This window comes from Erpetoichthys calabaricus, chromosome 9 (assembly GCF_900747795.2).
Source record: "Erpetoichthys calabaricus chromosome 9, fErpCal1.3, whole genome shotgun sequence".
In the NCBI taxonomy this organism is placed as follows: Eukaryota; Metazoa; Chordata; class Cladistia; order Polypteriformes; family Polypteridae; genus Erpetoichthys; species Erpetoichthys calabaricus.
The window spans coordinates 48,950,411-49,072,306 of record NC_041402.2 but is presented as its reverse complement, the minus strand read 5'-3'; the positions used below and the strand labels follow the sequence as shown (position 1 = coordinate 49,072,306).

The window sequence follows — 121,896 nt, the reverse complement described above, 5'->3', positions numbered from 1 at the left end:
TGTGAGACGGAACTGTCATCTCTGTCTTGTCATGGAGCACAGTTTAAACTTTTGAAAAAGAGACAAATGTTTGTTTGCAGTGTTTGAATAACGTTCCTGTCTCTCTACAACCTCCTGTGTTTCTGCGCAAATCTGTGACCCAAGCATGACAATATAAAAATAACCATATAAACATATGGTTTCTACTTCGCGGATTTTCTTATTTCGCGGGTGGCTCTGGAACGCAACCCCCGCAATGGAGGAGGGATTACTGTATATACATATACACATCCACATATACATATATATATATACATATAAATATAGACATACATATATACATACATACATACATTCACATATATATATATATATATATATATATATATATATATATATATATATATATATATATATATATATACATACATATATATATATATATATATATATATATATATATATATATATATATATATATATATATATATATATATATACTGTATATATACATATCTACTTATTGGCTCCTGTATTTAGGATATAGCGGGTTGGATAATGGATGGATGGACATTTGTATGCATAGCCCTATTTGCCCGTTTTCGTTTTTTTTCTTTCTTCAGTAATATTTCAGCAAACCCGGAGCTTGTCAGTTCAAATCCTGGTACTGACATCACTGTGTGACCCTGAGGAAGTCACTTCACCTGCCTGTGCTGCAAAAAACAAAAGTAATGTAACAAATTGTACCTCAGATGTTGCAAGTTGCTGGAATAAAGGCATAAGTAAAATAGATAAATATGTATTATAGACATAGGAAGTATTAATTTATTTTCAGTGAAGTCATCTGCAGCAAACCTTTATAAATGAGGGTTTCTCCTTTTTAGATAGTGCAAACTGTTTCTTCTTCATTGAGGTTTTCTCTTGGAGAGCTTTTTTCATTTCATTGAAAATTAAAGCAGCAGCTGCCAAAATATGTAGCTTTCTTATTAATTTTTCAACATTGTGTAAAATAACTTTATAAAGTAACATAAAAGGTTTAAATACTGGTTATCCTTTTACACTAAAATATTACTAAAGAGATACAAAAAAAGTAAAATGCATATGTTCTTTTTCTTTAAGGAGATTTAATATTACTGAAGAAAGAAAAAAAAAACTAAAACAGCCAAATGGGGCTATGCATACAAACTTAAAAGGTTTAAATAAAACAGAAATATACTTTTATTTTTACTTGCTTAACTTGTGGAGGGTGTATCCTGCAGCAAAGCCCTAACTTTTTTTGTGAAAGCCCGTTTCAGTCAATAAGTCTTAAAAACAGGTGTAAAGATATTGACAATAAGCTACGCAAACCCACCAAGACATGGAATCGTTTAAATCAAGTATCATTACATCTTCCTTTCTTAAAAAGAAGTAAGGCAGTACTTATAAGCTTACATATATATATATATATATATATATATATATATATATATATATATATATAGACATACATACATATATATATCTATATCTATATCTATATATATCTATATCTATATATGTATATCTATATATATCTATATACCGGTATATATATATATATATACATAAATATATATATATATATATATACATAAATATATATATATATACATAAATATATATATATATATATATATATATATATATATATATATATATATATATATATATATATATATATATATATATATATATATATATATATATATAAATCCCTGCGAAGTACTGCTTTTAAATTTTTATTAAGAAGAAAAGCTTTTTAAATTGAGGGAAAATATCCCAATAGCAATTTGTTAAGGATCTGTTTTTTTGTGAAGCAGCCTTAACACAGCTTTTCCGCTGTTTTATAAACGAACGCCATATAAGGTCTTCCTTTTTCTTTGCTTCGCCAAGGAAGGAGCCTTTTTATTAAATCCAAGGTTTCTTCGCTTTTTTTTTTGTTTGTTTATTACAATTGTTATAGTTCTGTTTGTATACGACGTTGTCAGTTCAGCACTCAGGTTGTAATATGACCAAGCTATGCAAGCTTACTGTTAAGAATGCAACGTATAGTTGTACATGAGAAAAGCAATCTTGCCTCAAATCAATGGCAACCTTTTGTAGGTCTATGAACTTAATTTAAAGTTTAGGTTTACACGGTGCTTTCTTTCTGAAGTACCTGCACTCATGAATATGTCTGTATGCATCAGTCGCTCAAATCCCCGCGCTTCGCACCGGCGAAGTACTGCTTTTAAATTTTTATTAAGAAGAAAAGAAAACCTTTTAAAATTGAGGGAAAATATACCAATAACAGTTTGTTAAGGATCTGTTTTTTTGTGAAGCTGCCTTCACTCGAGTGATCACTTCGAGCTGACTTGCTGGCTAACCATAAGCGTTACCTGGTAGGTAACCACCCATACAATCAGATTGTGAATCAGACTACGAATGCCGTGAATGTAATTACCCCGATCTACATGCTGTCAAATAAACGAACCACACGCCGTGGCGCAATTTTAGGGGCTTCGCCTCTAGCGCTGACGTCCGAGGTTCGATTCCCGTAAGGGAGTGAAGTGAGTGGGTGGTTACCTACCATTTAACGCTTATGGTTGGCCAGCAAGTCAGGTAACATCAGCCACGGTGCCTTCAGTTGTGAGAAGCAGATCATAGAATGGATGAAAATAGTTTACTGTCAAATAATGCAAAGAGTACGCGACACGTCTTTCCCCCTTATTCTTGGCTCATCAGGCGTACACACTCACTGCACTCGCTTACGGTAATCGAACCTCGGACGTCAGCGCTAGAGGGGCTTCGCAGCAGTGAAGTATTGCTTTTAAATTTTAATTAAGAAGAAAAGAAAACCTTTTTAAATTAAGTCTTAAAAAGAGGTGTAAAGATATTGACAATAAGCTACACAAACCCACCAAGACATGCAATCGTTTAAATCAAGGCACGAGTCGAAAAACACCATCCCATAATATTAGTTAACGATTAACACATTTCTATATGTATTGTAAGCATACAATACAACTGATAATATGTTGCGCTTATTTATCTGGTGTACTGACATTTTTGCACGTTTAACGGCTGAAATCTAACGTGGTTTGTGCCCTTCAGAATGAAAAGAGTTTGCATTTACCTTTTTAATAAAAGGCGAGCTTTTAAGCCTGAGAAATCACTCCGTAAATGCACACGTTTAATTGCACGTGTTAATATGTATGCTTACACAGTATTAAAAGACACTCAACAATTACACAGTATTAAAAGACAGTCAACAATTAATGTCATTTACCTTCGTTCCCGCGTTTGTCTTGTGCTGTAAATTTCTTCCTCGTTTTCAGTTCACGTGATTACGTAGGAGGCGTAATACGTGATGACGCAATACGTGACTCCGCCTCCTCCATTAGAGTATATGGACAAAAACAGGTTCCAGTTATGACCATTACGCGTAGAATTTCGAAATGAAACCTGCCTAACTTTTGTAAGTAAGCTGTAAGGAATGAGCCTGCCAAATTTCAGCCTTCTACCTACACGGGAAGTTGGAGAATTAGTGATGAGTGAGTCAGCCAAACAGGCTCCAGTTATGACCATTACGCGTAGAATTTCGAAATGAAACCTGCCTAACTTTTGTAAGTAAGCTGTAAGGAATGAGCCTGCCAAATTTCAGCCTTCTACCTACACGGGAAGTTGGAGAATTAGTGATGAGTGAGTGAGTCAGTCAGTCAGTCAGTCAGTCAGTGAGTCAGTGAGGGCTTTGCCTTTTATTAGTATAGATTCAGTGATTAAGATAGTGACAGTCACACTCAAAGTATGCGTAATTTCTTATTACACATTTACTGTTATAGAATCCCAGGATGTATTCTTTTATTTTCAGTCATTTTTCCAAACAGACTAATCACCACTTACTTGTAAATAATTTTCTGGGCTAATAATCTAATATGTATGAACAGTAAATCAGTTAGCACTGCAGCATCACAGTTCCAAAGACTTGGCTTCCCAGTCCAGTCATTGTCTGTCACAATTTTACAAACTCTCCACCATGTCCACCGGAGTTCCACCCTAAATACTAAAGTTATCCATTAGATTAGTTGATGCTTCTAAATGACCCCACACGAAAGAGCTTAGCTCCCTGTAAACCTTTAAGAGACTAAAGGACTAAGTGGTTTCATAACATTAATTAAATTACTTATACATATTTCTAAACATAGATACACATAGAATGACAAAAGGGCTGGTCATACCACTGCAGGATCCATTTCCATACACCCACACCATGAGTAGGTGGTAACAGATTTGTGAAATACTAATGGGTCATGATTTTAAAAGAACTCTTGCTGCATACATTAACACAGCCTAAGTGCAGTCCAGTTCTTTGGTTTTGCTGATGTTAAGCTACGGACAATTCTGTTTGCACCCAGAAATAAAATTCTCCACCTTACTCCAATACTCTGTTTCATCACCTGTATCAATATACACAATACATGCTGAATCATCTGAGAATTTTTGCAAGTGACATGACCTGGTGTTATATTTGTAGTCAGAGATGTGCAGAGTGAAGAGAAAAGGAGACAGGACGGTTCCTTGTGGTGCTCCAGTGTTGCACACATCCATATCAGAAACACAGTCCTTCAGTCTCGCAAACTGTGGTCTGCCTGACAGAAAGTTCATTACCCAGGACTCCACAGACTCATCCACCTGAAGCTCTCTGAGCTTATCCCTTAACAGAGATGCCAGCATGGTATTGAAGGCACTGGAGAAATCAAAAAACATAATCCTTACAGTGCGTCCAGCTTTGTCCAGGGGAGAATTAGCCTTGTGAGCAGACAGACCATTGTGTCTTACACTTCAAACTTTGTTCAATAGGCAAAATGCAGTGGGTCCATGTAGTCTACCACAGGAGGACTCATGTAGCCCAGGACCAGTCTCTCAAATGTCTTCATGATGTGAAATGCAAGTACCACTTGTCTGTAGTCATTATGTAAAGAGGCACCTACCTTCTTTGGAATAGGAACAATGTAAGATGTTTTCCACTGTAGCAGCACTTTCTAAAGCCTTAGGAACTGACTGAACAAGTAACAGATGATACCACAAAGTTGGTCAGTACAGGCTTTAAAAACTCAAGAACTAACTCCAACTGGTCCTTTGGCTTTTCCTGTGTGTAGGTTTGTCAGTGGTCTCCTTACTTCACCATTAGTTTTGGTTCAGCCCATACTGATGGCCAAATATGGCCTTATCACTGCCATTCCAGTTGAAGTTGTAATAGTTGTTAATGTAGTAAGAATAGTTTAGGAGACTGGTCATTTGAAGAAGGTGGTGGGGGAGCTGGGTCTATTAAAAACTATGTTTAGTGCATTAGCTTTGTCCACATCCCCTTCTAGATAGATAGATAGATAGATAGATAGATAGATAGATAGATAGATAGATAGATAGATAGATAGATAGATAGATAGATAGATAGATAGATAGATAGATAGATAGATAGATAGATAGATAGATAGCACCAGAGAACTGGATTGCTTGAGCCCAGTAATTACAGTATGCCCAATTAATTCCAGACATCTTTCATTTTATTCGGAATGAGTTTGTTTTCTATTTTAACTTTGTAAGCTTCATTTACCTCACTCAGCTATTTCTTCAGTACTTGTGTGTCTTTCTGAGTCTCTTTGTCACCAGATTTGAATGCTCCCTTTTTCTCATTCAGGAGACATTTTAGCTCCATAGTAATCTGTGGATTGTTGTTTGGAAAGCAACATACTGTCTTTTAGGGTAGCACAGTAATATCACAGAAGTTAACATAGTCTGTGATGTAGTGATATCACCCCCATGTCATGTTGTTAAGCTTTGGTAGGTTACCCATTTGCATTTCACCAGTTTGTTTTTTATGTGGGAAAACTATAAAAATATGACTATCCTATCCAGAGATTTTACATTGGAAAAACTCCTAACTGCAACATTTGCTAAAAAAGGAGCATGTCCTCGATTAGGAAAATTAGAACATACCTGTTGTATACACACAACTTCTCTCATATCATGTATCTATCTTTCCATAAGTTAAAGCTGTTTTACTTATTATTGTGATACTTTTGATACCCTCTAATAAATAACCGGATTCCGTTGGGATCTGTCCTTTTGCAGTATCTCCTAGTATTATTGCTTTGTAACGTCTATTAAAAATGGCATCCCAAACCCTAACAGCTCTCATTGTGCACCATACCCAGTACATTGAGGATATGCAATGAGAAACGACTGTCACTGTAACGATGCTCCACTCCGGATAAATACCATTGTCAAGCTTTTCCTGGCATGACACATGCCATAACGTCGGGATATTCAGCCGACAAGCGTGGGAAATATGCATGCTACATGTTGAAATTGTCGTAGCCCAGATTTGTAAGCAGCACAAACATTGGAAAATGCCACAGTGTAATCACCTGACAGGCAAGGAGTTTGAACGAATTTTGAAATCAGCTGGGACACCGTAGGCACATAGTCCAAGTATCACACTAGTCAAATGATCACATTCAGTGATAACGCCAAGTTTTAAAAAGTGTGAACTCTTTTTAATCCACATAACATCTGAATCCAATCCACGCTCACTAAGACCGATGCGTACCACATTGAGCAAATGGCAGATCGCGAGTTTAATCTTTTGGCAACATTGTGTCTTTAAATTAATTAAGCAAAAATCAACTTTGTCCGTTCAGTGATGAAATTTAGACAAGCCATCCTCAGTGAAACTGTTAGCAACGGAAAGCTATCGTTTATGGGATTTGTAGTCCCAGTCATAGACCGTTTACGTTTTTTAGGCAAACATTTTGGAAACCAGCGCATCATGGGACTTGAAGTTCCGTGGTTGACCCTTGGCTGCTTTCGATTTTGCAGTCGAACAGGAAGTAGTTAGCATTGTGGGGCTTGTAGTTCCGCCCTGGAGCCTCCGGGGTTGATCTCAACGCGCGCTGGAAGGAAATTAAAACTAGAAAAAACGGGAAAACATAACTTTTCGATTGGAATATAGCAAAAACAAGGAGAAAAGAGGGTTCGTTCTGATATAGAATATCTTCCCCCTCCCCTTCCCACGCACCCACGTAAGCATGCCCGGCTTCACCTGCTGCGTCCCCGGCTGCTACAACAACTCGCACCGGGATCGGGAACTGCGCTTCTACACCTTCCCAAAGGACCCGGTACAGCGGGAGATCTGGCTGAAGAACATCTCCCGTGCAGGAGTTAGCGGCTGCTTCAGCACCTTCCAGCCGACCACTGGCCACCGTGTCTGCAGCATCCACTTTGCCGGCGGCAGAAAGACCTACAGCATTAGGGTGCCTACCCTTTTCCCACTGCGGGGGGTGAACGAGAGACGAGGCCGGAGAGGGAGGAACAGAAAGTTATCCGCTGTGCTGCCTCCTGCTGCCCTGACACTTGGTGCCACCGTTGATGCCATCGAGACAGGCGAAGGAGACGGGATCGTTGTGTCACAGCCCCGCCAGGGCGGTCCCGAAGACGTGAAGCCCATCGATCTGACCGTGCAACACCCTGACGGTTCGCTGCTGCCCATTGCCGCCTCCACGTCTGTCCCTACGTGCGAGAGCGGCGCGTCGTTCGCTCTGGTGGCCCAATCGTTGCCACTAGGGATAAGTAGGGGGGAGATGGCGTTAGTTGAGACATTGGACCACTCGTACTCGCTGTCCTCTGGTACCACCTCAGCAGAGTTGCTAAAAAAACTTAACGAACAACGGGACATCATTGCCTTGATGGAGGTTAAGATGAAAGAGATGAAATCCACAATCCGTCATCTAAAAGTGTCCGAATCTAAACTGCGGGAAGAAGTAAGAGACAGAGACAGACTGCTTTCAAAGGCGGTGATCAGGAAGAAACACGGCATGTAAGGATGACGATAAAGTGGGAGTAACAGTAATAATGACAATAATACTCAAATAGAACAAATAAACACACTCTTTGAAATTGAAACGACACAAGGCTACATGTGAGAATCTAGCGATGCCAGGAGGGAATTTTCCTTGGAAAAAAGTTATACATGGTAAATAATAATATTATAATTGATAAAGACACCGGGGGCATGGGATGAAAATAGATACAAATCTTACCCGGAAGCCAAAAGATACGGGAAAAGCCAATGAAAAAAAACGAATGCCATGTACATGAAAAAATCTGAATGGATTACAATATTTTAAATGCAACCGCACACAAAAAAAAGTTTTCATTGGAATGCTCAGATAATTAAGACTAGATCACAATGACAGTCTGTTTTCTTTTGCAAATAAAGTTTGTCCAGCTAAGGGATTTTAATCAAAAGTACAGAAAAAAAAGTTTCTGGATATGCCGCGAACCCCGACATCCCAGTGTTTTTATATTGAATACCAAATGACTTAATACTGTGTGATATCTTTTGTATGAAATAGCCATTGCTTCATAGTTCTATAATGAAAAAGAATGTTTAGCTTTTTTATTAGCCATTTTAGCTTGCTTACCTGTTAGTTTTTATTTTATTAAGCATTTTCAATATTATTTACAGTGTTTGACATTGGCATCAGCTAAATCTATTCAATACTTTTTTTGTTCATACCGATTTTCTTTTAATGATATTCACTTTTGAAATTCACATTTTGTAACATTTCAAAGAACTTTCTTGTTGACATTTGACTGGCATTGCTACATTATGTTTTTTACTTTGTCCTCTTTGAGATGTAAAGAAGTGATTTGTGCAGCTGCAGTGTCTCTTAGTCTTATTGTTGGGGAAGTCACATTTGAAAGTAAACAGGTATGGGCAACAAGTAAGCAACCTATAGTCTATCCAGTTCAGGCATTTCAGTATAATGAAATTGTAATGGCTTCACATGATAGACATGCATAGGATTCATTATATGTACTTTGTTTGTACTTTGCTCCTAGTTACAATGTACTGTAGAAGGCTGCAAGATATGAGCATTTTTGTGTATTTTTTTCCCACGGAAAGAGACAAAAATGCTTATGTTTCATAGTTGATTTGTGCCACTGTCTGTGGATTTTTTTTATAGAAGTCTACAATTAGGTATGAAGCTATGACATTTCTAGTGTAGATCCATTCTGGGACTTTTCAGAGAAGACGTGATTTTGTTTCCATTTTAATTTTTGGTATCTGAGTTTTCTGTCCTAGATTTAATCTTTAATTAAACAATTAGGAAAAAATGTTGCATAACATGGCAGTTATGTGTTTTCCTTAGTAGAGGTACAAATGAAATACCAGACATCATTGGCTTTGTTATCTAAGATGACCATCACCTATTCTGTAGTAGGACCCCAGTTGTTCCTTAGTTATTATTTCAAAATTTATCAGCTCTTGTTAAGAGATCAGTATGGTAAAACTGTTGTCATCACTTCTAAAATATGTCGGTATTAGCTGAACACACACTCAGTTTGTATGCATACTTGTTTTAACCCTCCCATTGTGTGTGTCTACACACTGAAATTTAATTAGTATAATACACACATTTACACATAAAATATTTAATTAGACATATGTATGTGTATTTTGGCAAAATTTAAAAATTTTCAGTAATTGACTTGTGATACATAAGTAGATATTTAAAAAAAAAACTTTTTCTGGTCTCTCACTGTTAACATTTTTATTTTAGGTTTTGTGCAGACATAGAAAAAACACTGGTTAATTATTTGGATAAATATCTGCATTATAGTGAATAAATTAGAAGTGTATTAATAATTACAATTCCAGTGTTATTGGTAATGCACAAAAAATAAATTTTATGTATTGTAAACTTTCCTACTTACTCAATTGCAGTATCAGATATTTAAGAGCGTGATGGCAGTCTGGATTTACAACTTGTTAGGCAACAAGTGTTGAGTAGGATAGTTGAACATCAAGCAGTGACTCGCCTTCTGTCACCTTCCCAGTAGTTGGTATGGTGAAGAGGCCTAGATGTATAAATGTCCTTTGGAAATCAATGTCTTCACATTCTGAAAGTGTACTGCTCAAATTTTGATAATGGGCTAACCTACACATTAGACAGTGCTGATGTAAATAAGACACCATGGACCATACCTGTTCATGTGTACAGTATTTAGATAGTAAATTTAGATTCTGTATGAGTTGATTTGCAGATGGTGTCCTATTTATAAGCATAATCAATACGGAAAACATTAAGTGAAGAAGCTAATAGTGGAGACATAATATGGCTGGTGTTATTGTGAAAGTAACCTTGATCAAAATCAGATGAAACAATGTTCAATTTGTTGAATATTTATGACTGAAGAAAAAAAAATCACATTTTCACCTTCAGCCAGCTGCTTAAGTCATTTTAACAAACAGTCTACAGCAACCTTAAGGTTAGTAGAGCTGAGCGTACCAGGATGACTACAATGTAGTACAATCTTTCAGAAAGAGAAAACGTTGTAGCTATGCTGGCTAAACACAAAGGAAATGAAGGCATTGTAATGCAGTAGAAGAAAAAAAAGCTAAATGCATAATATGCAAAGAGTATAAAAATAATGTTTGCTTTTGTAAAGACTGAATGTGTAGTGAAGTTCCTCAATGAATGTGCATCCACGGTCATTCTAAGGCATAGGTCTACTGTGTTTCTCTTATCTGAGATCTGTTCCAAGTTTTAAACTCTTTGAACACTCAAGGAAAACATCCCATAGGTATTTCCAGTCTAAACTAAAATGTTAGCCATGTAAAATTAAAAATGAATTTTCTTTGGCTTATGTAAATGGAAGCTGTCAGAATAATGAAAGAAACGGCTTTAAGGCTGATGTTAAATTTCAGATGGGAATCATTACAATGCATATAAAGATAAATGAAAAAGTATTCAATGCTGCAGTTAGTATAAGGTATTCCTATTCAGTGGAAGAAAAACAATTTGTTGGAATGGTCGAAGCAAATAAAGGGAATTTTTAAAATATACTTTGATGTGTTTCCAGGCTATAGGAAACCTTTTTTTTTAATAGTTCATGCCACCTGTGTTACTATCACACCTTTTAGTGTGTTGCAGTCCATGATAATCAAATAAACATTTTTTATAAAGAACTTTCATTTGAGATGTGTGCTTATGTTGGGCTTTCAGGTTTTCTTCCCTATAGTCCTCCAGATGGCAGTAGGTGTCTTCCTTATATTCCATCTTAATCTGTACTTTGAACAACTGATTCAACTAATGAATTTAAAGTCTTTATACTGTACCTGTGTCTTCTCCAGGGTCGGTACCTGCCTTGTGTAATAGTCCCAAAGTTGTGTTTAGTGTAGAAGATGGTGTGGTGTGGAAAAAAGATGCTTTAAAAACATTAATGGTAGGAATGGCAGTTAAAAGAAAAAGCAATGTGACATCAGACCAAGCACATTTTTATTTTTACTGTTAAAAAATGTATTTTTATTACTTCACAGTGGTTAAGTGAACTGTAAAGGAGTCCATAGTGAATCTGATACATGGATTCCCTTATCCAATTGATAAGGCATTAAATATGAAATAAACGTTGTGATGGGCAGCCATGGCCATTACCTGGCCAGGATGCCAACGGAATGGAAGGAACGGGGGAGAGAACATCACTGAGGCAAATATCTCCCCTGGGACACTAGAGGGCAGCCCTCCTGGGTGGCTGTGGCACCACAGATTCCCACAGGGGCAGAGTGGTGGCTCTGAGGCTAAGGATCTGTTCTGGTATCCAGAAGGTTGCCGGTTCAATTCCCTGTCACTGCCAAAAGAGATCCTACTCTGCTGGGCCCTTAACCTGTAACTGCTGCAGGGGCGCTGTACAATGGCTGACCCTGTGCTCTGACCCCAAGGGGTATGTGAAAACTAACAAATTCCTAATACAAGAAATTGTATAAGGCGAAATAAAGAACAAAAAAAAAAAGGGCATGCCGGGAACTGGAGTTTGGTACAGTCCTGTTGGGTTACGGGGGCCACCAGGGGAAACTGCAGAGCCCTATAGTGGACTTCCAGCACACCTGGGAGTGATTCCAGGTAATACTGATGAGCCACCTGGAACACTCCCAGCACCTGAATAAAACTCCTTTTGGGGATCCAGAGTCAGGAGAAGGTGGATGAAGCTTGCCTGGGGGGAGGAGTGGAGGCAGAAGGACAAGGAAAAGAAGCAGAAGAAGGAAAGGCATCTGGGCTGGACTACATATTTATACTTTGGTACTTTTGTGATTTGCCTTATATGTTGTGCTCTGTAGTGGGGAGTGAAGAAAAAGCGCTGCCCCATTTAAATAAACCGTGTGCTGTGTGGCAAACTCATGTCCTGCCTGTCTGTGTCAGGTTAGGGTGACTTCACAAAGTCCATTACCAAAGTGTGATGGAGTTCTCTGGTTATGACTTCATTATTATTATTTATTTCACAGACACCTTTATCCAAGGTGATTTACAAAGCAAGTTATTATACATTAGAAGATGCAAGCATCATAAGCAACAAAGAACAAGACAAACACATGAGCAAGAGGATGTAATCCTACTATATTATTATACCTGAAACTTGACTAAGACAAAAATCAGTATCATAAACTTTTTGTCAGTACAACAGCAGCAATTCTGTAGAAGAGAAACTAAGCAGTTCCAAAATGTTTATTGAAAAGGCGCATTTTCAAAAGACACCGAGACATGAGTAAATTGTGTGCACTTCAAGTAGACAAAGGAAGATCATTCTACAGCTTTGGAGCAAGAATACTAATTCAGAGATGCAGATATTTGATGTTGATATAGCACAGTGACATGGATATTAGTGCTGTTCCCTCTCAGATCCATTACCCTTTTCAGGCCATCATCTATATGGAGGTTAACACATTCTTCACATATTGTATCTGCATGAGTTTTCCACTGGTTATCCCACATCCCTAAAGGTGTGCAGTTGTAGGAACTTTTGATTGATTAATAATCAATGAGACAGCCACTCAGGAGGATGCTGTTGTAATGTGGGATCTGAAAAAGAAATTTTAAGTTGGTTAAGTAATTATCAGATTTGCCTTTGGGAATACAGGTAATTAATCCAATCATTTGCAAGGCTCCTACTTTATTTGCATTACCTTTCTCTTTTGTAATAGGCAGGTCTCCAGCTTTTCGAGTTATATCAAGGTAACTGAGGCACACTCGTTTTAAGAAACAAATTATACAATTTGTTGATAAGTACAAGTATTAAAGAAATGTGATAACTGCATATACATATTGACATACAAGACTGGATGCAGACAGACTAGACAGACAAGCTGTTTACTGGTTATTTAGAGTTCTACTTTATCATGGCACAGATAAATAGATTTATGATACCAAGTCTTTATGGATGAAATCTGATGTTGTGTGGAGTTGCTGCTTTGTTGTTGCTGTGGGTCCAAGTAGAAGATTCTTCATGTGTTGAAGTACATATGTTCTCTTTACTGCATGGTCATTGTCAGTGCTGTACTGCTGCTTCTTCAGCTTGCCTTCTGCTGTCTTTTGCCACTTCATAGGGAAAAGGCATTTACTCAGTCTTGCCCAAGAGTTTAGATGCTGAAGTTCCCTTCTTGAAGTTGTGGCTTCACAGCCCCGTCAGACTACTGGCACATAGCTTTGCCTTGACAGACTGGATCTCAGCTTCTGGTCTGCAAAGATCATAGTTTGTTGAAATTGGCTTTTCAAGGTAAAGTATCTCATAGGTTTCAGTTTGAGAGAAGGTTTTAGAAAGTCATTTTGGAGAGTTCCCCCTTTTGTGAGAGAATCCCTGAACATCTCTCAACATGGCATTCTCTTGTGTATTTTCTTCTCCCTACTTTGAGAGATGGGATGCATATTGTTTTGAAGGAAGGTTGAACCTTCTCCAATTGGTCTAAAGTCACTCCCACTTACAATATCAGTGTCTTTTAATAGGTGGGCTCTTCTGACCATCTTAGTTGTCATCCCTTGAATTAAAGGGATTTGTTCTTGCTTGAGCCCATTTTGCACCTTCTGGCTCAAGAGCTCTACATAGGGGCTTCTGGAGAGATGTCAGTGCAACTCTGATTTACACCTTTGTTATCTGATGAAGTCCAGGTAGATCCTGATACAAACTGGAGTTCAGTCACTTAGTTTGGAATGCAAGTGGGGCTTTTGTGCAGCGGGATGCCTGCATCCTTGTTAAATCTGCTTTCTTAACAGGCCTAGTGTGCCACAAAAGGCAAGCAGAATGGGCAATGTCCACTTTGTCCTGCACAGTCAATTGGCATTTATGAATTTGGTGTGATACAGATTGTGTGTGCACTGTAGTGGACTGCCACCCTGTCCAGAATTGTTTCCTGCTTTGTGCCACATGTTGTCAGGATAGTCTCTAGCCATTGTATTCCTGAAATTGAATAACTGGATTTGAGGGAACTTGTATGTACTGTATCTACGCATGTATATTCTATGGGGAAAGTGAACACTGGGATAAGAAAAAATGAAACCTGCAGGAAATTCAAGAGAGGTCATCTAAATACCAGAGGAGAGATGCTGGGTATATTGGGAGAAGGATGTTAAGGATAGAGCTGCTAGGTAAGAGGAAAAGAGGAAGGCCTAAGAGAAGGTTTATTGATGTGGTGAGAGAGGATTTGCAGGTGATGGGTGTAACAGAGCAAGATGTTAAGGACAGGAAGATATGGAAGAAGATGATCCGCTGTGGCAACCCCTAATGGGAGCAGCCGAAAGAAGAAGAAGAATCTAATTACCAAATCATACGTTATGCAGTAATATATCAAAAGTATTGAATGTTTTCATTTATGTATATCATTAGTATTCCATACATTTCTTTAAATCCAGTATGTACAGTTCTGGTAACTGTGTTATCCATTCCATGAGAAAAATTAAGTGGGTTACAGAATGCAAGCTCAAATTACTACTAGTGAAAAGTAATTATTGTAACAATAAGCCAAGGGAGTCTTTAGTTTAATTCCTGGTCTGGGTAGTGACTTTGTGGAATCTACATATTCACTTTATGACTACATGGGTATTTTCAGGTACACTGATTTCCCTCCAAGATAAAAGATATGTGTTGGGTTAATCAATGGCTCTAAGCTGGATCTTGTATGAGTGAGTATGGGTGTGTGTAAGTAATGCTCTAACTCTGTGTTCTGCAGTGTTGGTTCCTACCTTTAGCACTGTGACAGTAGGGGGTGCTGTCGCACCTCCAAACCCACAGACAACACATCCAAACACCAGGTAAAATTCCCAATAATTAATTTATTATAACAAAATGTACACAAAGCACCTCCACCTCAACACTATACAATAATAAACAATAATCAACAATAAACAATTCCTCCACACCACCCAGCAGCTCTGTCGCACTTCCTCCCAACTCCGGCTCCATCTGCTGGGTTTCCCACAGTCCTTTTTATAGTCCTTGACCCGGAAGTTCTTCTGTCCTTCAGTCCATGTGATTCCATAGCACTTCCTGGTCAGATCGAGAGTTATATTTTTCTTCAGCCCGGAAGTACTTCAGTTTTTCCGTCCCCGTTACGCGGTAGTACTTCCGGGCTATAATAGAAACACTTGTGCCTCCCTGCAGCGTCCCCTGGCGGCCCCCATGGTATCCAGCAGGGCTGTGCAGCTGAACTCCATTGTCCATAATGCCCTGCAGGAATTCGGGGCACCTCCATGTTGCAGGGAGAACTCCCTCTAGTGGCCTGAGGGTGTTGGCTGGGATAAACCGCCGGCCATCCCTCACAGCACAAAGGTGCTGCACTAGCCCCCTGCCAAAGCTGAATTGGAATAAGCAGTTTTTGGAAAGGAATAGATGTGGAAAAATATATTTTAAACCACAATAATCTGGAGTTTGGACCCAGTTTGTTACAATTAGCTGCCTCTCTAATTGCAATACCTGAAAACTACTAGAGACAAATAAGTGTATTTTATTTCAGTTTTTCAATGAACATTATTTTATTTTACCTTTTATTTTATTTGACCTCCTATTTGTGATGGAGTACACATTTTAGGAGTTTCTACCTGTAAAACTACTTAATACCAAATCACTTTGATAATTTTTATTATTATTATTATTGTAATTTAAAAAGTTGAAACACATACACTGACTTTTACAGGGTCAGTCAAACTAAGGTACGATGGAACCTTTCAGAGTGTTTGAAAAATTAGTACTGTTAAACATATTTTCCTTCTTTAGCTTAATTAGCAAAATCTAACAAACATAAATGTTTAACAAATACTTGAAAAAGCACATGTTAATAGTCTCCTCATGTCATAGTCCTTAGAATGAATATGAATATAGCCCAAAGGATTTTAAAAGCATTTTTGAACATATTCCAACTAGTACATACTGTATATTAGATATGAATTTTCAAATAACAGCCTTACTATATCATCAGGGTTCATATTACAAAGCATCACACAGAGCTAAGTCTGGATATTCTACTGATGTATGCGTTAAGTACAGTGAATATCCTCAGTCTCAATATGGAAACTAAAAAAGATTTGAAACCTATTTCTCTAAGTAAATGAAGGATTTCAGAGAGATGAACTGCCCAAGGGTACTTCTAGATTGCAAGGGGATATGGCACTTTTTGCCCATAAAGATATCATTTCAACTATAAATTCAGCCACTCAAAATGTATTGCAGAATCAAATTGCAGCACTTAATATATCACCAAATATACAATATAATACAATACAATTTATTTTTGTATAGCCCAAAATCACACAAGGAGTGCCACTTTAATAGCTCCTGTATTTTTACATTTTTGACAGCTGTCCAGCCTTTAGTCCCAAAGAAGTCAAGAAAAACACAAAAAAAAGAAGAAATCTTGGGAAAGGCATTCATAGAGAGACCACTTTCCAGGTAGGTTGGGCATTCAGTGGGTGTCAAAAAATGGGGTAAATATAATTCAATACGGAGAACAAAACACAAGTAATCCTCAATACAATACAACAGCACAGAGCAAAATACAAGAGTAGATTATATCATATAATAGGATTCCGATTTGTTCAGAGTCCCAGACACTTCATCCATCAAGTTGCCCTCACTGGCCATTCCACAGCTGAGTCATTGCTAGGCTGGCCAAACTTATGATTCCAGTGCTCCTCTGTCAGAGATGACATTTATTTAGGCAGGTAACAACTTGGCATTAGAGCAGTGGCACCAACTGCAACATTTGAGTACCGAGAAGAGAAACACAATAGGTGGGGGTTAGCAACAAATTATAACTATCATATTACTTATGTCTTAGTACTAATGACAGTGTGCCCGTTAATCAGCAGCTCTACTCAGGGTATACTAAACTAAAGTAGTGAGTCTTCAGCCAGGATTTGAAAGCTGAGACAGAAGGGACAACTCTTACAGTAGCAGGCATAACACCACAGCTTTGGGGGTCCTGTAACTAAAAACTTGACCTCCCACTGTTATTTTATTTATCCTTGGCAATTATAAGCAGACTGGCATCTTTAGATCTTAATGTGTGCTCTGGTTTGTAAGTAATGATAAGTTCAGATAAGTAAGGACCTTGGCCATTTAAGGCTTTATATGTTAAAAGCAGGATTTTGAAATCTACCCTAAATTTAACCAGGAGCCAGTGTAAGGATTTAAGAACTGGAGCTATGTGTTCGTATTTTCTTGTTCTTGTAATAATTCTTGCAGCAGCATTTGGAGTAACTGGAAGCTCTATAAAGAACAATTTGAACATCCAGTGAACACCGTATTGCAATAGTCAATCCTTCTAGAAATAAATGTATGAATAAATTTCTCAGTATACCGCCTATGTAGAAAATGCCTTAATTTCCCAACATTTTTAAGATAGAAGAAACATGTTTTGGACAATTTTGTAATGTGCACTTTAAATGACATGCTAGAGTCAAAGATAACTCCTAGATTGTGGGCTGATTCATTAAAACTAATGGTGATACCAACTGAGTGAAATGATGACACAATATTGTTGTGATCAGCATCATTCCCTCCAATAATTAACATCTCTCTTTTATCTGTGTTTAAAGACAAATAGTTCTCATCCATCCACCCCTTTAATTCATTAACACAACTAATTAAAACCAACTTCAGAGAAACTTCATTTGGTCTAAAAGAAAGGTATAACTGTTTTCTAATGGTAGATCCCAGTGGAAGCACGTAAAGTGAAATCAGTAAAGGGTCCAGTGCTGAGCCTTGTGGAACACAATATCTCACTTCTGTGTATAATGATGGAGTATTGTCAGCATATTTCTGCACCTACTGGAATCAATTTGATAAATAAGAAATAAACCAGGCAAGGACTTTGCCTGTGTCAGTTTACAGGTTGTGTAGTAAAATAGAATGGTCAATGGTGTCAAATGCTGCACTTAGGTGTAACAACATAGCCACAGTGGAGTTTCCTTCATCAGAGGATATCAGAATGTCATTTGCAACACACATTACTGCCGTTTCTGTACTATGACCAGTGCAGAAGCCAGACTGGAATTTCTCAAATAAATTGTGATACATAAGGTGCTATCTATGCTCCAGTTTTTTGAAATTCTAATTTCAGAGCTCAAATGTTGTCATTAAAACAGGGAGAGTTTATATGTGCTTTAATTACTTTTGTTTTAAGTGGAGCCACTGCTTCTAGAGCATCTCTCAAGGTCAAATTATAATTTGATGTTAGCTGATCTAAATTGTTTTCCAGATATAAAAAGTTCCAATATTATTACAGTGTTAAACAAATACAATAACAAAATTAAGTCTTGTTCCTGGAAATTCCAACCTCATTATGTATACACAAATCTCTTTTAAAAAATGGCCAGCATGGAGACATGCCTTGGGGCATTTATTATCAACTCAGGGTTTAAGGGTACATAGACTCCATTGTCCACTAAACAGAGTACTGTACTTGGTGTGCCAAGAAGAGCTTCTCCAGACCCTGAAATTGATTTTTGGGCTTAGCTTGGAAATGTCCCCTGGGATGAAAGAGAGACAGAGAGAGTCTAGAGGAGAGTTAAGAGGAAGACTCATTTGCAGCAGGCACATGCCAAGGTGGAGAGATAGGAGACAAAAGGAAGACAGATATTCATGTATTACTTAAGTGGTCAACAAGTAGCCTAACCACCCAACCTCATTAAGTGACAGGATTTGCTTAGCTTTTCTATGTGTGTTGTACTTTATTGTCTCTTCCTATATTATGTAACTGTAAAGTAAACAGAGATCTTTTGATAAATGCTATGTCTTGAAATTATTCATACATGTGAGAGATGACAGGAAGTTCTACTGTGTTTTATTTACAGTATAATATAAATGACAAAGTTAAATCAGAAAGAATGGTCCAACTTACATTCACAAAGAAAATGACCAGATAATTTAATATCATTATGATGTTTAGACACTTCCACTGCAGAAAATATGTGTTAAAGATATATCCATTGTTCCTAAGAATTAAATCATCAAATCTTTATAAAGAATGGTGGCCAGTCCAAAATACCTTAGCACGTGTTAGCTGCAGAGACAGCAGACAGTTAATACTGATGACTGTTGAAAGAAGACCATCATGCCTCTGGGAAGGTATTTGAAAAATCAAAGAAAGAATACTATTAGAAGATGAACAGATTATGTGAAAGGCATTGATAGACACCATGCCTATGCTTTCCACCATATACAGAGATGGATTATCCAAGGATTATCACTTAATGCATTATGCTATTAGATAGATAGATAGATAGATAGATAGATAGATAGATAGATAGATAGATAGATAGATAGATAGATAGATAGATAGATAGATAGATAGATAGATAGATAGATAGATAGATAGATAGATAGATAGATAGATACTTTATTAATCCCAAGGGGAAATTTACAATTATTCATGGTGTTTACCATTGGCTGCTTAAAATCTGTGAAAGAGTTTGGACCGTTGTCTTTTTTGAGGTGAACAAACTGCAATGGATTGTTGCCAGATTATGTTAAGCAATGCTCATCGCTCTGGAGATGATGACCATTGAATGTGTACATAGAGTTAATTTGGCTAATGCTATTATTTAGATCACCTTCTTAAATGTCACATCACCATATCATGGTATTGGACAATTTTACTTACAATAGCTAGTTATCAGTACTGTCTGTTTGAGGCAGTTTGATTGGTTGACAATATGTTGAAATACTGTTATCCATTGCATAAGCTTTCAAGATATATTGAATCTAAATCTGTAGTAGAGGTGCAAATTAGTTTTTGCATTGAGTTTAATGTGCCTCAACAACAAAGAATTCTTTCTCATCACACTACTTTTAAAGTGTTTTGACAAATATCCTTCCACTTGTAGTGGGATGGACATGTTTGTTGGACCACTGAGAACCAATCAAACACCAGAAAAAATGAAAAGATTAGACAAGCAGTAGAAACAATACCAGTTGGTAGAGTTAAATAGAATGTCATCAGTACACATATGGTGAAAACTCAAGGAATTGACACCAGAAACTGATCAGCCAGGCTGAGAAATAGAGATCATAAGCATCTATAAACATGTATATTGAAAGTACATGGATATTGAAAAACTAGCAATTGTGATCAATCAGACTTATTCTATCTTATCATGAATAGATTTCTTCTAATTATGCAATAAATCACTGATTTCTGTAAGTATTTTGTATTCATAAGAATTACTTATAAATGCCTTCAAATCACTTAATTTTATTTGTCCAGCACCTCATGACTCACAGGTATGATAAAACCCCCACATATGATACACTATTCAACCCATCTCAGTGTCTAGTTATGCAAGGTGTCAAGCTTTTTGGAGATCCCCCCAATTTTTGGCCCTCTAGACCCAAATAAACATTCATTTTAGGTCCTTTTAGACCTTACATAAATTACATCCTTATGATAAAATGTAAACCAATAGGTGTCTTCTGCAAAAATGATCAGAAGGACTTGAGATTGTGTATGACACATCAACCGACCCCAGGGGTTCACCCCATAATGGGATACGTAGGGTCAAACTTACTCCTTTTCATAAAACTGAAAAAATGGGGATCGGTAATATAGGAATATGGAGTGTTGTTTTATGCCATTTAAGGTTGCTGATGACAAAAATTATAATATTTTTAATATCTGATTTTTACCTGTGGTCCTAGCCCTCCAAGAGCCACTGCCAAAAGGTTTAAAATAATGAATTTCAAACAAAAGCATGTGGTGTATCGGTTTAGACTATTTGAAGGCCAGTGATTATGAATATTATGTTTTTTTATTATCCTTTATATACTTTTTATATCCTTTACTAGGGATCTACCACTCTACGGACTTCTATCAGAATTTAAACATTTAAACTGAAGAGAAACTGAGTCTTTCTCTTCCCCTGAACTTCACACAAAGAGGCCAACTCGTCTATATATAATTCTGAAAAGGAATGACTTCCTGAATTATAGTTTAAATTGCTCACTTTGGTGCTAGCGTAAAAACTGAGGTAGCTATAGTACCAAAAAAAATGCCTGTGATATTCAATTACTCAATCTTTTATTTGTTCTGGAGGAAGTGCCCGCCTATGGGTTCAAAAAGAAACTACGAATCCCATCAACTCCCTCGTTAGGGCTCGATTTCTCAAAAACGCTCAACCTTTCCATTTGGCAGACATGCCGAACAAGCCACTCGCACATGCCCATTCCGCGCAGTGTTCATTGGGTAACCAAGTCAACGGTGTTTGACATAGAAGGGCATTCATAGAAATGACGCACTACAAATCCCTATGTGCACTTGACACGGAAGAGCGACTGACTCTCAACGAGCATGCGCTTGTGGCTTTAGGCGGGCGTAACGCTGAAGGCTAATACACCACCCCTAGTAGGCCGCGGTTGCTCGCTGTTCGCCATAACTGGGAATCAGGGGAAGCTGGTGTGACTGCTAGGTAAGTTACGGATAGTAACTTAATTATTTGACTTTAGTTCCATTGGCTTTTGTTTTAGGGCTGTTTTAGAAGATGCACAAGTGCGAGCAGGGAAGCGTTATTTTTACTTAAATTTTTGGATTGAAGACTCGGTTTTTTATTACTAATATAGATTTCACACAGTGGGATAGAAAGAAGTGTGTAGACACGCCCGCTTTTTTTGCGAATGTTTTGAAAGTGATCGTTTCCCTACGTTATGAAAAAGACCGGTGTGTTGCGCTGCATAGTGCTAGATAGTCGGGGGGTGGGGTGTGGTTCGGGCTGTTTAAGGAGTAGGTGCAGGTTTATTTTTAGCAAAGAACGAAACGCTGATGTGCTGCTAGCATGGGGTGGACAGGCGGGTGAGGCCGACGAACGTGACAAGGCATGCCATTAATAAAATGAAGTGCTCTGCTAGGTATCACGTGTGTTTTTAGTTCCTCGGTTACAAGATGGGCATGGGATGATCAACTGCATATACCTGGCAGGTACCACCAAAATCATTGTAGTTCATAAAAGACAAAAAAATCTTCTAGTACTCAACATGTCAAGCTCCACCACACAACGAGCAGGGCAGTGTTTCCGAAGTTTAATTTGGCCAGGGTTTCAGTATGTAGACCACGCCCCCTCAACCTCTTTTAAAGACGATGATACCATGTGTGAACGTTTCAAGCACTCTTCAAGGTTCTATAGGCATACATGTTTTTAAAAACGTAACAATATAATACATCACCTATTAATGATTGCTAGCTGTTATAAAAGGTAAAAAAGTATATATATAAAAGTATATAAGCACAACACAGTAGTTTATATTCTCTTTTGTTATTGTAAGTTTGTATACTTTCTGGTCAAGGAGCATTTTTTATATTTATAGGGTCATATATAATATATATATAGTTGATGAATTTGTTAGCCACAGAAACATGTTGATTTCAGGGAAGAGTATGTTATTCATTCTAACAACGTTTTCTGTGCAGTGAATAAATTAATATACTGCGCACAAATAAGATTCAAAAATAAAAAGCAGAGAGAGCCCTCTGAGTGTTGGCTCATAACACGAAGTAATTGATTGGATGCATTGTTAGCACTTTTGAAAAGCATGTTAGAGAAGTTTACTAAGTAAAGAAGCTTTAAATGAAATGAATGTCAAATAATGGATTGTAAAGGAACATGTAAGCTATTTTAAATAACGTTAAACTGCTTTTTTGTTTCTTATATGCAATTGAATTTGTGTCCTTCACCATTGTTTATTTAAAAAAAAAATAGCTAATTTTATAAAACTTAATAAAGTTTATTATGCTGCTTGGTTAGTGTTAAGATCGGAGGGAGGGCGGAGTGGTGGCTCTGAGGCTAAGGATCTGCGCTGGTATCCTGAAGGTTGCCGGTTCAAATCCCTGTCACTGCCAAAAGAGCTCCTACTCTGCTGGGCCCTTGAGCAAGACCCTTAACCTGTAATTGCTCCAGGGGCGCTGTACAATGGCTGACTCTGCGCTCTAACCCCAAGGGGTATGCGAAAACTAACAAATTTCTAATACGAGAAATCGTATATGACGAAATAAAGAAAAAAAAAAAAAAAAAAAAAAAGATCATTGTATGATATGCTGCTTGACTTCAAAATAACCTCAAGATACATCTTAATATGTAGTATGAGAATAACACTACTTAGAATTTATCAAAGATTTTCGATCTAATGCAGTATAAGATGAATATTCTTTTTGATTCAACAAACCGGTGGACTTAATTTAAATAAGAAGTACAACAACTATTGGTTAAAATAAAACACTTCTAGCAAACAGAACTTGCAGTGGGTTCAGTTAAGTACTCTGGCTTTTAAATACAGTTGTGATTTGTAGCAATTTTGTGTTTTTAATGCTACATATTGTCTGACACATCTTCTCAACAGGAAGTTTTTATTTATTTCCAGTTCAGTTACTGACTTTATTTGAAAGTGAACTGAAACATGCTTGTAGGTATGCTTTTATTTTAAAATACAAATTCACATTATTTGGGTGTTAAAGCAAAACTATAAATGATTAATATTGTGAAGAATTGGTACCATTTGACAAATTTCCATTTTATTATGCAGAAAAGTATAACTCCGATCCATACATCGTATACAATGGCTTACCCTGCTCTCTGATCTCCAAAAGTCAATCGAAAAGACAATGACCCCTCCTGGAATTATACAGTTTACCAAAAAATATGTATTCCTTCACTTTGAATCAGTCATAATAGTTTGTAACATCAGGTACACCAAAGGAACATGAACAAGTTTTTATGCAAACTAGTAGGAACACTTGAGTGTATTCCACTGTAAAGTACTATGTGCATTAGTTAAGAGTTAGAAAACTGGGGAAATGCTACTAGACTGGTTGATGAAAAATTTGAATATATAAAGAAAAGTGGTAATCTTAAGGGTTGTACGGAATTTTGCCATCAGTAGCTGAAGAAGCGGAAATAGTTCATCCATAATATGGGACCTATGTGTTTATCTCTATCCCTACTGTTGCATGCTAAAAGTATTGAGATTTCGTATAAAACAACTTAGTCCGTAACAGTGTTGAGGAGATGCATTATTGGGAAAAAAAATACAATAACAAAATCAATGTGTAGACTAGGGGTGCGAACAGCCCCCCTGCTCACTCCCCCTCCATCAGGAACAGAGAATGTCAGAGCAAGAGAGAGAGAGAGAAAAGCAAACAATCAAAAATCATTACGTGCTGTTTGATCTTTTAAGTATGCGAAGCACCGTGCGGGAAGCATATCGCTTGACAAAGCAGCCACATATAAGCCCAGCAAGGAAGGGATCAATGTGAAGGTAATCTTTCAGTGTTTTTTGATGAGCGGCCGTATCCTCTAGGGGTGTGAACAGCCCCCGTGCTTACAATATATTTGAGGAGTTTTATTTAATACGTAATACGCGCTCTAGTTGTGTAGCTTCTCAGTCATCTGCCAATAGCGTCCCTTGTATAAAATCAACTGGGCAAACCAACTGAGGAAGCATGTACCAGAAATTAAAAGACCCATTGTCCGCAGAAATCCGCGAACCAGCAAAAAATCCACGATATATATTTAAATATGCTTACATATAAAATCCGCAATGGAGTGAAGCCGCGAAAGTCGAAGCGCGATATAGCGAGGGATTACTATATACACGAACAGGCAAATATTAGATTTTCATGCAAACAGTGCATACAGATCAAGGTCAGTCAGTCAGCCATTACCCAACCCGCTATATCCTAACACAGGGTCACGGGGGTCTGCTGGAGCCATTCCCAGCCAACACCGGGCACAAGGCAGGAACAAATCCCCAGGCAGGGCACACACCCCCACACACCAAGCACACACTAGGGACTCACACACACACACACACACACACACTAGGGACAATTTAGGAAGAAACCCACGCAGACACGGGGAGAACATGCAAACTCCACGTAGGGAGGACCTGGGAAGCAAACCCAGGTCTCCTTACTGCAAGGCAGCAGCACTACCACTGCACCACCGTGTCGCCCTACAGATCAAGGTGATATTCTCAAATGACACATAACATTAATGTGGGATATTTATTCTCATAATTTAAGTTAACAAATTTGTAGATTTGTGATTTGCCATGTGGTAAAAATAAGTACACCTCTACACTTATCAAAGTTTAAAACCCATAAAATTAGAATTGGGTGTTCCAGATTAGGTGCCAATGATTAGAACCTCCTTAGGAAGTATGCAGGTATAACCTGTCTTTTTTAAACCACAGATATCTAGGGTCTGGTGTTCTCTTAGCTACCGACATGTCTGGTGTCATCAGGCCAAGATCAAAACTGCTCTCTAAGGTCCTCAAAAAGAATGTATATGAGTCTTGCAAGGGATTTGAAGAGATCACCAAATTGTTTGAAATCAGTCATTCCTATAGCCTTTGATGAGTGTCTGGATTTTGGATGGAGGTATTTTTGACCATTCTTCCATACAAAATCTCCAGTTCAGTTAAATTTGATGGCTGCCGGGCATGGACAGCCTGCTTCAAATCATCCCATAGATTTTCGATAATATTCAAGTCAGGGACTGTGAAAACCATTCCAGAACATTGTACTTCTCCCTCTGCATGAATGCCTTTGTAGATTTCGAACTGTGTTTTGGGTCATTGTCTTTTTGGAATATCCAACGCCTGCATAACTTCAACTTTATGGCTGATGCTTGAACATTATCCTGAAGAATTTGTTGATATTGGGTTGAATTCATCTGATACTCGACTTTAACAAGGCCCCAGTTCCTGAACTAGCCACACAGCCCCACAGCATGATGGAACCTCCACCAGATTTGACAGTAGGTAGCAGGTGTTTTTCTTGGAATGCCGTGTTCTTCTTCCGCCATGCAAAGCGCATTTTGTTATAACCAAATAACTCAATTTTTGTCTCATCAGTTCAAAGCACTTTGTTCCAAAATGAATCTGGCTTGTCTAAATGAGCACTTGCATGCAACAAGCGACTCTGTTTGTAGCGTGAGTTCAGAAAGGGCTTCTTTCTCATCACCCTGCCTTACAGATGTTCTTTGTGCAAATTGCGCTGAATTGTAGAACGATGTACAGATACACCATCTGCAGCAAGATGTTCTTGCAGGTCTTTGGAGGTGATCTAAGGGTTGTCTGTATCCATTCTCACAGTCCTGTGCATTTGCCACTCCTGTATTTTTCTTGGCCTGCCAGACCTGCTGGGTTTAACAGCAACTGTGCCTGTGGCCTCCCATTTCCTGATTACATTCCTTACAGTTGAAACTGACAGTTTAAACCTCTGAGATAGCTTTTTGTAGCCTTCCCCTAAACCATGAAACTGAACAATCTTTGTTTTCAGAACTTTCGAGAGTTGCTTTGAGGATCTCATACTGTCACTCTTCAGAGGAGAGTCAAAGGGAAGCACAACTTGCAATTGACCACCTTAAATACCTTTTCTCATGATTGGACACACCTGTATATGAAGTTCAAGGCTTAACGAGCTAATACAACCAATTTGGTGTTGCAAGTAATCAGCATTGAGCAGTTACATGCATTCAAATCAGCAAAATTACAAGGGGACCCAAATTTTTGCACTGCCAGTTTTTCACATTTGATTTAATTTCATACAACTAAATACTGCTTCACTAAAAATCTTTGTTCGGAAAACACCCCAGTACTTAGATGTTCCTAGTAAATGAAAGACATACCACGGTTATCTTTTTTTGTTGAAAGTAGAGTAAATTATTATGCAGGCTGAGAGGGGTTCCCAAACTTTTTCATATGACTGTATTGTCAGTTGCTGCAGCCTGTTTCAAATGCCCCAAAATTGGAAAACTCTAACAGTTCTTAAAATTGAACTTTTCCGTGCTTAATTAAACAAAAAGTATTATTTTGTAATAAAGTGTGGCCATTTGTTTATAAACATGGAAATATCTTAGACATCTCACCAGACAATGTTAATCAAAACTTGACATTTTAATTAAAGTATAATAAGAACACACAAATAAATGGAAGACATTAAGCTACTACCTCAGCAGGAACACTACTGTCAAATTAGAAACTTAAAAGAACTTTGACGAGTCTAGCCTTCATACCATCCATCCATCCATCCATCCATCCATTTTCCAACCCGCTGAATCCGAACACAGGGTCACGGGGCTCTGCTGGAGCCAATCCCAGCCAACACACGGCACAAGGCAGGAACCAATCCCGGGCAGGGTGCCAACCCACCGCAGGACACACACAAACACACCCACACACCAAGTACACACTAGGGCCAATTTAGAATCGCCAATCCACCTAACCTGCATGTCTTTGGACTGTGGGAGGAAACCGGAGCGCCTGGAGGAAACCTACGCAGATACGGGGAGAACATGCAAACTCCATGCAGGGAGGACCCGGGAAGCGAACCCGGGTCCCCAGGTCTTCCAACTGCGAGGCAGCAGCGCTACCCACCGTGCCGCCCAGCCTTCATACCGTAGCTTGTAAAGCTAGATGAGAGAGCTCAATTAAGTAACAACTGTTAGACCAACATTTCTGATGATTCATTCACCAGCTCTTGTTTCAAAATGGAACACTGAGGTGTAACAGTTTGCTCTGCTGTACTGAAGACCCATTCAGACGGTACGCTAGTTGCACAAAACACAGATTGGTTTGTGCTAATTTGGCTATCGGGGGATAGTCTTTCATTGTTTTGCAACCAAATAACGGGGTCCTCTTCGTCACAAATTAGATTCTTCTGCATAGTTTCTCATTTCGGTTGCTATCCTTTCCTCTAATGTTAGTGATGCCCATGATGAAATGGGTTCCTTCACTTTTCCAAGCAACAAATACCTAAAGCAGAAACGTTTTCCATGTTATACTAATAATGATGTGAAGTGTATAATGTGTGAAGACTTTAGTCTGAATATCAAATAATCGTACGCTTTTATTCAAGAATATAACCAAAGTTAAAAAAAAAAAAAAAATCATTTAATTTACATCTTGCTGTCAATGAGTTACAAACCCAAGCTCAAATGTCAATTGACAGAAAATTGATATGTATTCTTGAATGGTGCAGAGGTAAGAACTGCACCCTTATAACCAAAAGGTTTCGGGTTTGAATCCGGGCGGTCCACGTTTTGAGTAGTGAGCTGCTGCTATTATTACTGTAATATAATAAAAACATGCATTGATTTGAGTCTGTAACACCCGGTGTAAATTTTGGCTATTGGCTATTTGGCATTTTTCAGTACCATGCATCATAACGTGGAGTACAGAAAAGATTGAAGAAAAAAAAAAACAACATGTTCAAATGGCTTAGCATTTTCATGTATGAATGTGTGTGCATGCGAAAGAGGCAGTGACAGATTTGATCTCATTCAAGTGGTTACTGGATTATAAAATAAACGCTTTCACAAAGGTGTAACAAAGCAAGTGTGCTTTTATTCAAGAATAAAACTGAATAACAAAAAATTCAAGTGACAACAAGAACCTAAACAACAATGTGACAATTTCCAGCTTGGCACTGTTTTCTCTTTATTAATCTCCACCACCCAAAGTGCTCAAAGCAGCTGCCATTTACATCAACAACTTACCGTAATGTGCGACTTGTCCAGCAGGCCAAGTTCAACTTGAATGGGTCTGAAGATCTTTCCTCTTTTGTCAGCTGTGTGAAAACACACTTGTGATTTTGAGACACACAACAAGAGTGTGGTCTGTATGACTTTTAACGCTGGCTTCATTAAGAGAGCTTGTCACTGCAACATTAAGATTATGGCCAAAACAATTAAGCTGAGGTCAGCCAGCTGTCTTACAGTTGCAGTTATATTTGAGGCATTATCTGTTGTAATGCATGTTATGTTTTGTTTTTATTTTTTATTTTCCATTCATTAAGTGTAGTGTGCAATCCATTAGCCAGGTTCATCACAGTGTGCTGCTTGGGGGTTAGGACACGCTGTACATTTTGACTGTAATTTCCAATCAGGGTCTATGAAGTGAGCGGCAATTGACATGTACAGCTCCATATTGACACTGGACCACATGTCTTTTGTTAGGGAAAGAAAATCCACCTTCCTGATTGCTGCTTCCACCTCTGAGCAAAGTTTGTTGTAATAATTCTATCTATCTATCTATCTATCTATCTATCTATCTATCTATCTATCTATCTATCTATCTATCTATCTATCTATCTATCTATCTATCTATCTATCTATCTATCTATCTATCTATCTATCTAATTCAGGACAGCAGTTTTTGCAAAGCACTTGCAGCTCGGGATCTCATACTGATGGTCAAACATGTTAGGCATATCATTGAAAGAGGCTTTCTCCTGTGTGATCAAACAAGCGATTTCTTTCAAAATGCATCTGTTGATTGTGTTTATGCATTCCTTCCACCTTAAACTCTCATGTTTGAATTTGGTGCTTTTTGCATGCAGCTCGGGATCTCATACTGATGGTCAAACATGTTAGGCATATCATTGAAAGAGGCTTACTCCTGTGTGAACAAACAAGCAATTTCTTTCAAAATGCATCTGTTGATTGTGTTTATGCATTCTTTCCACCTTAAACTCTCATGTTTGAATTTGGTGCTTTTTGCAAACACACCCATAATTGTTGGTGGTACCTGGGACTGAGTTTTGGACTGCTCACATAAAACTTCCAAACCCGAACTCGATGTTGGATTCGCTGTGCTTCTCTTTGTGAATTCAGGTGGGTGATGTACTCTGAGACGAGAGTATAGATTTGTTGTGTTGCCGGCTTTTGCTATTACTTCTTTTTGGCAAATGTGACAAGTGACTTCATTTAAATTTGCTTGCTCTCCTTTTATGTCTGGCTTAAAACCAAAAAACTGCCAAATAGCAGCATTAGTTAGCTGATTTGGTTGCAAAAAAGAAATCTTTAAATAGTTGACTAGTGATTGCTAGTTCCTAGTTAGCGTGTTCATTTTGCCTAAATCTGGACATTAACAGCATTTTTTTTTTGAGCATGCACAAGTAAGCATTTGCCGATCATCATCTCAAACCAAAAATAATATTTTGGGTCCCAACTAGAATTATTGCAATGATAATACTGCCATATTGCCCAAGCCTAATTTCAAACAATTGCTGATTTGTCCAGGACTGGCTGGCCCAGCAAATTCATCCCAAGAGCTTTTGATACTAAAAGTAGTCCTCAAGAGCCCCAGAATTTAATTGCAAGATCTGCAAGTAACTCTTACAGCAGTTGTGTCCAAGTGAATGCTTCTAAAATTGGAAAGAGAATTCAAAAATGTGATTTTTATGCAAGGTGGGCCAGGAAAAATCCATTGCTGTCCAAATAGAAAACTAAAGCAAGACTACAGTTTGACTTTGAACATCTAGGCAAAGGCCAGAACTTCTGGAACAATGTGCTCTGAAAAGATGAATCAATGATAGGGTTGTGTGGACATAGTAACAGTACGCATGTTTGACACAAACGAAAGACAGCATGTCCGGAGAAGAACCTCATGCCATCTGTGAACCATTATGGTAAAAATGTTATTGTTTGGGATTGCTTTGATGTCTCAGGGCCTGGGCAGCTTGAAGTCATTGAGTCAACTATGTATTATGCCTCATATGAAAGTGTGCTTAAGGAGAAAGTGAGGCCATCTGTCCAAAAGTTGAAATTGAACCAGAAATTGGCCTTTTAACATGATAATCATTCAAGGCAAACTAGTAAATCAAACCAAAGAATGAAGGACTAGCCTTACCAAAGCCCTGATTTGAATCCCATTCAAATGTTGTGGGGGATTTGAAATAGGCAGTACATGTAATAAAACCCACAAACATCTTGCAACTTCAAGAATTTTGTTTGCAGGAGTGGTCAAACATTTCACCGATTGCAGACTGGTGGGCAATTATGCAAAATGCTTATTAAAAGTTATTTCTTCTAAAGGGGCAATACCAGCTTCTGAGGCCATGGATATACTTATTTTTTTTCCCAGTAGACCATTACATCTGTTGATGTTTTTCTTGAATAAATTATTTCAATGCAATTATATTTTTGTGTTTTTATTCAAGTATATCACCTTTATCTGTAGGCAGTTTTTGCATGAAGATCTACTCAATGCTTTTTCAAATATATTTCCATTGTGTGCACTTACTTTTTCCCATGATTGTATATTATGCAACTATTTATTTCCATTGTGCATTTTGTTTTGATTAAAACACTACTTTGTTGCCCTTACTTGAGAATTACATAGGACATTTTTTTGGCATCACCATAGGATTATAAAGAAAAGCAACATATATGTACTGCACTGGCACCTCTTCTCTTTCTTACCTTGTGTCACCTCATACAGTACATATACTAGAGAATTAATGTTATGTTAGAAGTGCTCCTGGTAGAAATATTTTATTATTAATGTAGCAATTCAGTAAAAGAGCTGGTAGTGTTTTTTTTATTTTTCTTTTGTTGAAATCTTTGTCTTTATTCTTTTTCCACCATCTTTACATGATAAAACTGTCAAATTAGAAAATAGAACATTGGCAAGTGAAAATTGGCAGGAAAGTGAAGTCTGATTTGTTTTATTAGGCCAGTTACCTTTTTAAAGGTAAGAACAAAATGGCATTGTCTTGATTAAGTTCTACATTGGACTTTATCAACAAAAAAAATACATTTGAATATACACTAACCTGCACTAGTCATTTGTATGTTATGTGTAAAATAATTTAGCAACATTCTACCCATAGGTCCTCATTAACATTATTATTTTTTCTTGAATTAAGAAGAGATTACATGAAAATGTATTTTTGTGTATCCATTCTTGTAATCAGATATTTAAGCTTTATAGTGTACTTGTAATGCGTGTTACATGTAACCTATTGATTTAATGAATTCTTTTTCTACATGAATAATTCTGTATTTTCTTTAAATGTAATTTCCAAATTTCAAACAAATGGTTCATGTTTAAGCACATTTTACCTTTATGAGCAACTAGCCGAAGTTCCCAGTGTTGCCCGGGTTTGTTTGTAGAATGGGTTAAGGAAAAAAAAAAGTTAAGGTTTCTATGTTTTTTTTTTTTTTTTTTTTTTTTTAATAATGCTGAGCCTGTTGTTACTGCTGCTGTCTCATTTGTCATCCGCACTACCACTCAATGACTCTGCTATTGAATTTCTTCTTTTTGGGTCCAATTGGATTTCTGAATTGAGGTAACTCCTTGCTGGGTTGTAGTGATGAATGCTGTAATGTCTGACTTATATTCTTAGTTCAAGTTGGACAGTTCATAGTACTCAAACTTTGAAGAAAAGTTGACAAATCAAGACTTAATCAACAACCCTTTGATTCTCCTATGTGTTGCATTGCACTTCCATTTTCATCAAGCCTCACTTAAATCCCACCGCAAAAGCACACAGTACTACTTTTTATATTACTATAGATATAATCGGCACTCAGAGTTACCTGATTAAGTAATGTTAAGCTCCAGTTATTTTGGCTGCTAATTTGGCCACAGTCTGTGCTTATGTTTCATTTGCTCAGAGCCAGAAGATGGCACTGTTGTGTAAACTGTCACACTGTGGGGGAATACTGGGACCTCCAAGGTCATAAGTTTGGGTTCCAAAATTAGTATTATCTTGCCCGTGATCAAATTGGTTGGCAGCTGTCAGTCTTTACTGAACTTGATCATAGACTGGTTAGTAAGAATGCCAACCTTATCCTATAAGATAGAAACTCTTTTAATTCAGAGTTTCAAATTATGCCATCAACCTCAGCATTTATGAAGAACATATTTAGGAACTATTAAATTTCTAATGCTATTTGCATGTTTTATTCTAAATCACAAAGTGACTAAAAATTAGGGCAAAATCCTAATGAACTCTAACTGACTAAAGTGAACCGATAGAATGGTTGATTTTTTTGAGGAAAGTTCAAGTTCAAGAACTTTATTGTCATTGTGTAACACAACAAAATGACTTTTTGTGACAGCCCCAAGGTGTATTTAAAGAAAAGTCAAATAATTCCAAATATGTCATAGTGTTAAGTGATCAAGTAAGCAGAGCAAATTATTATTGCTCAAAGTACAGCAGCATAAATTGTTATTGCACCTGTTAATGAATAGTACATTACATATTATATATTGTATTACATTAGTATATTGCACATTACCAATATAGCTTATTGCACATGTTCAATTAAAAATGATCTCAGACTGAGGAGATTCAGAGTTCAGAAAGTTTATGGCAGATCGGAAAAGGCTTTTTTTTTAGTCTGTGCATACACGGATTGACCTAAAGTGTCTGCCTGACGAAAGGAGCTCAAACAAAGAATTTCCAGGATGAGTTTTGTCCTTGAATGTTTTTGGCCCTTCTCACATAGCGAGTCTTATATAAGAGTTCGCGTGATGACAGTTCAGTCCCAATAATGGCCTCTGTTGTTTTTACAACCCGATGCAGGACTTCTTTGGAAGCCTTGGTGCAGCTGTTGTACCAGGCCATCATGCAGTTAGTTAAGATGCTCTCTATAGTGCATCTATAGAAATTAACCAGCAGCTTCTGGGGGAGGTCAGCTCTCCTTAGCTTCCTGAGAAAATAGAGGCGTTGTTGTGCTTTGCCTATTATAGCCAAGTTGTTGTTAGCCCAGGACAGGTCCTCTGAGATGGTGACTCCTAGAAACTTAAAGCTGGAAACTCTCTGCACAGCATCTGCATTGATTGTTATCGGAATGTGATTGGTCTTTTTAGTGGTCCTAAAGTCCAGAATAACTTCTTTGGTCGTTTTAGTATTTAAGACCAGGTTGTTGGTGTTGCACCATGCTGTCAGATTCTGAACCTCTTCCCTATATGCAGCTTCATTGTTGTCTGTTACAAGCCCAATGACAGTCGTATCATCCGCAAATTTAACAATAATATTTGATTGGTGGATGGGTTGACAGTCATGGGTGAACAGTGTATGTAGAAGGGTACTTAGTACACATCCTTGCGGCACACCAGTGCCAGGGTAAGGGTGGAGGATGTGTGTTTGCCCATCCTGACAGACTGGGGGTGGTTGGTGAGAAAATCCAGTAACCAGTTTCATATGGACAGAGCAAGTCCTAGTGCATAGTTTTTTGATCAGCTGGTTAGGTATGATGGTATTAAATGCAGAGCTGTAGTCCTATGAAGAGCATCCTTCATGGGCATTTCCAGTTGCAAGAGGGCAGCATGTAGAGCCACATCGATGGCGTCCACAGTTGATCTGTTTGACCGATAGGCAAACTGGTGTTGGCCTAGATCAGCTGGGATGGAGGCTTTGATATGTGTGATTACCAGTCATTCAAAGCACTTTGTGATGACAGGGGTGAGAGCGACTGGTTGATTGTCATTAAGACAGGTTATCCTCGGTTTTTTGGGAACAGGTACAATGGTTGTGGTTTTCAGGCACAAGGGGACTACACCTGAGGAGTGAGAGAGGTTGAATATGTGTGCAAATTCTTCCACTAATTGGTCAGCGCAGGCCTGGAGCACACGTCCTTGCCCATTATCTGGTCCTGCTGCCTTCCTTGCATTGATGTTTTCAAGTGCCCGCCGCACATCATGTATGCGTACGACCAAAGGATGTGAGTCTCTGGTCAGCTCGAAGCTGACTGGAGGCTGGTTATTGTCCTTGTCAAACTGTGCAAAGAAACTGTTAAGTTCCTCTGCTAGGTTGGCATTGTTATTGGCCAGTGTGTATTGTATGTCATTTTTCTTTTTGTAATCCATGATTAATCAGATGCCTTGCCACATCCGCTGTGAGTTTGAGTTACTGTCAGAATCCTCCTCAATCCGTTGTTTGTACATTAGTTTAGCAGACTTGATGCCCTTCTTGAGGTTAGCTCTGGCAGCTCTATAGGCTGAGGTGTCTCCTAATTTAAAGGCTTTGTCCCTTTCCCTGAGCAGCTTTTTGACTTCACTATTCATCCATGGTTTCTCATTTGGGTAGACCTTAGTCCTTTTGTTGACAGTGACATTGTCCACACAGTAATTAATATATGACAGCACAGATGAAGTATATGTCTCCAAGTCTGTCGGTCTGAAAAAATATATTCCAGTCTGTTTGTTCAAAGCAGTCCTGGAGTTGGCAAATGGGAATCCTTGATATTTAAAAAATATATATATATTGCTTAATTCTATGTCATTTATTCCTTCCTTTATGTGTACTCCAGTATCTGTTGTTTTTGTTTTGTGTTGACATATCCATCTTGAAGGCAAATTTATTTTTAGAAATAAAGTCAATTTAAATAATTATTAACATTGCTGTTTTTGTTCTGGGTCTACGACATAGCCTTCCACCATGTTTGGTATTTTTTCTAAATAGCATACATTTATACCTTGTATCTTACAGGAAAAAAAACTGCATTTGGAAATCTTAGATAGATCATATCATACATATCTAGAATATGTATGTGTTTGTGTGTTGCTGTGTTTGTGAGGTAGTTGAAAGAATACAGATTTGGTTTCACAATCTTGGCATGAAGCCATTTTATGTCTTTTTTCTTTAAAATTCCATCAAAACATACTTTATTCATATTAATGAAGTGGTTATTATGTGCTCATTTATCAATCATGTAACAAGTAAATCATAATGGAATTGGATAAACTAACATTTTGACAGAAAATACTTTAGTTTTATATCAAAAAGCTGTAGCTAGTGAGCAAGAGCACAAAACAGATTTGGTGGTCAAGCTCGTATAAAGAAATGTGAAGCAGTTGATGAGGCTGAAAACAGGAGATACAGTGGAAGACCCAAGAAAGCTGCCCACATTTGATGAATGCTACCTAAAGATGAAGTGCTTGCTTAGCATCTTGGAAGAGTTACAGTGGTGTGAAAAACTATTTGCCCCCTTCCTGATTTCTTATTCTTTTGCATGTTTGTCACACAAAATGTTTCTGATCATCAAACACATTTAACCATTAGTCAAATATAACACAAGTAAACACAAAATGCAGTTTGTAAATGGTGGTTTTTATTATTTAGGGAGAAAAAAAAATCCAAACCTACATGGCCCTGTGTGAAAATGTAATTGCCCCCCTGAACCTAATAACTGGTTGGGCCCACCCTTAGCAGCAATAACTGCAATCAAGCGTTTGCGATAACTTGCAATGAGTCTTTTACAGCGCTCTGGAGGAATTTTGGCCCACTCATCTTTGCAAAATTGTTGTAATTCAGCTTTATTTGAGGGTTTTCTAGCATGAACCGCCTTTTTAAGGTCATGCCATAGCATCTCAATTGGATTCAGGTCAGGACTTTGACTAGGCCACTCCAAAGTCTTCAGTTTGTTTTTCTTCAGCCATTCAGAGGTGGATTTGCTGGTGTGTTTTGGGTCATTGTCCTGTTGCAGCACCCAAGATCGCTTCAGCTTGAGTTGACGAACAGATGGCCGGACATTCTCCTTCAGGATTTTTTGGTAGACAGTAGAATTCATGGTTCCATCTATCACAGCAAGCCTTCCAGGTCCTGAAGCAGCAAAACAACCCCAGACCATCACACTACCACCACCATATTTTACTGTTGGTATGATGTTCTTTTTCTGAAATGCTGTGTTCCTTTTACGCCAGATGTAACGGGACATTTGCCTTCCAAAAAGTTCAACTTTTGTCTCATCAGTCCACAAGGTATTTTCCCAAAAGTCTTGGCAATCATTGAGATGTTTCTTAGCAAAATTGAGACGAGCCCTAATGTTCTTTTTGCTTAACAGTGGTTTGCGTCTTGGAAATCTGCCATGCAGGCCATTTTTGCCCAGTCTCTTTCTTATGGTGGAGTCGTGAACACTGACCTTAATTGAGGCAAGTGAGGCCTGCAGTTCTTTAGACGTTGTCCTGGGATCTTTTGTGACCTCTCGGATGAGTCGTCTCTGCGCTCTTGGGGTAATTTTGGTCGGCCGGCCACTCCTGGGAAGGTTCACCACTGTTCCATGTTTTTGCCATTTGTGGATAATGGCTCTCACTGTGGTTCGCTGGAGTCCCAAAGCTTTAGAAATGGCTTTATAACCTTTACCAGACTGATAGATCTCAATTACGTCTGTTCTGATTTGTTCCTGAATTTCTTTGGATCTTGGCATGATGTCTAGCTTTTGAGGTGCTTTTGGTCTACTTCTCTGTGTCAGGCAGCTCCTATTTAAGTGATTTCTTGATTGAAACAGGTGTGGCAGTAATCAGGCCTGGGGGTGGCTACGGAAATTGAACTCAGGTGTGATACACCACAGTTAGGTTATTTTTTAACAAGGGGGCAATTACTTTTTCACACAGGGCCATGTAGGTTTGGATTTTTTTTCTCCCTAAATAATAAAAACCATCATTTAAAAACTGCATTTTGTGTTTACTTGTGTTATATTTGACTAATGGTTAAATGTGTTTGATGATCAGAAACATTTTGTGTGACAAACATGCAAAAGAATAAGAAATCAGGAAGGGGGCAAATAGTTTTTCACACCACTGTATCTAGCCTGAAAGTACATTCTCACACTATACGAAGAAGTCTTAACAAATTGTCTTGTAGGTTGTGTTGCTGCTAAGAAACCATTATTGTGACAACAGTCAGAAGGAACTGCAGTACGAGTGGGACCAGAAAGCATGAAGTGATGACTTTTTGCAGAAAGTCTTTAAACTTGATGAATCTAGATTAATAATGTTTGGTTCATAGAGGTACTACAATGTCAAAGGAGTTGTTTACTGTATGCCGTCTTCTGTTAAACATGGTGGTGGCTCTGTAATTGTTTAGGTATGTATTGTGGCCACCAATGTAGGGGATCTGGGCAAAATCGATGGAACGATGACTGCTGAGAAATCTAAACAGATTTTGATTCATCATACTATACCTTTGGGGAGAATGATGTATTGACAAAAACATCCTCTTTCAGCATGATAATGACCCCAAACACACTGCAAATACAATTAAGACTTACATGGGGCAGAAGTCTGCAGATTGAACACTAAGTGTTAAACTTGCCACCTTCAAGCCCCAACCTCAACATACCCAAGGTTGTGTATCACTTGGAGAGAGAAAAGAACATTTTTAAACAAATTACTAACTTCAGGTTCTGTCCAATATAGTGCTGGGCGGTATACCGGTTCATACCAAAAAACGTTTATTTTTGTTATGATATGGATTTTTCTTATACCGCAACACCACCAAGCCAAGTTGTACTTGTTTTATTTTTTTTTTTCAATACTGTGTAATGTACCCAGGGTACTGTGTAATAGTGTGATGACATGTTGACTTTATTCTTGACATTTCCACTTTAATCTCGCCGTTTATGTCGAGATTAAAGTCGACATGTTGACTTTATTATCATAATTTGTCATTAAAGTAGAACATCATAAACTGAACTTCATCTTAAAATGACTATTTAATTTACTAGATTTTCTCAAACCCAGTCAAAAATTCTGTAGCACATTAAATGCTTTGTGTTAAATTTTTTCGGAGCCATGTTAATTGCTACGTGTTTCTTAAACTGACTTCCTCTTACACTAAGAGGAGGCGCGGGCAGCACACAGAATGTTAATTTCATGATATTCCTGCTCTCTGAACATTTAGTATGTTAAGATAAATACTTGATATCATTTTCATGATGAAATGCATTAAAGCATTGATTAATCATGTGGGGGCACGGTGGCGTGGAGGTTGCACTGCTGCCTCGTAGCACAGGGATCCTGGGTGTTCCCTGCCTTGAATTTGCATGTTTTTCTGGTGGGTTTACTCTGCGTGCTTCAGTTTCCTTTCAAAGTCATGTAGGATTTGGGGTTTTGTTACGTTATATTGACCCTGCTAGTGTATATATTGCTCGTATTCACCCTGCGATGTGCTGGTGCCACGTTCAGGATTTGCTCCTGCCTCGCACACAATGCTTGCTGGGATGGGCACAACCCTGAATGGTTGGCATAATTAAACATGTATAACGAAGATTTTTTTTTAAGTTCTGAACACTCTGTGGTCTAAGTTTATAACTAGTTTTAATTTCACAAAGACGTTTATCGTGTGGTGATTGGTTATGTGGAGAAAGAAAAAGGAAGGATAGGAACTGGGGGTTTATTACATCAGACAGAGACAGCATGCATGTAATAAAGAAAGTCCGCCCAGAAGAACATCCATTGAATTCTGTGTTCGTGTCCCCGACCACCAGATAACGAACCCAACATTTACATAATATCTAAGTTAAACCTGTACGATACCCATTTATACATCGTTTTTTTGGAGCCTCATCACACCTGCCATAAAGTTCTCTACACTGAATGTACACCTGGGGACCCCTTACTGCGAGGGAGCAGCACTACCGTGCATGGTTAATACCTGGTTTGATGCATTTCATCATGAAAATGATATTAAGTATTTATCTTAGCATTCTAAATTTTCAGAGAGCAGGAATATTATGAAGTGACTGTATTCTTTGTGGCGATAGCTGCCTGCGCCTCCTCTTAGTGCAGAGGAAGTCAGTTTAAGAAGCTCGTATCGATTAACAATTGGGTCGGGGAACACTTAACACAAAGCATTTAATGTGCTACAATAGTTATGACAGGGTTTGAGAAAATCTAGTAAATTAAACATTGATTTTAGGATGACGTTTATTTTATGACATTCTACTATAATGACAAAATAAACTATTAGAAAAAAAAGGAAATGTCGACTTTATTCTCGACATATGGATTTTTTTTCTTCTTCACTGTGTCCGTATTTTTTTTTTTTCTTCACTGTGGCCCTAATTCTGTAGGGCTATACCACAAATAGCATTATAAGTGCAAGTTGCAGTTTTATTTTTTATGTATATAGCTTAGCTTGAAGCAAGGTCCATATTAATGCAATTTGCCTTAATGATGGTTCAGTTGGTAAAGATGTCATCGCCAAGTTGCACTTGTTTTGTTTTATTTTATTTTGTTTTTATTTGGTGAATACTGTGTAATGCACCTGGGCTTGAAGTAATAGTATTATTACTGAAAGTTGCACTATTATTTATTTTATTATTTGTTTAAATGTTATGCAGTTTAATGATGGTAAAGTTGTTTAAAAAGTCACTTTAACGTGTCAGTGGACAGATTGTTAACAGTAAAAGAAAGTGTAGTTGGTTTACAAAAAATATTTAGTATTTATTCCTTTTCTAAGACATGTTCAGTGCAATACAACTTTTGACAAGCACCTCTGGATAGTTTACGAAGTCTAAATGCCTCTTTGGATGGTTGAAAATATGTTGTCAAAATTATGGTTTAAGTTATTTGCAAAATTTGTTCAATAAAAAGGTTCTATATTTTGACTGCATCTGTCATGCAATGTGATTCCTTCTCTTCCTTAGTGCCACCCCCTTGAAAACTATCACTTTATTGGGCCATGTCTTGCAGTTAAATCTAATGATGTAGATTGTAAGGCTGTTTTATCCCCTGGTCCTTTTTGCTGACTCATTATTAGGCAGCTACCCTGGCTTAACTTGTGGTGCGCTGACTGTGCAAGCCTATTCACTCACTTTGCGCACGTGCAGTTTTGTCTCCTGTTAAGTTACATGAGTCAGTGGATGCATGGACTTTAAAGGTGAGTTTTTAATTGATTTTTTTTTTTTCTTCCCAAAGTGAGTGACAAACTCTGTAATTTCATCATGCACATGATTAAAACAACAATTAAGATATTATTGTAGACTATCTTACAGACAGACCGCAGTATGTGCGTCTCAGGAACTGCAGGTCTGACATTGTGGTCAGCAGCACAGGAGTGCTGCAGGGGACTGTGCTTTCTCCGGTCCTGTTCAGCCTATATACATCAGACTTCCAATACAACTTGGAGTCCTGCCACGTGCAAAAGTTCGCGGACGACACTGCTATTGTGGGCTGCATCAGGAGTGGGCAGGAGGAGGAGTATAGGAACCTAATCTAGGACTTTGTTAAATGGTGTGACTCAAACCACCTACACCTGAACACCAGCAAAACCAAAGAGCTGGTGGTAGATTTTAGGAGGCCCAGGCCCCTCCTGGACCCGGTGATTATCAGAGGTGACTGTGTGCAGAGGGTGCAGACCTATAAATACCTGGGAGTGCAGCTGGATGATAAACTGGACTGGACTGCCAATACTGATGCTCTGTGCAAGAGAGGACAGAGCCGACTATACTTCCGTAGAAGGCTAGTGTCCTTCAACATCTGTAATAAGATGCTGCAGATGTTCTATCAGACGGTTGTGGTGAGTGCCCTCTTCTACACGGTGGTGTGCTGGGGAGGCAGCATTAAAGAAGAAGGACGCCTCACGGCTGGACAAACTGGTGAGGAAGGCAGGCTCTATTGTAGGCACAGAGTTGGACAGTTTGACATCTGTGGCAGAGCGATGGGCGCTGAGCAGGCTCCTGTCAATCACGGAGAATCCACTGCATCCACTGAACAGTATCATCTCCAGACAGAGGAGCAGCTTCAGCGACCGACTGCTTTAAGTGTCCTGCTCCTCTGACATACTGAGGAGATCGTTCCTCCCCCACACTATGTGACTGTACAGTTCCACCCAGGGGGGTAAACGTTAACACTATACAAGATTATTGTCTATTATACCTACCTTACATTTTCCACCTTGCATTTTTTTTTTTTTTTTTTTTTAAACTTGCACTGTGTTTTTATTGCTCTTTAATTAATATTGTTTTTATCAGTATGCTGCTGCTGCAGTATGTGAATTTCCCCTTCGGGATTAATAAAGTCTATCTATATCTATATCTATATATCTATCTAGACGATACATATCAGACTCCTACCCCAACCCTGAAAGTTACAAAGATTTAAGTTCTTTAGGATCCCTAGGAGTTTTATGTGTAGATCAGTTTTATGTTGGTGGAGATCTTTGCATCTTACATTACCAAATTACTGTCAGATTTTCAGTAATGTGAAACTAATTAAAAAATAAAAGGGTTTATTGTATTCTAAATTACTTTCATTTAAGGATTGATGATTGACCCTAGACACACAGTCTGAGAAATGAGCAAACCAAAATCTTAAAGGAACACTCCACCCAAAAAATGTGAGGAAAAAAAGTGAGTTACCCCATGTAGTTTGTAGTGTGGCCAAGAAAATATTTTAATCTCAAGTTTACGTGGAGACATTTTCATATCATTTGCCACCATGGACAAAAGAAAAAACCCTCATGTTACTTGTGCTGCATAATACACATGTCAGTTGTTCAGACTTTTGGTCAAACCATGCAAAAAGCGTCACTTTTTGCTGAAAGATTGTTAAATATTTACTTCCAGAATAAACAGAAAAAATCAAAAACAGGAAACTAAAGCATGATTGGAAAGCCTTTGAATTGAAGACCTGTCTCTCCTCCTCATTGTTTGGTCAAGAGTACTGTGTTCAGTTCAAAAAGTCTTTCCCATATTGTTTTAGTATCTTATTTATGATTTGTACTCTTTATTCTGGAAGTAACTATTTAATAAAATGTTGACATAAAAGGATATGTTTTGCATGTTTTGAGCATACAACTGGGTAACTGACATAAATTATGTGACAAGAGTAAGATGGGATTTTTATTTTATATTTTTTCCCCCATGGACATTTTTCACATTGTTTACCATTGCGCAATGTTGTTCACAGTTTGGTCCCATTCTGACAGAAGCTTTATGTCCTTTCTCCACGAAAACAGGAGATTAACAAAACAAAAAAAAATTCTTAGCCATTTTTGAGTGGAACATTCTTTTTAACCCTTCAAATTTTCCTTATCCTATCAAAAATAATGAATACTGCCAAACTGTTTTTTGATACAGTAATTCTGGTAGTCCAGAATTAGCATATTACTGGGTATTCCCATTTAAACTACATTATCCGTTTCAAAAAATTGAAAATAGCATTAGGGATGTTAAAATACAAGAACTTCGATAAACATTTTCTATGAAGAGTAATAAATGTGTATATGTTTACACGGAAATCAATGGACAATTACAGCATCTCAAAATTGACAGATTTAGTTTTCAGTGTATATTTCATGTTATTCTGTTGACCACTTGGAAAGTCATGTAGAAGCACTGTGTTTCTAGAACATCTGCAAGGATGACACATAGGGTTCAGTTTGTTCTAGGTAATTGATGCCTACTGTAAATGTTTGAAGACGAGCTTTCAAATGTGCATCACACATTCTCCTCTTTGCTATTAGGATATCTTTCTCTTTTTCCTGTTCTAGCCTGCTCTGTGCCTCTCTTCCTCACTCTGTTACTGTAGTCATGAAATGGGTTATTAATCAGCTTGTCACAGCAGTCTGATTCTGCTTATTTCTTTTTGTGTGTAGCCATTTCATTTCAATGTGTGAAAAGCATTAAATAAAAAGGAATTTCAACAGTAGACAAAGATAATTTTATTCGGCTGTTTAGGCCTATGTAGGACAGTTCTTAGATTACTTGGATACTAAATATGTTGCACTAAACGTATACATCCCTTCCTCAGAGAACTATTGCAATATTTTTAATTAAAATCACTTAACATTTGTACCACATTTATTTGTAATGAATTTTAATAATGTATGTGTAATTTCACTTTTACAAATGACACACATTAGTGTCAGTAATTGTTAATAGCTATACATACCAGCTAGCATATCTAAGCTGGTATAATGCAATGCAGAGTACAGATGTGAAAGAGAATGTTGTGGGGGATCGCCATAATGCGGAAGAAGCATAGCAGGCACAACTTTGCTGAACACGCCAGCAATCTCTGTCACAGTTTGAAAGAAGAATGCTTGAAATTACCAAAAAAATAATTTAGTTTAAAAGAGAGATTCAACTTCTACTTTATCTTAAAATAAGGTTTTCTCTTTTTCACTGTGTATCGTGAAAGTTCTAGAAAGGAAGCAAAAGTTACTCTGCTTTAGAAAGGAACATTTCTTTTAAGATAATACTTTTCTTTGGTTATTTCCAAAGTTTATCTTGCTTAGTTATATTAAACATAAAACTTTTATGATCTTTTCTTTAACAGTTTAGTAATGCCAATTCATAGTTTTGAATTACAGGAATCATGCCTTTTTTTCTTTTTTTTTCTTTTTTTTTAATAATTCACATAGTTTAACCTCAAGTGAGGGAACTCTTCAACTTTTTCAAAAACAAAAAATCTTATATCACTACTACTGTCATCACATTATAGAATTACATTATAAATCACTTTATGAAATATCGTGATTCAGGGTAGGTGTGTTTGATTTATGTTGAATTGTGCCAGTTTTCTCTCTTTCTTGTGATTATCTAGTTTTGCAGAATGGCATCAATATGATCATAGTTTTACTTTGGTCCCAATGTTAAGATGCTTTTTTATGTGAAGAATATAAAATAATAAACATCTGCATTTTAATCTGACAACAGCATTTCTCTCAAGCAGTTACCTACATTTAGTTTATCTATTTTATAAATAAATATTATTACTGAAGTACTATGCAAATTAACCGCATGAAATATTACTGTTTCAATATGCTGCTTTTCTTGCATTATTAGTTACCATGTACAGTTCACACTTGATTAGCTAGGGAAGTATTTTGAGGGTGTGAGAACACAAAATTAAATATAAAACCAAACAAGACAAAACATAACAAAATAAATTTAAAGTAAACATATATCAATATCATTATGAAAGAGTGGATATTGTTCCAAGTATTGACATTCTGAAGTGTAAAATTAAAAAGCTATATTTCTGAAACCTGAGCATCACTGTCTTTATGTAAGTCAGTCCATTCATTTTGTGTCATCTATAGTTTTTTGTTTTTGCTCTAAGCATTGGAAAACTGTTAAGCAGAGTTGCCACACTGTTTGTCTAATGGAATGTTGTCAAGATGGAGTTGATAGGGAGAAGTTGTGGAATTAAATTTTTTGTGCTTTAGTACTCCTTATTTTACGTGTCAGAATATTGTGTGAAAGTAGCAATTCTGTTTTCTTGAACAATAAAGAGTGTTAAATTTTGTAAATTAAGATGTTTTTTAAGAAATCATGAAGAACAGGTGGTATTTCAATCCTTACTTCAACTTTAAGATGTGTAAGGCCTCACACATAGATCAGGGAAGTAGATTCCAGAAGGAAGGAGCAAGAAAGCTGATAAGGTCTTTTTCCATATGTTACATATCTGTTTTTTGGAAAAATCAAAAGAACAGTATCAGAATAACTCCACTATACTGTATACAGTACAATGGCTGGTTTATGCACTGCAAATAGGTATGTTGAAAGCTTGGAAAAGCAGGTTTATATACAAATGTTGTAAACAATATACTGTAGTATAAGAGAGAGGTAAATTGTTTTTTTTTTTTTTGGTAAAAGTGGTTTTTCTCTTGTTAACAATAGCCCTAATCAGCTACCCACCACTACCTGAAGTTTTCACAAAAGTAAAGTATGTAGTTACATTACTAATTATATTTTTTTATTTGCAGAGATATCATACTGGAATTGCCATTTGATTGCACTTATCTCATTTATAATATTTTGAGCCTAATTATTATATACAAGTCACTAAAAATTAGATGCCAAAATAACAAACACTTTGAATTTTAAAGTGATGGTTTTTAATTTACAGTAAAATAGTAGGTGCTATACCTAACATATAGGTGCTGTAGTGAATATGTCTTATGTTGATTTGGTATTGTTTTTGGTTTTATCCCTCTGGCTGTAGCACTTACATAATGCTACATACACACTAGTGAAAATATTTAGCAAATGACACTTAAAAAGCACATTTGTGGTATAGATACGTATTGTGAAGTGGATGACCTTGGCACTGTTCCTATGTTGCTTACAAATGTTACACCCTGGAATGTGGACACACTTTGACCATCCATCAAATACCAATTTATAACGTAAACAAAGGCTTTCCAAGTTAAGTACAGGGAGACCCCTGTGATTGTACTGTAGGTTTCTGTTCCAACCAGTTTCACAATCAGTGTGTCATTTTACCTGTACTTATCTCATTATTTAATTTTTTTAATTTATTTCTTTTGTATTTAGAAAAGATCAGTAGTGTGGGAATTACTTTCATAAGAAATGTAGGAATATTTTTATTTTTAACCTTGAGCAGTTTTCAACTCCCTTCTGTTTCCCCAGTTATGAGAGCTGCTCCATCAGGTCCTAGGCCCTCCAGCTTACAAGTCTCACTACTAGACCATCAAGCCTCTCGATTAGCATCTTGGTAACTGCCTTGGTTTTGTATTCAATCATACTACATGTTGCGGCAAAACTAAATGTAAATGTGTTTTTTTTTTTTTTTTGACTAATACATAAGCATGACTAAGTGTATCCTGTGACGAACTGGCACCTACTGCAGGCATAGCTTCTTCTTTGTGCCCAGTGGTTCTTGAATATTGTTCCTTGTAACCTCAAGTGGGATTAGCAAGTTACAAAATGGATGTATGTGTGAATATTATACTTTGTTCTGAAGAAGACCTTGTAGTATTGTTATTTGGACAATGTTAACATTTGATTTAATTAACGGAAGTAAAAGAGGATATTAAGCTGCAATAACATGGATGCTTTTGTATTTCTTCAGGTCGTATTGCTGGGTGAATTAGGATGGGTGACAAGCCGCTCTGGGAGCAGATAGGAACCAGCTTTGTGCAGCATTATTATCAGTTGTTTGACACAAACAGGCCTCAACTTGAATCAATATACGTAAGTATTGTGTTCACTGTATAAAGCAGTAAATTGAACTCTAAGGGAATTACTATGATGACTTTAAAAAGTTTTTAAAAAATTTCAGATTTTGGGTGAATAATTGAAAGTGTTAGCATTAATGCTGTATTATTGTCAGGAAGAAAATACTTGTTAACATATTTAAAATTCCAAACAGGTTGAATGAAAGACCTGTGAGGATAGTGTCTGTATATTTTTGTGTTTGGTTGTCACTTGTCTATATAACCAAAATGACCAGAAGAATCCAGACAATAACAAGTGCCGTTTTCAGTTCAATCGCAACAGTTTTTCTGTTGATGCTCTTCACATACTGAAGCTATCAAGGCATATGGAAGTTTTCATTAGAACATTAGAAAGGTTTAGCTGAGAACAGTTTATTCAGCCCAACAAAGCTTGCCAGTCCTATCCTCTTAATTTCCTCTAAAATAACATCAATTTGAGTTTTAAACATCCCTAAAGTCCTACTGCTGCTAGTGGTCCTGTTATTGGAGCACCATGCTTCACATTAATACAGTTGAATCGGTAGGATGCGGGTCTCATATTCTTATTTATTTGTCACTCATAGACTTCTTTTTCTGATGCTATGCCCTGTAGGAACTAGAGAACTGGCGGAGCAGCAAGGCTAAAATCATACAATACATCTGGGTTGCCCCTTCCTGACGGGCACTGCTGATGCACCAACTATTCACCCAAACAAAAGAGATACAGAACTCTGTATGGCTTTGGAGTAATTTTTGATAATGAATCCATGTCCTGCATTTCTAAGGCCAATGTTCTGTAACTTCTAACTGATTAGTTTCAAGGGTGCTTAGACTAATGTTGGCTGTAAAAACATAGAAGTTGTTCAGGATGGCAAAGGGTAGGCTGCATGGAGTAGGAGGAGAAAGGAGGTTTGATGGCAGAGTTTCTCTTTAGTATTGTGTGCCATTTCCTTAGGTTGCTCATAGATTTTAAAAGTTTTAATCAATACAATATAGCATAGCAGTTTGTTTTGTTGCGATATATTCTGAATGCAATGAGGAAGAGTATATGGATTTTGTTATTTTGTATTTTGTGTGTATTTGTTATTTTGTGCCATTATACAACAGTGCTAACAGTTATAATCTGTGGGAAAGCAACAGGAGTAGTTTTCATTAGTACTTGGAAAACAACGTTTATTCCTTCTGCATTCCAACAGATAGTGTACCTTAAGCATTAGCATAGCTGCAGAAATTCCTATACGAAACATAGTGCCTTCATAAAGCATTCAGACCCCTTCAACATATGATAAAATAATTTAAATTAATGTTTGCCCTGATCAAGCAATAATCAGTACTCCCAAATGACAAAATAGAAACATAGTTTTAGAATTTTTTTACAAATATGTCAAAAATTAAACTTAAATATCACATTGATACAAATATTCACACTCTTTACTTAGTACTTTTGTAGAGACATTTTTGGGAGAGATTACAGCCTAAAGTCATCTTGGGTATGACCATTAATGAAGGGATATTTTCAGGCCTTTCTATTGATGTTCAATTGGGTTCAAGTTTGGGCTTTGGCTGGGCCACTCAAGAACATTCACAGAGCTGACCCCAAGCCACTCTTGTGTTATCTTTGCTTTGTGCTAAGGGTCATTGTCTTGTTAGAAGGTGAACCTGTAGCCCAATCTCAGGTTCAGAGCAGGTTTTCATTAAATAAGTTCTGTATTTTTTAAGTTGATGTTATTAATTCACAAACATGGTATATGCTGTATGTATTTGCCACACTAGACGTTTTAAACTTCTAAACGAGTATCCAAAGTACATTATGAGGGGAGGTAGTTTGAACAACACACTATGCATTCAATAAATAGCTGAGCCAGCTTACTTTCTATCTTTTACGTTTTACTGACAGCTTTCTGTGGAGACACAACGTTTTTACCAACATAACATAATGTCTTTCACATTGTTTTGTAGGCTAAACATATCACGGTCCTTACCCTTTTTATAGACCTCTTCATGAAATAAATTTTAAGACTGCTTTTAAATTTGTTGTAGTCTTTTCCTTTATATCATAACCAATAAATGTGATTTTTTTCCCCCTCAGAAAGTTAGTGGTTCTCTGCTTAATCAGCCTCCAATATAAATGGGTAGATTTTTCAGCTCCAAATTACTTAATCGGTGATCAGTAAATTGGCTGATCTCAAACAATGACCTGGCTTTTCTGAGCTTTACGTTAATAAAGTTGTTGTATTCCTTTATACAAAGTATTACAGTACTTGAACTGCAGGCATTTTGTTAATAGAACAAAATAGAACTGCCAGGCAGACTGAGAGAGAGAGAACTAAAATATTATGTTTTACATTAAAATAAGTATATTAATAAGCTGAGAAAAAAATAGTCTGAAGAGCCATTCTGTGCATGAAGAGGAACTACAAATGTATAGGTTGCCTCCAGCTAGATTTGGAGTGGAAGAAAAGAGGCCTTGCATACAGAGAGAGGCATGTCTTCTGCAGAAATTGAGAAGCTACTTTAAGGAGTCCAAACCTTTCTGTTTTATCCATTAATTAAAATTGATACTCGTCTGAGTGTGGGCAGTGAGACAGTTTGTGTTTAGTACAGTGACTGTTATTTCGAATTACAAGAATTGGGAAAAAGAACAGAAGGACAAGAATGTACACTTGCTGCTTAGTAAAAAAATAAGAATGTTGCCTTAAGAGGCCAAATTTGTCTATTTTAGTTGTAAACTTGTTAAACATGTTAGCCTTGCATTTTCTTGGCAATCATCTTGTGAACATTTTATTAGAATTGTGGCTTGCAAATATGATATGCATTAGTTTTTTTTAGGCCATATGGACAGAATTTTGAATGAGTGTTTTGCATACGTTTTATTAATTAGAAATGCTAATATTATTAAAATCCCCTTAAATACATAGTTTGGTCACTGATCAATAAGCCTATAGAATTTCTTTTTATTGATTAAAAATTAACAGTTAACACCCATCATTTGCAACTAAATTATAAAATTATCAAGGGTTACACCGTAATGTAGAAGACAACGATTTACATGGCTGGTTATTCATGAGCCTAATGTGAAAAATTATTAAAAGAATAACATTTTTGGTATCTGAATTGCCAATTCTAGTAACATAATATTGGTGATTGGCCAATTCTAGTAACATTGGCTCTTTATATATATTAAAAAAAAAAAAAAAAAGTGTAGCATCCCTAGAATATTGTAACTGTTACAAATTTTGTCAGCTTGGTGGTGAACCTATTTTTTCATGATCTATAGTCTCTGTGAGTGGTCTAGAAGTCGGATCAGACCTTGGGGCTTTTTCTTCAAATCATGGTTATTGGTTGAAGTATTTGATCAGTAAGTTCTGAGCTTTGTTTTGATGTGACATTTCAAAGTGAGCAAGTGCCAAATTTTGTATGATTTACAATGAGTGACCATAAGTCAAAGTTACTGGGTCACTTCAATGTCAGTTTTCAAAGGATACGCCTATGGGCTTTCCATGTCAAGTTTTAGTAGCTAATTACTTATGAGGTAGTCAGCCCCTCCGTTATAAACTTTCTGATGGGGATTTCCTGACTCACTTTATTGTGTGCCACTGTAGATAGATAGATAGATAGATAGATACTTTATTAATCCCAATGGGAAATTCACATTCTTCAGCAGCAGCATACTGATACAATAAACAATATTAAATTAAAGAATGATAATAATGCAGGTGAAAAACAGACAATAACTATGTATAATGTTAAATGTTAACGTTTACCCCCCCGGATGGAATTAAAGAGTCGCATAGTTTGGGGGAGGAACGATCTCCTCAATCTGTCAGTGGAGCAGGACAGTGACAGCAGTCCTGTCGCTGAAGCTGCTCTTCTGTCTGGAGATGATACTATTTAGTGGATGCAGTGGATTCTCCATAATTGATAGGAGCCTGCTGAGCGCCCTTCGCTCTGCCACAGATGTTAAACTGTCCAGCTCCATGCCAACAATAGAGCTTGCCTTCCTCACCAGTTTGTCCAGACGTGAGGCATCTTTCCTCTTAATGCTGCCTCCCCAGCACACCACTGCGTAGAAGAGGGCCACAACTGTCTGATAGAACATCTGCAGCATCTTATTGCAGATGTTGAAGGACGCCAGCCTTCTAAGGTAGTATAACCGGCTCTGTCCTTTCTTGCGCAGCGCATCAGTATTGGCAGTCCAGTCTAATTTATCATCCAGGTGCACTCCCAGATATTTATACGTCTGCACCATCTGCACACAGTCACCTTTGATGATCACTGGCTCTATGAGGGGTCTGGGCCTCCTAAAATCCACCACCAGCTCTTTGGTTTTGCTGGTGTTCAGGTGTAGGTGGTTTGAGTCGCACCATTTAACAAAGTCATTGATTAGGTCCCTATACTCCTCCTCCAGCCCATTCCTGATGCAGCCCACGATAGCAGTGTCATCAGCGAACTTTTGCACATGGCAGGACTCCGAGTTGTATTGGAAGTCCGATGTATATAGGCTGAACAGGACCGGAGAAAGTACAGTCCCCTGTGGCGCTCCTGTGTTGCTGACCACAATGTCAGACGTGCAGTTCCCAAGACGCACATACTGAGGTCTGTCTTTAAGATAGTCCACGATCCATGCCACTAGGTATGAATCTAATCCCATCTCTGTCAGCTTGTCCCTAAAGAGCAGAGGTTGGATTGTGTTGAAGGCGCTAGAGAAGTCTAGAAACATAATTCTTACAGCACATTTTTTCTGTAAAATGCATACTAAACTAAGTCCACATATGCATGCATGTCCACATATGTGCACACTCACAGATGAATGCTCCTCAGAGGGAACACTGGAAAGGAGTAGGCTACTGGCAGGGGATTTCCTGACTCACTTTGTTTGCAGCTGTAAAATACGTACTAAACTAAGTCCACATATGCATGCTTGTTCACATATATGCACACTCACAGATGAATGCTCCTCAGGGGGAACACTGGAAAAGAGTAGGCTACTGGCAGTTGTTTCAGTTTTTGCTTTTACCCATTTTAAATTTCTTTCAGTTAGAGTATGTGGTTTTAATTTCAGTTTAGTTTATTAGTTTTTGTTTTAATTAAAGAATTTATTTTTGAAGTCATTTTAGTTTCATTTCCATTATTGATAATAACCTTGCTGAGTATTTCTGATGGGGCAAAGAAAACAAAGAACCCATTTTATGCAGTTGCAGTTTTTTTTGTTTACAATGTAAAAATCTCTGCTGCTTGTTCTTTATTTTCTTTAGGGGGAAGGAAAAAAATACCAAATATTTATTTGTTGATTAAGCGCCCACTATATCCTTTGATTTTTTTTTTTTGAGGAGGTTTTGATTTTCTTTCAAGAGCAATCTACAAACTTTCATGAATTATTTTTTTCCCCAAAAAATTGTCTTTGATCTCTTGGTATTAAATGTCAGAATTCCATCAGCATGTTGCTTAACTTAAACTAGTGTGAATTTTTATTTGTGTACTCTAGGGATTGGTACTTTTATCAAAGCTGCAATCACATATACTTCATAAGCTATGCAGATTGTTGTACTTACAGGTCTATTTAATAACTTTTTCAAGTAGAAAAACTTTTTAAATCTCAGATATAGATTCTGCAGTAGATGTTTGCACAGGATTATTTCTGTATTGTGCATGCCTTCCGTCTAATTCAGTTTTCTATTAGATGTTATGTGCACACACTACCCACTTCTTTGTCTGAAAATGCTATAAGGTATGGCTTTCTATTGTGGACATATATTTTGAAACTTTGCTTGCTGCTTAAGGTCCTGTGCAAAGTGCTGTATTTCATTTAGTCATTAACTGAGCAGTATATTATAGAATTAATGAGCAGAATGTGAGTTTGAAGCCAAGCAGAAAACAGATATTGTAAAAAGAAAATGATTCGAAACACATGAGTAACTTGAATAGTCTTGATGTTTCTGTAAAAATATTATAGATGCACTTCAGGCAGTCTTTATGTTGAAAAATGTCCTACAGTATCTAAGAGTTGAAGTTCTGGATGGAGGATTTGGCAATTTCTATTTTATTTATTTGTTTATTTATTTTTTTTTTAATCAAAATGCAGCAATAAAGTATGAGATCAGGTCAAGTTAACCTATTGATAACACTGAAATAATAGTATAACACTGAAATGATAGTATTTTTTTCTCTATATGTTCAAAATATTCTACAAATTTCTGAGAGTGTATCTAATTTTTTACCGTATGGTGTATAATAAACATGGATGTTAGCCACAGCTCTCAGGCCTACTGCTTGCTCCTTCCTTTCCTACCTATATAATATGATTTTATGTATCTGCTAATTTAGAAAAGTGACTGTAAAATGCTAGCATCCTTGCAGTATATCAGAACAAAAGTGTGATTGTTCGTTGTGAGTTTACTATAACCATGTAAATAAACAAATGCATGCTCTGGAATAAAATCCCTGTTGCCCAGAATACAGTAGTTTCTGTAGGGATAACTGCAGCATTGGTCTTTTTTAAAAGTAAATAAACTCATGCTTTGTGTATACTTGGATAGCAAATTCTATTTCAGTAATAGCTTGTAAAGTTTCTTAAATACTAGGTCTGTGTATTGGTAAGAATTTTGCAATATGATTCGTATCATATTACAGGGGTTACAATTCAATATGCAATATATTGCTATACTGTAAGGCGATATATTGCAATTTTTTAAATCTAATTTTAGGAAAACTATCATAGTGTTAAAGCACACCACTATATGCATAAAATCTGAGTTAAAAAAAAAAGTTTACTTTTTTATGCAATCAGAACAGTGGGATCTGCAACTGCATTTATCACAGTCCTTATAACTTCAGACATCATAGCAATACTTTTTGTACAATCTGAGGAAAGGAATTAACATGTTCCTATATCCTCTATCACAAAAAAAAATCACTGTACTTTTTGATCCTGCTTTAAAGGTTCACAGTATGCCACACTATGTTTCAAGTAGTTTATAAGAAAATGCATAACATCATAGCACTGTAACCTGAACAAAGGAATTAACATTTGCTTACTATATATCAGTAAAAAATAAAAGTGCTACATATAAATTCAGACTCTGTGTGTGTATGTATGTATGTATATGTGTGTGTATGTGTGTATATATATATATATATATATATATATATATATATATATTAAATTGTATATGTAGGCCATTTTTACATTTTTCAGTCTGAAGTGGTTAATAAAAGAAAATGCATTGTCCCTGTAACATGCAACATCATAACACTATCTTTTCTGCAATCTGAAAAAAGGAACTGCATCTGTCTATACCAGTGAAAATTAAAATTGCTTGCAGGATTGCTAAAGAAAATATTAAACAAATGTAAGAAAATATGCATATAATGATAGTGAACATTTTTAGATCTTAAACCTAGATTGCACATATTATTACAGTTTGTATGTATGTCAGTGCTTATTTTTTAATGTCAAGATTTTTGTGGAGGAAGATGAACTAATCAACATTCAGCTTTCAGAACACCTCTCTGCGGTAACAGCGTCTCCTGTGGTGGAGCTGAGAGATTCCAGTACCTTCATTTTTACCTCCTTGCACAACTTGGGCACAGCGATGTCAGTGACGTGTTGTCGGGAGGGTATGGTGTCACGACGAGGCTCCATTGTATACACCGTATGTTGGAAGCCTTCATTCTCTACAACACTCAGAGGGCTCATATCTTTGCAAGTGAAATAAGAGTATTGAGCGAGTTCTTTTGTTTGTACAAGCTGAGGGTCTGTGCTAACTTCGGTATGTAACCTTGTTCCATAGTGAGTTGAGAGGGACCCACCTTTTTAATGCTTGCCGTTTGCTGCTCCTTTATCTGTACATCAGAATGGTGTCTTGCATAGTGTGCTGTCAGATTCGTTGTGTTCTCCGAGTATTTGATTTTGGCATGATGGCACAAGTTGCAGACGGCATGGCTCTTGTCAATCTCCTTAGTGCCTTCTTTATTGCGAAAGCCAAAATGAGCCCACACTGTATGCTGCGGGAGCCGGTCTAACTCCTCTGGATTCAGCCACCGGTTGTCGTGTTACTAGTTGGCTCGGTTTGTCATGGCACGATCCACGTTGTCTGCCAGATCCACTCGCCTGAGTATTGAAAGCCTACATACTTCAACCCTTATGCTATTTCCTGTCTCAATTTATGTTGTTATGTTAGCTGCTATCTTGAAATCAGGGGTTTAAACACAATGCAAACTGAACTGTGTGCCTTAAATCTTTGAATGTGAAATAGTAATAAAAAATCGATACTATGTTTTTGAGAATTGATGCACTATCAAAAAACATAATATTGCAATACTCAGGTGTATCAATATTTTTTTACACTGCTTTTAAATACAGGTAAAATTCCATTACAACGAATATCTTTACAAAGAAATTTTCATTACAACGAAGTATTTTTATGGTCCCGACAGTTTCCCCATATAACACTATAGAAATCTCGTTACTACGAAATACATTCAGCAAATACTTTCATTACAATGAAGTACCCAAAAGACCTTGAAATGCCTGAATGAATCATCCACAGAGCAGTTAGTTCTGTGTTCGCAGCTCAGTTGTGCACAACGATCCCCAAACAGAAACATTGTATATTTTTCTCTTTCTTCAGACTTTCCTCAAACTGTTTTTTTGGCTGTTTGATTTCTGTGGTTTTCAGTGATACTTTTTGCTTATTGCTCGTCAACATTTGAAAAACCTCCATTGGAATTTAACTCATTGTCACCCTCCTATAGAAATGGGAGACAAGAAAAAAACGATAATTCATATTAAAAAAAAAAAAAAAAAAGAAAAAGAAAAAAGACATTGCCAGTGAATTTGGAATTTCACCATCGACACTGTCAACTTTCTTGAAAGATTGAGCAAAAAAAGAACAAAAATCACGGGTTGCAAACGTATGCGAACTGCTACATTTGAAGACGTTGAAAAAGCAATTTGTATGTGGTTCAGTGATGCTCTTTCAAGAAACATTCCTATTAATGCGGCACTCCTTCAAGAAAATGTGAGGTTTCTAAACTCTCTTGGGACCTCCTTCAACTGGACAACATGCCGAAGAGTGTCTTGAAGTGCGATCACCGTGTCTGTGGAAGACAGTTTATCCATTGCCGGAGCAAAAGCAGGCTCGCAGCTCTGCTGCGGCTCTTCACCGAAGCAAACCGTGAAGATCTCGATGGGTAATGCAAGGAACATTGTAAATGCAGGTTAACAGTATTACTTGGCCACTAACCTAGCCACAACCCTGCCTGACTGCTGTGTCTGTGTATAGCAGAGTGCCAAATCCCACTACAATAAATAATCCCGCTGTTCCTGTTTCAAGCTGAATAAAGCTGGTTTTGCTAAAGTACTGAGACTCCACCTCATGTTTTGGGGTGCAAGACGGGGAGTTATAGCGCAACATGATTTTTTAGGATTTGCTTCTGTGGCACTTAACTGTATCGCTGTGAACCTACTGTTGCCCAGCCCCGGCAACGGACAAACAATCTTACACCGATGCGGCAATCGCGCTTCGGGACACACTTCAGCGTGTCGCCCCGGTGGGTGGGGGGGAATCCCAAAGAGTTCAGAAAACTCACAATATGAAGAAGAAGAAAATTATGATTCAGCTTCTGATTGATAACTGTGCTGCCCACAACATGTTTCCACATTTAGATAATGTTCAAGCTGAATTCCTCCCACCCAATTGCACAGCAGTGCTTCAGCTATTGGATTTGGGAATCATTCGCACCCTGAAAGTGTATTATCCCAAGGAAATGCTAAGACAAATTCTCACCAGCATTACTTGTAGACAGAAGGAGATTAAAATTAGCGTGAAAGAAGGTGTTGAAATGATTGCAAACTCCTGGATGCAAGTTAAAGAAAGCACTGTAGTGACAAATGCAGAATCTCATTACAACTAAATATTTTTTAGGTCCTTGGCAGTTCATTGTAATGGAATTTTACCTGTACATTGTTATTTCTATTTCTTTTTGCTATACCTTAAACTACTTCAAAGAAGATATTTCAAGTTTGTTTTTCAAAATTGTATGAAAGAACTAGAGAAAATGAACAAGTGCAGATATTATTTTTCTATAGATGTAATCAATAATCTATCATGTTTTTGGGTGTTTAATTTTGACATTAACCTATCTGTACATTTGACTAGTGATACTAGTGATAGAGGTTCTCAACAAGGAGTGTTTTTGTTTTCCACTGTACCAATTCAAATGACATTTTCTTGCAGCATTTATCTTTGATTCCAGTATATAGGTATTACATAATTTATAGGATAATGTATATTAAATCAAAACTGATCAACTGTTATGCACCTTTATTAATAGAAAAGATTATTGCAAAGTACAGTTAGATAAATAATACAATATTAAAACCGTAAATGGGCTATTAGGTAAAGGATATTTGCTGATCTCAAGAATAGTAATACATTTAATAATACACTAAGGAAGAAAAAAAGGCTTGCCTTTTTGTATAGTAAATTTAACAATTTCCTCTTGCAATAAAGTATACACAATGTACTGGGTTACGAAAAACCACCTTACGCAAGTTGGCATGTGCCCTTTTCATATTCTCATTTTAACCTTTCTTGTAACTCAGTTTTACAGTCTGCATAATGTGTCATTACTATTCTGAAAAATTCATTTTGATAGATGATTTGACAGTCTTGTTTAATAGGCTTTTTTTTTTGTAAAGTTTTGTTGTTTGTGAGTGAATATGGTTGTGGTGTTTTAGGTGCAGGAGCTTAATTTCAGTATAGATCAAGGCAGTGACATGATCAAATATTTGCAGATTCTGTAACCTGCTGGCAGCCCATTAATTATTTGCATTTATTATATAGTTAAGCCTTTTCCTTAGAAAATATTTCACTGTGTGTGATATTTACATGATAATTTACACTTCCGGTGTTCTGCAGCACTTAGTTCAGCCGTTAGCCATGCATAAAGCAAAAAAAGCAATTTAAAATATTTCAATGAAAATTGACATCTTTTTGACTTGAATAGCGCTTATGTGTTCTTCTGTTTGCAAAGTATTTTATTAATGTTTGTAATTTTAGGATTCACTTGCTTTTGTAAAATGTAATGTGAAACTGGTAATATCTGTACTCCAGTGGAGTTCAAGAGTTTGACACGTGTCACCAAGTTTGTTGACACCAGTGATGTGTGCTGGGTCAGAGTGCATATATGAAAGCACCATTAAAGACTGGCTTCTGTAATGATTTTTAAAGATATATCAAATATATTTTTTTTAATCTATTTAAAACAAAAGGCTTGATTTAGTTAAATATGTTAAATATTTGTTAAATCTGTGAGCGTCTTCACACCCAAAACCACTTGCAATATCAGGAAAGTGTTTTGTGATGAACAAATATATTGTACTATGCAAAAGTGTGTCATTATGAATTGGTGAATTTCAGATTTCCAAATGGTAATTCCCCAAAAAGTTAAATATAACAATTTTTTTTATATATTTTGTGAGTGAAGTAATATTTTAAGTTACAGAATAATAATTTTTAATATTTTGAAAAAAGTGTGCACTTTTAGCAAAAACATGAAAATTTCTGGGTTATTCCAAACTTTTGAACAGTAGAGTATGTATGTTTGTGTGTATGTGTTTGTTTGTGTATATATCTGTCTTTCTCAATCCATCTATACATACATCCACAAAATGGAGAAGAGAATTATGAGACAAAACAAGCAAGTGCATGCTTTCACTTTTTTCATCTCTAGCTCCATCTTATCAATCATTCATGTTGAAGAATAAGACTATTTGTAATGCCAGTGTAGAAAATATATACTTTATATGTAGAAATAGTCTGTTTGTGTCTTAGATTCACAGTTTACTGCTGATCAACTTTCTAGTAATGCTTATAATTAAAGTGTGTGTGGGGCATGTAAAATATATGCAGCAGCTTAAGATAAAGCTGAAGATTTTGTATATTGGCAGTCAAGCAACATTGAATCAGTTTAATATGGTTTTTAAGCTCCTTTTTGTTCATTAAAGTTATAATTTTGTTCTGTGTTGTGTTTTACATAACCTACAGTATAATGCATTTGCAGCAGGAGGTATTGAAATAGATCTGACCTATTACCAAATTCTCAAAGTACTTGTTGGATAGTATAATCAGTCTGCACTATCTTCAGAAACTTGGCACTTTCAGTTGATCTGATCCACCAATTTGAGGGTCAGGGCATGAGAAGTGAGCCTTTAAAACAAGTTATAATCACCACAGAAAAATACTTTCCATTTCCCAAACTCAACAATTGCTTCCCTACAAGCAAGATACTGTAAATACTGGCTATGCTCAATAAAGCTTTTGTTAATGTATTAGGTTTAGGTTTAGGTTTATTTGTCATATATAGGTTAACACAGGGTCAACATACAATGAAATGTGTATGACGAGAAAAACAAGTCACTCAGCCTAGATCCAATAAAGCTAAAAAAAAAATTACAAGTTAAAAATAGACAAGCCATATAAAATAAAATGTGTACGTTTTAAAAGAAGTTATAGAGCAATATGAGTTGAATGAGCAGCAAGTACAAATGACAGTTATTGCACAGATAATGTTTTATAAGTACAGATGCATATTCCATAAAGTGCAGATACATGTTCCAGTCAGTATTCAGAGTGTGTGCAGGTACAGTTTGTGTGTGAGTAGTGCAATATAGATGTAATGTAATGTAAGTGTTCAGGTGTTGCTGTTGAGGAGTTGAATGGCCTGGTGGTAAAAACTGTTCTTAAGTCTTGTAGTCCGAGCAGACAGACTCCTGTATCATCTGCCAGACGGTAACAAGGAGAACAGCTGGTGTGATGGATGGCTGTGGTCCTTTATGATGCTGCTTGCCTTACGCAAGCACCGATGGAGGTAAATGTCTTCAATGGCAGGGAGACTCTTGCCCGTGATGTGCTCTGCTGCCTTCACCACTCTCTGTAGTGATTTCCGGCTGCTGGCAGAGCAGCTCCCATACCAGATGGTAATGCAGTCCGTCAACAGACTCTCAGCCACACTCCTGTAAAAGTTTGAGGTGATGTTGGCATGCCAAACTTCCTCAGCCTCCTCAGGAAGTAGAGCCGCTGGCGAGCTTTCTTAACAACAGTGTCTATGTGAAGGGTCCACAAGAGATCCTTGGTGATGTTTACTCCGAGGAACTTGAAGCTGTTAACCCTTTCAACTTCTACGCCGCTGATGTAGATGGCCTGGTGTTCTCTGCCTTGCTGTTTCCGATAGTCCATGATCATCTCCTTGGTTTTGCTGACGTTAAGAGACAAGTTGTTATCTTGGCACCAATTACTCAATGCCAGCACCTCCTCTCTTTAGGCCGTCTCATCGTTGTCAGTGATAAGGCCTATTATTATAAAAATAAACATTCTATATAGAACTTGCTAATGATGTATCAATGGATGATGATGTTGAGTATGTAATACAGATACTTCTGCCAGATGCAGCTCCTGCAAGTAGTGTTCATATATTGGCAGAGAATAACCAGTCTACTGATAAGAGGGTTTTTGATAATAGGCTGATTATATATCCATAGCCACTAATGTATCAACAGACAATACAGCCTTGGTGCAGTTGTGAGTTTATGTCCAATATATTGATGTTAAGATCTTGCAGTCAAACAGAAAATTAATTATTACGCAGGTGATTGTGTGGGTTTCTTATGTGTAGTACAAGCAGTGTAAAGTGCTCAAGGCACTGCTTTATTTTTGATAACATTTTTGCATATAGAGAATTCTATTTCTCTGCAGAACTGTTTTTGGTGTCACATTTGTTTAAGTTTTCACATCTTTTAAGTGAAAATGCACAATTCATAAACTCTTTACAATGCTTTACAAACCAGCCAATATTTAAAACTATATTTTTGTCTAGTTTTGACAGCCTTATTGTAGCATTTGTTTCAAAGATAGACACAAAGGTGTAATCATACATGATGGTCTTTATATTTGGATCTAGCCTGGCAAAAATTAATTAAATTGGCTTAGTCTTCTTGTCACTAAACTATCCACTCATAGTGGCAAAGAAAGTACACTTCATTGTCTTAATTGCAATATCCTCCTCATTTACTTGAGTGAGAAAAAGTTGAAGTACACAAACATAAAAAATATGTCAATTGAAAGGAGATATTCAGCCCTTTAAGCTAGTTTATTTAGCTAATGGCTAAATTGTCCCAATATTTCATTCAAGTACTACTTAAAGGTAGTTGATGTTTCTGCTTCAACTATATAACTTGGTAGGGTTTTCCTGATTCCTGCAACTCTTCTTCTTTTTTTTCTTTTGGCTGCTCCCGTTAGGGGTTGCCACAACGGATCGTCTTGTTCCATATCTTTCTGTCCTCTACATCTTGCTCTGTCTCACCCATCACCTGCATGTCTTCTCTCACCACATCCATAAACCTTCTCTTAGGCCTTCCTCTTTTTCCCTTGCCTGGTAGCTCTATTCTTAGCATCCTTTTCCTAATATATCCAGCATCTCTCCTCTGAATATGTCCAAACCAATGCAACCTCGCCTCTCTGACTTTGTCTCCCAACTGTCCAAACTGAGCCGACCCTCTAATGTACTCATTTCTAATCCTGTCCATCCTTGTCCCATCCAGTGCAAATCTTAGCATCTTTAACTCTGCCACCTCCAGCTTTGTCTCCTGTTTTCTGGTCAGTGTCACTGTCTCCAACCCATATAACAAAGCTGGTCTCACTACCATCCTGTAGACCTTTCGTTTCACTCTTGCTGTTAGCCGTCTGTCACAAATTACTCCTGACACTCTTCTCCACCCATTCCACCCTCCCTGCACTCTTTTTCACCCCTCTTCCACAATCCCCGTTACTCTATACTGTTGATCCCAAGTATTTAAACTCATCCACCTTTGCCAGCTCTACTCCCTGCATCCTCACCATTCCACTGACCTTCCTCTTATTCACAAATAAGTATTCTGTCTTGTTCCTACTGACCTTCATTCGTTTCCTCTCTAGAGCATATCTTCACCTCTCCAGGGTCTCCTTAACCTGCTCCCTACTCTCGCTATAGATCATAATGTCAACAGCAAATATCATAGTCCAAGGGTACCCCTGTCTAATCTCGTCTGTCAACCTGTCCATCACCATTGCAAATAAGAAAGGGCCCAGAGCCGATCCCTGATGTAATCCCACCTTCACTTTGAATGCATCCGTCACTTCTACCGCAGACTTAACCACTGTCACACTTCCCGTGTACATATCCTGTACTACTCTTACATACTTCTCTGCCACTCCCGACTTCCTCATACAATATCACAACTTCTCTCAAGACACCCTGTCATATGCTTTCTCCAGGTCCACAAAGACGCAATGCATCTCCTTCTGGCCTTCACTATACTTCTCCATCAACACCTTCAGAGCAAACATTGCATCTGTGGTACTCTCTCAAGGCATGAAACCATACTGCTGTTCACTAATCATTGTCTCCCTTCTGATCTGAGCTTTCACTACTCTTTCCCATAACTTCATGCTGTAGCTCATCAATTTTATCCCTCTGTAGTTACTACAGCTCTGCTCATCCTCCCTTATTCTTAAAAATAGGCACCAGTACACTTCGTCTCCACTTCTGACGCATCCTCTCACTTTCCAAGATTCTATTAAACAATCTGGTTGAAAACTCCACTGCCATCTCTCCTAAATACCTCCATACTTCCACAGATATGTCATCTGGATCAACGGCCTTTCCATTCTTCACAGCTGTCCTTACTTCCTCCTTGCTAATCCATTGCACTTCCTGAGTCACTATTTCCACATCATCCAACCTCTCTCTCTCTCTCTCTCTCTCAAGCCTTTCAAAGTACTCTTTCCATCTTCTAAACACACACTCCTCGCTTGTTGAGTATGTTTTCATCTTCATCTTTTATGAACCTAACCTGCTGCACATTTTTCCCAGCTTGGTCCCTCTGTCTAGCCAATCGGTACAGCTCCTTTCTCCCTCCTTAATGTCCAACTTCTCATACAGCGTATCATACACCTTTTCTTTGTCCTTCGCCACCTCTCTCTTCACCTTGTGCCTTATCTCCTTGTACTCTTGTCTACTTTCTGCATCTCCCTGACTATTCCACTTCTTCTTCGCCATCCACTTCCTCTGTATACTGTCCTGTACTTCCCCATTCCATCACCAGGTTTCCTAATCCTCCTTCCTCTGTCCAGATGTCACGCCAAGCACCCTTCTTACTGTCACGCTTACTACTTCTTCTGTAGTTGCCCAGCTGTCTGGTAACTCTTCCCTGCCACCCAGTGTCTGTCTTACCTCCACCCTAAACTCAACCTTGCAGTGTTCCTTTTTCAACTTCCAAAATTTTATCCTTGGCTCTGCCCTCACTCTCCTTCTCTTCTTGATCTGCAACACCATCCTACAATCCACCATCCTATGCTGCCTAACTACACTTTCCCCTGCCACCACTTTGCAGGCTTTAATATCCTTCAGATGGACTCTTCTGCATAGGATGTTATCTAACCTGTGTGCATCTTCCTCCACTCTTGTACATAACCCTGTGTTCCTCCTTCTCCTTAAAATATGTATTCACCACAGCTATGTCCACCCTTTTGGCAAAATCCACTATCCTCTGACCTTCTTCATTCCTCTCCTTGACACCATACCTACCCATCACCTCCTCATCTCCTCTGTTCCCTTCACCAACATGTCTATTGAAATCTGCTCCAATCACCTCTTTCTGCCCCTTGGGTACACTGTTCATCACTTCATCCAACTCACTCCAAAAATCTTTTTTCTAATCCATTGCACACCCAACTTGTGGGGCATATGCACTAACAACATTCATCATCACGCCTCCAATTTCCAGCTTCATAATCATTACTCTGTCTGACACTATTTTCACTTCCAAAACACTCCTGACATACTGTTCCTTCAGAATAACTCCTACCCCATTTCGCCATCCATCCACACCATGATTGAACAATTTGAATCCACCTCCACTCCACCTGGCCTTACTCTGCTTCCATTTAGTCTTTTGCACTCACAATATATCAACCTTCCTTCTCTCCATCATATCTGCTAACTCTCTCCCCTTACTAATCATACTGCCAACATTCAAAGTTCCTACCCTCAGTTCCACTCTCTTTACCTTCCTCCTCTCTTCTTTCCTCTGGACACGTCTCCCCCCTCTTCTGCTCCTTCTTTGGAGGAAAAAAAAAATATATATATACGAGGGGGGACCCAAAAATAACCGGAAATATTTTTAAAACGTGTTTAATTTTCTGTACAAACTACAATTAGTCTCCTTCAAAGTACTTTCCATTGGCGGAAATACACTTATCTAACCATTTGTTCCATTGTTCAAAACATTTTTTAAATTCGTCTGAAGTAATGCCCATTAATGCTCTGGTCATTTCTTGTTTTACCTCTTCGACGTCAGCAAAATGCCTTCCTTTCAAGTCTTTTTTCATCCGAGGGAACAAAAAGAAATCACATAGAGCTAAATCCGGTGAGTAGGGTGGGTGGTTCAGGGTTGTCATACCGTTTCTTGCCAAAAATTGGCGAGTGCTGAGAGCAGTGTGAGATGGAGCGTTGTCATGATGAAAGAACCAATCGCCCGACTCCCACAAATCAGGGCGTTTCCTTCTCACACTGTTGCACAACCTTCTTAACACTTCTAGGTAGAATGCTTGGTTTACAGTCTGACCTGCTGGAACAAATTCATAATGCATGACACCTTTGACATCAAAAAAAGAAATCAACATTGTTTTCACTTTTGATTTCACCTGCCGAGCTTTTTTTGCTTGAGGAGAATTCACGGTTTTCCAATGACTGAACTGCTGTTTCGACTCAGGATCGTAACTGTAGCATCGATCAAACTACTTTTACAAAAAAATTCACTGAACACAAGCACAACCTTCCAGACTGATGGCACTTGGCAGACTGACTTGTGAGGAGTGTAACTAGATCGCCCTAGCGGCCCAACCACGTACTACAAGTACCAACCTAACAACAACAAAATTCCGGTTATTTTTGGGTCCCCCCTCGTATATATATATATATGCTTTCATCTACTTTCCTTTGTATTTGCAGATATGTGAACATTTCTTTACCAGTGCATCATCTCTTGACCACATTCCCATAAAGCTTGTTTCTCAGACTCTCTCATTATTTTCGAGGTGGCTTTCTTGCATCCTTTCCACTTTTATACTTGCTGTCTTTGAAGGCGACTCTCCTCATGTCATGCAGTTTTTCCGCCTTCTGTGTCTCACACTTCCTCTTTTATTATATCATCTAAGCTAAGCTGTCCAATCAGATTGCTCAGAGGGACTGGATACATATACTTTAGTTTTTTTTTTTTTTTTTTTAATGTAGTAGATATAGATGGATGCTTACCGTGCTACCACAGAACAAAGGATCTCTTACTGTTTCATGTAATAATTTGTTTATTCTAAGTTTGTAACTTTACTTGTAAATATCCACAGTCGATAGGATGATAAGCTACTTACTAAATTTCATTCGGTATATTTTTGTCTAGTCAGAGTTCGTGAAATAGAATGAAGACTTCACCTGCCACTATCCAGTAGATCAAATGAATAAATAAATTATAAATGTAGTCACCAAATCCTATACAGAGTTGCGGAACATTTATATATAGTCAGTCTACGACAGTCTATTTTCTTAAAAGTATTTATCTAGTTTTTATTATTATTGTTTCTATTATTTTGTATATTCTAAAAGTAATACTTATTAGTATGTACTTACCAGGATCCATTTTGTCTCCTTTCTTGTAGATTCACATTTGCAATTTTCCAGTCATCTGGTACTTCTCCTCTCTGAAGTGACTGCTCAAATATGCATACATAAAGGTTTATAAATGATGTCTTTCATTTTTTTCAGTGCAATTGGTAAAATTACATCAGGTCCAGGTTTTTATTAGTCTTTGAAACACGTCTGACTCTTCTACTTTAAAATTCATACACTCAGAGCTTGTTTTTACTTCTGCATGGGGCATTTCGTTTGTTTCTTTTTTTTTTTTATATATTTGAGTGAAGTATTTATTTAGTTCATTTGCTATTTCCTTCTCATTTTCAATGATTTCTCCTTGGGTTTCTTAAATTATTTTTACTGTCTTTTTCCTGGAGTAGTATTCACATTTCCTACTGTTTCTTTTCACTTCAGTAGCAATTTTCTTTTTAAGCTTCTCTTTTGACCTTTTGAATGCTTTTTTTGTTCTCTTGTTGTAGTGTCTGATATTCCTGTAAGTCATAATTAGTTAATTTCTTTTTCATTGTTCTTTTTAGTTTTATATTTTAATAATACCCTTATTTATCCATTTGGGAATTTCTTTTCTCTTTTTGTTTTATTCTTTTCTTTGGAATATACTTATTTTGAACCCGAATCAGAATGTCTTTGAAGTGACATGACCTATCATTTATAGTTGCTGAGTTATTTCTTTCACATTTTATCTTTTGTAGATAATTCCTCATTCACATAAACTCAACTTACAGAAAATTACAAATCTTTTTTTTTTGGTGTACATTTGTGTTTTCAAAGGCAATTTCAGATTTTACTATGTTGTAATCACTGTTTCTTAAAGTATCAATAACTTGTGTTTTTATTATTCTTTCTTGTTCAAAAAGGTGAAATCTAGACAGGCATTACCTTTGCTGGGCTTGAAACAAAACAGTAGGAATAATGTCTGCCAAAGGCGCAGAAGTAGCGTTCAGAGCTCCCTTGTTCCCAAAAGGGGATGAAACTGTTAAAAAACCATGTATGTGTAGAAATATTGATGTAGTTTTCCTGCTTTATAAATTATAAATGTTAAATATTTGGTTATTGAATCAATTATATTCTGTTTCTGCAAAAACTGTTGTCGGAAAAACACCTGTCATCTCAGTATTAAACAATTTCAGACATAAAAATGGGTTGTGGGTAGGAGAAGGGGTATCTTTCTTGACTGTAAAACTTCTCATTTTGACAACATGATAAAGTACTGAGAAGACTGATGTGCTGATGCTGTTATTGCATGTTAAATTGGAATACTGTAGGTACTGAATGTAGTGCATTACTTCTGTGTAAGAATTAATTAAACAAAATTTTTAGGAGCAAAAGTTTTATTTGATTGCAGTTAAGGAGCCATGTGGAAGTTTTTGTTTTTTAGTTTTTTTAGAAGGACTTCATTTATTTATTTTGTTACACAGAAGCAAAGGTAGTTAATCGTTTGGGAAAGGTACTTGTGTTCAAACCTGTAGCATTTGCGGGGGCATTTGCAGAGAGCGCAGTTGCAGTAGCCAATGAGTAAATAAACCACCATTGTACTGACGAATACTTAGAGTGAGTGCGAGTCTCAAGTAGGAAGAAAGAGTAGAGAAGTATATACCACTTATAGTGGAAGGAGTTCATGCTAGCAGAAAGTGTGGGCATAAGTGTTTGTGGATGAAGGTAGAAAACATGTTTTAAGTACAGTATAGATAGTAAGATTGAAAGTGAAGAAGTAAGAGATTGGCTCAATGGCAGTAATGAAATGAACAATGGTAGACCCATTGAAGCAAATAAGTAAATAACAAATATAGTGGTGGATGGTATTCAGTAAGCAAGTTTTTGTAGCGGACAATAGGGTTTTCATATTGGAGAAGTTAGTACTGTACAAGTAATTGGGCTACAGTGTAAGTGTTCATTAATAGAAAATGGCAGAAATGCTGTGGGCAGAGGCACAGTGCTTGCAAATAAGGAAGTACTAACTGGGGCACAGGAAAAGTTAGGAAAACAGACAGGAAAGTAAACATGGAAAAAGGTAAAGTTTAGTAACTTCGAAGATAGACGCACAGCAGGCTTAAAGGACCAGCAGGTGTTAAATAACTGCAATAGATCTGTACCATATTACTTTCTTAAATTATTAAAATTAAATAATTTAAATATAATAAAAGGGTTTGAGCAGTTAAGAAATCCAAATTTTAAAAATGAGGCCAGTACAATGCATGCCCCGTTTAATGTTAGACTTTTTAGAATGTGGCTTGGACAAGACGAGCCTTCTTGAAATCTAAGTTTGCAATAGATGCCAGCTCATTCAGCACCTTGAGCTCGGTGTTGCTGAACTGGAGGTGGAAGTGGTTGATTTGTATTTTAGTAGAGAATTGGCAGACATAGCCCAGTTGTCATTTATAGAAATGGTGTGCACCCCTAAAGTGATGCAGGAGACTCCAGACCAGAGACTTGGAGAGGGATAGTTTACATTTGGCCGTAGGTGCAAGTTAAAGTGTGCAAACTGTCTGGAGCATTAATCACAGAGTTGGAAGTGTCAAACTGTTTTCAGTGCTTTCCAGAGATGTATGCATGGTGACTCTAGGTAAGTATGAGAAGCTCCAATGTGTCACTTCAGAACCAGTCCCCAGAAAGAGAGGTTGTAAAAGTAGTAGACTCGACTATTAGGTAGGATTGAGATGCAGGTTTGGGACAGAGCCAAAGAGTGCGTTGCCTTCTGAATACACAGGTTCGAAAAACCTCCTTGGAAGGGTGAATAGGGTCTTGGCTGAAGCAGTGGTGGATCCAGTTGTTGTCTATGTTGGAACAAATGATATATATTAGGGCAGACTGTCGGTTCTACAGTCCACATTTAAAAAGATGGGTGTCAAACTGTGGAGTAGAACTGACAAGATAGTTTTTGCTGAAGTTCTGCCTGTGCTTGTGGTGTAGGATAAAAGGGTACAGGTATATGGAGCATTGGAACTACTTTGGGAACAGGCAGGGCCTGTTCTGCTGTGATGGGTTACATTTGAAGTGGTGGCAGCACCGGTGTGTTAGGGAGGTGTATGAGTAGGTTAGTTGAGTATTTTTTAAATTAGGGAATGCAGTGCAGGGAGTTTAGGACAGGCTAGGTTTGGATCTGTACATGATGGGATGAGCAGCATTGGAATAACTAATATGCTTAATAACTTAATTTCTATTCCAAAGTTAGTGCCAAAGTAAAATTAGTAATACAGTAAGAAATACAATAAAAATTGCTTGCTTGAATGCTAGGAGTCGTCTTATACAGTATAATACGCTACCTTGGCTGTCCATTTGTCTGTCCAGGATTTTAAATCCTCTGTAGCTCGCAAACCATTTGTACTATTAACTTGAAATTTTGTACACATATACTACGTGACGTCTACTATCTGCTTTCAGGGTGATGATTGACCTCCATGGTTATTCTTCTTTTTATTTTTTTTTATTGTAGAATCAGCTCTTGGTAGCGGCCAGTAGGGCAGCCGTGCGGCGCATGCGTACAGGTGCAGTTCTCAACCGTACCACCTTCGCTGTCACTTCCCATACCTCTCCATATCTTAAATCATTCTTGAGGCGGATTGAAGACTTAAGTGCCAGTTTAAGTGAAAAATTAAGGAAAACGTACTAAGTAATGGCAACACAAACACTGACTTAATCAGTTTTAACGTGAAAAGATGCCAACGAAAGAAGAGAAGTGGGCCGCTAGGGTGGAGAAAAGAAGAGCTGCTCAGGAAGTAGCAAGCGCATCAACCACTGAGCAAATAAATGCTAAACGTACAGAGAAAGAGTATGAAAACTGAATGCTCAAGTCAAGTGTATTCCGCACCATTACTGGTATCAAAATGCCAGTATAGTAGTTACACTATACTATAGTTATACATATATCTTGGCATAATTATGATATTATGCAATAACAGAAGCCTGACTAAATAAAAAAGATGAGGATGAGTATAATAAATATGGTTGGACATACTTTAGGAAGGATAGATAAAAAAACATAAAGGAGGTGAGTTGTCATTTATGGAAAACAATTTTAATGCATGTCTTCTTTACTTGGACAATGAGACACTTACTAGTGAGGATTCTTGGAGTGGATTCAACAAGAAAGTATTAAAGACCTTATTTTTGGAGTGTGTTATATAGACTAAAATGCAGACAGTAATTTCAGTGTATAAGCTTTTAATAATTTTAAAAAGATAAGTTTAGAGGGTGATATTAAAGTCAGTAGTTAAAGGAGACTTTAACTACTTTAATATTAACTGGGCTAACCTTGCAAACAGTGGAGTACAAGAGAGGTAGTTTTCAAATGTAATCAATGATCGTTGTTTAACACAATATGATAAAGCACCATATCGGGGGGGTTAGATTGTGTAGATTTATTATTTTGTAATAACCAGGATAAAATTCCGAGTGTAGAGGAGATTGAACCTCTAGGGTCAAAGGATAATAAAATTCACTTCACAGTGATTTGGCAAGGATCAGATGCAAAGAATAAAACTGTTAAGTTTAACTTTAGTAGGGCAAAGTTTGAATCATTGTGGCAAATTCTAAAAGGGATAAACTGGTAAACGATTATAGTATGAAGACAATTGAGCACTGGAACAAGTATAAAAACATTTTACATATAATGCAAGACAGGTCCATTTGTCTTGGTAGAGTTCTATATTATACTACTTTCCCCTTTTGTATTATTAATGTTTAGCCTTTGTCAGAATGCCTCAAATCCCATTGACTTGCCACTGTTTACAAGGTATTGTACTTTATAATGTTTTCCCACCTTCCCTTCTACATCTATAATCTCAGGCAATTACATAGAGTAAAAGACACGTAGGAGTTAACTTACAACTTTAAATAATGTATTATTGGTAATATTCCTAAAATTAAAGCAATAAGCAAAATACATTTGAATATTAGCAACCATACAACCTGATAAATGCTGATGTGTAATTTCAGGTGGCACATAGACTTGTTAGTTACTCAAAATATCTATATATAGTTAAGTCACCATTTTTTGCTTTCTTTAGAACAGATCACATGCCTGTCTCAATATGGCTGCCGAGCTGTGCTTCTCAGTGTGGTCTTCTTTTAAGTCCGTGGTGTATGAGATTCTCCATCATGATGGATAGGGAGGGGTAAAGCAACCAAATTTATGCATTCTTTGTCCAAATACTTACACCAATAGGGTGTCATGCTGCAGAATGGCCTCTGATTCAAACCAATCCCAAACAGCCATACTTCAGACCAATGAGGACACACAATACCTTTCACACCTGCCTCCAAAACCATTTGTTGAGCTGTTGCTTGCCAGCTAGGTAATTTGACTTTACTGTGAGGATTGATTGAAATAGTCCTGCAGAGAATCACTTGCCAAACTGGTTTTAGGCACTTCCCCCAACCCTGTTGTAAAATTACAAAGACTTAGTTCTAAAAGGGGGTTAGTTAAACCATTGCTGTTCTTATCAGTGATATAACACTAATATTTCATTGTTTTGTTTAAGTTACAAATAAAGGTATACAAAATATTTATCAACTTGTGTACAAAATTTCACACCATAACACAGGTTCATCCCCTCCAAAAAAAAAACACTCCACAGTGGGTAAATAATTAGATGGAGAAAGATACTACAAGGGGAAACCAACAACTGTATAAGATGAGAGCAACCTTTTAGAAAATATTAGGGAAGCTAAAAGATAGTTTTAGAGAAATTTTGCAGATGAGGCGAAAGATGCCCCAAAGAGATTCTTTTAGTATTTTAGTAGTAAAGGAACAAATCAATGAAAAGGTGAAGTGTATCAGAAAGAGTAAGAAGGAATTAAAATATAGATATAAATGACAAATGCACTAAACATGTTTTTTTTTCTGAAGTTGTTACATGTGAAGAAATGAATAACCTCCTAGAGGAAGAAGTACTGTTTACATTAAATTGGATGAAATCTGACAAATCATCAGGACAAGATAACAGTTATTCTTGAGTGCTCAAAAAGGTTAGAAAGTGCATATGTAAACACTTGATGCATATCTTTCGAAAGTCACTCCACATTAGGGAAGTTCTTGAGAACTGGAAAATAGCAAATATCTCATTATATAAAAAGGGTGATTAGGGAGATCCACTTAACATTTGGCCAGTAAGCTTAAAGTGCATCACACTTAAATACTTAGTTTTAGAAATAGTCAGCAAGGCTTTAAACGGGGGTGGGCCATGTTTTACTAATATACTGGTAGCAACAAAAAGATATGATCAGAGTCGTCCATTATTTATCTTGATTTTCTGAATGCATTTTTTAACAACATCAACAACATTTATTTATATAGCACATTTTCATACAAACAATGTAGCTCAAAGTGCTTTACATGATGAAGAAAGAGAAAATAGACAAAATAAATAATTAAAATTAGGGAACAGTAATTAACATAGAATAAAAGTAAGGTCCGATGGCCAGGGAGGACAGGAAAAAAAAAAAAAAAAAAAAAAGAACAGCTGGAGAAAAAAATAAAATCTGCAGGGGTTCCAGGCCACGAGACCACCCAGCCCCCTCTAGGCATTCTACCTAACATAAATGATCTCAATCAGTCCTTATTGTATTCAGGGTTCTCATGGAAGAATTTGATGATGATGGTCGTGTGGACTTCTAGCCTTTAATCCATCAATGTAGGGACATCACGGTGCTTTGGTTAGGTGGTGGTGGCGGCTCAGATCGCCACCACAGAAAACCGGAAAAAGAACACCAGAGAAAGTAGGGGTTAGTACGGATTTTGGACCCACCATGAATAATAATGATAATTAATTGAATATACAGATCATCAGGATTTAACTAAGATAAAGCTATGAGAAAGCCTTGTTAAAATAATGAGTTTTCAGCAGTGTTTTAAAATGCCCCACTGTATTAGCCTGGTGGATTCCTATTGGCAAGCTATTCTAGATTTTAGGTGCATAACAGCAGAAGGCCGCCTCACCACTTCTTTTTAGTTTAGCTCTTGGAATTCGAAGTAGACACTCATTTGAAGATCTAAGGTTACGATTTGGAGTGTAAGGTGTAAGACATTCCGAAATATAAGATGGAGTGAGGTCCCACATGAGAGGTTGGGCATTAAATTAAGAGTTGGGAGTTCAGTAGATATATACAGATTTGGCTAAAATGCAGGAACCTTAGGGTTATGGTGTGAGGAACCCTATCAGTATCGGGTGATGTTAAGAATGATGCCCCTCAGGGATCAGTCCTGGGACTGCTGCTATTTTTAAGATGTATAAATGATCTGGGTATGAATATAAACAATATGCTGGTTCAGTTTGCAGATGATATCAAGCTGGATAAATTGGTAGATAATCTAGAATCTGTTGAATCACTACAGAAGGACTTGTACAGCATACAGACTTGGCAAATTTGTGAGATGAAGTTTAATGTAAGTAAATAAAAAGAATTACAAATAGGAAGTAAAATGTTAGGGTTGAATACACAGTTGGATTTCTAAAGCTTGAAAGTATTGCTAATGCAAAGGATTTAGGAGTTGAAGTTGACTCATCACAGTAAAACTTTAGGTACACTCAAAACTCTTTGGTGGAGTCAGGTGAATAGGATTGTTGAGCTTTTTTGGGCTGAATGGCCTGTTCTTGTCAATATTTTTGTAATGTTAAAAAAAAAAAAAAAAATGGAAGAATAAAAGTATTCAAACATGGCTGTGTGCTGAAAGTTTTGTATATTTTTTAAACAACTTCTTTAAATATACAGTATATTATTCAGGGTAATGAAAGATGTAAGTCATTTTTATCATTTGTGTTTCTTTGTAAGCCATCGTAGTAACATGAAATGTTTAGGTTTAAAACACTGGGTTGTAAACATTTACAAAATGAAAACTATTGTACATTCTCAGCTTAAGAGTAACTTTTACAAGTAACAATTAAAAGTAATAAGTGATTGCCTTTTCTGTTATAAATTCACAAATTAGTCTGAACATGTTGTAATAATCGGGATTCAAGTTCAAAAGTGGAAGTTCATGTAAAGGCTGCTTAGGTATAAATTTTACCTTGTACCGATCTTTGTAGTGTTGTGCCAGCTTTGACTTTTTCTTCTAAGAATATCTGATTTTAGTTATAATCTTACTGTATTTTACTTGTATATTTAAGTAATATTTTTGGTCTTTTTTGTTTTCCAGACTGAAGAGTCATGCCTTACATGGGAAGGAGAACAGTTTCATGGAAAAACTGCCATTATTCAGAAAATTTCTGTAAGTCTCTTGAAATGTGATGTAATTGTTTATGAAATCCATAGTCACTAAATTTATGCAACTTAGTATTTTCTATCAATGACTCTCTACTAAAGTACATTAAAATGTTGTTGTTTTCTTGAAAGTACGGTTAAAACAAGCTACTAATTTTGTCTTTTTGTCATTAAAGTGTTTTGCTTTTCCTTCTGTGTTAGTGGAACTTTATTATTCATATGTATTTGTTTCTTGTTTGTGTGCTTTTATGGATCTGATGCCTTCTTCTTTAAACTGAACAAATTAAGCCTTCATAAACTCTGAGAATTGCACTTTATACCATTTATTGCCATTCCTGCTAAGTGTAATAAATTATCTCATTAACTTAAAATGTAATAGGAAAATGTTTTTTGACTAAAAAGCCAAATTTAATCCACAGCAATTTAATGTTATATAACAGTAAAATGTGAAAACTTAAATGGTGAGGGATATTTTTATAGGCACTGCATATTCTTTTTTTTCAGTTCTGTGTCTCTCTAAAACCACCTTAAAATTGACATCCTGCCATACCACCTGTTGCTTCTTGAATCTGAGGTGCCTGATTTAGTGTCATTGTATTGATGATTTCCTTTTTTTTTTTTTTTTAACCAAAAACATTTGAAAATGAATACCGCCGATCTTTTTCCTTTTGGTTTTTCCCTGTATTTATCATTTCAGGGTCTTTATTTAAAAAAAAAAAAAAGGTTTCACACTAATTTAGGTATAAATCCCTTTGTGACAGTAATGGTTCCTTTCTTGTGTTCTGCGTCCATGGCTGCTACTGTATTGGCACACATTGCCAAAAAAATTATGGCATAGCTTAAAAATGCAAATGGTAATCTCTATTATATTTATGCACCAATTGAAAAATGAAGTCAAGTGTTTTTAGACACAAATTTAATTACTTGACCACCTGCAGCATTAAACTCCTGCCCCACATCATACAGTACTAAGTTGCGCTCAATGGAAATAGACTTTTAGCACGAGGTGCTGCATTATGTTAGCATTAAGATTTGAAATAAGACCCGCAGACATGCAAAAAAGTGCAATCATTGCCTAGCTTAACACGACTGATCAATTTTGTAGTGATGCTCATCATCTTTCAAATTCTAGCATCCTGCAACTCTGCTCAGGATTAAGCAGGGTTTGAAAATGGTATGGTACTGTTTACTAGATTTATTGTAACGGTTGTGTCTTTTTAGATTCATAAAGTATTGCGTCTAGATTTGAGGATCTTTTGCCATTTTTCTGTGCAGATCCACTTGTGCTCTGCCAGGTTAGATGGAGTCTGTTGGTGGACGTCTAATTGTCCGGTCTGTCTAGAGATATTTGATTGGGTGCAAGTGAGGGCTCTGGATGGTCAAGTCAAGAATATTTCCAGAGTTTTCCCTAAGCTACTCCTGTGTTAGCTTTGCTTTGTTCTTACGGTCATTGTTCTGTTGGAATGCAAACTTTTAGCCCAGTCTGAGGTTCAGAGTGTTCTGGAGCAGAATTCATTAAGCATATCTCTCTACTTTGCTCCGTTCATCTTTCCCTCAACCCTAACTAGTCTTCTATTCTCTTCTGCTGTAAAACAACTCCACAGCATGATGCTGTTAACACCATGCTTCACTGTTGGAATGGTAATGCAGAGATGAGTGGTTCCTGGCTTCCTCCAGACATGACACTAATTTTCGTTTCATCAGACCAGAGAATCTTGTTTCTCACTTTCTTTGAGTGTTTTCTCCAAGTGGGATTCCACATGTGTCTACGTAGGAGAGATTTCTGTGTCCCCATTCTGCAACAAAACCCAGATTGGTGAAGTGTTACGGTGATGGTTATCCTTCTGAAAGATTCAGTTATCTCAACAAGAGTGACCCATCAGGTTCTTGGTCTTCTCGCTTACCATGGCTTTTCTTCTACGATAGTTTAGTATGGTTTATGGTCTAGGAAGAGTTATGGTTGCTCCAAACTTCTTCCATTTAAGAATTATGAAGGCAGCTTTAATTTTGTGAACTGTAAATCCTTCAGTAATTTTTGCAGCCTTCCCCAGATCTGTGTCTCGACATAATTCTGTCTCTAAGATCAGCAGGTAATTACTTCAATCTCATGGCCTGGTTTTGTTCTGATGCACAATGTCAACTGTAAGACCTTATATGGACAGAAGTGTACCTTTCTTAATCATGTCCAATCAGTTGAATTGAACTACAGGTGAACTCCAAACAAGGTGCAGAAACGATGATCAATAGAATAAGATACACCTAAGTCAATTTTCAAGTCTCACAGCAAAGGGTTGTAATACTACTGTAAGTGTGATTATTTCAAATTTTTATTATTAAGAAATTTTCAGAAATTTCAAAAATTAGGGGCAACAATTCATTTAAGATTATACTGTGTGTGTGTGTATATATATATATATATATATATATATATATATATATATATATATATATATATATATATATATATATATATATATATAAATATATAATATACAGTATACAGAGAGAGAGCTGTATACAGTGGGCAAAAGTAGGTTTATAGTTACGAGCACGTCACGTCACCCAAGTGCATTGTGACATTCTTTTGAGTTAATAAGGCTATTGTAATAGCTTTAGCTGAAAACCTACTTTTGCCCACCCCATATATCAGAAATGTAAATTAATACTCATTCAAGAATACTAGTTCATTGCTAACATTTTTGAAAATGGACTGCTTTGACACTGTATGTTAAGTGAATGTTGCTTGGTGTATTGTTTTTTTACATATGCTGTTAATTTTCTTCTGTTTTCATTTTCAGAGCCTTCCCTTTCATAAAATTGCACATAGCATAACTGCACAAGACCACCAGCCCACCCCTGATAGTTGTATATTGAGTATGGTTGTTGGACAACTCAAAGTAAGTTGTTTTGATGTGCTTTTTTTTTGTCCGTCTTTTTGTTAGTTTCTAATTTCTATACATTCAACATTTTAAAAGGTAACAAAATTAGGCTTATGGAAATTGGATCAATGAAATGTTTCTTTTGTGTTACACTAGTTTTGCATTGCAACATTTAGCTTTTTAAGGCTGCTTATGCATCAACAATATCAAGACTGCTGAAATACTTAGTGCTGGTTATTCTATCTGCACAATATTTAGTCACTACTTTTATAGTGTGTCTTTCATAGACAACATTCTCATAAGGTACCTCATTGAAGAAATCAAAATACACATCAAGGCAATTGAAAGTGATATGCTTGATTTCAAGACTTTCAAAGATGGATAAACTGTGTGTAGTTTCTATGATTTGGAGAAGGTGCCTTATTGTGCCCCTCTGTCCTGGCACAAAACTGACCAAAGCCCAAAGATATTGGTTTATTATCCCCGGCACAAAAAGGAAGGGTGAAGAAACAAAGTTAACACTTGGGAAACATTTGAATTTTTAATAAACCCATAAATTACATTTGACAGGACCCATTTAAAGTTTCCAATAAAGTAAATTAAAACATTTAAGAAATGCCAAAGAAAAGTTTAATAGATATGTGAATGGTCAATCATTTTGTGGTAGTAATGAGAGGGTAGCTTACGGTGCTGAATGACAGTTTTAAAACTACCTAAACTTACTAGAACCAGCATTATTGTTTGTTACGTCCCCTTCTACTAGTTTTTTGCTGCAACAAAGACAATATACTAAGACAAGGCTGTTTTAGTCTTTCACAAACCTTTTTATAGTGTCATCTTGCAGTGTGTGGTGAGGGTTGTCCCTGCTGCAAATATTCTTGTATAGTAAGTTTCTGGTGAAATGTTCCTATTTATGGGATTAAATCTATTATTTAAACAATAGTTGGGATTCAAATAAATAAGAGACTATTGGGTAAAAATTCTGAAGACTAATTCCTTAAAGCCTTCACAATAAATGTTAATTTGTGTGACTTGTGTTAAAATAGTATAAAGTGTTGATTTTATTCTAATAACAAAAAGAGTTTATTTATTAAAGAATTGCTGTGGTGGTGCTGTGGTTAAATTTTCAGCCTCACAGATGGAGAGCATCCTGGATTTGAATCACATGCCGGGTCACTGTCTGTGTGTAGTTTACATATTCTGCCTGTGCCTACATGGGTTTTCCTGACACATTCATGTTGTACTCAGTTCTGTCTGGGTAGCCGTAATATGCTAGTAGTTAATGACAAATTCAGTTTATTTATTTACATATTGTGTATGTCATGTCATTGACCAAGAGTAACAAATCACATTTTGAGATATGGCGGCGATGGAGGTTGTAAGTGTAGTATCCAAGAGCAAAGAAATCAAAGGTTTGGAGACATTTCAGTATCACATCTTGTCAGAAATCTGTGTCTTGCGAGATCTGTAAAAATTAGCTAACTTGGTATTGGAGCACAATCATGATGTGTGGGCACCTAAAAAGAAAAGCACATTGGTGTAATGTTGATCCGTCTCTCTCATAGTTTTAGTATAATCCAGTAGCACTCTGTGTCACTTCTGTTTTTCCGTCCGTTCAAAATTATTATCTGACAGTGCAGAATCCAAAAAATAGTTGGCGATGGGCTGGTATTTGATGCCAAACAGTAAAGAAAATAGTGGCATCAAATATGCAACTTTCTGTCCAGGTTGTGGTCTGCTGCCACCTAAGGGATAAAATTAAACAATACATTCTAGGACACCTTTTTAATAATCTTCAGCCTTCTTTCCTTTGATATTGAGTATAACCTGGGGAGTGTTTAACTAGACCTTATGGTTAGTGACAAGACTTATTGCTATTCACTTTTTTAGCAAATGTAATTTAAGTGCATACTGTTCTTGTATTATTGTTGTAAAGGAAATCATTTTCCAACTAATCTAATTTTAGAATGAATGAATGAATACTTTTGTACATACAATATATATATATATATATATATATATATATATATATATATATATATATATATATAATCAATTTTTGATTAGCAGAATATTTTAATAGGTTGTCCAGCGTTACATATCCATGACCTTATTAAAGGATACATTTGATATTTTTCAAGTCAAATTTATCACTTCACAAACATGCCATATATAAGCGTGTTTTTGTTCAAAAATGACATGTGTAAACTATTTTACAATATGTACATAATCACAAGATGTGGATCAATAGTCAACAACAGTCTTGGCTTGAAAAATTGCCGTATTTGGTAAGTTTTTACCATATCCTCCTTTGTAAAGCACCAGAATGGGCATAATATTTTCTTAAATTTATGTAAAGCACTTAAGAAAACAATTTTACATGGCAAAAGCATATATACTGTATTTGTGAAGAATTAATTTAGACTTCAAAAATACAGAACTTATCCATGCTTCAATTACTGTCTTTCCAAGTGAAAAAATTAGTATATCCAAGACCAGGATGAGAGTGGCTAGATAATGGCCATACTTGAAAATTTATACCCAGGGCGTACAGTTCTTTAGTCATAATTTATAATATTTAATTGCATCATTCTAAACTAACTTTGAAAGGGTAACAGTTTTAATATAAGTATGGTTGCACATTCTGAAACTGTAATAGACTTACTGGATTGCACTGTATGTCAACATTTTAAAAAGTAATTGATATGTGAAAAGATTTTTAAGCAAAAAAGACTGTTTTGCCAACAGTAATTATATAGACTTATTTGGCAGTAAAATATTTGTATTTTGTACCTTCACCATCAAAAGTACACAAGCAATAATTGTTAAATGATTTTGGCTTTTCCACTTTTTTCAGCTGTTTAATATACTATCATTTCAGTCTTGCCATTTTGCTATCTGTGAATTATCAGCTGCTGCACCTACAATTGAATGTCTTCTGAGTAATAATGCTGTAAAGAACATTGTACACAATACAAAGTCTAATAGGTATAGTAGTTTATGTATGTCTTGTTCATATGATAACTAAGACTATAAACATTCATTTAACTAATCAGTCATAGAACTAACCATATTCACATGTGAAGCTAGAAAGGTTTTCCCCCCCAAAATGTTTTGTATCACATAATCTTTCAGTGGGCATGACAGTCTGTTGCAATGTAAAATATGCAGTGTAACACCTGACATTCATAAAGTGCACATACTGTAGTATGAAAGTCTGTGTCTGTGGTGCCTGGATCTAATTTGTATTTCTAGTACAGAAGGTTTTTAGGTAGTCATTCTGGGAGGAAAAAGTGCTTGGGCTGTACGTGCAAAATTCACACAGTTGGTGACTGAGTGCAAATTCAAATCCAGGCTTCTGGAGTTAGTAGATAACAGCACAGCCCACATGGTGTACAGATTTCCTTAAATGTGAAAGCAATAGTTGCCTCAACCCCTGAAATGCAGGACTAAATTAAATGTGAACTATTGGTGTAATTTACCTGCAAGCATGATTTACAGTTATTGATTTGTACACATTAACACTAAAGGTCACTACTGACCTTGAGACTCAGTGGAATATTTGTGATAACTCTTGACATACTGTGTGACAGCAACATTACTGCAAAAACATCTTCTTGACTAAGTAATGCTGCGTTCATGTGCTCTATGATTGTTTGGAGCTCTGAGTTGTGATGTTTCATCTTCCCACTTCATTGCGTTCACATGAATTTCTGGTCTGACTTTTCGGAGAAACACAAGGTCACTGTTGATTTGTTGCTTGGTCTGCAAAAAAAATGGCAAAATAAATGTATTAAATGTTTTATCACTTTACTCCCAATGCAATTCAGTCAGAAACAACATCTTGGATTCTCCAAGTTATATGTTTTATTTCAAACAATTGACAAAGTTGAAAGGTTAGTGTTGCATCATAACCCAGACAATTCTGGTAGCTTTGTTTAGTTTGAATTCTCCATCTTGTATTGATAGTGTTAACCTGGAAGTTCTGACTCGGCAACTTGGATGTACCGTCTGTCTGAAAGCACTTGGAAAGCTGCATAAGCCTTTGACAAGTCTTTGATTTTAGCACTTTTTAAACTGTTGTTTTTATTCTACAAAAGTAGTTCTATCTGTCTGTCTGTCTGTATTATATATTGCTTTTCATACCTACCTACCTACCTACAGTATAGAAAAGAATCACCCCCTTTGAAATATTCCCATTTTCTTTGCTTTACAGCCTTAAATGAAAACACACAAAAAATATTTCTTCCCAGCTTTGCTTACTCAATACAACCTATAACATTCAAGTCAAAGATACAGCTGCAGTTCAGAAAAATTATAAAAAATCAAAAACAAGACATACTGAGATCAATAAAGGATCACCTCCCAATGTCAATATTTTGTTGAACCACCTTTTGCTTTAATGACAGCCTTGAGTCTGTTGGGATACTTCTCTATCAGCTTTGCACATCTAGATTGAGTAATATTTGCCCACTCTTCTTTACAGAACTGTTCAAGGTCGGTCAAATTGGATGGTGGACTGCTATCTTCAAATCTTTCCACAGATTTTCAATGGGATTTAGGTCTGGGCTCTGACTGGGCCACATGAGGACTTCACTTTTTTCTCCTTCAGCCATTGTGTGGTCAATTTTGCTGTGTGCTTCGGGTTTGTTGTCGTGTTGAAAGGTGGACATTCTGCCTATCTTCAACTTTCTGGCAGAGGGAAACAGTTCTTCCTCAAGATTTTGACGGTATTTGCCCCGTCCATTTTTCCTTCTACCCTAACGAGAGCCCCAGGCCCTGTGGCAGAGAAACACCACCACAACAGGATGCTGCCACCTCCATGCTTTACTGTAGGTATGCTGTGTTGTGGATGGTGAGCTGCATTGGATTTCTGCCAGGTGTACCGTTTGGTATTGAGGCCAAATAGTTCGATTTGTGTCTCATCTGACCATAAGACCTTTTTCCACTTGGCATCCATGAGAACCTTAACTACAAAGAGGACTATTTCATTTATGTTAGGTAGAATGCCCAGAGGGGACTGGGCAGTCTCGTGGCCTGGAACCCCTACAGATTTTATTTTTTTTCTCCAGCCTTCTGGAGTTTTTTTTTTTGTTTTTTCTGTCCACCCTGGCCATCGGACCTTATTCCTTTTCTATGTTAACTAATGTTGTCTTATTTTAATTTTGTATTTTGTCTGTTATTTTTCTTTTCTTCATTATGTAAAGCACTTTGAGCTACTTTTTGTATGAAAATGTGCTATATAAATAAATGTTGTTGTTGTTGTATCAGAATCTTTAAGGTGCATTCTGGCAAAGCTGGCCTTTGACGTCCGGGTTCAGGGAGGGTCCTAGTAGTACCAAACACTTGCCAATTCTTTATTATGGACTTTATTGTGCTCCTTGGGATTGATAAAACCTTTGAGGTTTTTTTTGTATCCCATCTCCTGCATTATGTCTGTCCACAACTCTTATCCCCGAGATCTTTTGAAAGTGGATTGCCACCCATAGTCTGTTGTTTGCCGTCAGTTGCACTAAAAGCAAGGGAATGCTCCGTGAACAGCTGTTTTTATGCTTCACTAATCACACTGGTTACAATTGATCACAGATGGAAGCCAGTAACCATGGTCTGCAATGGAAATAGTTGGCACTTACACCTGATTGAGTTTATAAATATTGTTTAGGAGGGGGGTGATCCTTTATTAATCTCAGTATTTCTTGTTTTTTATTTTTCTAAATTCTTCTGAACTGTAGCTGTGATATCTTTCACTTGGATGTTGTAGATTGCATTGAGTAAGTAAAGCTGGAAAAAATATTGGTTTGGTGTTTTCATTTAAGGCTATACAGTAAAGCAAAAAATGGGAATATTTCGAAAGGGGGTGATTCTTTTCTATAACCATATAGTGTTTTTCATATCTAACCTCTTTTTGCCCATACCTTTTGTAATTTGAGTTTGAGAGCTGCTGAGTTCCAGTTTTTTGAGAAAGTTATTTTTTTTTTGTGTATGTGTTTATTGTTATACCTAGGCAGATGATGACCAAGTCCTAGGGTTCCACCAAAGTTTTTTGTTGAAAGGTTTTAACAATGCCTGGGTCTGCACTAACGAAGTCTTCAGGCTAGCTCTTCACAACGTATAGGTGTATCTTTTTGGAGATCAACCCTCCTTTTTTAAGTAAGAAATTGCACTGCTTGATCCCTTTCAATTGGGTAACATGCATGCTGGTATTTATGCACCTTGCTTGACTAATGTATTTTATTTGCATTTTGAAAATTGAGAAGTTTTGTTTTGTGTTTTTATTATATATATATATATATATATATATAGTACTGCCAATTAAGAGTTTATAGTTTTAAAGATTTTGATAAAGAAAGGGAAGAAATGCAAATTTCTTTTGAAACTGCTAGAAATATGAAAGAGGGAACCTTGCACTTTAGAATTTAGGTTGTTGTAAAAGGTTCAAGTTTTTTTCTTTCTTAAGGTGATTCTTTTATTTGCCAGTCACTTTTTACTTTTTCTTTATGTTGAGTGCTCTTAATAGCCATGACCAGTGTGTGCTTGGTAAGAGCTTCAGCCGACCACTGAACAACATAATACATAGAGCAAGAGAGGGAAAAAAATGGAAAGGAATCGGAAGCAACCATACTGTGAAGAAGTAAGAATCATTTTCAAATGGGTTCTTGAAAGGGATGTATTTGTGCAACAGAAACAGGCATAAAAGAGTACTTGTCTATAACCAGGAATCCAGCAGATCTGTTACCTTTTTGTGAAATAACACCCTGGACAGGTGTTCATATTCAAAGAAACATGATGTGCAAGCCTTAACAATAAGTCAGCTGTGATGTTGCCAATGAATACAGTTATCCTCAGACCCAGTATCTAGTATCATAGCATTTCTCTTTACTACTCTTCTAAAATGACTACTTCATTCTGTGCTGTGCCAAATTTGAATTATGCTTCTAAAGGTTGATATTTGCTCACAATGTTTTACATAGCAGAAATAATACAAACTACTCTCATAAGCAGATTAAAGATTTATTGCATAGTATATGTATCATCTCTTATTTCTGTTACCACCAACCAAGATGATGAGATCTTTCTATCCCAAGATTATTATTAAAAATTGCAGCAGCATCACACTGTATAAGTAACCTGACACACTCTGTTCATATGTACCCGGGTATTTTTTAAAACATAGCTTTTTGTATGGATTTTGTCTTTTTGTCCACACTGCGTTTTAGGACCCTGAAAGTGGACCTTTTGGAAAAACTCCTTCCATGGTGAAGATGTTTAGAAACTCCATCCTCCCTGTTTATGTGTAGAAAGGGAAAACGAGTTTTTGTCTTGTAACGCCAGTGTGTGTGCCATTATCTTTTTTTCTTTACATGAAACATATTTGTGTAATTACGAACTTAGCTAAACTAGTGCAGGAGCTAATCTTCTTAACAGGATTTTTCACATGTTTACATTTAAACTTACAATTACTTTATCACTATATTGAGCAGCAGAGGTGTCAGAATGCGCTACCGAGATCACTGCTACATCGAACTCTCTGATGGCACAGACAACTTTAAGAACAAAGTAGTTGTTGCTGAAGAATGACAAGAGAATTTTCGTTTTTCTAGGACATCGCTGTTGTCTTTGAGTGAGCTGCTTCACCCGAACATCGAAGGAAAGGCAACTGTAAAAAAGTTGCCTGCACACTCTACTATTTAGCAGACGGGAGAGGAAATTATGCAAGATGGGAAATGCCTTTAGGCAAGTGTGTGAAGCAATTACAGTCCACTTGGACCCTGTGTATATACAATTACCTGTTACAGAGTCCAAGTAGAGAAACTCGTAGCAGGATTTCACCAGGACTCCTGTAGAAATAAAGCAGCCATCCACACATTCCATGGATTATTTGAACAGAAAGGGGAGGTTTTCTATTAAAATACGAGGCATTACAAGTGTTCATTTATTGATGTTGTAATGAAATTGCAGGTAGTGTTTATAACGCCCATATTTTTGCAAATTTCATGCTGAACTCACATTTGAAAAAAAAAAAAAAGTGAAATTGACATTAATCTAAATGACATTCCTTTAATTATCTATGCCTGTTTCGTGGACTTGATGGCAGATTTTTGTGTTTTCTTTTGGATGGAGATTTTTTTTTTAAAAAAAATTGTGCATCTGGACTGGATTTTTTTTTTTTTTAAAAAACAGAGGGAAACTCCCATTTAAAAAAAAATACCTGGGTATGTGTGGATGAGGCCTAAGAAGTAACCAGCTAGTTCTAGGCAAAACAAATGGGAAATGGGTTTACAGTCTTTTGACTGGAAAATTATGCATTTGACTCCATCCCAAACAAAGGAAAACCAATTGGATCCCCAGGAATTACTGAACCATTAAATCTTACCTCAGTTCCATGTACTGTTGTGAAACAGTCAACATAAATGAGAAGAATAATTTTTATGATGATGCATTTTAAACAATACACAGCTGGGGTTAAGGAGAGCAATATTACAGATATGGGGAAAATGTTATCATATGATGAAGTAATTGGAAGAGTTTGTCATGGATCTGTAAATGCAGAGGATAAAGCAAAAACAATTCAAAAGATCATGGACTATGTTTGAAACTTAATTTGAACCTACTAAATTAAATGTAATACAGTATAAGCAAAGTGATACATTAGGGCCCAGCCTTTCATGCATGTTTGGTGGGTGTAGGAAAGGTTTTCCTTCAGACATTTGGAAAGAAAATGAGGAAATCTGCTCAGATGCATGTGAATATGTGTGTTTATCGTTTTTTTTTTTTTTTTTTTTTTTTAAACCCAATTGCTTTGGGAGCTCATTTATGCTAATTATAACCAGGGTGAGGCATATATACTGCTCATTGGCAGCTTTAGAGTTGTCTTTGACAGTATTTAGTATTTTATGTTAATCTCTATTACATTCACAGAAACTGGTAATTACAAGAACAAGATGGCAAGTGCCAACGTGTAGGAAACAAACATTGGAAATGAACTAAAAGTTTATGTTGACACATTTCCATCCTCCAGGCAATGGTCACAAGCAATTAAAGGTGCATGAGTAGCACAAAGTTGTATTATAAAAATCATGTTAAATCAGTGAACTCTTTAAATGGAGAGGTGACATCTGGATCATGACTATTTGAAATACCTACTGACATATGTACATTAGTTAAAGTCGAGGCAAAGACAGGATTTAGAAGTTATCTGTTGGAGATAATGGGACATTTTGGCATTTAACTAATTAAATGAGTTAGGAAGATGAGTAAATGGTCATCCCTGAATTGTAACATATTTGCTGTGTTTTATAACCTTGCATGTGAAGAAAGAAATACATTTTATTGTATTATTCTATAGTATTTAGTGCGGATACTTACTGCTTTATCAGTATACACTGATGTTTGTGTTTTTTTTTTTTTTTTTGGTAACAATGTGTTACTTTTAGAATGCGCAATTCTTCTTCCTATTAACTTTTGAGTGTGATTGAAGACATGATTAATTTTGGGATTTATTTTATTCCCCACTACTAGCATGTAATTTTATTTATTTCATCAATGTATAAATGGATCGCTTCATATCTAGAACAGAAACTGTTGCATAACATACAAATACATGTCAATAATGTCCTAAATTTCTTTTAGCAAAGTAAGATGAGTTATGGATTTTGTTTTAAGTTTTATTTTTTTAGCTACACATTATGTAGGATATTTCTCCCATTGAAGCCAGGGTGCCAACATATGAAGAGATATAAATTCTATTTTACAAACGGTGAATGTGGAAATATGTGTTTCTGAAACTCCTTTCACTAATATTTGTATGGCATATTTTAAATGTTTGTGGTTTCACAATACTAGATTAATCTGTTGTGTTATGCTTTATATAATGTATAAAGCTACATATAAGACACTTCTGGGTGCTGTGCAAGCAGCAGTCTTTTTACAGAAGCTCCATGCTCTCTGCTTTTCTTTTTGTTTCTGTACTTTTACTAGTTACTAGTCTTTATTAAAATTAGATTTAATCTGGCTTGTCACGGATAGCAAGTAGCCACTACAAATTGGATAAATAGATTTTAAATTTACCAGTGGTATGCGTTAATGCAACCCCAAGCTTGTCTTGACTGCTCTTCGAAAAGGCAGGGGAAGGCCCAGTTTCACTGTACCATCAGAGTTGTTTGTTCAAAGACTAAGGGGGCAGTGTGCTGGAGCAAGAGTAAACACAAGGAGAAAAGGATTTGGAACTAGTCTGCCATCCATTGTAAGAAGCAATGTTCAAATGCTCAAAAATAAGATGGATGAGTTTTCTGGTCTCACAGTGGATATAATAGGTACAGTGGCATAGGTATCCGGCAATTCAGTGCTTCCTCCCGATACACCAAACTAAATGCTGATACTCCTTTAAATTCATTTTGCAGTTTCTGCACAATACACATTTCTTTATTTATTGACTGGTTGGTTAGTTGTATTATTTGTCCTCTGAATCTGTATCCTTGGGATTAATTGATAACACATTATAAAGATGAGTCGATGGGTGTGGCTGGCCATCTGCTTGTCTTAATTATATTTTTATTTCCTCTTTATTTGTTAGTTTATCCCAGTGGCTACTGTCCTATGATCACATTCCTTTACTTAACAACTTTTCTTGTATGTTTTCTTTTCAATTTTCTTCTTCTGGTGGGACCTTATTTGAACCTCCACCCTTGTTTTATTTATCTCCTGACTTCTTTAACTGGACGCCGGTGTTCACCTGTATGACTGAGCTCAGTGCCCATAGGAGACGCAGACACTTCCGATGCGGAAGGGTTGCTGGCCAAACTTTTCATCACCGGGCTTGGATTCTTGATGCCTGAGAGTGTCTTTGACCCATCCTCTCATGTACAAGACACTGACCCTGGCTCTTGGGTGCTGTATACTGGATTTAATTTCTCATTTGCAAGGCGGAATCACTCTTTCCTTGTGTGTTCTAGGGAAGTAAATGCTCCTAACCTTTGCACGCTCACCCAAGCCTGTCCGGCAGCAAGCTTTTCTACAGTTAGGTCCATAAATATTTGGACAGAGACAACTTTTTCTAATTTTGGTTCTGTACATTACCACAATGAATTTTAAATGAAACAACTCAGATGCAGTTGAAGTGCAGACTTTCAGCATTAATTCAGTGGGGTGAACAAAACGATTGCATAAAAATGTGAGGTAACTAAAGCATTTTTTTTAACACAATCCCTTCATTTCAGGGGCTCAGAAGTAATTGGACAGTTGACTCAAAGGATATTTCATGGGCAGGTGTGGGCAAGTCCGTCATTATGTCATTATCAGTTAAGCAGATAAAAGGCCCGAAGTTGATTTGAGGTGTGGTGCTTGCATGTGGAAGATTTTGCTGTGAACTGACAACATGCGGTCAAAGGAGCTCTCCATGCAGGTGAAAGAAGCCATCCTTAAGCTGCGAAAACAGAAAAAACCCATCTGAGAAATTGCTACAATATTACGAGTGGCAAAATCTACAGTTTGGTACATCCTGAGAAAGAAAGCAAGCACTGGTGAACTCAGCAACGCAAAAAGACCTGAACGTCCACGGAAGACAACAGTGGTGGATGATCACAGAATCATTTCCATAGTGAAGAGAAACCCCTTCACAACAGCCAACCAAGTGAACAACACTCTCCAGGGGGTAGGCGTATCGATATCCAAGTCTGCCATAAAGAGAAGACTGCATGAAAGTAAATACAGAGGATGCACTGCAAGGTGCAAGCCACTCATAAGCCTCAAGAACAGAAAGGCTAGATTGGACTTTGCTAAAGAACATATAAAAAAGCCAGCACAGTTCTGGAAAAACATTCTTTGGACAGATGAAACCAAGATCAACCTCTACCAGAATGATGGCAAGAAAAAGTATGGAGAAGGCTCATTATCCAAAGCATACCACATCATCTGTAAAACACGGTGGGGGCAGTGTGATGGCTTGGGCGTGCATGGCTGCCAGTGGCACTGGGACACTAGTGTTTATTGATGATGTGACACAGGACAGAAGCAGCCGAATGAATTCTGAGATGTTCAGAGACATACTGTCTGCTCAAATCTAGCTAAATGCAGTCAAATTGATTGGGCGGCGTTTCATGATACAGATGGACAATGACCCAAAACATACAGCCAAAGCAACCCAGGAGTTTATTAAAGCAAAGAAGTGGAAAATTCTTGAATGACCAAGTCAGTCACCTGATCTTAACCCAATTGAGCATGCATTTCACTTGTTGAAGACTAAACTTCAGACAGAAAGGCCCACAAACAAACGGCAACTGAAAGCCGCTGCAGTAAAGGCCTGGCAGAGCATTAAAAAGGAGGAAACCCAGCATCTGGTGATGTCCATGAGTTCAAGAATTCAGGCTGTCATTGCCTGCAAAGGGGTTTCAACCAAGTATTAGAAATGAACATTTTATTTCCAGTTATTTAATTTGTCCAATTACTTTTGAGCCCCTGAAATGAAGGGATTGTGTTAAAAAATGCTTTAGTTGCCTCACATTTTTATGCAATCGTTTTGTTCACCCCACTGAATTAAAGCTAAAAGTCTGCACTTCAGCTGCATTTGAGTTGTTTCATTTAAAATTCATTGTGGTAATGTACAGAACCAAAATTAGAAAAAAGTTGTCTCTGTCCAAATATTTATGGACCTAACTGTACGTCTATTAAGTCTTATCCTATAAGACTTTATTACCGTAAGAAACTGGACTTCTTTCTCATCACTGAGACCTGGATTGTTAATGGTGACTATTCATGTTTTACTGATTTGGTACCACCAGGTTATTCATTTTTGAACACTCCTTGGCTGTCTCGTCGTGCGTGGGGTGGGGAGGGGGTTGGGGCATTGCCACTGTAATTAACAATATGTTCTTATGTCGGTGCCTTACAAAGGGTTTGTTTAGTAGCTTTGAACTGCAACTTTTCGAAGTGTGTAGCTCTTCCTATGCTGTGTGATGTGGTTTATAAGCCTCCTGTAATTGATATTTTAATTTCTGAATTCTCCCATCTCTTGGCTGATATTACGCTGTACTATGATAAAGTACTTGTTGTTGTCAATTTTAACATGAACATTTGTTGTCAGTCTAAACCTTTGGTTAATGACTTTTTATCATTATTGGACACATTTGACTTTATCCAGCATTTTAATGCTCCAACTTATTCTCTTGGTTACACCATTGATCTTGTTCTTACATGTATTATTTCAGTTAATAATATTGATATGTGATGTTCCTTTTACTGATCATTTTTCTCTAACGATGAATTTGAATGTTACTGTTAACGTTACTAACTACAAGCTGTGCCCCACACTATTCTTCTTCTTCTTCTTTCGGCTGCTCCCTTTAGGGGTTGCCACAATGGATCATTTTCTTACATATCTTTCTGTCCTCTTCATCTTGTTCTGTTACACCAATCACCTGCATGTCCTCTCTCACCACATCCATAAACCTTCTCTTAGTCCTTCCTCTTTTTCTCTTCCCTGGCAGCTCAATCCTTAACATCTTTTTCCCAATATATCCAGCATCTCTCCTCTGCACATGTCAAAACCAATGCAATCTTGCCTCTCTGACTTTGTCTCCCAACTGTCCCAACTTGAGCTGACTTATGTACTCATTTCTAATCCTATCCATCCTTGTCACACCCAATGCAAATCTTAGCATCTTTAACTTTTCTACCTCCAGCTCTGTCTCCTGCTTTCTTGTCAGTGCCACCATCTCCAGCCCATATAACATAGCTGGCCTCACTACCATCCTGTAGATCTTCCCTTTCACTCTTGCTGATACATGTCTGTCGTAGATTACTCCTGACACTCTTCTTCACCCATTCCACCCTGCCTGCACTCTTTTTCACGTCTCTTCCACAATCCCCATTACTCAGTACTGTTGATCCCATGTATTTAAACTCATCCACCTTCGCCAACTCTACTTCTTGCATCCTCACCATTCCACTGACCTCACTCTGATTTACACACATGTATTCTGTCTTGTTCCCACTGACCTTCATTCTTCTCCTCTCTAGAGCATATCTCTACCTCTCCAGGGTCTCCTCAACTGGCTCCCTACTATCGCTACTGATCACAGTGCCATCAGCAAACATCATAGTCGACGGGGACTCCTGTCTAATCTCAACCTGTCCATCACCATTGCAAATAAGAAAGGGCTCAGAGCCGATCCCTGATGTAGTCCCACTTCCACCTTGAATGCATCCGTCACTCCTACCGCAGACCTCACCACGGTCACACTTCCCTCATACATATCCTGTACAACTCTTACATACTTCTCTGCCACTCCCGACTTCCTCATACAATACCACAGCTCCTCTCGAGACACCCTGTCATATGCTTTCTCCAGGTCCACAAAGACGCAATGCAACTCCTTCTGGCCTTCTCTATACTTCTCCATCACTACCCTCAGAGCAGACGTCGCATTTGTGGTGCCCTTTCTTGGCATGAAACCATACTGCTGCTCACTAATCATCACCTCACTTCTTAACCTAGCTTCCACTACTCTTTCCCATAACTTCATGCTGTGGTTCATCAATTTTATCCCCCTGTAGTTACTACAGTCCTGCACATTCCCCTTATTCTTAAAAATCTTCACCAGTACACTTCTTCTCCACTCCTCAGGCATCCTCTCACTTTCCAAGATTCCATTAAACAATCTGGTTAAAAACTCCACTGCCATCTCTCCTAAATACGTCCATACTTCCATAGGTATATCATCTGGACCAATGGCCTTTCCATTTTTCATCCTCTTCATAGCTGTCCTTCCTTCCTCCTTGCTAATCCGTTGCATTTCCTGATTCACTATCTCCACATCATCCAACCTCTCTCTCTCTCTCTCTCTCTCTCTCTCTCTCTCTCTCTCTCTCTCTCTCTCTCTCTCTCTATTCATAAGCCTCTCAAAGTACTCTTTCCATCTTCTCAACACACTCTCCTCGCTTGTAAGTACATTTCCATCTTTATCCTTTATTACCCTAACCTGCTGCATATCTTTCCCAGCTGGGTCCCTCTGTCTGGCTCTAGCCAATCGGTACAAGTCCTTTTCTCCCTCCTTAGTGTCCAACCTCTCATACAACTAATCATACGCCTTTTTGTTAGCCTTCACCACCTCTCTCTTCACCTTGTGCCTTATCTCCTTGTACTCTTGTCTACTTTCTGCATCTCTCTGACTATCCCACTTATTCTTCACCATGCTCTTCCTCTGTGTACTCTCCTGTACTTCCCCATTCCACCACCAGGTTTCCTTTTCCTCCTTCCTCTGTCCAGATGTCACACCAAGCACCCTTCTTACTGTCACCCTTACTACATCTGCTGTAGTTTCCCAACTGTCTGGTAACTCTTCACTACACCCAGTGCCTGTCTTACCTTCTCCCTAACTCAACATTGCAATCTTCGTTTTTCAACTTCCACCATTTGATCTTTGGCTCTGCCCTCACTCTCTTCCTCTTCTTGATCTCCAACGTCATCCTATAGACCATTTACAGTGTCCCACACTATTCTTGCTTTATAAATTCTTCTAATATATCTATTTTTAAAGCCATATTCTCCAGTTTTGATATACAGGTCCAGTGTGATAGTATTGACGATTTTGTCTTATCTTTAAATTCATCATGTAAAATGTTTTTAGACTCAATTGTTCCCCTCAAGATACGCTGCAAAAAGGGAAGACCACCTCCTTGGCTTAATGGCACTAAATGACAGCTCTGCTACGCCTGTAGACTTGCTGAACAGAATTGGAATAAAGATAGGTTGATTGTATCTAAGCAGATTTTTAGGACTTCTGTTTAATTTCCAGGATGCAGTTAAGAAATCTCAACGTGATTACTTTGCTGATTTGGTATCCTCTCATTCTAATAAACCTAGGGTCTTATTTAATGCAATTAATTTTGCTGTTTATCCCGATTCAGAGACAGGATTATATAGTACTATCCTTTCATGTGAGCAGTTTTTTTATTCTTTGTCTGCAAAATTGATACTGTCCGCTCTGGCATTGTTCCTACTGGTTACGTACTTCATGGCATTTGTCTTGGAATCTTTTGATTTTTGCTAGCTATTATCAATGTTTCTATTAGTGAGGGGGTTGTGTCCTCATTTTTTAAACATGCACTGGTGCGACCTTGTCTTAAAAAGCCAGATTTAGATCCTGGAGTGTTGGCTAATTTTCTTCCGATTTTTCCCAATTGCTATTTATTTGATATCTATCAATATGACTTTTGGCGTTTTTATAGTGTTGAGATAGCCCTCCTTGAAAGTCTTTAATGACATTTTCCTCTTTACTGACTTGGGTGGGCCTGCAGTCCTTGTCCTCCTAGACCTTTCTGCAGCTTTTGACACAATTCACCCTGAGATCTTGCTGTTGTGGCTTGAACATCTGGTGGGGCTTAAAGGGGCTGCTCATAACTGGTTCAGGTCATATCTTACTAGTAGACACTTTCAAGTGTCTTTCAATTCCTGTTTCTCATCTACTGCTCCTGTTAAATGTGGTTCCCCTGCAAAACTCTGATTGGTTTTGAACTTCTCGACTCTTTCACTGACTTTTGCAATCCTCAAGTCTGTAATCTTGGTGTCATTTTTGATAGTAACGTCTCTTGTGAGAAACAGGTTAACTCTGTAGTCAAGAGTTGCTTTTTTCAGCTTCATCTTTTAGCCATGGTCAAACCTTTTTTTTTAATCTGCTTGGGATCTTGAGAAAGCTACCCATGTTTTTATCTTTTCTCGGCTTGTATTCTGGGATCAGCAAATCCCTAATACTCAGGTTCAGAATACGACTGCCCTGTTTTTTAGTTGGGGCAACAAAAGATAACTCTGTTTCACCAATATTAGCTTCTTTACTGCCTGTTAGTTTCAGAATTGACTTTAAAATTTTGTTGTTAGTTTTTAAATCATTACATGGGTATCCTACTGCCTGTTATCAGAATTGTGTTTTACACCTGCCACCCAGAGAATTTAGATCTACTGTGTGTCCCTCACACAAGTGTAAAACTAAGGTGGACAGGTCTTTTGCAGCTGTGGCACCTCATCTGTGGAACTCTTTACCTCATTACATTAAGGAGTCACTTTCAATTGAACTAGATTGAAGACTCATTTCTATTCTCTAGCTTTCAGTAATTAAGTGTTCCACTCGAGGAAAGAACTAAGTTGGGACTTGTCAATTCAAATGTTAAAGAAATCTTTAAGTGTAAAATTCTGGCTCCTTTAGGCATATTTGACCACAACCTGATTCATCTTATTAGATGGCAACCTGTTATCACCAGGATAGTGGGGAACTGGAGCATGAAGGCTGGAGGCTGAAATGTCTCTGGATGACTGGTTCCAAATGACAGACCAGGAAAATGATGTCTAAGGTCACATGGGGATGATATGGAAGGGACTCAGTCACTGCATCACAGACTGTATTAACTTTTGTATCGACACTGTTGTACCTTCAAAGACCGGGTGTTGCTTTCCAAACAGCAAACCCTGGATTACTAAAAAGGCAAAAGGTCTCCTGAATAAGAAAAAGAGAGTATTCAAATCTGATGACAATGATGCTCTAAAGGATGCTCAACAACTGCTGAAGAAAACATTACTTGAAGAAAGTGAAGCTTACAGAGCTAAAATAGAAAACAAACTCATTCAAAATAAAATGAAAGATGTCTAGAATGGACTGGGCATGATTATTAGACTCAAGCAATCCAGGGCTCAGTTGCTAGAAGAGGATGTGAACAAAGCTAACATCCAGAACCAATTTTTAATAGATTTTCTCTCCCACTGTCACCTTCTTTCAATGACCAGTCTCTCCACACCATCCCAACTACATCGACAACTGATACAGCTTGAAACGGAACAGCTAGTGATGAGTCCACCTTTAACTATCAGTATGGGTTGTCCATAACTGAAAATCATGTGAGGAGACAACCAAGAAAGCTACACACAGGAAAAGCTGCAGGACCAGATGGAATCAGTCCTCGATTTCTTAAGGCCTGTCCTGAACAACTTTGTGGTATCCTCTGTCACCTGTTCATTCTGTCCCTAAGGCTTCAGAAAGTGCTGCTGCTGTGGAAAACATCCTACATTGTTACTGTTCCAAAGAAAGCCGGCGCTCTACACCTAATAACTACAGACCACTGGCACTTGTCTCACATAATGAAAACCTTTGAGGGGCTGGTCCATGGGTCCTTTTGTGGTAGATCACCTGGACTCACTGCAGTTTGCCTGTCAGTCAAGGATTGGAGTGAAGGATACAGTTGTCTGTTTGCACTACAAGGCTTATTCCTACCCAGACAAAGCTGGCAGTGCTGTGAGGATTATGTTTTTTATTTTTCAAGTGCTTTCAACACTATCCAGGCATCCCTATTTAGAGGGAACTATCTATCTCTCTCTATCTCTCTCTCTATCTCTCTCTATCGATCTATCGATCTATCGATCGATCTATCGATCTATCGATCGATCTATCTATCTATCTATCTATCTATCTATCTATCTATCTATCTATCTATCTATCTATCTATCTATCTATCTATCTATCGATCGATCAATCGTGGAACCTCGGTTTGCGAGCATAATTCGTTCCGGAAACGTGCTCGTGGTCCAAAGCACTCGTATATCAAAGTGAATTTCCCCATAACAAATAATGGAAACTCGGATGATTTGTTCCACAACCCAATACTATTCATATAAAAATGATTAATACAAAATATAAAGTAAAAATACATAAAACAAATTAACCTGCACTTTACCTTTGAAAAGAATCATGGCTGATGTGAGTGACTTTCTAAACTCTTCTTGGATTGCACCCAACGGGACGACACGCGGAAGAGCGTTCCAAAGCAATCGCAGTCTCCCAGCGCTGTAGCAGTTCGCCGTAAAAGCGAATCCGAAAAGATCGCGGACATGCTATAAGTGCCTGCCGTCGATGGGTGATACAAGGAACATTATAAATGTGCAGGGCCCTGCCTGACTGCTGTGTCTGTGTATAAATAACTGTGCTGTTGCTGTTTCAAGCTGAATAAAGCTGGTGTTGCTAAAGTACTGAGACTCAGCATCGTGTTTTAGGGTGCAAGACGGGGACTCGCACGTGACAGCACACACACACACGCAAGCGAGCGAGCACACACACACAGTCACAATGCTAATGCTGTAGTAAACAGTATATGCTTGTATGGATGTTTACTATGAGTGAGGCACGCCGACTCAGACGGAGAATAGGAGACGATTGCCCACAATCCCGCAGCGAGAGAGAGAGAAGAACCATCAGCTCAGTTGTGATCACATGACGCTCAGCAGACAAAGTGTATACATACTACTCGTACTGTAAGACCTCGCTCATTTATCAAGTTAAAATTTATTAAAAATTTTTGCTCGTCTTGCAAACCGAGGTTCCACTGTATCTATATATCTATCTATATATCTATATATATCTATATATATATATATATATATATATATATACAGCATTTCACATTAGTTGTAGAAATTCTCAGATGATTCTGTCATTATGGGATGTATCTATAAGGAGGATGAGGCAAAATATAGGAGTCAGAGGTAGAACTTGGTTTCTTGGTGCAGAAAGAATTACCTACAACTCAACATTAGCAAAACCTAGGAATTGGTTATTGACTTTCGCTTCACCAAACAGTCTCTATATCTGGTCACTTGTTAGAGAGTGGATGAAGAGGTGGTCCACTTGTAGAAGCACTTCACTGTCCACATTATAGACAGGCTGGACTGGTCTCATAACACAGAGGAATTCTATAAGACGGGACAGAGCAGGCTCTTTTTTTCTTATGAAACTACATTCCTTTAATGTGAGAAATGACATCCTTCACATATTCTACAACTTGTACAACTGTTTGATGGCCTGTGCAGTTTTCTACACTATTGTGTGCTGGGCCAGTAAAATTATTTCCACAGTGGCCCAGCAAATTAACAAACTACTTAACTAAGCCTGCCCTTTTATGGGATGCACTCTTGACCAACTGGAGGTAGTAGCGAAGGAGAGAATTTAAAATTAAACCATACCATTATGAACAATGTTGCAAATCCTCTCTCTGACACACTAACAATGAGAACTTTTAGCCCACAAATTATTCAGTAGATGTGTATTAATGCCTCTCTGTGACTAACTGCCAAGTCAGAATTTTTAAATTTTCTTCCCTGTTTACTCTTTCTGGTGTGTGTGTTCAGACCATAGTCTGTGTTTGCATATCAATATGTCTGTCTGTCTGTTTATTGTGCTTCTGTAAAAAAGCCAAATTTCCTCTAGGGACAAATAAAGTTCTGTATGTTTATTTCTAAATATTTATTTTTATATATTCTTAATGTACAGTATCCCTAGTTCTGGTAAATGGGAATTGCTTAATATTCTCACATTTACTTAATAGTAAGTTATATAGGTTGCTATGTTAACAATATATATTTTCCATCTTCAACAGCATTTATACATTAAATGTTTCTGTTCAGACTAAATATACAAGCTTCTTTACATTTAATTTAATATGCATTTTTAAGATTTAGCTGAAGGTTTACATCATTGGATGTTATTTCTTAAATTGTTGCATATATTAATATTCAGGTGTTACTTAACCTCTATTTTTAAGTAGTTTAATGCTAATTTATTTTCATTTTTCTTTAGGCTGATGAAGATCCAGTCATTGGATTCCACCAGATGTTCCTTCTAAAACACATCAATGACTCCTGGGTCTGCACCAATGACATGTTCCGACTTTCACTGCACAACTTTACTTAAAATGCACTTGATGCAAAAAGGAAGACAAGAAAAGTAGCCCCTGTATCCATCACCACCTGCTATTTTGAGATTAACCACCTCTTTGAGATTCCAAATATCATACACAAAAACTAACAAATGAAATGCCCATGCAGAAATCTGGCCTCTGCATTTTTCAGATCTGTCATTTTTGCTCTTCTGCTACAGTATATTGTGGGAAATCTTCAGTCATTGTGCATGATGTTTGGAAGCTGTTTCAGCTTCATCCTACAGCACTGGTTTGGCTCACCAATTTTGTTTTAATTTGATTTTTTTCCAGTTGTTTGTTGTTGCCAGCATGCCTTAGAGAATAAAATACTGGGTTTATATTTTATTTTCTGTTTTAATGTACTGACAGGTTGCTCTAGTGATCCAAAGAACCAATATATTAGCTACCTGTATTAAGTCCAGAGCTCTTTCATTTTGTCCATACTATACTGAAGCCACGATACAAAATAAAACCTTGACATTTTCTTAATGCGGGAATTGTTTTGCTTCCTTGTTTTTCCAATTTATTTCAATGGCTCTACATTTTTTGGCTATGTATCCAGTCGTCACAACCCCCTGATCCCAGTGGCAGTCATTGTTTCATATTGTAGTCTTATTTCCAAACTAATTTCCTTTTGATAATATTTATGTACCCACATATATTAAGAACTGTTGACAAGCTACAATAATTCAACTTGAAACACATGTAAGAAGAGAAAGTAGTCAAGCAAAAAATGAAAATGGCCAACAAATGTCAGTTATGGTTAATTGCTGTTTACAGTTTCACTTACTTTTTATTTTTTAGTGTGCAGCAATTTGTGAAAGTGTATCATTTGTTAAATTTTCTGAATTTGAATAACTTGCTCATTTACATGCAACCAAAAATGTCTAGCAAAACAAACAAGCAAAGAAGATGTAAGACGAATAGTGTATGTTTATATATAGCAGAAGCTTTAACAAACTATAAGAAAGGTTTTTTTTTTTTTTTTTAATTTTTTTGTTTTTTTTTTATATTATAGCCCTTACATGCAAATTATGTTAGTTGAAACCAGTCAGATGCATCCCCGTAACCGCTCTGCATGACGTCTGGTTGCTTTAACAAGCTTTTTTGACGTGAGGCTTTAACACCTAAGCTGTCATGCTAGTTTTTTGGATTTGTGCATCATGGTAATATAGTTGAAAGGGGGAACTATTGGTAAAATAAGTACCAATTAGTATTTTTCGTAACTGATTTAATATTTAAATATAATGCAGCATTGCAGTACTAGATATTTTTTTATTGCCACAGTAACTTTATTTTGCAGTATAACTCGAAATATGTCCTCATTTTTGTAATTTATTTCATTTTTTTTTTAAAATATAGTTAGATGATTTTTAAAGATATTGACATTACCTATAACAAAAATGACTTCTTGGAGAACCTAGGAATGAACAGAGGTCTTAGATGTACTATTTGCCTTTTTTTACATTTTGTTATTGGAGTGGCTCCAAACATTAGCTCAGAAGTTATTACTTGTTTTGCCTTATCTGTTTATTTTTTTCCCCCCAGAGTGCCGTGTTTTTGCTAAATTAGGAGTAAGGTTTCCTTAATTTTTTTGGAGCAAACTTTCAAAATATACCTATCTGAGATAATTGTACATTGCTAACAACAAATTGCATATACCGTAGATTGAACTGCAACTTACTTTGTTATTCATATATTAGAATTTAATGCAACAAATTTTTCATCGTTTAAGGTTGCACTATTGTTTAACATTTTGCCCATAAGTTTGGTATCTCGCCAGTCGTCTTTCTTATTGCCATGACTTTCTTTCATCATTCTTGCTGTGTCCAATATATAATTGACATTTTTATTTTTCTTCTTTACTGATAGCTCATATTTTTAAGCCAATTTACAGGTTTAGTCTTAGACACTTAATTGCTGGTAAACTGCTTTCTGCTTAGAAATGAACAATTGCAATCTTCAAAAAAAAAATCTACAGTACATAAAAATAGGTTCTGGAAAGCAAACATTTTGTAGAAAAGCTGGTAAAGGTGTATTGCAACATGGTTTTGGGTGATTGTGAAGATGTTCTTTTGCAGATTTACTGAAGCTGTTGTTTTGGGAATTTATGAGTTAGAAATTTTTTCATTTATTGTTCTGTAAATATTAAGTCTACATTATAATTATTTGTAATAGATACTGCTCCCCCAAAGTAAGAGCCATAGGTCAAAAGGAATATAATTCAGTAATTCATATTTACAACACTATTTTCTGAATTATAATGTTATATCATGTATGTACAACAAAAACCATAATACTAATCAATCTCAGATGTTCAACCATGCAAGTATTTTTTCTCTTTTATATCTTGTCTGTCACTCATAATTACTTTACATTACAGTTGTTACTTCTAACAGTTTTGCAGTTCCCCCAGACAATGCACTACTCCTTTGGCTATTGGGTTATCTCAGTGGTAGATGTACACCCCTGTAACAGTGTCATTAAGGAAATATAGACCATATTACAGCACTAACAAAGATATACAGATTAATTTGTTTGCTAAGGTAAAAAAAACAATTGTGATTTCTACTTTTAGTAAACAGTATTAACAGTATGTAGAACTGGTTTATGATGCTTAACAAGCTCAAAACGCAGATCAAGTGAATGACTGGAAAAGTTCAAAATCATACTAGTAAGTTAGTGCACGACAGATATACATTAAACAGATTTACTATTGATTGATATTGACTCCCAAGTTTTCTAGACTTTCATTTATTTTATCTTTTGATCAACAACACTGAGGTTTACAGAAGTGTGTTTCTGTGTAAATATATTTCAAGTAGTATTGTATAATGCACTGATGTTTGAACTCTGTGTGATTTCTTTGTATTCATTTCACTGTAACATTGGGTGTATTTTTTTTTTGGTCAGTAAGGGGCATTGCAGAAGCTTTTTATACAGCTCTCTTTCATCTACAGAGAAGCAAATTTTATTGTACAAGTTCAGGTTGACGGGTACTTAAAAATGTTTGTTAGAGCAAAGTATTGATGGATAAGTGAGAAGAAAAACAGTTGGGTGGTTTAATGACTGACAAAAGTTTTGCTATATATATAAAAAAACAAGCCATTGTTATAATTGGGTCTGCCCCTAAGTTTTCAGCCAGTGGCCCATGCCTCATATACCTCCCAGGGAGGTGTCCAAGGAGAAACCAACAACAACATTTATTTATATAGCACATTTTCATACAAATAATGTAGCTCAAAGTGCTTTACATGATGAAGAAAAGAGAAAAAAAAGACAAGTAAGAATTAAAATAAGACAACACTAATTAACAAACCCTAACTACAAACCCAAACCACTGAAGTGGCTTAATTCTGTCCACAGACCAACTCTACTACTCCACAAATATGTTCAGGAACCTTTTTTCAGCCACTGTTACTTGTAATCTCATTATTCCATTTAATGCTTAGAGCTCAGGAGGATGGACATGTAGACACATTCTTCAATCAACACCTTTGTCAATTAGCTCACAGTTCAGTTTAACTTCACTGTTGGTCAGTATCATGATCACTTTTACCCTTACTTGTGAATGTAATAACTTCTTTCCTGCACAACAAGCCTCTATTTTGCAAGAGAGTACAATGATCTTGATTTGGAGATGCTGATTCTTGTTCTGTCTGCATTATTGAATAACACAATATGAAGAAGTTTTTTATATATATATATATATATATATATATATATATATATATATATATATATAAAATAGGGAACACCACCACCCCAGTACGCTAGTCCTGAGGCATCGTCCCTGTCTTCTACACACCTCTGGCTGGATCTTGTCCATCTTTTGGCCTTGCTTCTGGCACGGCTATCTTGGAGGAGGATTAATTCACTGGGTTTTCTCAAAATACTCCTCCCTTTCAATGTTATCCCAAGTGTAGGTCCAAGTTTCCCTACCCTTGCTAAGAATAGCTTGTCTGGAAGAAGTTCTGCCTAGCCTTCCTGGATTATCAAATCTTTTACCAGAACCAGTTCAAGAGCTTTTAAAAGTCATCCCTTCATATATTCGCCAAACTACACCCACACACACGGCTTCATTTTGATCATTACTACAGCTGCTACTTTTTTTTGTCCTCCTGGTTAATGTCAGTCACATCTGCTAATATTGAAGTTGATCTCAACTGTTTAGTTTAAAATTGTTCATTCAGTAAAAGTAGGCACAGCTGCACAAACAATTTGAATAAGGGTACATTTCTTTATTGTTTTTCTTTTTTTTAATTTATTAAAACATTTAAAAGCTAGACTTTAAATTATGCAGTCTTTTTCTTGTCAGGGAGTGACTTTGTTGTCTTTGCCTAGTAGTTCCTTGTCAATGTGGATCTCTGAGCTAGCAATCCTGCCCTTATGTTGCACAGAGTTGTGAACGGCTTGCATTCCCAAAGAGAATGAGTCTGTTTTCATGCCTTTGTTGCAGGTCGAATTAGGATGTTCTGCTATGGAGCAAAATTTGTACCTTGGCAGAATCGATGCAGAGAGAGGAGCTGAATATATAGTAGTTAGTTTCTTGGGTGCACAAAGGTCTAGCCACTTGGTTGGGATTTGATACACATGTTTGTCAATTAAGGTTTGGCTAAACTGAATTATAGTCATTGGTCAGTGACTGATGCTGTCTTATCACATAGTTTGGAGAATTTTCATCCTTTTAAGAGGCTTACTCCTTCAGTGCCACAGAGAAACACATTCTTTGGTTCGTTAAAGATGCAAGCAAAGATTTCAGATTATATGTACAACTTAAGTGAAACTCTTCCAAGTGCTGTGCCAAAGAAAAAGGACAATGCCCACTTTGTACTACAGTATTGTACAGAGAGAGCTTGTCAATACTTTGAACATGTTACCATGTGCTCTAGTGGTGACTAGATTATTTTATTTTAACCTTAATATGCTCATTATTGATGCTAGTTTTGTTGTATATAACCAGATTATATACAATAAGATTTAAGACATCTGTAAAGGATTTTGATGTGAATAGGTTGTCAATGGCTATAATCGCTGAATGAAGTTAACTAATGAGTTTAAAAGAATGTGTGTGCATTACATCAACAGTACCGTACACCTCATTTTAGTGATATTTTTAATAAAGGGATATATGTAGAAGTTTATACAAATGTACCAAGTAGGTGGATATATGGTTTCCACATTTATTTAAATCAAAAATTTAAACAGCAGAATTTTTTTGAGTGATTGAGTACATTAAGAAACTTTATATTGATACAATCACAATTGTAAATTTATATGCTAAATTGCATCCATCAAAGTTACATTACCCATCCATTATCCAACCCGCTATATCCTAACACAGGGTCACGGGGGTCTGCTGGAGCCAAGGCAGGAGCAAATCCCAGGCAGGGTGCCAGCCCACTGCAGGGCATACACACACACCAAGTACACACTAGGGACAATTTAGGATTGCCAATGCACCTAACCTGCATGTCTTTTTACTGTGGGAGGAAACCCACACAGACATGGGGAGAACATGCAAACTCCACGAAGGGAGGACCCGGGAAGCGAACCCAGGTCTCCTTACTGCGAGGCAGCAGCGCAACCACTGCGCCACCGTGCAGCCCCAAGTTACATTACACAATTCATAATCATATTCACCCTCTTTTGAGTGCTCAACCGGAAATTTAAAATATTTTAGATAACCATGCATAACTATTGGACATGGCATAGTCCCTTTATGCAGTTTTGAATCTAAGAGCATAGGAATTTTTTCAGTAATCACAAATGTGGTTCAGTTAGGTCTGTATTTATTTGTAGACCCCCCCCCCCCCCCCTTAACAATGAAGTCGGAGAGTTTGACCTCCTAACAGTTATACATTTTTTTAACAAATATAGGAAATTAATTTAACTTTAGTTTCAGAATCCTTGAGCTTGCAGTAGATCCTCCTATCCCCAAAATGAAATTCTGCTAATGGATTCTAAGCATTGTCTATTGCTTCAATTTTGGAATAGAGTGGTTTGGGGTGTATTATATTTGCGACACTAAATCTTAAAACCACATTGTGTATATAAATGTACAAGAATTTTTACCATCTAGGGATAGTGTGATTTTCTTCTATGCACAAATTGCCAGACATGCACAAAGGAGTATAACTAAGGTACTGTTAGGCCCATCACCTTTTGTCAGTTTGGAGCTTTCAGTGTAAACTGAGATCAGATGGACCTATTTTTTTCATTCTGTTAGAAATATCTAGCTGAAGGGACTTTGTGACATAAAGAAAAAGAATAGAACTGAGTGAAACTTGGTAAAGATATTGTGATGACGGTAAGGTTTCATTTTAACACAGATTGTTTTGTAACCAAATGTTGATTGTAAATCACAATCTGTATTTATTTCACTTTACTTTTAGCTGATGTCACATTATGTGATTTCTAGTCATTGGTTATGTCAGAGTTGCTGACTGCATTTGCTAATCTTGTTACTGGGACGATGTCAGTTTACACGACTGAAAAATCTCGGGGCCTATCAAATTTAGAAACTCTGCACTGACTTTCCAGCACAGTCTTCCTCGCCCCTTTTTCTGGCACCGATTAGTTGGAGCGAGTCCCTGGGTATGTCACATTATGTGACTAGCCTTTATGGGTGTGTGCCATCTACTGTCCCTGTCTTTCTAATATGATATAAATGAATGGTATGAATGCAGTTCACTGGAAAATGTGGATAATGTGACATTGTCTTTAGTAATCAGTTTTTTTAGGCAGGTGATCACTTTAAAATAGTACAGTAGTCCTTTAGTGACTCAATTAATAAAGGCAGTCTTCCAATTCCCCCATTTTTCTGGACCAGTGTTGCTGTGTAGGCTTTTCTGTTGCTGTTTTTAATCATATTGATAAGTACATTTATTTTAAACTTTCAGTTCAATCAAACAGTATTCATACACCCTCATTTTGTAGAAAAGTGTAATATAAAAATTATAACATTTATATAGCACCTATTCTATAGTGAGCTCTGTTCAAGATAACTGACAAGTGCAGGAATATTTTATAGAATTACAGGGTCATTACTGTCACATTTACAGTGGAATTCCTACCTTCTTGTGCAGGTTAATGTGTAATTAGAGAAACATTAACACAATCACTGGGAGAGAACACAAAAACCACAACGAAACTGGGTTGGGAATTGAACTCAGGCTCCTTTTTCTGTGATGAAGCAGTTGTGTAGAATTCACAATATAATTGATTGTGTATAATATGTCGAGCTAAGCAAAATGAGGCAAAACATGAACACAATTCCAGTTTACTTACTATAATCTAGGTGTGAAACGCATCTTTAAGATTGTGTTCAAGAGTGTCGGTTGAAAATGGGGCCCTTGTGCAGCCTGCTTCATAGAGTAGGACCACAGACAACAAAGAAATCCTTTTCATCAGTCTTGGTTTTAATCCTTGACACCAGTGAAAGGCCACTATCAGAGAATTTGAGATATTTAATAAAAACACAGCTGGATAGCATTACAGACATAACAAGGAGCCAGAGTCTATCCCAACAACAAATTCTAGTTAACACAATTGAAACATTTTAGAACTAACACTTGTCCAATGGAGACACCTTAAAGTCTGTGCTGATGCCTCCTGGTCTGTGTCTTCAGATGAGCTCCCACTTTGGGAATTCATGTGAAGTTTTCTGTGATAGACCAGATAGGACAACATTCACAGTAGTCAGGCCTACTAGATGTGTGCTGACTGAGTGTAGTCTAAGCATTTTCACAATATTTTTGACGTGAGAAAACGCTGTCTACTTTTGCCTTACTTTTGAGTTCATTATGTTCAATACTATGTTAAAGCACCATTTTTAAATCAATTTGTAGTTTTATTTTTTTTAACACTTGCCTATTAAGCGAGCCATCAATACATAACGTTAATTTTGTATATCTTGGGTAGTAATTAGTTGTAATGTAACATTGCCAAACCTGCTTTATCAATTCAGTGGCATGGGCACTGTGAGCATATCCTGGCAACATTGGTGGCAATGTCATCACATGACTTTACTCACTCATATGGGGCCAGTTGCTAAGAATGAGGCAACTCACTCTTAGCAACTTTTTCAACTCCTCCTAGGGGAATTCCCAGATGTTCCAAAGTCAATTGAGATATGAGCCTTCCAGCATATGCTGTACCTGTTCCTGAGTGTTTTCCCTGTGGGTCTTGCCTACTACACCTCAGAGAGACCACTCAATCTACAATGAACTCCTTCCATATTCCTGAGCTACTCTCCCTCCCATTGAATATGACCCTGGCAGTCCTGCCCTGCACAGGAACCTCACTTCAACAACTTTTATTTACAATCTCATTCTTTCATTCACATTCTAGAGCTTAGGAGGATGGGGATGTAGAATGACTGTTAAACTGAATTCTTCATCTGCGCACCTAGCTACCACTTCACCATCATAGGCTGGTGCAATATCTGCGGTACTCACTCAAAATGATAAGGTGATATCAAAACTGATGAAACTGTGAAATAGTAGCTTCAAAAATATGCTTTCATCTTCTTCAGGAGGAAATCTGTATATATGGACATAATGTATAGTATACTGTATACAAACGTTTACCTTTACTTACATCTAATGATGTTAACTGCTGAATGGTTTATGTGAATATTGTAAATAATTTCTGTGGCTTTTTCTTTTCCATGGCTCAAGAATTTCCTAGTTTTAGCCCCGTTCCCCCAAATATTCAATTCAAATTGTGCATTTAAGCCAATAAAACCTTAATGAGCAATAAAATATTGCTTTGATTGCAAATGTGCTTTTGTTGTGTTTTTATTACTGAAAACAACATGTGAGGACAGATTGACATGTAGTGAGCTAACATCTGAAGCATCCAGACATGGAAAGTCCCCTTGCAGCCCTTTTGGACCATGAACCAAACCACATGGCCTTGCATAGCTTAGGATATAATAAAGTTATACAAATATTGGAGGAATTACATGAATATTTTATTATTGTTCAATAAAGGCTTTGTAAACAACTTGTTTGAATCTCTCATTTTTAGTTGTTGTGACTCCATAGAAGAAATGCTATTCTTCCAACCTGTAAGCTTCACGATGAATTACTTAATTTTATTGCAACTTCATGTCCAAATGATGAAATAGGCAACTGTTAAATCCTATTTCAATATATCTTTAATTCCAGCAGAAAAATAAACTGTGCAGTATCAAGTCAGACATGAACTATTTGGACAATGCTGGGTAAAATTAGATGGCAGTGGTTGTGATTCCCAAAGAGACGGTGGTCAAGTAATTGGTTTAAATTATAAAGTATAGAATGTGGCAATGGAAACTTCAAAGCAAATCAAAAGCTATTATGATGCTTGTATATATATATTTTTTTTATCTAGATTTTATTATTTAAGGGACAGATAGAAGTAAAGACAATGTGGGACGATGTTTGGTAAGAAAAATTTGTAGTAGTAAACAATTTTTTATACACTCACATAGCATTGGAAGTTATTATTCTGCATATATTTTTTGTAGAAGAAACAAATTGATATAAAGATTAAAGAAAAACTGAACCACACTGACACGCAGTTGGACGTGCCCCCGTCAGTGCTGCTCTTCAACCGCTGTAGCTCAGCACTAAGATGGTCCTTTCTGACTATTGAATGTAAAACACAGTAGCGGTTCTAAATTAACTTTCTGATGAGCCTGTATTTACCTTAGTTGTCTGCAAATATCCAAGAGTTTGCAGTCAGTCAGTGAATGAGTGAGTCAGTCGAGGACATGCAGCTTTATAGCTTTTAGTCTGTCAATATATACTGTGGGTGTGTGTAGATAAAAAATGTAGAGAGTTAGAAAACTACATGTTCAGTGAGGTCATGAAGGAGGATTCTCTATCTCTCAAAAGAGGTTCTGGAAAAACATTTGATGACATTGTAAGGAATAGTAGGGCATAGCCCAAGATGACCTTTAGTTCAACTTGGAAATGAGACGTAAATGAGAAGTAAAACCAAGATTTTGAAGAGTTAACTAAACTCTATGCATTGCCCCTCTTTGGAAGAGACATTGCTGGAAGCAAGTAGTGGGGCTGTGCTATTATTTACTTGATAGAGGTAGAACTGCTCCATTGTGCTAGGAGTGAATGAAATTTGGCTAGAAATACATAAAACATCAGGCATATCGGGTTGATGCCTTTAGTACTGTCACTTACTGGTGTTGTGTGGAAGGACAGAACAGTGCCATAGGAGTGGATGTTTTGTGTGGGGACAAAAGGATGTGTTAAAATTACTCTGTTGAGTCTCCCTGGGCTAAAGTAGAAATGAAACTAATGGTCAGCGAGATTCCACTTTGCCTCTGAAACAATGGCTAGAGTTTTAGATTTTTTTTTTTATTTGAAATCTAACCAATGCTATTTACATGTTTTGGGACCTTAATGAATGTCTTTGACTTTGTACAATGTGATATATCAAGAAAGATAGTGCATGGCTAATAGGTTGTAATTTTCATGGACTTTGTATCCATGGTGAGACTGAGTGGCAGCATTTCTTCAAGCATTATAGCTGGTGTTGGCAAAATTGGTGTGAATTCCCTCTTCAGAAGTGTTTTATGTGCTAGCTGTTCTACGTTAAGTTTTTTTTGCCAATTTTAAGCCCACTGGCCGCTATAGGAAGAGAGAAATGTGTCTATTCAATTAATTCAACACCATCAAAAGTCAGAATAACTCTGCTACATTTACAAAACACTAATTTCAATATAACCAGAGTCTAGTCTTCTTCTCATAAAGCTGAAACTCCTCGGCTCTCCCGCCCCCAACAATTTAGTGGTCTGAATACCACTTGAATGAATGAATGAACCTTCTGTTTATTCAGCATATGGCATTGTTATTCAAAAATGTATGACTTCTGGTTACACATCACTGGCTTAGAAAATGCAAAAGAAGCAGCTTTTTGAGTGGATGGACCTGACAGACATTGATAAATTGATCCATTACTGCTTCAGTGGTCAGTATATTATCCAGTTGCTTTGCTGTGTTGTGCAGTGATATTCAATTCAATTCAAGATTCAATTCAAGAGTATTTATTGTCATTTCATCCATATACAGTAGTACAGCATACAATGAAACAAAACAACATTCCTCCAGGACCATGGTGCTACATCAAACACAGGAGAATATAGAATCCATGACACAACATAAAGACACATAATATATAACAAGGTGCATGTGACTCAGATGTACAAACATGTGCAACACTGCAGAACAGAACACATATATCAGATATCAGTCCGGTCCATGAGTGTTCAGGAGTCTGACTGCTTGGGGGAAGAAACTGTTACACATTCTGGTGGTGAGGGCCCAAATGCTTTTTCTCAATGGCAGGAGTGTAAACCGTGAATGTGAAGGGTGTGTTGGATCATTCACAATGCTGGTGGCTTTGCAGATGCAGCGTGTGGTGTAAATGTCCATGATGGCGGAAAAGAGACACCAATGATCTTCTCAGCTGTCTTCACTATCTGTTGTAGGGCTTTGCGATCCCTGACCGTGCAATTTCCAAACCAGACAGTGAAGCAGTTGCTCAGGATGCTCTCTATGGTTCCTCTTTAGAATGTTGTTAGAATAGCTGGTGGAAGATGGGCTTTCCTCAGCCTACGCAGGAAGTAGAGCCGCTGCTGGGCTTTCTTGGCTAAAGAGCTGGTGTTGTGGGACCAGGTGAGGTTCTCTGCCAGGTGGACACCCAAGAATTTGGTGCTATTGACGACCTCCACAGTTGAACCATCAGTGTTCAGTGGCAGGTGGTCACTCTTAGTCTTCCTAAACTCAACAATCATCTCCTTTGTTTTGTCTACATTCAGAGACAGGTTATTGGCTTTACACCAGTCCGTTAACCGCTGCACCTCCTCTCTGTATGCTGACTCATTGTTGCTGATGAGACCCACCACAGTCGTGTCATTGGTGAATTTTATGATGTGATTAGAGCTGTGCTTTGCTGCACAGTCATGAGTCAGCAGTGTGAACAGTAATGGACGGAGCACACAGCCTTGAGGGGCTCCAGTGCTCAGTGTGGTGGTTCTGGAGATGATGTTTCCAATCCTGACTGACTGAGGTCTCTGTCAGGAAGTCCAGAATCCAGTTACAGAGGTAGGTGTTCAGTCCCAGCAGGCTCAGCTTTTCCGTCAGCTGCTGAGGAATGATCGTGTTGAATGCTGAGCTGAAGTCGATAAACAGCATTCAAATGTATGTGTCTTTATTGTCCAGATGAGCGCGAGCCAGATGGAGAGTGGTGGCTGTTGCATCATCTGTTGAACGGTTTCAGTGGTAAGCAAACTGCAGAGGGTCCAATGAGTGGGGCAGCAGGGTTTTGATGTGCCTCATGACAAGCTTCTCGAATCACTTCATTATGATGGGTGTGAGTGCAACGGGACGGTAGTCATTGAGGTTGGACACTTGTGACTTTTTTGGCACAGGAACTATGGTTGTGGTTTTGAAGCAGGCTGGGATGATGGCGGTGCTCAGGGAGATGTTGAAGATGTCAGTAAAAACGTCTGCCAGCTGGTCTGCACATTCCCTTAGTACTCTGCCAGGAATATAGTCTGGTCTTGCAGCCTTCCGTGGGTTGACTCTTCGTAGATTATTTCTCACATCGGCCACAGTCGGATTTAATGCCTGGTCGCTAGGAGGAGAGGTGGTCTTCCTCCTCACCACATTGTTCTGTGCTTCAAACCGTGCATAGAAGTCATTCAAGGAGAGTAGCTTTCTTTGTGTGCTGCCACCAGCCTTGGATCATGGCTACATTTGCTGCATTGCACACAAGCAGTGTATCCCTAAACATTTGCCATGTATATATACTGCTTAAAGAAGAGTAAGAATGATAGAGCAGGCCTGTCGTATACATGCAGTTTATGATGATGATTTATCCTTCTTGTCATTGTACAGGTACAACAAAATGTAGTTATATCATACCCTTGGAGTCGGGGCACAGGGTCAGCTATTGCACAGCACCCCTGGAGCAATTGCAAGTTAAGCACCTTGCTCAAGAGCCCAACGGAATAGAATGGCAGTAATGGGATTCAAACCGGCCATCTTCTGGATACCAGTGTGGATCCTTAGCCTCAGAGCCACCACTCCTTGGATTTCTTCTACTTGGGAAAAAAAACTCCACTTGCTGTGCCAGCTTGAATTTCTTAAGATTATGGACAATTGAAGGCTGCATAACCATAGTCAGGAATATGCTTCTGGGGTCTTGTTTATGAACATTTTTGTGAAAGCACAGTTAGACCCATAAGTATTTGGACAATGATACAATTTTTATAATTTTTGGCTCAGTGTGCCACCACAATGGATTTGAAACAAAGCAATCAAGATGCAATTGAAGTACAGACTTTCAGCTTTAATTCAAGGGGTTTAATAAAAACATTGTATGAGCTGTTTAGAAAGGGCAGCCATTTTTATAAATGCACTTCATGGGCTAAAAAGTATTTAGACAAACTAACATAATCAGAAATTTAATAATCATTTTCAGTACTTGGATGAAAATCCTTTACAGTCAATGACTGCCTGAAGTCTGGAACCCATGGCCATCTCCTAGTGCTGAGTTTTCACTACAGTGATGATTTGCCAGACTTTTACTGCAGCTGTCTTCAGGTGCTGCTTGTTCGTTGGACTTTGTGCCATCAGTTTTGTCTTCAGCAAGTGAATTGTTTGTCCAGTTGGGTTGAGGTCAGTTGATTGACTTGGTCATTGAAGAATATTCCACAACTTTGCATTGTTAAATTATTTAGTCTCTTGTCACAGTATGTTTGCCTCATGTTTGTCTGTGAAGCATCATCCTATGTGTTTTGTAGCATTTGTCTGAATCTGAGCAGACAGTATAGCCCTGTACACTTCAGACATCATCATCAATAAACACTAGTGACGGACTTCCATTGGCCATTGCCATAAAACTGCCTCAACCATGTTTCACAGACGATGTGGTATGCTGCAGACCATGAGCCATTCTTTTCTCTTTTCCATACTCTTCTCTGTCCATCACTCTGGTACATATTGATCTTAATTATATTTGTCCAAAGAAAACTGTTCCAAAACTGGAGTGGTTTATTAAAAATGGTTTCTGGCAAAGTCTAATCAGTCCTTCCTATGCTTGAGGATTACCAGTGGTCTGCACCTTGTGGTAAACCCTCTGTCTGTACTTTCATGAAGTCTTTTCTTGATTGTAGACTTTGACAATGATAGGCCTACCTCCCAGAGATTGTTCTTGGTTTGTCTAAATGTAATTGTTTATTCTTCACCAAGGAAAGATTTCTGCAATCATCCAGCACAGTTGTATTCTAGGGTTGTCCTGGCCTCCTGGTGTTGCTGAGCTCACTAGTGTGTTCCTTCTTTTTAAGAATGTACCAAATGGTTGATTTGACCACTCCTGGGGCCTCATGTATAAACGGTGTGTACGCACAGAAATCTTGCGTACGAATGTTTCCACGCTCAAATCGCGATGTATAAAACCTAAACTTGGCGTAAAGCCATGCACATTTCCATGGTACCTCATACCCTGTCGTACGCAATTTCTCCGCTCAGTTTTGCAGACTGGCGGCACCCAGCATCAAAGCAGTGCTGCTGTTCCTGTGTAGTTACCCTTTCTTTCTTAGACCCACATTCCGACACAGCTTTATAAATACACTGAAATTAACTGCATATTGTTTATTAGTGTAATGCATCTGATTGTAATTAACCTGTAGCAATATAATGGTGCAGGGAATAGCCATAGTATTCCAAATACCATAACTGCTTTAGCGTTGTTACGCTCACTGCATCTTCTTCTGTCAGCTGCTCCCGTTAGGGGTTGCCACAGCAGATCATCTTTTTCCATATTACTCTCATTGCACCACTCGGAGTATTTATATCACTGTATCTGAGTGGGGAATCAGAGCAGCAGCTGATCGGAAAGAGAATTATCGGTATACAGTATCAAGCACACTGCCTCAGCCACGGCAAACGGTTCAAAGCCTTTCCTGTATGGAACTCACGGTTCAGAAACAGTTTCATCCCAAGAACTATAAACGCACTCAATCAAGTGCTCCTTGTAGAACTGTTTGTATTTATAAGTACAATTACCCCACTGTAAACTTGCACTACAGTTATAAAATTCCACAACCTGCGCCACTTTATAAAGCGCGTATGATGACGATATTATTTTTAAGATGAAATGCAGCAAAATATGTTGATTATAGTATACAGATAAAACTTTAAGTTCATTTAAATAATCTGTATTGTTAATAATTAAACATGTGAGGACACGGTGCCGCAGCGCTAGCTAATTCACGGATTGCTTCTGCCTTGCGCTGTATTATTGCTGGTGCTGACGCGACACTGGAAGGATAGACGGATAGAATAATTAAACATGTACTATGAAGATATTTCAATGTTCCTTAAACGTTTTGAAGAATCGGTGTTCTAAGCTTACAGATGGCTTAACATCTATTACAGAGCTGATTGTGTGGCGATTGGGTATTTGGAGAAAGAAAAGTAAGGACAGGAATAAGGTTAGTACTTTTGAAAGAGACAGTACTCCTGCAATAAATTATTTCATTGAAAGTCGCACATGGCGCAGCAAGCCTCTTGCGTGAGATATGAACAATCACTGCGCCACCGTGTTCCCATGTTTAATAACATGCTTTCATTCCTATCATCATGAAAAAGATATCACGTATACATCTCAGTATTTTAATTATTCAGAGAGCTGTAATATCACGAATGTAATGGATTCTGTGTCCTGTCAGAAAGAGAAAGAATGGAAGCACGTAGTGATTCACACACAGAGCACATAGAAGATCAAATACAGAACAAAGCATTTAACATGCTACTATAGTTACGATGGGATTTGAAAAACTAGTAAAATAAACTATTTTAAGATGAAGTTTATGATGTTCTACTTTAATGACAAAATAAACTACGTGATTAAAGTGGAAATTTCGAGATTAAAGTTGACATTTCGTGCTTTTTTCCCCCCACTATGTGCCTATTTTTTTTCTCTGTACCCTAATAAGCTTTCATATGACACTCAGACGGTGGGCTACGAGTCGCCTTTTCACGCCGACTTTGATATGTGACAACTTCTTTTTTATTTCGGGCACTGCGCAACTTTGTGAACTTGAGCTTTCGAGTTTCTCCGACACTATGTCACTCGATCAACTTCCTTTTGTTGATTAAACCACTGTTTAAACCAACAAATAGTACGTTTTTCTTTGCCTCCACTTGGTATTCACTGAAATTCTTATATTTTCCCCCGTGCTTTTGCCATTGTCTTTTCACAGAAGGCTGAGCTTAAGGGCTTTTTATATTGATTTGCATATTCAAAGAGGCGTAATTCTGGGAGGAGTTGGGGCGGGACAGAAGGCGTGTGCACGTGTGTTACTTTTCACGCTGAGCGGGATTTATGTAGTGGAAGAACGTGGAAGTTTGCGTACGCACAGATTCCTGCATCTGGATTTTTCTGTGCGTATGCACATTTCTGCTTTTGTGCTTACGCCATGTTATAGTGTGAGTTCTACGCACGGCGTTATACATTGCTACAGGTTAATTACAATCAGATGCATTACACTAACAAACAATATGCAGTTAATTTCAGTGTATTTATAAAGCCGCGTCAGGAATGTGGGTCTAAGAAAGAAAGGGTAACCACACAGGAACAGTAGCATTGCTTTGACGCTGGGTGCCGCCAGTCTGCAAAACCGAGTGGAGAAATTGCGTACACCAGGGTATGAGGTACCGTGGAAATGTGCGTGGCTTTACGCCAAGTTTAGGTTTTATACATCACGATTTGAGCGTGGAAACGTTTGTATGCAACATTTCTGTGCATATGCACCGTTTATACATGAGGCCCCTGGTGTTTCTGCTATCTCTCAGATGGGTTTGTTTTTTAGATGGACTTTTTTTAATTGCATGGACATCTCTTTGGACCTCATTTTGAGAATTCACAGTGACAGCTTCCAAATGCAATTTCACACATGGTATCAACTCCAGACCTTCTACCTGCTTAATAGATAATGAAATAATGAGGGACCTGCTCCCACCTGTCCATGGAACAGCTTCTCAGTCAATTGTCCAAATACTTTTGAGCCCCTGAAAATGGGGGGACCATGTATAAAAATGTCTGTCATTACTAAATGGCTTATATGACCTTTTGAATTAATGCTGAAAGCCTACACTTCAATCATGTAATTGCTTCTTAATTTCAAATCCATTGCAATGGCGTGTAGAGCCAAAGCTATGAAAATTGTGTCAATGTCCAAATACTTGTGAACCTAATTCCATGTTAACAGCAAAAAACAGGAAAATGCATACTCCAAAAAAAAATGATTTATAAAACCTGGCATATACACATTTCTATGTAGTTTACCCTTTATTAATCACAATCATCTTGTAAATGTGCGTACATGACTGCACCTCAAATTCCGCCTGGTTGCTGCTCCAAAACAACCATACCTGGATTATGCTAATCAGCCTTTTACATATACAGTTACGATGCTGCAGAACTTCATTGGTTTGTAGCAAATTGAGACCCCGCCACCCACGTTCAAGAGTATTTGGTAGCTCTCTTCAACTGCTTGCACAAGATCATGTGTGGCGCCTCTCCTTTGCGTTCTGAGGGTCGAGGACAGGTGTAAGGCGCCAGAGTCAGAGCAGATAGCCACTATTATGATATGATTGCTGTTACAATGATTAGTATGGAACATATGAAAAACTAAGGGTTCAGCCAGTTACCTTATCAACATGCCAGCCTCCATGAGCAGTACCATCACATCTACCAAAGAAGCTACTTTGATTCAAAATAAACGAATTGCAGGTTGACCCAGGCCACAGAGACATGATGTTTGTCAGTCTCAACTTGGCATCTTAGATGGTTTGTGAATTAATGGAATGTCACTGCTCACAGTTAACATAAGCAGCTTCATTCTCGCTAGATGCCCTTATTAAAACATAACCGCAGTAAAGTGCTCCTATTATGTTAGGTGAATGGATACTGCTGCAAATTGCCTTTGTATGACAGTAAAAACAGGTTTTGTTTTATGTATGTACACCCACACCATAGAAAATCTGGATGTAGTGCTTTGCTGCACAGTTAATGGCTTCAAGCACAGCAGGCATCACGACAGTTCTCTGACATATAAACTGATGAAAAACCAAAGCAGTTCTTCAGTGCAAATACGCAGCATTGGCCATCTTAAAGGGAACTAAAATACAGTCTTTACATCATGTTCATCATTTTTGAGGTGGAATATGTTTGCCATGTCAACTTGCATTATAATAATGCTGGTTATGTTTTGTGTATTGTTGCCACCAGGGGGCATGCCTATTTCCCAACAGCCCTTTCCCTTACACTCGGGACTGTACAAAACAACATAAATTCCTTCTTTCCCTTTTATCTTCTTTTCATCTTCCTCTAGCTTCACTTCTTTCTCACTCAGGCTTGCCCACTAACTTTGACTGAACCCCTGATTGAAGATGGTGGGTCCTTTTATGGCAGACCCAGGGAGTACTTCTGGAGATGCAACCACACACTTGGGAAGTGTCTCCTGGTCACACAGTTCCTGGTCCAAATAGAAACGCTTATTCTGAGCAGCACCCATGGCATCGGGACTACGATACCCATGTTGCCCTAGTGGTATGCACATAGGTTCTCTCACCCACCTGGCAGCATTGGGGAGCATGCAGTTCCAATAGCCATTCTCACCCTGTTTATCCATTTGCAGGGGTTTTGTGCAGACATGAAACCCACCAACCGGTTGGGAGGCTGGTTCCACCTGGCTGTCCACTATAGTATGTATACCAACACCATATGAAAACTGGATATAGTGCCTTGCTGGTCAGTTAATGTCTTCCAGCATATCGGGCATGATGAGAGTGATGATAGGCTGAGATATTGCTGACCTGTCAGTCTGGTCCTGAGAAGAGTGAACAGGAACAGCAGTCAATTTAAACTGCTGAAAAAACAAAAAAGTTCAGTGCAAATATGCAGGATTGATCATCTTAAAACACAACTAAGATAGTCTGTACTTTGCAGGTTAGGTGCATTGGCGATCCTATATTGTCCCTAATGTGTGCTTGGTGTGTGTGCCATGTGGTGGGCTGGCACCCTGCCTTGCGCCCTGTGCTGGCTGGGATTGACAGCAGACCCCCATGACCCTGTGTTAGGATATAGCGGGTTGGAAGATGACTGACTTCATGTTCTTCACTTTTAACCTGTAATATGTTTGTCACGTCAACGCACATTCTAATAACGGTTCAGTGGTATTTCGGCATTTGGCTGGTTTGGCTGCATTTCCATACTTGATAGATAGATACTGTAGATAGAACTTAATATTATTTATTTGAAATTGGGCATTTTAAAGAAGCTTTTAAAATAAATACAAACATACATAGGTAGATAAGTAAGTAAATAAATAAATATGCACACACACATACTTCAGTTTGAATAAAGAAGAAACTTAAAAAGAATGAAAAGTTCTGTCATGGCAGTCCCAGTGAGGCATTATGAGACGTAATTCTGTTGGTATAAAGGAGATCCCGTAGTGTTTCTTGGCACACTTCTGCTGAACAATTCTTTGATTGAAAGTCCTCAGTGTTTGTGTGTCAGAGAGAGGATGTGTATTATTGTTCATAATGGCACTCAGTTTTGTTTTAACTCAAACTTTTGTTACTACCTTTGGGGAGTCCAGGGTGTGTCCTATAATGATTAAGGGTGTCTTCATTTGCCAGTTTCTCCAAAAGGCTGCATATGAATGGCTCAGAGTTGCAGTAAATATATTCCTGTTAAGTTTTATTGTAGAAATACTGACATTTGCGTGGAAGGCTGCTTACACATATTTCGAGCCCTATTTTGAGCGTATGTAAGTTTTGTAAATCTGACCCCTAGTCTCTCATCTGCCCATTTTGCCAAATGTGGCTTATATGTTAGCTAGAGGCTGTACCTTTTTATCTTATTTGTTTTCTTATGAGGTGGAGCTTTTGGGAGTTGGGCCTTTGGTCTTTATATGGTATGCACTTAATACGGTAAATTTCTCATTCCTGGCCACAAACAGTTTTGCAGAAAATGTTGTCATACTCCATATACTGTTTTGGAATCATGTCCTGCCTCATGGGGCACAGAATATATGATGAACTTCTATCACTGAAACTTGTGCCATGAGAAGGACAAACAAAAGAATGCATCAAATGCTACGGATGACTGCAACAATTTAATTCCACACTGCTCACACAACAAAGGCAGTGGGTTTCTCTTTGGCTGATTCCAGTGCTGCCTTTTCTTTTAACTTCTTGCTGCAAACTGTAATCCAAAAGAACGTGACAGGTGATTGGTAAAGTCTGACCATAAATAATTATGGTACTTGACACGTCGTTAGCATGCTGTAACATTTTATTATCCATTTGAAATACATCCATAACCTCTAAGCTTTTTGTCTCACTCCTGTTTATTTTATTTATGGTTACATAAGTGAAATAAATACTGTACCTTTAGGGTTTTATTTATTATCATCAGCTATGGAGTTGTTCATGTCCTTGTTCTCAGCTTATTTATTAACATCCACACTCCCACACCTCAGTTTGAGAATGTGATTTTATTGTATACTTAGCAGACCCTCTCCCAGTCCAAAGTGACTTAAAAGATTGAAACAAAATATTATTGCTTACTTATTTTTTGTGTATAACTGCAGCACGGGCAGCTTAAGTGATCTGCTGTGAGTCGCACAGTGAGTCGGTGGTAAGTATTGAACCACAATGTTTAAATCTTCAGCCACTACACCACACTGCCAGCTTCACTAACATTCTTTATTAATTTATCACCTTCCTATAGCAAACACCATGCCAAGGCTTTTTAAAAGTACAGTGGCTTATATTGATTTTATACAGTTTGAACACAGACATGTTAAGCGACTTACCCAGGTTTCACACAGTGAGTCAGAGGCATGGGTTGAATTGTCAATCTTGGCATTTGAAGTCCAGTGTTTTTTCCACAAGACTGCACTGTATAATCTTTAATTTATGTCTCCTTAAACATCAGGGAATTCTCCTCATTGTTAACGTATACGACAGTACTGTAAACAAGTTCATAAATGATTAAAAGTGGTTTTACTAACTGTAGTTATATTGCCTTCTCAAGTGTCCCTTATAACATTAACCATGTAAATTTAAATTCATATTGCTTCATGGCATAACATTCTCAAACCTTTTAAAGCCAATTTTATGGTCATAAAGAGCTGGAGCCTCTCCAGCCACCATTTGGGAACAAGTTAGGGACCAACCTTGGAATGGACAACAGTCCACTGCAGCACACTCATGCATTTGCTCATTCTGGGCCAATCTGGAATTACAAATTTAGCAAACATGCATGTCTTTGGGAATGCGGGAGGAAAACCCAGATAGACATAAAGAGAACTTGCTAATTCAGCACAGACAATGATTAGGCATAAGGTTTGAACCCAGGATCTGTGAGGCACACATGCTCACTTCTGTGCCACTGGGCTTCCGCTGGTGTTGCTTTATTTGTTATGTTGTGAATTTTTCATCACTCCATGCTTTGAGCTAGTTCTCCGTTATGCTTGTACAATTTAGGACTCCCTAAAAGTTCATTCTTCATCCTCAGTTCAATTCTGAATTAATAGTTTTATAGCTCTTTATGGATCTATGATCTCTGGTGCCTGCACAGTTCTTACAAAAAATGACATCCAGAGAGAATTGAAATCTTGATGAACATGAAATAGTTAGTTGGTTCAGTACATATTAGCAGATTAAGCAGCAGGTGTTATTTCCATATGGAAAACACAGGATTGTGTCATGACTGTTTTTTCTTTTTTAGTACTAGGGTGTTGTACTGTGTTAGCCATTATGAATGTAGAGAAAAGTCAAGCAAAATGACACCTATTATTGGTTAACTAAAAAGATTACAATATGCAAGCTTTCGAGGCAACTCAGGCCCCTTCTTCAGGCAAGATGTAATCTTTTTTAGGAAATTTTATGTGTATTTGTTAAAATATTTATTATTTTTATTGTGTTTTGGACTTGTACAACTTGCAAGCTATCAATCAGTTCATAACTTTTAGTACTTTACTTACACTAATGTGTTCCTCACATGTGCTTCTTCACAAACCACCAATCCAGTTCATTTCTCCACCTGTGGCTTTCTTCCTTCTATCATGTAGTCAGATTCCATCCCAGCAGTGGTGAGACAAGGCGAGAGCCAAGCTTAGGTGTTGCTGGTCCATCATTGCCTCTCCTCACCACTTAACTGGATAAGGAAGCAAACATACGTATGGCAAATGAAACCTTAACTTCCATCCACCCATTACTGCATCTGTACTCATTTTATTCAACATAGTGTTGAAGGAGCTACAACCTATCCCAGCAAGAAAGAAACCAACCCTGCCTGCAGTTGAAAACATGAAGTTAAACAAAGGCACAGCTCAAAACTAAGATGCAAATGTTTTCTATACTGAACTAAAGTACATTTCTTATTTAAGTGTCTCTTTCACTATCTAATTTGAGGTTGCTATCAAGTATCACACCTAAGTACCTAGCACAGGGTTTAATGTATGGTTCTAGTGAACCAAAAGTACAATCAGCCAGCCCAAGCATCACAATCTCAGTTTTCTTTACATTAAAAATCAAGAAAACTTAACAACATCCAACGCTTCATGTCTTCCACAGAGTTCAGTAAGGTCTTAAGGAAGTGATGCCGTTGCAGTGGTAAATAACATTCTGTGTCATCACCATAACAGTGGAAAGAGCATATTTTTGTGTTTGTAAGAATTACTTATGAACACTCTGAAATCACTTCAGTTTTTTCACTTCAGTCCGGACCCTACTGACTCTCAGGTATGAGAAAACCCCCATAAATGATATACTGTTCAACTTAACTTGATATCTATTTATGCATGATGTCAAGGTTTTTGGGGTTCCCCCAAATTTTTGGTTCTCTAGACTCGAAAGAAAATCCCTCATTTATAGGCTATTTTTTAAACATATTTTGTGCAAAAAATACACCCTTATGATAAAGAATAAACCAATAGATGTCTTCATCAAAAATGATCAGAAGGACTTGAAGTTGTGCATGTCATAGTAACTGACCACAAGGGTTCACCCCTCACAAGATACTAGGGGTCAAACTTTGAACAAACTGGGATCGGTAATATGGGCATGTGGTGTGTCATTTCATGCTATTTTGAGGCTGCTGATCACAAATATATTTTTGATATTTGATTCTTTTTCTGTGGTCCTAGCCCTCTAAGAGCCTCTCCCAGAAGTTTACAAATGACAGATTTCAAACATAAGCATGTATGGTATCTCTATAGACTATTTGAAAGTTGTGATTATGAATTGTTTTTTTACATTTTTTTCCTATTGCAATTGAGAATATTTAAGACTTTAAACATTAAACCTGAAGTGTATATTTTAATACTTCAAATATTTGATGCAACTATTCTTATTTGTTATTTAGTTGTACCTCATGAAGCAAATGATTACATTTCTTACGGACACCCCCAGCTATTTTTAAAGATAGACCCTAAGGGGAGCATGGACAATGAGAATAACATGGGACCCATGGAGAATCCCACAATTGAGAGGGGCAGAGGAGAAGGAGAAGGAGCAGTCCCCAAAGTATTCAGACAAACCTCTACCTGTCACAGACGACCTGAAACCAACAAGGGCAAAACCTTGAACATCAACACCTTGCTCAAGATGGGTAATAAGGGTGCCATAGGTTACCAAGTCAAAACCTGCAGTAAGGTCTAAAAACCATAAATATAATAGCCTGACGGAATACCTTTACAGGGTGCAGGACCAGTGGATAGCATACACACCTGCATACACTTGTACACTCAGTCACTCACACGGGAACAATTAATTAGTCACCAATTTATATATACTACTTCAGGACAAACTATAACATGCAAGTCACACGCAGAGGGTAACCCGGAGTCTTGTCCTGTGCATTGGAGCAAGAGGCCCCACTCCTCTTTAAATATGTGATTAAATAAGCTACAAGAGTCGATACATGATTATTGAATATCTAACAATAGTTCCCAGCTCGTAAGATAATCAATCAAATAAGGAAAAACGAAGAGAATAATAAATGAACCCCAGTTCATCCTGACCTAGTTTGAACTTCTCGTTAAGCCTGCACTTATCGTCAGCCGGTTCTTTAGTTTCGAAGTCTCAGCCGTCACACAGGAAGGATTTTGGAGTTACGCAGAGCGGAAGTTGAGGCGGTTATTGGTATCTCGGCAGCAAGCAGGCAACGGACGCTGGAAAGGCAAAGTGAAGCGTTAGAGAAGTCTCCTTTTCCCGTCACCCGAAGCACTCCCTCCTTTCCCTAAATTTCCCTTTGCTTTTCCTCATGGCTTCAAACTCCAACATTGACATCGAGGACGCCACCCAGCACCTCCGAGACATTCTGAAGCTCGACCGTGCCGGGAGTAGCGGTAAGAATGATTGTTGAGGCACGAGAGGCCACGATGGAAAGAATGGAGAAGGCCGATAGACGGAACGGGATGGGATGGGATTCCATTAG

General features: G+C 37.4%; 3 protein-coding genes across 4 annotated transcripts in view; all 3 read left to right on the top strand.

Annotated features, from left to right (window-relative positions):
* The first annotated feature begins 6,738 nt into the window (after positions 1-6,738).
* thap11 (THAP domain containing 11) lies at positions 6,739-11,114 on the top strand. The gene has a single exon (XM_028809621.2). The coding sequence runs from the start codon at positions 7,065-7,067 to the stop codon at positions 7,854-7,856; it is 792 nt and encodes a 263-aa protein (XP_028665454.1). The 5' UTR covers positions 6,739-7,064; the 3' UTR covers positions 7,857-11,114.
* Positions 11,115-21,621: 10,507 nt separating this feature from the next.
* nutf2 (nuclear transport factor 2) lies at positions 21,622-103,817 on the top strand. Of its 2 annotated transcripts, XM_028809619.2 has the most exons (7): positions 21,664-21,767; positions 46,245-46,329; positions 46,687-46,808; positions 73,689-73,760; positions 76,552-76,650; positions 97,242-101,243; positions 101,289-103,817. In XM_028809619.2, exons 3-6 carry the CDS (start codon positions 46,710-46,712, stop codon positions 97,353-97,355), a joined length of 384 nt encoding a protein of 127 aa, XP_028665452.1. In that variant the 5' UTR covers positions 21,664-21,767; positions 46,245-46,329; positions 46,687-46,709; the 3' UTR covers positions 97,356-101,243; positions 101,289-103,817. The 2 variants fall into 2 exon arrangements, with proteins under 2 accessions (XP_028665451.1, XP_028665452.1); XM_028809618.2 differs by lacking the exon at positions 46,245-46,329 and having other exon boundaries at positions 21,622-21,767.
* A 17,608-nt stretch (positions 103,818-121,425) lies between these two features.
* edc4 (enhancer of mRNA decapping 4) overlaps positions 121,426-121,896 on the top strand; it is a 121,528-nt gene continuing 121,057 nt past the window's right edge. Inside the window, exon 1 of the mRNA XM_028809617.2 lies at positions 121,426-121,807. Within this exon, the coding sequence (XP_028665450.2) occupies positions 121,723-121,807 (85 nt within the window). The 5' untranslated portion in view covers positions 121,426-121,722. The remainder of the gene's footprint in view (positions 121,808-121,896) is intronic.

Coding starts and splice junctions, on each gene's coding strand:
- thap11 (XM_028809621.2), top strand. CDS start 7,065: ATGCCCGGCTTCACCTGCTGCGTCCCCGGCTGCTACAACAACTCGCAC.
- nutf2 (XM_028809618.2), top strand. CDS start 46,710: ATGGGTGACAAGCCGCTCTGGGAGCAGATAGGAACCAGCTTTGTGCAG. Junction 46,809..73,688: donor CTCAACTTGAATCAATATAC/GTAAGTATTGTG, acceptor TTTGTTTTCCAG/ACTGAAGAGTCATGCCTTAC. Junction 76,651..97,241: donor TGGTTGTTGGACAACTCAAA/GTAAGTTGTTTT, acceptor ATTTTTCTTTAG/GCTGATGAAGATCCAGTCAT.